The sequence below is a fragment of the Equus caballus genome, chromosome 25 (assembly GCF_041296265.1).
Source record: "Equus caballus isolate H_3958 breed thoroughbred chromosome 25, TB-T2T, whole genome shotgun sequence".
In the NCBI taxonomy this organism is placed as follows: Eukaryota; Metazoa; Chordata; class Mammalia; order Perissodactyla; family Equidae; genus Equus; species Equus caballus.
In genome coordinates this window covers 27,898,888-28,043,066 of record NC_091708.1, presented here as the reverse complement: position 1 = coordinate 28,043,066, position 144,179 = coordinate 27,898,888, and the positions used below count along the sequence as shown (strand labels likewise).

The 144,179-nt window shown below is 44.1% G+C and overlaps 1 protein-coding gene across 6 annotated transcripts; it reads left to right on the top strand.

The window, feature by feature from the left end:
* Nucleotides 1–37,739: 37,739 nt before the first annotated feature.
* TNC (tenascin C) lies at nucleotides 37,740–128,768 on the top strand. Of its 6 annotated transcripts, XM_023628743.2 has the most exons (29): nucleotides 37,740–38,103; nucleotides 64,445–65,038; nucleotides 67,636–69,045; nucleotides 70,308–70,571; nucleotides 71,757–71,872; nucleotides 72,616–72,772; nucleotides 76,209–76,478; nucleotides 77,251–77,436; nucleotides 77,633–77,722; nucleotides 79,194–79,457; nucleotides 87,504–87,776; nucleotides 88,325–88,597; nucleotides 89,209–89,481; nucleotides 91,962–92,234; nucleotides 94,512–94,784; nucleotides 98,729–99,004; nucleotides 102,252–102,524; nucleotides 104,097–104,369; nucleotides 109,935–110,057; nucleotides 111,171–111,314; nucleotides 113,468–113,587; nucleotides 115,383–115,526; nucleotides 116,292–116,422; nucleotides 119,664–119,796; nucleotides 120,881–121,032; nucleotides 121,821–121,917; nucleotides 122,804–122,965; nucleotides 125,296–125,459; nucleotides 128,048–128,768. In XM_023628743.2, the coding sequence occupies exons 2-29, from the start codon at nucleotides 64,582–64,584 to the stop codon at nucleotides 128,156–128,158; spliced, it is 6,882 nt and encodes a 2,293-aa protein (XP_023484511.1). In that variant the 5' UTR covers nucleotides 37,740–38,103; nucleotides 64,445–64,581; the 3' UTR covers nucleotides 128,159–128,768. The 6 variants fall into 6 exon arrangements, with proteins under 6 accessions (XP_023484511.1, XP_023484512.1, XP_023484513.1 ...); XM_023628744.2 differs by lacking the exon at nucleotides 89,209–89,481; XM_023628745.2 differs by lacking the exon at nucleotides 98,729–99,004.
* Nucleotides 128,769–144,179: the final 15,411 nt, after the last annotated feature.

Sequence of the window (144,179 nt, the reverse complement as noted above, 5' to 3'; positions counted from 1 at the left end):
CTTGAGTGTATTATGCTAAGTGAAATAAGTCAGACAGAGAAAGACCAATACTGTATGATCTCACTCACATGTGGAAGAGAAACAAGCAAACACATAGATAAAGAGAATAGATTGGTGGTTACCACATGGGAAGGGGATGGGGGAAGGCAAGAAGGGTAAATGCACACATGTGTATGGTGATGGATGAAAACTACACTTTTGGTGGTAAACATGATGCTGTCTATAAAGAGGCTGAAATATAATAATGTACACCTGAAATTTACACAATATTGTAGACCAATGAGATCTCAATAAAATAATTTAAAAAAATAACAGTATAACAAAAAGCAAAGTTTAGAAAACTGGTGTTGATCTTCCTGAACCTCCAAATAGCTGAAGATAGGGGAGAGGGCTTTGCATGTTTGTTTGTTTGTGTGTGTGTGGTTTTTTTTTCTTGTTGATTGGCCCTGAGCTAACATCTGTTCCCAATCTTCCTCTTTTTTTTTTCCCTCCCCAAAGCCCCAGTACATAGTTGTATATCCTAGTCATAAATCATTCTAGTTATTCTATGTGGGATGCTACCACAGCATGGTTTGATGAGCGGTGTGTAGGTCTGTGCCCAGGATCCGAACCTGCGATCCCCAGGCCACCGAAGCCAAGCATGCAAACTTAATGACTCAGCCACGGGGCTGGCCCAGACTGGACCTATTTGAACTGAACCTCTGATTCATTGCTTGATTCCTTCACTCATATTTATTGTTTGCTTGTTTTGTGTCAGACACAGTATTAGGTCTAAAGATGTGAGAATCTTCAGAATGCAGTGCCTAGCCCAAAGTAGGAACTCATGTACTGCTTAAGGAGGGAAAAAGGTGAGGGAAAGGGAAAATAAATGAGACTCTCCCCGTCTTCAAAGAGCTCAAAGTCTAGTGTCAACCTGAAAAGGAAACCAACAATGCATAATAGCAAAGATAATTATTAGATGTCAGTTGTGATGCAGAAGATGAAGGAAGAAGGAAAGAGAAATGTCATGCAAGATGCCCCAGAGGAAGTGAAGCTACTTTCAAGCTGAGATCTGGAAGAAACATTTAGGTTGAACCTAATTCAGAAGTTGCAGGAACAAAGGTGTTCTAGACAGAAGTATGTCAAAGTCCAAGGTGCTAGGATCTCTTCAAGGGCTCAGGTAACTCAGAGAGACTGCACTAGAGATTGTGGGTCTGTAGGTGGGAATGCACAGGACAGCATTGTTGAGGCAGGAAGAGACGTGTCGAGAGATGAGCCTGGAGAGATGGACATAGGCCAGGTTTTAAAGCATATGGAAACAGAATCTAAAAACATGGACTTAGAATAGCAGAGAGCCATGAAAAGATTCTCGGCCAGGTTTTAAAGCATATGGAAAGAGAATCTAAAAACGGTGACTTCTTAGAAGAACAGAAAGCCATGAAAAGATTCTTAGCAGAAGTGAAATGTCTTTAGATTTGTCTGCCACACGTAGAATGGATTGGAGCAGTTGAGGCTGGGAACAGAGAAACAAGACGAGGCTACTGTCAGAATCCAAGAGAGAAATGTTGGCCTCAGTTAAGGCAATTTCAGTGTCAGAAGTTTCATGGTCCAAACAGGATAATTGGAGATTCTTCCAAATATTCTGAAGACTTAGCAGAGATTCTGATGCCAGAATTATGGTGTACCTTTTATAATTATGTACCTTTGTGGACTCAACTTTAATTCTCTCAAATTCAATAAGGACAACAATGAAAATTCCTTACACTTACATAAATACCATAAATGACAATTATTCCTACTTATCTTATACCTAGATAAGTCTACTATCCTGTAGGTATTCAATAAATGAAGATTCTCACTTGTTTTTCCAAATAGACCTTTGAGGTAGGCAGGAGAGCTATGATCAGCATCTCCATTTTATAGATGGGGAAACTGAGGCTTGGAGTTGAGTGGCTAAGTGTCCCAGAAAATTCCAGAGCCGGGAATGAAACTAAATTCTAGGCAGTCATAGCCAGGTATTCTATCTACCTCCATACTGGAGTCTGAGGGCATAATTCTTTGTACCTACAGAGGGGAATCAGAGTTTGTGAGTATCCTAACAACAGTTGAACTTAAAATGTATTTTCCAGATAGGGTTTTAAATGTGGATTTGTAGGCAAGCCACACAAACACAGCTGGGAGGCAAGAAGAAAGCAAAGGAGCTCGAAACACTTTAAGGAGTCAAAACATCTAAGATGGTCTATCACCCAAAGCTCCAAATATTCAAGTCAAGCTGAGTCTTAATCTTGCTCTTTGTGTGCCAAATCTGTACTTGTGTGTATTTATTCCCACTGACAACAAGTGAGGGTCTGGTCATTGTCCCTGTCGCTGGCTCACTCGCCCTGGTCTCTGAAGACGCCAAACTCCACACATGCCATGAGTCTATCCTCACAACTAGCACGTGCTGAGGCACTGCTGGCCACCAGCAAGAATTTCTCAGGAGTCTGGGCTAACAAGCTCTATGTCCTGGGACACAGCATTAGGAAACACACAGCTGATGAAATCCATCTTTCTACCTCCTGAAAAGCTACATCCTGCCAGGAGCTTCTTGGCTCTGGATATGGGCCTCTTCCCTCAGTCTCCCTTCCTGGACCACGTGGAGATGAAGTCAGCCTCCTGGCTCTTCCAGCTCATCTCTGGCCACTCAGATCAGCCCACAGCTCTCCCACACCAAGCGAAGTTGGTGACTGGCCACTAAGAAGAGGACAAGTCAGGATGGGGAGGTATACTAGAAGGAACAAAGAGCAGAGTTTGACCCTACTCTGGCTGTTTGTGGTGCTGTTCGCCCATCCCATGCCCCTTGCATGGAGGATTATATACCCTCATCCCGTTAATTTTGGAAGAGTCATGCGACTTGTTTTTGCACAAAGAAGCGTGAACTGAAGAGACACATATTACTTCTAGGAAGAAGCTTCTAAGAGCCAATGTGCACTTGCTGCATTCTCTGTTGCCTCTGTCAATGCTCCAGATACAGGCTGCTCACTTAGCTTGGGTTCCAGACTGTGGCTGAGGTGGAGCAAAGCCAAGATAAGCGAAATCGGCCACAGAGCATGATGAAAGAATAAACCCTGCAGTTTCACATTGAGATTTAGGGGTCACTTGTTACCTAAGCGTAACCTAAACTATCCTGACTACCTCTGACTACCTTTGTGCTCTCCTTCTTCAACCCCCTAAGGTGGGTCATGTCCTCCCTCTGTAGGTTCCCTGAAACAGCCTCCTGTGTGTTCCCAAATGCTAACATCTCCCAGAGCGTATTGGAACTTGTATATGTTGAGTATCTGTCCACCAGTCCCCAGGTTCTAGGCTGCTTGATCTAACCCAATGCAGTTCCTAACATAATAGACCTCACTTAATAAATGCCTATTGAAATGAACTGAATTTATTTATCCCTGCAATTTATGTTCTGTGTTGTCCCTTCTTTGGGTATAACACTGTGCCCTACACTTGGGAGAAATAAAGACATAAAGTAAATACCAACGGTGGCTTCATAAAAATCCCGAGAGGTCAGGGATGAGTATGCAGAAGACGCTGTTGGTTGGCTAACCTAGCACGTATTCCTGGTGGCATTCTCCCTTCCTTATCTCCTCCATAGAAGCTGGACAGGCAATCAAGAGTGGTCCTGTAATTTGATTCTAGACAATGAAATACAAGTGGAAATTTGCTGGATATTCTAGGAAAACTTTTGCTTTTCTGAATGTAGATAATGTCACCCCTCCCTCTTCTTCCTGACCTGAAAGTGAATGTGATGCCTGGAACGGTGACTGCCAACGGGAGATGGTTATGGGAAAAAAGAAAATGCAGACACCAGCCTTGACACTGTTAACACCAGACTTCCTGATAGGTAAAAGAAAAATAAACTCAGAGTTGTTTTTCCCATTGTTAGGTCTTCTGTCCCTGGAAACCAAACACATCCTAACTGATACAGGAAATAAGTTGTTTGTTTTGGGAACATCAACCTTTGGCATCTGCCTTCATTGTCTACTTCCTCCTGATCCTTCAAGACTCAGCTTGGTCACTGTATCCCTCTGAAAGTTTACACTTTGTGTGTCAAAGCTTGAACCCTGGATCTATTCTTCCTGGATCAGTGAAATGAACCCATTTCTAAGTGGATACACTTACCACATGGATTTTTTAGGAAGGTCTAGTTGTATTCTGTACACTTCTTCCTAGTAACAAATTCTGCTCAGATCTTGATGTCTGCTAGGTGTCCCCAACTAATCCATTCTCTCTAGATTGCACATTTTAAGCTCTTCCCATATCAGAACTTGAATATCCCATCTATAGACTGCCAGGGGCCTGGCTGTGACCTGGGGTCAACCTGAAACACCAGGCCAGCAGCAGGATCTCCAGGATCTACCACATACTCCAGGTTGTTGGATATGTTCAGACCCAAGAGACATTTATGAGAATGAGTCTTAGTTGTTGTACCCAGGGGAAAATTCTTGAATATTTTCCCAAGAATCATCTCTCTCCAGTTCTTCCCCTTGGCATCAGACTTGAAGTAAATGTGCCCCTTGTTTGGCTCTTGCAAGAGCTGTCAATTACACTGCCCTCCAATCAAGCAAACCCTTCCCCAGTTGGGTCATACCAGGAGCCATAACATGTCTCAATGTGTGAAATGGTCTTGGAAACTCAGGACCTAGGCTCTAATCCCCACCACAGAAGATATAGAACAAAGAAAACAGTTCACATCAAGAAGAGGGTAGGAGTATAAAGACATCTTCCAGATCCTTGTATCTGGAGATCAAGGTAAAACCATGGTTAAAAGGCAACCTATAGACTCAGATAACCAGCACTGCAATGTTGGCTCCAGCACACGCTAGCTGTGGGACCTTGGAAAAGTTAAACAATCTCACTGTGCATCAGTTTTGCATCTAAAAAGTGGAGATTATAACAGTACCTACCTCATAGGTTGCAGTGAGGATCAATTAAGACAAAAAAAGTAAAAATGCTTAGCATTTTGTCTGGCACATAATAATTGCTCAATAAATTTTAGCTACCATTATCAAACTACAAAGATAGAGGTAAACTGATTGGTCTCTAGCATCAAAGCTGGGAACTGCCGTGACCATTTTGAACACGAAAAATGCATGCAAGTAGACAATGAAGAACAGGAATCAGGGAAGAGGAAAAAATAACGTCTATAAAAATCAGATTGGTCAAAATAGAATTGTGAAAGCTAGATCTGTTAAGTCATAGGAAATGTCTCTGGCAGGGGATCAAGTACCCCAATTTGGCAAAATAATTAGACTGCAGACTGGAAACAAAAATGACTAAAAGGAAAAGAAGGTTAGCTCAGCGTCGTCGTAGAGAGCGCTTCCTCATTGCACAACGTGTTTTCCCTGGGATGAGCTCAGTTTAGGATGAAGAATTTGGTCCCCTCCACAGAGATGCTGAACAGCTGCAATTCATTTGTAGTTCTTGTCAAGGAGGTTGGATACAAGAAGCTGGGGCGGGAATGCAAGGATGTGATGTTTGATAGAGGCCATATTCACCAGGGGACCATGCAAATAAGGTAAATCTGAGCATCCATGATTTCCAGGCTGAAATGTAATTAGGAAATCTTCAGTGTGTTGAGATTAACTGTTTCCCCTTGGAACCGGTTACAGCGCATCATGGTGGTGTTGTGTTGGCTGGATGCATGGGTCTGAGCCCAGGGCTGGGAGCCTGCTACCTCCAGCTAACTTGCTAAGTGACCTTGAGTAAATGCCTTCCCTTCTCTGGGTTTCAATTGCCCCAAATGTAAGGTGAGTGAGTTAGACCACTCCAAATGGCCTTCCAGCTTTATATGGGCGTGATATGTGGCCATAAAGAAAAATGAGTAACTGACAATTGTTGTGGTTTTAAGGGGCCCAATAAATGACACCCTTTCCCTCTCCCCAAATTCAGAGCCAACTGAGAAATTGAAATTACAGTCATATTTAAACTAGACAATCCAAATTTCAGCTTCATTAGGTGAAAGTTTGGTTGGAGAACATGTTTTAGGTAGGAAAATTATGGGCTTCTTAACACGGTACCTGAAATTAGCATATGGGAGCACCTAGTGGAGGGCAGCCCTGGATAACCACTTGTCCTCCCCAACTCCTGCTCCCACCTGGCCGACCCATTCTTTAGCCATACGGCAGAAAGCAGACCAGAACATAGCCCCCTCTGCAGGCTGAGACTTCCAAGAGAGGAAGGGGAAATCAGCGAACCAGTGGATCTCAAACTTGAGTGGGCATCACAACCAGCTGGTGGGCTTGTTAACACACAGATGGCTGGGCCCACCCTCAGAGCTTCTGATTCAATCGGCGTGAGAATCTGCATTTATAACATATTCCCTATTGATATTGATGCTGCTGGTCCCAGGACCACATTGAGAACCACGAAGCTCAGGTAAGTATGCTCAGCAGCTTCTCTCAAACTCATCAATCTGCTCAAGTCACTTCTCCCTCACTGCACGTAAGACGGGAGGAAGGAGCACCTCCAGAGTCTTTAGGGACTCCAGTAGATATCTCTGCACACAGAGTGAGGGATGAGTCTCCCAACATCAGCCATTAAGTTTTTAGCAAAACTTATTCATGGAGTACTTATTGATTTACCGACAAAAATAAAGAAAAAATAATGCTATGCTTATTGTATTAACTACAAGAATTGATAACGCATTAGAATACTAGTATAATTCCTAAGAATAGTTATATTACTCTTCCAGTTAAAATTAAAGTTAAATAATTTTCAATATGTTAGCCTACAATGAAACAGCATAATAAACAGGGCAGGAGGAGAATGCTTACAATTCTTGTCCTTGAAATTACAGCAATGTTGAATTAGACATTGCCCTGGACCTTACACTCTGCTACTGATTTCAACGCTTGGCAATCTTCATTAAAGAAACATCAAGGGGTTTACTATCTTCTGGTACTCCGTGTGCTGGCAAAAGTCTTTGTACTAGGAGTTGCAAGATCAGGATTATAGTACACCTTGGCTATTTTTTTTTTTAGTTGAGTGACATTGGGCATGTCACATCCCCTCTCTTTTTTTTAATTATTATTGTTTTTTAAAATTATTTTATTGAGGTGATGTTGGCTTCTAACATTTTGTAAATTTCAGGTGTCGCATCACCTGTCTGAGCCTCTTTCGTCATCTGTAAAGATCACAGGTGATAAGACCTGTAGACAACTGGAAGGTACTTTCTATTTTTGGATGATATATTTTAGTGCTTGTCAATTGGAATCCCTTAAAATCAAGGAATTCATCTCAAGTAAAGCAGAAAAAAATCAGGGATGCTTAGAGACAATGCTAACAAAATGCTGCCTGTCAACTTGGCCTTCTTTTCAGCCTAACTTGATTTGATTAAAGGGGAAGATAAGAGTCCTTCTCACCCTCAGGTCTAGAGCTCTTTATGCTAAACAGGCAGCTGGAAGGAGTTTAAACACTTCTCCAGCTTTAGAATTTCTCACGAAGTTGAAAAAGCCAAACCAAATCAAAATGTGTCATCATCAAACATTCGAGAGGAATAATTTCCATCATGTAATTACTAGGAGAGCATGATTTCTCTGCCTGCTTAATATCTACTAGCAGGATTTGGAAACAGGTAAAGAGGAACCAGTAGATGGGTCTCCTTTTATCTAATGAAGCTGACATTTGAATTCTCTTCTTTATATGACTCCAATCTTAATTACGCAGTTGGTTCTGAATTTAGAGAAGGAAGAATTGTCATTTACTGGGCCCCTTAAAACCACAGGAATAGACACATTTGTTTACGTTTCTTTATGGCCACACATCATGTCCATCTAAAGCTGGAAGGAAATTTGGAGTGGTCTCACTCATTCACTTTACACAGGGGCTAAGTGAAGCCCAGAGAGGAGAAGGCATTTACTCAAGGTCACTTAGGAAGTTAGCTGGAGGTGGAAGGCTCACAGCCCTGGAATAGAAATAAGGAGGTACATCAAGGGTCACTTTAAAACCCATTAATCAGATGAGAGTGTGGGTTGACTGAGACTTTGCGTTCCACGCCCACAGATAGGAGCCAGGTATTAAGATTAGGCAGAGCACGGAGGTTTGGAAGCTATTTGAGTGGAGGCCCAGGCATGGATAGAAGCATGGTAGCAAAGGTGGGTGGTGCTAGAGAAAGAAGAATGCCAAAGACACAACCCAGGGGAGCCAAAAATTTAAGAGACAGAGAAGGAGTGGTCAGTGCTGCCCAAACCAAAGGATGGTACAAACAGATGCCACAAAAGTCTCAGCAAGGACAAATTAGCGTTATCCATTTCAGTGAAGAGGTCTAGTTAAATAAGAACCAGAAAGATGGCCACTGGGCTTAGTAATATGAAGACTGGATTGACCTCAGAGGGAACAGGCTCAGAGAAGGGGGTGGAGGGAGGAGGCTGATTAAAATGAACCAACAGGTGGCTGTGAGATGAGGAGAGGTAGTGAATATAGACTCTGCAGGAATAAGTTTAACAGACCTTGATACACAGTATGTGATCAGAAGCATGGGAATAGAGGAGAAAGAAAGGAATAAAGGAAAAACAGGGGAAAGGATATCCCAGGATGAGAAGAAAACGCCATGCAGGGCACAGCAGAAGGATGAAGAGGCTAAGGTTTCTATGGAACTCTTTTAGCTAAATTGATAGTCATGTATTATTCAAAGACACATATCCATGAATTAAATTACAAGCCAGAAGAGACAACAAAGAGAAAGGTCTCTTCTCCCTCTGGACAGATTCTTTGCATCTTTGGCACATTATCTATTCAGTCTAAATATTTATGGAGACAGCTTTATTTGGAGTTGTACCATCTCCTTCAAGGGATGTAAGCAACATGACGAAGAACCAGAGACAGAAATGATGGATGTAGGATGCATGGCGGGGTGGGTGGGAGTGCTGGGGCCACAGATTCTGAGCACTATATTTTCCAGAGAGATATTTTCATGGAATCCGACCTTATGGGCAGGAATGTGTTGATCTTAACCCAAAGCAGCATCTCAAGTTGGACAATCAAATGATTCATTCGCCATGAGCTCTGTCTTTGTCTATGTGTTGATGTCACAGTATCGTCAGTGATACCTACCAGAAAGGAAAAGATTGGAAAGCCTTTCCCCATCCACTTAACTGCCATCCACTTTCTGTGACCTACATGGCCTGTGATCTGGGTCTTGCCTACATCTCTATCCCCACCTCTTCCCGTGGTAACCCTCACTAACTCTATCCTACCCATACTGGCTTTCGCTCTTCCTCAAATACACCAAACCAGTTCTGACTCAAAACATTGGCCTTGTGTTTTCCTCTGCCTAGGAAGTATTTATCAAAGATATTTTCAAGATTCTTCTCCATTAGTTCCCTGATCAAAAGACATCCCCTTGAAGAAGACTTCCCTGGCGACTCTTTATAAAATAAAGCCCAATTCCATATAACTCTTTAGACCTTTGCCTTGTTACATTCTCCATCATTACTGCTACTTTGAATATGTTATTTATTTATACGTTCAATCTCTCCCACTAGCCAAAGGAATATTTGACTTTCTTAGTGCTGTATTCCCTAATACCTAGAAAAGTACCTGGCACAGAAGAGGTAGCCAATAAATATTTACTGAATGGGTGAACTAATTGATTTAATTAATTAATCCTCCAGGGAGGCCTCTCCATTTTCCCAGTCTAGGCACTCATCTCTGCTTCTACCACCCCAGGTATTATTTCATATGATTGTAGAGTGTATTAAAATGAGCTGCTCTCATGGCTGGCTCTCCCACTTGTTGGTAACTTCCTAAAGCTCATGAACCATGACTAATTTGTCTTTGTGTTTCCAATGTCCTGCATGGCATCATTGTTTACTGGACTAAGGGGAAAAGTTTGACACACCAAATTCTGATAAACACCAGCCAGAAAAAGAGTAGCGGGACAAATGGTGAACTCTTGTGATTTAGCAATGACTTGTTCAGAAGAAGGAGAAATGGCAATGCCATAAATTGCATTTTTTTAAATCAACCAGCAAAATATATAAAGTATCCATTTAGAGCGATGTGCTGGTCAGGAGAGAGTATTTTGAATCGGGTGCCAGCCAATCTCTATTCTAGCCATTGCTTTGGTGTGAGTCTTCCCCTTTCTGGGACCATTTCCAACTGCACAGTGAGAATATTAGATCCTGGGATGTGGAAGGTCCTTCTAACCTTGATGTTTCAGGATTCTACTTACCTACAACAGTGAATAGTGCAACGGAGCAAGAAAAATATGAAGCATGCCTAACCCGGCTCTGCAGAAAGGCAACTGTGCAGGATTTGTAGTCAAGCACATTTGGGTTTACACTCAGACTCTGGAACTTACAAACTTTGTGAATTTAGGAAAATTCATTCATCAGTCTAAGCCTCTATAAAATGGAAATGATAATTCCTAGCTCCATGCTCAGTTAATGATAGCTTACTTTGCACTTCTGCTTCATATACCCCATGGCTAGCCTTTTAAGTCCAGCTGAGTTAAGAACCAGAAGATTCTTTTATAAATACCACCCTAGCAATTTAGATATCTCAAGTGCTGCTGCAGCTTCAGCTGAGCCCAACACGGGCATAGACAGCCTCTTTCGCAAGGCTAAAGTTTTCCAGGACTCCCCTTGAGGCCTCTGAGCAGACTCTATTTGTGTTACCCGGGAAGTTTCTCGGGCTGTTTCTTTTGCTAGAATTCCATGGTAAACATTCTTACAGATGACTTACCGCCTGTCACAACGCTCTGCAGCTCCCTTTCCAGAAAGAATTCCTGCAGAATGAAGTCAGTCTCTTACTAACCGCGACTTCCATTTTTTTTCACCCCTTTTGGTCTTGTTGTGAAGATGCTGAGCAACTGCCTCTGGCTACATCAACGGGTCACTTCTAACAGCTGTGGGAGCAAAATGTTCCAGCAGTCTAAGACAGAGCCCGGAGGATCCAGGGAGATGAAGCACAGACTCCAAATCCAAGCAGAGGGCCATGGGGGGAAATTCCAAGTTGGTAGATGCAAAAACCATGGAGTAGAGTCAATGGGAAGTTCTTAGGAATGCTTGTAGAGGATTGGGGAATGGATAAGGTGCTTGTCCTCCTATAGACATCCTTCATTCATCAGTGGCCCCGTGATACATGGAATGACGTTTCTTCTCACTATGCTTCCAAAATGTTGGCAATCCTTAGAAGAGTTGAGCTAAGCACTCCGTGGAGTCCATATAACTCCTCACTCAACAGGGTGGCAGCAGTTCCCTTTCCCGAGGCATGTGGGAGAGCGAGCCAGGAGCTCTCAGATAAATGAATCCCACTACTGTCTTCGAGAAGACCATGAATGTCTCAGGGAACCTCACGATGTGTGCACAGGCACACCCTTGTCTTATGTTCTTTTATTGCTGAACTATGAATAAATTTGATAAGTCACTTATCTTTCATCTCACATAGCTAATGCTTGCTGCATGATGGAAGCAGAGATAAGGGTTTAACAGATGCAACTAAAGACTCTTAGCCACCCTGACTTAGGAAACGTTCCCTATTTTTATCTCCAGTAGATAATAATTTCCCTATGACTTCTTATTAAAATAATATTTCAGAAGCAGCAACAGAAGAACTCAATTGCATTCAATCAACCAATCCTCCACAGACCTTTACAGAGCCCCTGGGAGAAGCATAAACTCTGAAGTCATATTACCTGAATTTCAACCCCTGCCTCTTGAGCAAATTGCCTAACCTCTCCGAGCCTCGATTTTCTACGTAAAATGGCAATAATAACAGAACCTATCTTCCAGGCTTGTTGAGAGGATTGAGAATCAAGACATGTAAAATAGAGCCTGAGGAGTAGAATTTCAATTGGTGTTAGCTATGATTTTTAGCAGTGGTAATAGTAATAATATAGAAATAGTGGTTGTATAGCAGTAGTGATAATACTAGTAGTATAACAGTATAGTGATAGAGTAGTATAATAGCACTAATGCTATAGTATAATAGTAGTGTGAGAGTGATAATACTAGTAGTCATGTAGTAGTAATAGTAGTATATTAGTAGCAATAATGTAACTGTATAGTGGTAATAATAGTAAGAATGATATAGTTATATAGTAGTAATGGTGGTAGTAATATCATGCTAACATAACACTAAAAATAGTACTATAGTAGTACTAGAAGAAGAAGAAGTAATAGTATTAAATATGCTAGTAATAGTAGTAGAATTTGCCAGGCATCCATCACGAGGCCCTTGCCCTTAAGGAGCTCTTATCCTCCTCCAGATTCCCTGAATGTCCAGGATGAAAGGGGGCTTCACAGGTCATCTACTGCATGGTGCACATCATATAGGTGAGAAAACTAAGGTCAAGAAAAGTGAACTGTCCCACACAAGATCATCTGAAGAGTTAATGTCAGTCTGCGTTCAAATTCTAGTCCCCTTACTCTCCCTCCAATGCTCTTTCCACTGGCCCATGGAGCCGTTTGTAACTCATTTACACATCTCCTCCTGCCACCTACTCACTCAGATACTGACCACACGAGAAGCTAAATCCTCTCCAATCATACGAGAAGCTAAATCCCCCAAACACGTCATGTTCTCTGCTATCTTTGTGCTTTGTCAGACGCCTTTCCTTCTACCTTAGGGACACTTTTCGTCTTTGCCCATCTTGGTAACTCCTATTCATCCTTTGAGACTCCTCTTCAAAATTTTTCCTAAGTTCATCCTCTGTCCTGGTCCCCAGCTGTGTTAGGGCAGCCCTCTTCTTTTCTTTTGTAATTCCTTATAAGGTTTACCCTAGCATTTATTACACAGAGTTGGAAAATATTTTTTAGTTGGAGGCATTATTCTAAGTACTTTACAAGTATCACTTCATTTAATCCTCATAAGAACCCCTGCGAGGCTCTTAAAATTGATTTGTCTCATCTGCTTTCCAGGCCATTTGTTTGTTCCAAAAATAATTATTGAGCACCCACTATGGCCATGTATTAGGCACATAATTCTGAACAAGATAACTTTGCCCCTGTCCTCAAGAGGCTTATAGTCTAGTGGGAGAGACAGGTAAGGAAGCAGCTGATTATAATAGAATATATGAAGTCTTGTAATAGGAGGGGACCCTGAGAGCACATGGAAGAGGCACAAACCCAACTTGGGAGGGGGTGTCAGAGACAGCTTCCTGGGGGATGTGACATCTGGGCTTGGACTTGAAGAATAAGTTAGTTGGATGGAGAGAAAGCAGAAAATGTTCTAGGGTGGAAAGAAGTGCATGATCAAAAGAGAGAAGGAGAAGAACACAGGTAGGAAAAGTTGAGGAAGTGGGACTCAGAGAAGATTAGGGTCAGGAGAGAAGAGCTGTCAAAGATGGACTTGAGAGGTAGGGGCAGTCAGCAATGCAATGCTCTGCAGGTCATATTACTTGGTTGGCTAGTAGCATAGACCATGAACTCCTTAAGAAAGGGATTCTATCAAATTTACTGCCACGTTCTTCATAACCAACCAATGTCTAACACAGAGTAAATACAGTACTTGATAAGTACTTGTCAAATATTTGCATGAGTGAACAACGAATAAAGAGCAGAAAGATTTGGAGAAATGCCTTTTCTTTTTCTTCTTCTTCTTTTTTTTTTTTAAGGATTTCTGTTATTTCAGAGGGACAATTTCATTTCATCCCCAAATACAGCAAGTACAACCTATTTGAGGCACACAAATTGTAGGACTTTTTTTTTCTAAAGAGTTCCCCAAATATTTTCAGTTTCATGGAGCCAGACTGGGGCCATGTGTTTGGCATTTTCTAGATGGGAGGAAAAAAAGCAGATTCCAGAGAAGCATCAAGCTGAGCCCAAGTGATAAGAGAAATAACTAGAGAAGGAACAATATTAAAAGAAATTTTTGAAAATACTCACCAGTACATAAATCATCCTGTAATCATGCTGTCCTGATTAGAAAACCAAAATAGAAAAAAACTTATTTTCTTCTGTGCTAATATTTCATCATAACTGGCAGTTCAAAACCCCTGGGAGCCTGGAGTTTGTGGATCTTCGAGTTGGGAGCTGGAAGGACTGATCTCAGAGCATTACCTTACAGCCAGTTCTCAGGGAAAACCACAGCACGGAGTGTGGGCTTCCGGACACTTGTGGAGACCTCTCATTCCAGCACAGGGTTTCAAGGAGGAAACAGGGCTCCCTCAGGGGGTTGGCAGACAAAAGAAATAGTTAAAGGATAAAGTCATACCAGGTAATGGCGCCAGATCTCAAGTAGCCCTGAGGGTCACTGGCTTGGGACCAGGCTGTCAGAGGTCCGTCAGTCAGTCATTTATGCAGGACCCTCTGTGCCTATGACTGTACTTAGTCAACTGAGACCACAGTCCCTGCTCGACACTGGTTAGCTTGGTGGGTAGAAAGAGAAGAGACTCTAGAGATACGTAGATGCAGATTTAAATGCTGGTCCTATCACTATGCATGACTTTCCAAGCTAAACCTCCAAATTCTTACCTGCAAATTTAGAAAAGAAAAATACCAGGAAAACGTTGTTGTAAGAACTAAATGAAACCATTTATTTAAAGCATGATTCCTTCCGCACGACATGACTGTTAAATATTAATGGTCTTCCTTACATTCACTCACTGTTTACATAAGTGTCTTTTAGAATCTCCTTGTTACGCAGTTCAGAGGACCCAAAATTTGTGCAAATGCATATAAACTAGCCCTACTGCTTGTCACTAGTTGAGTAGTATTTTATAAATACCTGACATTTGGGAATTGCTCACCTGGTGAGGGCAAGGAGGAATATCTGCTCCTGTTGAATGCATCACGCTCACCTGAAAATGTCTCTGATGACCGCATCCCCCACTGCTTGCAAAAGCCTTTAATATTTTTGAGTTTAAACTTTGAAAAATCAGAATCCTAGTATCTAGAGGACAGGCTTGGGGTCAGTCAGGCCTAAACAAAAATCTCAGTTCTACCAATTACCAGTTGTTTGGTATTGGAAGTGTTATTTAATCTCTGAGACTCAATTTCCTTAGCCATAGGTGAGAATAATCTCTCTCTATAAAGTTTAAATATTAAATGGCATCACATATATGAAATTGTCCAACACAGGATGTGCTTATTGACTTCATTCACTCATTTGCTTATTCATTCAACAAACATGTGTCAAGCATCTCCCATGTGCCAGGAGGTCCTTTAGGGACTGATGGAGTCATGAAGTAAACAATGCTCCTCTCCTTTACTTGGATAGAGGAGGAAGGCAATAAAAAGATAGACAAATAGATTTCTCTCAGCTGGAACAAGTGCTATGAAGAAAAGGAAGCAGCGTAATAGGATGGACAGTGATAAGAGTGGTGGTGCTAGAAATGTACACTAGATTCTTTTCTCTTTTGCTCACATAGTGCTTTTTTTGTATCCCAAACTCTCTCACCCTCTGACCAGGGGCCCCCAGGAAGGATGAATAAGAGGTTATAGTCTATTGAATTGAGTCATCTGACATCCCTTAAATGAAGTTGTGGACACCAATAGAAGAGTACATGGCCATCAACAGGATGGAGAGTTGGGGTGTCCCTTGGAAACCCTTGGAGACTCACAGCTATGCTGTCTCTGGGCTCGTCATAGTTGACACTACAGAAGCAATTCTTGGGGGATGAGGCTTCCCCCCAAAGGAGGCAATCCTTAATAATGCCATCTTTGTTGCAGCAGAACATCAGTGACCTTGTTCTGAGCTGGGTCCAAGTTGAGGGAAAAGAAGAGAATGGCCAGCTGTGAAAAGATCAATTTGTTTCCCATCCACTCTTTCTTACCGTCAGAGAGGCTGGCTCCCCACATTGGCTGGGTCTGTCGGGGACAGAAGCCAAGTAGGGCACAGACTGAAGAAACACCCCCTGTTCCCACTGAAGCAGGAGCATTCAGGCTTCTGAGCAGCGTCTGCAGCATTAGCCATCACCCAGCTGTACTGCTTCAAGAAGACACAGGTTGGGGTAGCCGAGAGGGATACCTCAAGCCTAATTCAAAGCCATAACTATTCAAGTCCTCCTATTATTCACATCTGAAAATACCCAGTGTTAGCTTGCCGTGGGAGAGCCGGCATTCCCATATACCATAGTTGGGAATGTAAATTGGTGTGACTTCATCAGAGACTCATTTGGCAGTAGCTATGGAAATTGAAAGCTTTGTTGCAGTCAGTCCACTTCTAGGAATTTACCCTTCAAATGAATTCTCAGAAGAGCCCCAAGATGAATGCGCAAGGATGTTTAGTGCAGCATTGTTTGCACTAGCAAATGTCTGGAATCAATTGAATATTACGCTGTAGCTAAAAAGAATGTAGCACATGTAGATTTATGTGGAAAGAGATCCAAAAGATAAAGGAGGAAAGGAATAGGCCGCTTTGTATGGTAAAATCCACTTGTTGTACGTAAAGTCAATCCTTCTAACAATGTCTATGTCCTCTTTTACCTCTGCTTGTACTTCTGTCTAGCCCCTCCCCAATCCCAAACTTCGATAATATTCACATGGCAAAAGGACTCGTGTAGGGCCCTATGGGTGTGCAAGATGCTAGGAATGAATGGATACCATCGCTAGATGTAAGAGTAACAGACCTTGCAAGCCTCTATTCATTCTACTCTGTAGAGCTATTTTCCCAGGCGAGGGCGAGATAGAAGCGATAGCCAAATGAGTTGTGAGTTGCTTATATGGTTTATGAGTTTTCCTGAGCTCCCTTTGAATGGGCAACTAAGACCATACTCTTAGTAGTTTCAGTCTCTTTATAATGGATGACCCATTTCCTTCTTTCAGCAAACAGCACAGAGAACAAATGTGAAAGAATTTAAAAGTTCCCGAAGAGAAAGAACAGTTCATATTTGCACAATAAGACTTTGCTCCCTTCCAGCTCTAAAATATCCCAAACTTTTCCAGTTCCAAATGTTACCAAATTCAGAATGAGCACCAAATGTTGAAGAAAAAATAAGTAATTCTGTATATCGTCCCCCTAATTAGCTGTGGAATTTTGATAGAGCTTCCTTCTCTCACTGGGCTTCAGCTCTCCCTGTGGTCAATGTGATATGGCCTATGTACTTGGACCAGGTCAGGGATGGCAAATACAGAGCACTAATGCCATTTCTCTCCCTGCTTCCCCCAGTAGGCATGACCAGTCAATCACAGCATTCTTTTCCCCTGGATCTCAGATGAGTCCTCTGAATCCTTCTTGATAAAGAACTCTAAGCAGTCACTAACAATTAATCCAAGTTGATACAAAGAGAATGCTTAATTCCCTTCTCCAGACTAGATGATATCTGAAGTTTATTCCAGATTTAACATTCTGTTTCCATAATTCAAGGATTCATTTGAATGTCAGGTCATTCATAAAATCAACCTAGACTGATAAAACACTAGTTAGTTTTTTCCACTTCTGAGTTGGAGAATCTGGTCCATATACATCAATATGAACTTGACTTGTAACCACTGTGCATCGTTATCTCATGATTATTGCCTATACAACCATGCTGCCTCTCTGGGGAGACAATTTAATTATAGAAAAGAGATCTCATATAGCAATTTTCAAACTGCACTACACTGTACTCCCAGAGGAACCCCAGGATTTTCCAAGGGCTCTTGGTGGCAGATAGTTTTAAGGGAATTTTCAGATTCTCAACTTTCATTTTCACTCTTTCTCAAGAGTCTGAATTCTCAAGAAGCAAGAACTTGAGCAACGGGAAGCCTCCTTTTCATAAATACCTTTCTCCCGCTTTACAGAAGGAAACCATCCCTCTTACTTATCTTGAGTTGCCTTTGGGTATAAAAATCTCTGGGGGACCAAACAAAGGCACAATTCAAAATTCTGTCGTAACTATTGAGAAAGTGAATGACGAATGATCTAGGAACAGATCATTTTGCAAGTCAGATGACTTCCAGTGCTTTGGTTAAAACAAAACTGAAGGAGAACTTAATTAAAACATCAGTTGAGAAATCATTAAAGATGCTTTTTGAGAATATCCCTATGTGATTTTTGGCATATCACCTGGTACGAGGTTATAACACTGTTATAACAAAAGTCCTTCTTTTTTCATCTATTTATTTGTGTGAATAGGTTTCTCAGTGCTTACAACCAAAAAATGAAAACTAGGAATAGAATTTATATAATACCATCTCATGCTAGCAATATTGAATATTCCTCAACAGACATATGATCTAATCAAAAACTTCATCCCATTCAGAGAAGTATTTCTAATAAAACTTTACGTTTCATGTCATAAATATTTATCAAAATTTTGATAAAGGTATAATGGATCGGTCAGTTGAGTACTTTTAACAATTGTTACGATAATTTGATACAGAACAAATGTTTGTGCTAGAACATTACACATACATAACATTAGAAAAATTTTAATATCAATTTGTATAATGTTTTGTTTCAGAGGAATATGATAACATGATCAGTGCAAGACTTTCAAGTATAAAAGTACACTACTTAGAATAAACTGTGGAGGAAGTGGAATGGAAATACACATTTAAGGAGAAAAAGGAACTATGTAAATTTTCAACTATTAAGGAAGATCTTATTCATGTATTTCTTAATGGGTAGATGGTAGTATCAAATCACTATGGAATTTAGATTTCATTAAATCTATTTAAAAGAGTGATGAGACAGTTTTATTTTTAAATGACTGTAATTTCAATACTCTTGCAGCTATATCCTTGGCAACTATTTAAACATGCAATAAAAACATGTCAACTTAAAAAGGTACATAGTTTTCCGGGATGATTTTAGAAGATACAAAAGCAAACCCTTGAAGACTACCATACTTAATACAGTGAATTCTCTTGGGTGATTATAACAGGGCAGATCAAATGGTAGATGTTCAAGGGGATCCCATTTGCTGATGAACTACTCTGTGTGCAGGAGGTGAGGAAGACACATTTTCTAAGTGCAATTGTTCTCAATCAAGTTGGGCTAAGACTGGACTAGATCTGGGCCTTCTTGTCAATCCCAGTCCAGTGTTCCTACCCCTGGACCCATGCTGCCCTTTGTAACCAGATGTCTTAACTTGCATTAGGAAATCAAAAGATTTTTAAATTCTGAGTCTCTGTTGAGAGTTCTCTCTAATTACAGTATATAATGTTGGTGCCTTGGAGTCAATGCCTTATCTAGTGAACATGAGCAAAGTAATAAATATTTGTATAATGTCTTAGAATGTCCTTTCCTTCTTTGGTTGATTGCAGGTGCTCTCCTTTCTGGGCAGATTGCTGAGCTGGGGTGAAGGCAGGGTCAGGAGGTGGTAGGAGGGAAAAAGCATGTCATCTGCCTACAGTCCCTTCAACTTTAAGTGGGGTTTACTTATTCATTACTCATTCAGTAAACCTTACCTAAACACTCACTCTGTGCCAAGTTCTGGGTTAGGATATGGGACTTCCAAGGCCAAGAAGACACAGGTTCTGCCCTTGAAGAGCTCGCACAATGACAAACTCATGGACAAATAATTAAGACACTCTGTAGTAAGTGTTATATTAGAGGAACTATCAGGGTACTAGTGATCAGAGAAGATGGGGTGATCAATTTTGCAAGAGGTGGTGATATTTGAGTGGGGTCTTAATTAAGAAGTCCCAGCAGAAGGCACAGCACACATTTCAATATGGAAACATATACGATCATGACATTTGAAGAATGGAAAGTACATTGTGGTGAAAGCAGAGGTTAGAGCCAGCATTTAGGAGGTGAGGACAAGAGATAAAGCTCAAGAAGCAAGTTGAGGATAGGTCACGAGAGGCCTTGAAAGCCTTGCTGAGGCATGTGGAGTTTGAACTTGATCCTTCAAGCAATGGGAAGCAGCATGACTAGATCAGGATTTTAGGGTGATAATTCTGGACGGCCATGGGTTAGAAGATGTTAAAAATGCCTAGCCCAGCCCTGGATACAAAGAGATTCTCCAAAAAACCTTGGTTGACCTCTCAACTCCCCTTTTTCCCTTGAATCTGGGACTTCCCAGCAGGGATCTGAATCTGTGCGTCCAGGAAATGTTTTATACTCAGAAGAAGAGGAAATGAACCAAAAATAGGGTAAGAACTCTTCATTTGTTTTATCAATATTTATAAGATGTTTACTCCCTTGCATGTGGTTCTACACTTTTTTTTTCTCTGCAATAAAATTTTCAAGTAGGAAAGGGTCCCTCCTTCTAATGTGGACATTAAGTCACAGATGGGTTAAGTAACTAGTCCAAGGTCACATTGCAGTAAGAATTAGACTATTTACAAACCCAGGCAGTCTGGCTTGTATGCACTTGACCATTGTACCATCGCTCTGTAAGTATTATGATTACTATTTTACTGTTATGGACTGTGAGAATAACAACATACTCAAACACTGGGAAGAGCATCTCTAGAGATGAATTTGGCCTACTCTTGGTAGGGGTGAAGGGTTTCTACATAGATGTATTCACAGGCCAAGTCTGGAGATGAATGGAGCCTGGACACTGTGTCCTGCTGAGGCCAAGCTCACAAAGGAGTCATTTTGCCACCATTGCCTCTATTCCTGAGCTGGAACTACCAAGGTCAAACAGTGGTCATCCTCACTCTTCCCCTAATCTCATTTTAGTGCATGCCATTAGCATCCACTGGGCTCCCCATCCAGTATGCTGCTTCTCTCTACTTCAGTTCTCACATCTCATCAGTCACCAGACCCTGGCAAGCTTGTCTTTAACATCACTAAAATCTTCCCACTTCCCTCCAACTCTGCAGCTCCCACCCTGATCCAAACCGCCATCATCTCTTGCTGAAATGACTATGACAGCCCCTCACTGGTTTCCCTAACTCTAATTTGCCTTCTTCTTAATTCTGCTTCACACGGCAGCCAGGATGATATTTATAAAGTATGACTCTATCCTTGCCCCTGCCTCGTTGACACCTTGGAATGGCCTCCCATCACCTACCTATAGGAGAAGAGTTTGAAATCTTTCATGTCTCTCACCAGCCCTACCCCCGGCGCTCTCTCTGACCACTCACCTTCACTCTGCTAATGTTCAAGAATGCGATATGCTGTTTCTCATCTCCACAAGCTGGTAGGGGCAGATCCCTCTGTCTCTCTCCTACTCCTTCACTTCTTACTCTTTCCTCCATAACTCTAAATCATATTCAAGCTTCTGTTCAGGTGTAACCTGAACAAGCCTTTCCCCAACCCCCACCCACCTCGATCCTCTCTTCACTCTATGATGGCACTTTTCACACTGGATTACAATTATCACTCTCCTTGTTTGTCTCCTCTTCTGGGCTATAAGCCTCTTAGGGGAAAGCTCCCTGGTTCATTTAAATTCCTCACTGCCAGGAACAATGTGAGACACATAGCAAGTAATCAGTAAATATGTATTAAATAAATGAATAAATAACCTCATTATTGTCTTCACTTGTAATGGATGCTATATGTTCTCACAATAGATGCTGTGTATTTGCAAACTGGATGATTGTAGAAGTTAAATGAGCTTGAACATTGTCATTAACTCATTAGGGCCACTCAGCCTCTCTCTCCTTCATCATCATGGCTTCCTCATCTCCATGGGACCACATTCCCTTTAGCAGGGGGAGCAACTCATCCAGCTAATTAGAAACAGGGGCTAACAAACACTCCCTCTGCAATTTTAAAGGTCTGAACAGACCTTCCAACTGTGGATGAGAACATGATGGATTTTTCACATCTGCTTTTCCAAAAACAGAAAGGACTCCACTTCAAGCTCTTCTAACATTTCCTTTTGGCGGAAAATTTTCCAATACGGTGGGCCCCAGAGTGCTGACTGGAAACCACTTCCTCACTCCTTTCTCCTTCTCCCTTACACACACACACACACACACACACACTTAGAAGCAGATGTTTGAAGACTTTCTGAAATCAGGGATTGACCCAAGGAAGGGTTGTGTTTCGTAAGCTGTTTCATCAAGAGAAAGAGACACTGGGCTTGCTAAAGGTCAAGAAAGAAGATGAAAAGAGACAAAACACATGGTGGTCTAGATGCCCAATCCCTTCCCACATGGTGACACACAGCATTTGGGAGAAGTTTTGCAAATCTCATCCTAAAATATATCATGATGTCATTGAACATTCTTTGTATCATGATGAAGCACAGAACAATACACGTCCTATGGTAAATGCCTATGGCAGAAGCCCAAGATATTTAACGCTCTGACTCGTCGGTTACACCACTGTTGAGCTTTCCTAGTATTTTTTTACAACATAAAATGAGCCTTGGATGGAGATGGAATTCTTGGGTAGGGAAAAGAAAACTTTGAAAGATTTCAATAAAACATTTTTTTCCTACCATTTTCAGGAATCATTATGCCATGCTGATAGAGTAAGCGAGCTAGATAAAGACATAAATTGTTCAGCCCTCCAAGAGCTTCACATCTAGAAACCCCCATTTGTTCATTTTTAATATGGAACTAGTAACATCTGCCAACAGTCAATTTGAGAAGATTCCATGAAATTGAATTTATAAAACAATTATCACAGTGCCTGGCACATGTAGCCTCGTAATAAATGTTACTAACCTTATTTTATAATCTCATGAGAGAGGCACATACTGAAGCAATTATTTAGAATCCAGGCAAAGTGGGTAATCAAGAAATAGAGATATAAGTAAAATATAGAGAGACATTCTGAGATAAATATTGAGGAATGATTTACAGAGCAGGTGGCATTTGGGATGAGCATCAGAAGATGAAATGGCATTTTAGATAAGATGAGAAGGCCGTTTTCCCAGAAGTCTGTGTAACTGAAGCACATCATTTGAGTATGTAAAGAAAAACTTCATGGCTCAGCTAGTTACTATTGTGTCATTTGTTAACATTATCAAATCTTTTCCATGTGGCTCTTCTTTCTATCCAAAAATAGATTATTAACAAGAAACTGAGATCCTAGTTCCCAGAACATCTCCATAGTTTGTTTCATCCATGAATGCTGATGGGTAGAGGGTGTTAAGTCTCTGTCTAGTGACTATACAGTGACTCAATCTTCTTCTCTGGAGAATGGAAATAGCCATCACTTTCCCAAGAATGGAGGGAGAAAGGACATCATTTTATTGGAGAATCCTAAAGGAAACAGAAAGTGGTATCCAAGTGGGTAGAGAATCAGTGGCATCTCCGACACTCACCACGGCTATGAGAGACTAGAATGAGTAGCAGAGATTGTATGTCGACTACAGTCACAAGGGCATATGACTTGAGGAAGTCCCTAGCCTAGTGATATGCACACAGGTGTGCTGGTGGTGCCCAAATCACTATGGATGAGCAGCAAGTTTTCATCAGGGCCAGCCATGGCCAGTTCCATTGTGTGCCATGAAGCTTCCTATTCCCAAGTAGACGTTGCCATCCTTCGAAGGTCAGAAAAGCTGAATAAATGCACACTCCTTAGGTGAACACACAGTACTCATCATGCTCTGGTCCAGCCATATTTCCATCTCATGGATCCCATGCCCACCTCTCTTGAACTGCTCACCACTCCTGAATGCTCTTCAACAACTCCTTGATTTTGCACATGCTGTGTCTTCTACGAGAGCATCCTTCCCCAACTGATTTTCTTTGAGGATGTTTCAAAACTCAGTGTAGAGATAAATCAGCTAATCTTCCCTCCGACCTGGGTTAGATGATCCTCATCTAGCATGTCCCTACCTCAGTCACAGAACTCACAACCCTGGATTGTAACAGTCCTGTTCCTTGTTTCTTTCACTTCTGACTGTGAGCTCCTCAAGAGCAGACACTGCATGTTTAGGTCCTTGTTGTCTAGCATTGTATGAAGTATGCTCAAATGAACGCTTTTGGAATAAATGTATGAATGATTTGATTACAATATGGGTAGATTCACATGGATGGAGATAAGAGGGCCCCAGTGATCTTTCTTCCTGAAGAGTTCTATTTTCATCCTACAAATTGATTGACCTGGTCTAGCCTCCAGGGAAGTATTGCTCACCACTCTGACCCTAGCCCATCATTGTTACCAGGAGGGAGGTCTATATGTAGAAAGAATTAGTCATCAACTGAAAGGTGAGATCTGAGAGGCACAGCCAGGTCTGTTACCCACCAAAATTTCCCCAACATCCCTGCCATCTCTGCCAAATTCAAGAACATGTTCAGAAATCCCTTGGGACTGTCTAGCTATTCATAAAACTCCTTTCCTCACCTTCTTAAGACACCCAGATAAACTATATTTCCTAGCTTTCCTTGCAGTTAAATGTAGTCATGTGATTGAGTTCTAGCCAACAGAATGTCTCTACTGCCTCTGATCCGTAATCCCACTCATGCAATTCTCCTTGCCCTTTCCACATCTGCTGGTTTACCGCCAGCAGCCTCCACGGAAGTCTCCGTGGAAGCCAAGATGGAGAACCATAGATGGAAAGATTCCGGTATCACTGCTGAAGGAGAGCCAATCCCCTAGCAGGGCTTTACACGAGCAGGATGTAAACCTCCATTGTGTTAAGCCACTGAAATTGTGAAGGGTTTTTTTCTGTTACATCAACCATTGTTACTCCAATAAATATATTCTCTATCTGCACATGTCACCCCTGAGCTGTAGCACTGTTCATCAGAAAAACATAAGAGCAAGGATTCTAAGAGGATGGGCCACAAGGGGAGCAGGTGACACCCGAAGCTTGAGACAGAGGCAGCAGCAGCACGGCCAGGTGTGAAATGCATGCGCAGATGAGAGATGGGAGGCACTAGGAACTAACTTCACCTGTTTCACCTGGTCGCTAAACAGCAATGCCAAGAGGAGTTCTAGATCCTTCCATCACTCCTCAGTGACTGGGAGGTCTTGGATTAGCTATGCTTTCTGAAAAGATTAGCTCTCGCTTCACTAGTAAGAGGCATCTAACTTAGTGGTTAAGACCCAGGAATTGAAGGAAGTGAGACGTGGGGTGAAAGCCTGCCTTTGCCACTTAGTAGCTCTTGCTCTTGGGGGAGCCAGCTTCACTCACCCTCTCTTACAGTCCTGCGTTGCTTAACGATGGGCATACGTTCTGAAAAATGCGTTGTTAGGCAATTTCGTCATTGTACGAACATCATAGAGTGTACTTACACAAACCTAGATGATATAGCATACTACACACCTAGGCTACATGGGACTAATCTTATGGGACCACAATCATCTATGTGGTCCATCGTTGCCCAAAATGTGGTTACACATCACGTGACTGTATGTCTGCTCTCAAGTGGAGATGCTAATCTACATATCACTGTTGCAGAATTACATGAGATAATACTTCTTAAACATAGAACATACTACTTTGAATATTGCAACTTCTCAATAATTAGTACCCATGGTTACTCTTGTATGAAATATGAATGCCTTCAAGATTTCTATCATTTATACATTTCTTTTAAGAAAGTTACTGAATACTTACCACCTGTCATCATAAGCACAAGAAATACACAGACAGAAATATCCAGTCCCTGCCCTCAAAAGTGGATACCAATATCCTTTCGGCTTTTTTCCGTTTCTCAGCTTTCTTTCTTTTGATAGGCAGAGCTGCAGAGAAACTCCTCTCCTCGCCTGTCTTGGATGAGTTTGGGTTTTGGAAGGTGAAAGGCCAGCCCAGAGAGCACCAGGCAACTGTGGTTCTCTCAGAGCCAGAGCTGCTGTCGATGTAATCTGATCTGGCCACAGAGAATGTGACTAATCGAAACCCCATCTGCTGTGAGGTTTCCCTGAATTCCCAGGAGGGCCCAGAGCAGGATATGAGGCGGCTGTGATGGCGAGGTGAGGGGGTCTGCGCGGAAATGGTGAGATCCCCCACTTGTAATGTGTCTCACCACAGGCAGGCTGGCGTGGGTCTCCCCCAGCATGACATCATCCTGGAGCTCACCCGGGCTCACACATACTGCTCCCTCCATGCGGGAAGGGGACTTGGAGTGTGCTGGTGTGTGTGAGCATGTACGTGTGGGGTGTGCATGTTGCATGTGCACACACGTGTGTGGTACTGGAGGGTATAAACCAGGATTTCTCAATCTTACCCCTGTTAACATATTTGTGCTAGATAACTCTTTGTTATGGGGGGCTGTCCTGTGCATTGTAGGATGTCCAGCAGCATCCCTGGCCTCTATCCACTAGTTGTCAGTAGCACTCCCTCTCGAGCTCTAACAGCCAAAAATGTCTCCAGTCATTTCCAAACGCCACCTGGGGGGCAACATCCCCCCTGTTGAGAACCACTGGCATAAACCTCTTCTTATTAAAGGCAGGGAAAAGCAGTTGGGGGAAAAATAAAATATAGTAAATCTCCAACTCCTTATCTACTTTTAGAAAGAAAAACTGAGGAGGTGGCTTTGTTTGATAGTTCACATGATACTTATTCAGAAAGAGAAAAATCTAGTAGCAATAATAATTATCAACTATTTAGCACTTCCTATGCCCTAAACACGGTTCTAAGCACTTTATCTCACTGACTCCTTACAACAGCGCAGGATGTAGGTGTTATCTCCATTTCACAGATGGAGACACTGAGGTTCGGGGGGCGGGGGGCAAACCGTCTTGCCCAGGAGCATGCAGCTCATACACAGCTGAGCTGAGATTTGAATTTAGGTCTGCATGATTAAAAGTCCCAACTCAGAGCCATGGGGTTATCTTAGTCCATTATTACGGAGATGTCATGCAGCATCATAAAAATTTCAAAGTCTATGATTTAAACCACTGAGTATTTAATAAAAACTTCTACATTCAGCATAAGGCTAGCCAGAAGGTGGGTGGATTTGAGTGAAAGAGTCAGACTTTCCATGCCCTTACTTAAATGAGACTAACCCATATTTATAAATCAACATCAGATAGTACATAATTAACCCCTAAATTGGTGGTACGTGTCAGAGGCATATAAAGTAAATAGTGTGCTGAAGAGAAAGAATATATTTTAACGACTGTGTTTCTAATCTGTCTCTGAGTCGGGTGGTCCATATACTAGGAGGCTCCTCAGTGATGAGTTGGAGTTGAAAGCATGTACTTGGCATTGGATGGTTCTGGGTTTGAGTTCTAGCTCTGACACCTGCCAGCTGTGTGGCTTTGGGCAAAGCACTTTACAACTGGGAGCCTCAGCTAACTCTTCATCAAAATGGAGACTAAACTACTCACCTCTCAGGACTGAACTAAGACCAGATAGTGGGAATCAATGCAGAGCATCTCACAGTCACTCGGCTTTTCTTTTATCACATTCATTGCTGTTGGTAATTATATGCTTATTTGTGGATTTGTGTGTTTAAGGATTGTCTCACCCATGAGTGTGAAAGGTCTATGAGAGCGGGAACTATGCCTTTTTTAATCTTTGCCTCTCCAGCACCTGACGTAGTACTTAGCACATAGTAGATACTCATTTAAAATATGCTGAGTGAATAGAAAATATTAATTCATCCTTTCTCCTTGCATTTTCTTCTAAGATAATGAGTTTCCTGACAGTGGAAGTATTCAAGCAGTAGAAAAATTAGATTTTTTATCCCTCCGTGTCCTTATCAGGGCCTTTTATGGTGGCTCCCAGGACAACACATATCACATCATTTCGTAATTACCTGTTTCTGCACCTGCCTCCCACAGGGGCTATAAACTCCTTCAAAGCTGGATGGATCACCTTTTAATCCCTGTGACATGGTCCCATTACCTGTGCCCAAGGGGTGACACATGTCCATGTCCAATAAATAAAATGTGTAAAATGAAGACTGATGCCTTAAAGGACATCCATTGACCAAATTAGAACTCAGACAAAATTCCACTTGGATATCAGCCAACTCATTAATTCTAGACTTCAGCAACTCTAAATACTGCCAACTCTCCTTACACAACATGCAACGATCAGGAACAAAAGATGGGGGCTGTTATTTTATTGTTCCAGACAAACGTAAACAATCAATAATCCTGTATTGAACTAAATTGGCATTTTTACAAGGAAAAGTTGTGAAGCAGATTTTTCTTATCCAAGCTTCCACTTCAAAAATGATTCGATTCATTCATCAAACAAATATCCATAGCGTCTTACCATGTGCCAGCCACTGTTCAAGGTGCTGATTAAATCCTGTTGGCTCATTTAACACCTAGAGAATGATTTTGACATTGGGCGCTCTTCTTAATTACCCCAAGGAAACCAGATGTTCCTATTGGATTGTTAGGTTAGACAGCAAAAAGGAGGTCAGAAGTTTTGGAGACCTCTTCATCCTCTGGTCTCAGCGCCTTTGGAGAAGAGAATATCTGATACTCAAAGGAAATAGTTAACTAAGCCACAGATGCATCCTAGCCAGAGGGTAGCCATCAAAGCAGAATACAAGGCACCAGAAAGTTTCGCATACCTGTAGGTCTCATCTCTCCAACCATCACTCAACTTCCCTGAAAACAGGAAAAGCTATCACTTCATTTGGGATTGTTCTCCGTGAAAGAAAGAAGGAAATTAGCATTGTCTGTGGCTGGCCACAGCTGGTAGCTTTATGTGTGTAGCCCAGTAGTAGGTACAATACTTACAATATTGGAGGATAAGAAACATCTCATTTCTTCGTTTCTCTTCATTTCTCTTAACCATGCCATTCTGCTCTAAGCCCTCATCCAAGAAACTAGTAACCCATAAAATTAAATAGATAAATAAAAATAACCAAGTAACTGGTAAAATTCAATCTCAGCTGTGCTGGGGAGTTGTCCCTCTGGCATACTGGTTTCTTCAGCAGTCCAGGGGTCTTACATGGCCCAGAACATCTGGGATGCAGTTACAGGCCTCGTTTCTCTCCAGCCATGGCAAATATCATCATTGTTCAAGCCTGCACTCCTAGAAGTGAGTGGCCATACTCTTTACATACCCAGTTAAGGGGCTGAGATCTTAGGAAGGCTGATTTCATTAGTTAATCTAATATGTAAGTGTCTTTTTTGCAGGTCAAATGCAGTTGAATACCAGCAATTTCCTATAAACTACCTACTAGATTAACTGTGCAAACAAGATTACAACTTTCTAAAGAACCAAAGTACTTCCACTTCCTTTAAAAGCATCCATTGATTACTAATTTCTGCTCATTAAGCCAGGCTCCCAGAAGATCTCTCATTGGCAAGACTATACTAGCTTAGACGAGCTACTGGCAGAATAGACTTCAAAGTGAGCGCCCCTCAGCTGGTCTTCCACAAAGCAGCTGTTTCACTGATTCATCCTAGCCCCCACCCCCTCCTGTCCATGGGGATGATCAAGGCTTCACCGTCATTTCCTTATAAAGTGTTTCCACAGGGGAAATCTTCTATCATCTGCCTCAAATGATGAGTCATGCATCTATACTCACTGAAGAGCACGCCCCACATACCATTCATCTGCAAGTCGAGTCCAATCCTGGCCCAAGAATTTAGAAAGCCTTTGAACGTCTCTAAAGAGGCCACTTTCTGAGACAGCGCCTGAAAGATTTGCTTGGCATCTCACGCAGGGGCTCCTTCGGTCTCCAGATACCACAGCTCCCTCTGATGAGATCACTGAGTGAAATGGAAACCAGAGCAAAGCGGAAGAAAGGGACAGGGCTCACGAATTGTGCACAGAGGCATGGAGGGAGTGGGGAGTCTGGCATGTGTCCGTGTGTCTGCTTGCTCGTCTCGGCCACCTTTTTATGTCTTTTCTATCTAAGCAGAAGAAGCTTGATTTTCGTGAAGGATTTTTTAAGCAATAAACTCCTTTGGGTTTTGTGGGTCTTAGAGAAATCTTGGTACAATGCTTCCTCCATGTGAAACATTGCTCCAAGAATAAGCAGATCTGGATTTTAGCCTCAGGGGACCATAATTCACAGTGTGTGGGCAAAGCGGGCAACTGCTCTGAGCCTCCTTTTCTTATCTCTCACTTGAGCACCAGGATCTCTTAGCTCTTTCAATTTGACAAAGTGTGCTGCAGATGAATCTTCTGCATTATTGATGAGCAGCTACACAGATAAGGCTGACACTTATGAGGGTCAGGCTGACTCTGGAATGATAAGGATGTAAGGTTTAAGTCCAGTTTTACTCCTCTCTCTGGGCAAAATCATTCAACACCGCAAAGCTCCCACATCAAGAGGCCACTTCAAAACTGTCAGGCTAATGGTGGAGGTTGGAGCTCCCGCCAACTCCCCTTTCCTTCCCTGTGTTCCAGCCAATGCCTAAAAAGTCATATTCAAGGAGCTGCAACAAGAAGATAGTCAAAAATCTAATGAGATGGAATTCCCGTTTTTAAGACCCTGTTATGCACGAGGTAGAGAAATCATCCCATTTAGTCCTTGCATTAGTTTCTTGTGGTTGATACAACAAATTATCACACATTTAGTGGCTTAAAACAACAGAAATTAATTTTCTTACAGTTCTAGAGGGCTGAGCCCAGAATGAGTTTTATTGGGGTAAAATCAAGTTGTCCACAGGGCTAGTTCCTTCCCAAGGCTCCAGGGGAGGGTCTGTTCCTTGAGTCTTTCACTTTCTGGTAGCTGCCAGCATTCCTTGGCTTGTGGCCACATCACTTCAGTCTCTGTTCTCTGGTCACATTGCCTTCTCCTCTCCTGTAGTCACATCTCCCTCTGCCTCCCTTTTATTTGGTCACTTGTGATTGCATCTCCTTATGTCACAATCCTTAATCATTTCTGCTATGTCCCTTATGCTATGTAAGGTAATATACACAGGTTCTGGGGAATTAGGACATGGCTGTCTTGGGGGGCCATTATTCAGCCTACTGCAGCCCTGTTAACTCTGTGAAGTGAAGATTCTCATTCTTATTTTACAAAGATACAGATGGGACTCACAGGAGGGAAGGAATTCGAGACATTTCATGCTTTAAGAAATGGCAGAGCTGGGATTAAACTCAAGTGTGTCTCCTTTTAAAACGTGAGCGTCTTCTGTTACACCATTGTGCCCCATAAGACTGATAAAATAATACTCTTCATAGATGGTTTCTGCAGTGGAAGCAAAGAGCCCAGTATTTTGACCTTCCATCAAACCATGCATCGGCTACCTGACTTTAAGCAAGTCTCTTGAGCTTTCTTCACCTCGGTTTCCTCAACTGTAATATGGGGATAGTCCAGGTGTGAGAACTGAAATAATGTCACTGCTTCGTAACATTATAAGCAAATATAAGTGGGTCTATTTGCTGCCACTCCTGCTCTTGGAAGGCTGCAGGGTAGGGAAGGGGGAGAGGTAAGACTTCCCAGTCAGGACAATGGCCAACCCTGAGGTGCCACCACAGGAGGAAAGCGATTCTCATACCTCTGTGATACCAGCCCATCAACCTCTAGGGCCTGCTGAGGGAGCTTCTAGCTCTAAGGCAAGTCATACCACACAGCTGACTCCAAATAGGGGAGAAGCCCACTATTGAATGGATAGGCAAAAATAGTTCCACTTTTCAAAGGAAGTTAATATTATTTCTCCGACATAAATAATCTCTCAGACAAACACTCAACTTCCCTTTCAGGAACATACTCATTTCAAACAGTTCATGTGTGTGCATGTGTGTGTTTGTGTGCATGCGTGTGTGTGTTTCACATGTGCATAGCAGGATGGAGAGGAAATATATCATGTTTGAATAAACACAGGAAGCAGTACTCTCAGTTTGGTGAATCTGGGAGTCTCAAGGTCCATAACACAAGGAGCTATATATTTTTTCTATGCCTATACATTTTTAAATTAACCCTTTTTATTTTAGTGAGCACATTTCTGGAATTTAGCTCTGAGGTTATCTTTTCTATCATTTAAAAATAAAAACATAAAGGTCTAGAGTAGAATAAATGACCTACCTATAATAACCAATGGCCACCCTTTTGTGATTACTTAGAATGTGGCAAGCATAAACATTTGACTAAGTATATTTCCTTTAATCCTGAGAATAACTCCAGGAAGTATCGGTTATTCTTGTACCCATTTTACAAATGAGGGACCTATAACAGAGAAGTTAAGTAATCTGCCCAAGGTCCCACTCCTTGTTATAGCTACTGAGGGGTTGAATTAGTATGGGAAGAAATCCACACCAGATACTTCCAAAATTCCAGCATCAGCACAGACAGACGTGGACTTTTCACTGCTCCCTGCTGCCATAGTACCCAAAGAAACATAACCAAAGCCCTTCTTGCCTCATTAGATCTTCATTTACAAACTCCATAATCACTCAGGGCAGTCCCTCTGAGTCCAAGAACACCATCTTTGCCTTTGGGTATTTGTTAAGTTAAATATATACGGTACCACCCCCAATTATAGGAAGTTGGGCTGGAGTCTACAACTTGGGTTTGGATCCTCTTGCTGCCACTTATGAATCACATGTCTTGGACAATTTACTTAGTCTCTCCGTACCTCACAACCCCCAACTGAAAAATGGGAATAATGATAGTATCTATCCAACAGGCTCGTTGTAATGATCACAGAACTAAATACATGCAAACTACTTAAATAGTGTCTACATCACAGGAACTGCTCAATGAATGCGAGCTGCTGTTATCAGTCACTGTCCACAAAAGAAATCCAAGAAAAACCAAGGAGAGACATCAGGAAAAGGGACAAATCACACTTCCTCACGCGTGTCTAACTCAGCTGTGGCAAATCAGTCAAAGAAATTCAATCTGCATTGGCTTCAAAGCTGTGCATTCCCTCTGTGACCTGTATAAGCCCAAGATGGCTTGACTCACTTGTATTCATCACTGCAGCCTGGGCTCAGATCAGAAAACGTGACCAAAACCCCCTCCCAGCCCTCTCTAGGGAATACAGAACAGACCTTCTAACTTAGAGCCGGCTAATGCTGGTCTTTGAACTCTCCCTCTTCGCCCTTTGGCCTCCAGCTAAGAAGCAGTCTTTAGCAAGTCTTAGCAGACAAGACAGCACCAGGGGGCTTAAACTCCCTTCTCTCCCCTGCTAAGTCCCCCAGAGCCCAGAAATACTTTAGACAGAAGCTGGGACTCATGAATTCATAAGCACAATACAGCTATGCAAAGTGTGACCTTTCTACTGGAATTTTTGGGAAAAAATTATCATTCATCATCAAAAAATCTGCATAGGCTATCAAATTTACTGAGCACTTTCCTCTCCCCTCTCTTACTTAGACGTCCCACCAACTCTGGGTAGTACATGAGGTAGGGATTTTTATCCACCTCACTAATGAAGAATCTGAGTTTCAGAGAAGGAGTATGATTTTCCCAAGCTAATTCACCTTGTCAATGGTCAAGGGGATTAAACCCAAAACTGCTTGTGCCAATCTTATGCCCTTTCCACATCTTCCATCATTCAGCCAATCAGTTGGTCAATATGCCATTCCATGGAAATGTTATTTGACTTTCTAGTGCTTTGGGATGGAAAACACAGTTCGGGTCCTCAGGGAGCTCTCACAGTCTCATTGGGGAAATGGATGAGTAAATCAACGATAACAATAAAGTCTTTAATTATCTAATAAATCATTTCAAGAAAGTCTTATTGTTTACCTCCAAAATTGGCCATAGATTATCTGCCATTCTAACAATCAGGATATGCAGGAAGGATATTCAAAGTAATAAACAAGTGGCATGTTCATTGACATAGGCACCAACCATAAATAGATGCTGGCTATAAACACATATGTTAATAAGCAGATAAAAAGGTACAATGCCTACTCTTAAAGTGTTCATGGTCTAATGGGGCAAGTATGAAATGTGCTAAAAATGAAAAATGGAAGTCTAGATGAGCATGGGGGGGGCCCCTCTCTCTGAATGTAAGGAGCATTTCTTAGGGGTATTATGAAGTAAAATAATATAAGAATTTGCCACATGGATAAAGCGGGAGGAGGGTTATTCCAGGGACAGAGAATTGAATGTGCAAAGGCTCAGCAGCCTTTAAATTATTTCTTCGAATTTTTTACTCAAAATTTTTAAGTTGCCAAAATCCTTAAGGATTGCTTATTTGGTAACGAGGACATTAAAAGCCAGAGAAGGGAAGGCATTTGCCCAAAGTCACACAGGAAGTTGATGCAACATCAGTATTTGAACCCACTCTGAACCAAAACTCTTTCCACTCTGCCATGCTGACCAGAAATCGACGTTTTGGTCGATTGTGCAGCTCATTTGCCCTATTCCATCAGTCAATGAAGCTCTCCTCTGTCTTGCCACTCATTCGAGGACCAATGATGTCTTTGAGCTGTTTTGTCCTTCGATATCTAAGGAAAAGTGAGAAGAACACTGAACAAAGGCTTGCAGACAGCAAGTTGGGGAATCTTGACTCTAAACAAATACATCTAATTAAAGGACTAGCTTATTGTGTTGGACTAGAGCTCCTTCATTGTTTTGGGAGAGATTTTTGGCAAATATAGAGTCACATGGGACTTCTGGATGGGAGTTAGCACACCAGATGAATTCGAAGAAGGAGGGAGGAGGTTGGGTGCAGCGAAGGAGTGGGTCAGCATGGGTGGGAATCAAGGGATCCCATGAGAAGTAGATGCCAGACTTCTCAAAGAAATGGACACTCAGCTGCCTCAGACAATGCCAGTCCTGGCCAATATTCCACTCACTGGCTGATCTATAGGGGAAAAAAACATATTACATTTAACAGACCTTCAAGGACATAAGAATGATCTCACCCAAGGTGATCCCCCATGCTCCCTCTGGCTTCCAAACCACAGTCTCCACCAGCAACCTGTGAATGAGGATCGCAAACAACCAACAACAAAATCAGCCTTTGGCTGAGAACTCCGTGCAGAGGTGGTGTTTACAAGCATCGGCTCTGCCTTCTCATGCAGAAAAAAGTGCTTATAGTACTGCGAAGGGCACGATCGTAAGAGATCAGATGCCAAGAGGTACGGCCTCTGCCAAACAGGAGGATGAACAGCTGTGAATTCCACAAACATCCTCTGCTGTAATGTCTAGCGTGGTTTACTTGCTCAGTTCTGACTGTGATGACCATCTGCATGGAGGGAAGCCATGGAGGCCTTGGTTAAGTCATTGCCCCTCTCTGGGCCCGCTTTCCTTATCTGTACAATGGATGTGTTAGACAATAATCTAGTTGCCCTTTTATATTCCGTGGGTGAAAAAGGAAGAATTTGATTATAACGTACAGCATGTCAAACATTCACTTGTTCCTCCGTTACTTCATTCATTCAATAAACATTTACAAAACTTCTACAATACCCAAGGCTCTATGCTAGGCACAGAAAAAGTAGGGTTAATCACTGTCCTCTGGAACCGAGAGTGTAGGAGAAAAACCTAGACATATATATACATCATTGTACTGTGTAGAGGCAATGAATTTCCTAACAGAGTTACAAAATGCTGTGGTGCGTGGAAGCATTTCTTATAGAAGAAATCTAGGGAGCTTCATGGGGAAATTAGACCAGAATTGATCTCACTGGATCCGAGGAGGTGGAGGTGAAGACCCTAGATAGAGCACAGCATCAGCAAATTGGAAAGCACACGGTGTGTGCAGATCCATTTGTCTGGAACGGAGGCTGAAGAAGGTCCAGGGACAGATAGAAACAAGCCCTTGTCTGGGCTCCCCTCAGTCAAAAGCCAAGGTGTGGCTTAAGATGCCACATCACATAGGTTTTGGAGAAAATTCATTTTATAAGAAGCTGCTTCTAAAGATTCATGAGTAAAACTCACTTCTCTATGCTGTTGGAATGTACTTCTATGATGGCTCACTGAACGCTTAGTAATATTCTTGTTTGATTGCTCCACTGGCCTGTTTCCTGCGTCAAGGACCAGTCTGGTCCTATTTGGTTTTGTTTCCCTGTGATTGGCTAAGCCACTTGTAGTAGGCCCTAATCAATGATCGTGGAATACTACGAGGTGGGAGGTTGGGTTTGGGACATTCTCAGAAGAAACTATATTTATCACTCAGTTTTCCAACATGCTCTCTTGTCTCATTTAAATACACACACAATTGCAAATATATATATAAATATATTTTAAGATTGTCACCTGAGCTAACAACTGTTGCCAATCTTTCTTCTTTTTTTTCTGCTTTTTTCTCCCAAAATCCCCCCAGTATATAGTTGTATATTTTAGTTATGGGTCCTTCTAGTTGTGGCATGTGGGACACTGCTTCAGCATGGCTTGACGAGCAGTGCCACGTCCACGCCCAGGATTCGAACTGGGAATACCCTGGGCCACCCCAGCAGAGTGCGCGAACATAACCACTCGGCCACGGGGCTGGTCCTGCAAATATATATTGATTATATATTATATGCAAGTGTAAGTCTATATGACATGTATTATATACTCTTCCAATATTCTATTCTGTAACCCAGGAGATAAACTCAGTAGTCTTCACAAAGCCAAGAGGCATGGAAGCATTTATTACTGATTGAAAGACACAACTAGTGCTACTGAAATATGCTTTGGCTAAAACACAGATTTAAAAACTTCCAAAACAACCAACATTTGAATCAGCCAAAACAGTTCAAAAGTTCAAATGAGCTGTTTTATGACATGACTATGTATGGGCTTTCTTGCTGTCTGGGAGGGTCACTTAAGCAGAGAATCCTAGAATATCAGAGCCAGAACACCCTAGAGATGACCTAATCTTGTCCCACTTTTTTCAGATGGGGAAACTGAGGCCCAGAGCAATAATAATAACGAGTGTGAGGATGATATTATTCAATATTGAAAATAGGTGGATAACGGAAACCTCCATTATTGGTAGTTTATTTAAAAAAATCAAGGATCTCAGAATTAGCTCTATGGAAAAAGGAATATATCTTCCATATTCAAATATGGCAATGGTTTTTATATAAGTGGCGTTATAATCTAATAGGGCATAAAACATGGTTTAAATATCATCTTACAATGGTCGTGGGCAGTAATGTGTAATAAGAAGAATTATGGAGCCCAGTGTAGTAACCTAAAAGCTTCCCAGGTGTATTCCCTTAGTGAAGCTACAATGCTTCTCTGACCCTCAGTCTCTTCATCTGTAAAAAGAGGGCAACACTCATGCCATCGCACACGGTGGTTGCAAGGATGTAATGAAATAGTGTCCATAAAGTACCGTGTACAGCTCCTCATATAGACTTGACAAAGGAAGGTCCAACCGTAGCTACAGATTGCATGAGACTCATTTCTGTCCACTATCACGAAACTGTACGCTGTGACAAGCTCAAGCGTGGGTGCGTGCCCCGGGCTCCTCCCCACTCCCTCAAATGCCTGTGTGTGCCTGTGGGTACTCATTGCATGCTAACCACCAAACAAATGGATGACTCAGAGCTTGGCAAGTATCCACAGCAGGCTGGAGAGCTAAGACACAGCTTATGTCTCAAAGATTAAGTTGTTACCTTTTTTTCTCTTGTGATGGACACCGTCCAGCACTGAGAAGAGACCTCAGAGACCTTTTCCCAGGAGATGCAGCTTCAAAGACGGGACCATGCGCTGGGCATGAACAATGTCAAAAAGCTGCTCCCCTACAGGGCACTGGAGCTGGGATAATGCCGCCTCCGGGCAGCTGGGCATGGCTGGCTCCCACAGAAGAGAGGCCGGACTGATCTGTGCTCCAGGCACAGTGCCCACCTGCTGAGAACTAATCCTGGGTTATCTCTCTGCTGGCCCTGGGAAACTCAAAACGCCCCAGGCTTTTGAAGGGCTTTATCTCCTCTTTCCAGGAACTCAGCTCAGCCTCTTTGCTTTCTCCAAGGTGCCACTGAGCAGCAGCTGCCCAGAGCACAGGCGAGCCCTGGTGGCATTTCCAGCCTGCCTGCCGGCGTAGCAGAGCCAGAATCAGAATCGTTCATCCTGCTCCCTCTTGCTCCCTGGGCTTCTGTCTCACAATTAGAAAATCCGTTTGGGGAGCGAAGCAAAAATCACACTTCACTAACAGCTGCTCTGTGTCGGGAGCAGGAGAGGAGGGAAGCGGGGATTCCTCCTTTCGCCATAAATTGTATGCAAATGGGCTCCTTTCTTGGCAGGGAGCAGGGAGTGAGTGCGTCTTTCATGAGCTAAGCCTGTTCCACTGGGAGGGCTGTTCCTTTAACTCACCAACTGAAAAAGTGGGAAAGGATGTCTGGAGGCGAGGCGTCCCATTACAGAGGAAGGAGCTCGCTATATAAGCCAGCCAAAGCTGGCTGCACTGGCCACAGCCTGCCTACTGTCACACGCTCTCCCGCGCGCAGACACACACCCGCCTCTCCTCCGCACAAAGACGGCGCGGGCGCGGGGTGACACTGGGGGGCAGCGCACGTGGGAGCCCCGCGGCTGCTCACATCCAGGTGCTTATTCCATGGAGCTGGTTCGCTCAAGGATCTAGGTGTTTCCCAGTTCCGGAAAGGTAAGTCCGTTTCACCGCCATCACCAAAGATCGTTATAATATACCGTTTGCATTCCTGTTACCAAATGGGTTGTGGTTTCATAATGATAAAACCTTTGCTTTATCTTCGCCGCTGGCAAAGTGGGGTATTTGTTATGATCAGATGCACCTTGCTGTTTCCTACTCTCCCCTCTTCCAGTCTTGTACATTTTTGTCTGTTTGTTTTAGTTCAATGAGTAGGCATACACGGAAAGAACTTTTTGTAAAGTTTTTATCTCTGCCGCTCTTCAGAGGAATAGCAAGGATTTTCTCTTAACTCCTTGCCTGGCTGATTCACCTGTGAATATTTTCCTTGGAGGATTAGGGAAGGAGAGTTTCAGAGTGGAGTTTATTCGTGGCCGGACTCTGGGATGGGTTAGGGGGAGACTGATAGTGGATTGTAGAGAGAACAATAAAATTTTATGTCTAAACAGCCCTTACCTTACAGTTTACAAAGAGTTTTGTATCCACCCCCTCCTTCCACAGCATTCCCTCTGTGGTCAGATGTGGAAACGGCCACGGGCTGGGGCACAGAAGCGAGAAGGTGACTCCTAAGGCCAGATGAACAAACTAGAGACTACAAGATGGAGGTGGTGGGCACCAGCTTCCGTTCTGAAGGGCAAGGGGACTCCCCGTGAATGCCTCTTGATTCACTGACCCTTGGTCTGGGGACATGTGCATGTTTGGAGTGCTGAGAGGCAGCAGTATCCCATATCTTTCTAGAATCGCCTCTCCCTCCTCACCTCTCATCGCAGAAAACCCTGAGAAACAGTTTCCCCCAGGGACGGGAAGCTCTACTTGGCAGTCTGTGGAAAGGGCACAGGGGTTCCCCGTCCCATTAGTATTGTAAGGAGATTAAGAGCTCAGGTTTTGAAGCCGGGGGTCTCTTTGGTATCCCCTCCACCACCACCAAAGATGTAACATCTTCGAGCCTCAGTTTCCACTTCTCTAAATTGGGGACAATGACTTATATTGTCATGATGAGGAGAAAATGAGGTCTAAAGAGTTGAGTAGAGTGAGTGCTTAGTAATTGAAATTTTGGATAATCAATGTCATTGCCAAAAACTGCCATCACTTTGGAAGTTAAAAGAGGCATTTAGCCAATCTTGGATTGTTTCTTGTGGGTTCCCCACCCCTCTGCCCCCCTCCTCTTCTTTTTATCTCACCTTGTCTGAGGGTGTCTCACTAGGCTGGCAGGTCAGAGACTTAGCTGTATTTTACAATCAGGAGGTTGTGTTGGCACAAGTTTGGAGAAAAGCGAGCAGCCTGGGGCTGGATATAAATGTCGGGCTCTGATTCCAGAATGCACAAGGTTTTGAGTTTGGGTATTTGCAGACGGCCATAAAGCACCATGCTGCCGGGGACTCTGCAAATGCTTTCCGTCTAGAGGGAGAGTGGGACGGGGACACCCCCCCCCCCCCACCCCTTGAAGAATGAATGCCTCTTTTTCATGTTTTGGTGGACCTTTTTTCCCTTTTTTATGGAGCTTTCCCATATGCGCTTTAGAAATAAAAACCTGCTGCCCACCCCAGCCAGCTTCCTGCCCAGTCCTGTGATATGGCAAGGCCAACTCAGGACTGGGGAAAGGTTTGTTCAGTGCTAAAGAAACATGTGGAAAGTTTGCTGGCATCCTGTGCATCAAGCCCTTTGTGGTAGAAGTGAATGAGTGCACTTTGACTCTGTGCGTTTCAGGGAGGTGACAACATTTGGGGGGGTGGCGGTGCACAAGAAGAATATTCTCTGGTTTGCTGGAACAGTGTGAATTGGATAAGGATTGAAAGGGGTGTTACCAGGTTGTACTGCCTAAAGTTTTTTTTTCTATGCTTTGTTTGAAAAATCTATCTTCCCTATCTTATCTTCCACTAACTGCTCCGTCCCCAGCCCAAAGGTTGCTTACCTTCCAGCCCTCGGCTTTGTGGTCCATAGAAAGAGGATGACCATCTTTGTCTCACAGGGCTCTTGTGATATTCGAATGAGATCATATATGGCAAACTCTTGGCATAGTACCTAGCACATAGTAACGACTCACTAAATAGAGGCTTTTCTTGGTATTCCTGTTTATCAATTTACAAGGACTTGGCCAAGATGAATGTTCTAAGACCATGGTTCTCAAACTTATTTTTAGCAGTGGAAATATTCATTAACTGAAATTGAAGGCAAAACCCCAATAAACAACAGGTAAATTTGGAGCTGTGTTGAGTGAAGAGGGGATGGACGGTCCAAAACTCACCCCATTGCTCTCAGCCTCTGGGACATTTCCACAGAATCCTGAATGACACCAAACACAGTGAAGAATCACGAAGCCGGGTGTTGTGTTTTCCAGGCTGCAATTTTGCACTTCAACAAGGATTTTTGACCCTCTGAGTCTCCATCTGTAGTAGGAGTTAGAGCAGCTCCTCAAGTAGTGCAGTAGACAGGAATATATGTGGGAAGCTTAAAATGCTCAACAAAGGATGATTAATTAATTTTAATGATAACAATAACCAAAACATACGGAGAGCCTACTCTCTAATCTATAGGCCCTTTGTGTACATCATCAAACTAAATAGCCACAACATGTCTCTAAGAGTGGTACCTATTGGACAAAGAGATGGCTCAAAGAGCGGAGAGAATGAGTAACTGTTCCAGAGTTCGAGAATTCGGATGAAACCTGTTGTCAGACACGGGTCCCCATGATCCCCAAGTAAGAGGCACATTCTGCCACGTTTCTTCTGAATGCTGCTGCTTCTTGCACTGCCTTTAGAAAGAAAACACTTCTTTCTGGGCTAAATCTGCCCTTCCAGCCAGACTGTGGCCACCCATAAATACAGCGGTAGCCTGATCATATAACCAGAATGGAATTTGGAAAGGGAATTCAAGCTGACAGAATGAAAAACATATCCCCCTTAATCCTACCCTTTCTAATGCTCACAATGAACTAAGAACACCTATTTTCTCCTCCCCCTGGATTTCTATAGACATCCAGCCATATTTTCTCATAGGAAAACACATCCAGCTGACCTAAGCACAAGTCCCTCCATACTGAAGCTAGATGTGTTTTCCTATGAGAGTAGCTGGAAGAGTAGAAAGCAGGTAACAAACATTTACTTGACTCTAGATATATAGTCCCTTTGTGATGAGAAAACACTCAAAGTCGTTAATGTTGAGGCTAACTACATATCACATATATGATAGGAGGGTTTGCCTGTGGTTTCTCATCTAATTCTGACTCTACCACTGCAAGTTATGAATGACTAGCTTCATTTTATGGACAGCGAAATCAAAGCCCAAAGAAGTTGGGTGACTCATCTGAGGGCTTTCCACAAGCGAGGAGCAGAGTTGGATTTGAACCCAAACTTTCTGACTAAACCCTATTATTCTTTCCACTCTGCTTCATTGCCTCCTGAAGTCAGGCTGGGCTGACCTCATAGAGAACTTTGAACGGTGACTTTCAGTGATTAGCTGAGGTGGTAGAGAAGTCCCCGACTGGCATTCGTGTCTATCAATTTTACAGAAAAGCCCTGTGTATATCGTTTCTCATGATGCTCAGAAAAGGTCAGCTCATGGTGGTGCAATTCTCTGCCTGGAAACAGAAAAGTTCAAATTTCAGCCCCAGAGAGAGACGAATGACACTAGAGGTAACAGTCGGGTCATTACTGCTGATTTCCATCCCAGAAAAGTAGGCACACACTTCACTGTGCTCTCCAGGTGGGAGCTCTGATTGGGAAGGCAGGGCTGGACCTGGACCTGCACCCTCTCTGAGAACCAGGTGAACTGAGCACCTGATTTTAAAAGGTCTGATGGGGAGACAAAGCCAAATTGGTGTGCCCAGCCTCAGAGCAGTGAATCCCATGACAATGAGGAAATGCTTGTAGGCTCTGAGTCACAAATTCCCCGGAAGCCTTAGAGATGAGAGTTTATAACTCAATCACCTCTCACTTTGAAAAGATCACAGGGAATCCCCTTGAATCTAATCCCAGGCCAGTTTGAACACCTTCAACATGTGGGAAACATTAGATGAAGGCTTCCTTTCAAGGAGGGAAACCCTCTTAACCTCCTACAAACTCCAGGCAATAATTCCACCCAAGACCAAAGACAGTGGTGGCCTTACGTACCAGAAAGGGGCCATACACACCTGTGCAGTCTTGGCAGAGGAGAAAACTCTACATGCCTACCTGATTCTAACCCCAGTGACCAGACTGTTTTTTCAGTTATGTCCTTATGCTTAGAAATCCTTTTTCTCTTTCCTTCCTCCTTGTCTCATATTTCTGGCCTCTATTTAAGTTTAGCAACAATCTAGTTCAATACTATCATTGCTCCCTTGGACTCTCCATCATGGAGTAAAAGCAAAATGCCTACGCTGAAAGCAGATTGTGAATGGAAAATTCCTTCCTTGTGTATTTTTAGTCTATTCGCAAGTGGAAATGAAGAAAAAAATTTCATGCCAAGTATTATTCCCATTTTTCAGATAACAGAAGAAGTTAGAGACAGCAGGCTACTTGCTAGAGGAATATTTACATTTTTAAAGGGTAGAGAGGGCAATGCTTAATACAGAGAATTGTCAATGGTGGACTTTAGACAAGGGAATAATTTGGTGGAAATAGGAGGGCTCAAATTTAATGACCCAAGGATGTCTTAAGGGGTAAAACCATTCTTGGTAGGTAGACAAATAAGATGGCAGAGACTGAATATTGAGTGCAAGTCAGTGTATTTTTATTCACGACTCTAGCCTACAGCTGCATCATAAGGTAGCTCTGGCTAATAGCATTGCACTGGGAAACTTTTCTAGGCATGCAGTGCGACATGAACACATGTCACCTCACTGCAAAAGCAACACGTCACAGCCAGAACAAGAGAGCCCACAGCAACACCAGACTCTCTGCCAGCCAGAGACCCTTAGGAACATTACAGCCAGGGAGGCACCAAGTAACAAAATAAAAACAACAATATTGATGATGATAATAATAATAACAAAGCGTGTGAGTACATCCAGACAAGGAAGCCATGACTTTCCAGCTAGGGAAGAGACAGCCTGGGAGAGGAAAATACTTCAGAAGCTTTGATGCAGCAGAGGGCACCCACCTGCTGGGAAGCTCAGGAAGTGAAACCAGCTCATGTGCTCACGTAGGAGTTGCCCCAAGGGAAGCAGCCCGCTCTCTGAGGTACTTATGTCCTGGGTCCTGGGATGGCCACACAGGTAATTCAAGGCAGAGATGTCACAGAAAAGTGCTCTAACTTATAGATAGATTGTTAAAAATAAAATCTCCCTACCCATAGGTTGTTGAAACTAAAGGGGCTCCTGGGTAAGCACTAAGCCAGGGGTTTGGAGACCGGATTTAAAAGGTTCCTCTGAGGTGATCTGGGCTTTGCCATGGAGAGATGGGGAAGCCAAGCACGGGCTCCTCTCAACCTTATGTCAACCAAACCCCTCCACTTTTATCTGTTTTCTACATTGAGCCTCCTCATAAAATGCCATTTGATGAAAGAGTTCTGTGGCAAAAATTTTTCTACATTGCTGGTCTGGTTTAACTCTCCTCATTTGAAAAATGGTGAAACTGAGACACAGAGACGGGAAAAGTCTTCCTAAGATCTCATGCCAGTTGGCAACAGGGTCAGGACTGAATCCTAGGTCTTCTGACTCTTGCTCTTGGAAGCCAGGGTTCCTGGCGTCAGAGTCAATGCATTTTTTAAAAAGAAAAAATTAACAGTCTTATTCTCTGGGCAGCCTTCACTCACATAGACTGAGCCAAGGAGTCTTCTGTATTAGTTATCTATTGCTGCCTAACAAATTACCACAAAACTTGGTGGCTTAAAACAACCCACATTTATTATCCTACAGTTTCTGTAAGTCAGGAACCCAAACACGGTTTAGCTGGATGTTCTACCTACGGTCTCTCATGAGGATTGGCCAGGATTGGGGTCTCATCTGAAGACTCAACTGGGGAATGATTAGCTTCCAAGCTCACTTATGTGGTTGTTGGCTGGATTCAGTTCCTTGCTTGCTGTTGGCTCAAGGACACCATCTATTCCTTGTGACTTGAGTCTCTCCAACATAGCCATTTGCTTCGTCAAAGCCAATGAGAGAAAGAGCTGGCAAGCAAGACAGACATCACAATCTCGTGTAGCCTAATTGTGGAAGTGATGCCCTATCACCTTAGCCATATTCTATTGATTAGAAGCAAGCCACCAGGCCATCTCACACTCAAGGAGAGAGAACTACACAAGGACGTGAATAGCATGAAGCAGCATCATTGAGGCCTGTCTTAGACTTTGCCTGCCACTGCCTCCAACACTCCAGTGTCACTGATTTCTGACCACTTATCAACAACAAGTTCACCCAACCCATCTGCATTTCTATTGATGAACAAACAATAATTATAGTAGTCACTAGGGTGGACTGAGTCTTATTTAAGCTTCCTATTAATTTACAAGGTGGAGCCAAGTGTTTTGAATTACATTTCATAGTTCATTGGGGTGCCATGATTCCTCTCAAATATCTTCCCAGGGCAAAATATTTCAAGGCAATGACTTCAAATGTATTTCATTCAAAGGCAAGAAATTCAGAGTGACCAAAACTGAAACTCATCCATTGTCCCCATCCCCAACTTATTTCTCTATCAGCAGATATAATGAAGACTAAAATCTAGGATTAATTCCTTCACTTTTTCTACCTCTCTCCTTACTACCTAACCATATACCAAATTTTGTGGACTCTACTGTCTTGACAAGTAAATCAGTTCACTGCCTTCCCAGCTTCACCATCATCATCCTAGTTCAGGCCATGGCATCTCACAGATGGACCACTACAACAGTTTCTTTCCCCATTGGCTCCCATCCCACCAACCTTCCCTTTCAATCTATTCCCCAACCCTGGCTTGCACAACATTTCAAGCCCTAAAGATTTCCAAATGGTGCTCTTCTGGCCACAGAAGCAATTCAAATCCCCAGCCTGGCATTCAATTTTTTCCATGATCTGGCTCCTGGTCTCCAAACAGACCTTGTACTTCAGTTCTAATTCATGCTCTTCACATCAACCATTTCATGTTTTTAATGCCCTGGCAAATGCCATTCCCTCTTTCCTCGAATGTCCTTCCCTATGTTTTTCACTTACTCATTCTCCTTTCAAAATTCAGTTCAGGAACCATCTCCTCCAGGTAGATGAGATGTCCCTTTACTGTCATTCCATTTCGCCTCATGGTTTTTTTCTGTCATTCCTCTATCATCCTGGAATTGCCTGTCTGCTCAGAGGTCAACTCCTCCTGCCCATGAAGTTCTTGAAAGGAGTATTTGTATCTGGCTTACATGTAATCGAACACAACTGGAATAAAATTAACCTTCAACAACAGACAGTAATCCATGCTGTGTCCCAGATTTGGACTTCTACTTTCTCACCAGAGATTATTCAGAAAGCCCAGAATTTGAAGTTGTTTTCATGCTTTGCCCTCTAGGCTCTCAACTTTTCAGAGTGATATCATAACACATGACAGGAAGAAGCCAGTCCAGCCCTGGGACAGGAAACGGTCTCAGGACACAGACCTCAAGGAATGTCCTTGCTTTCGGAGGTGGCCCCCAGGGTCAAAGCATGCACTGCCTCAGATTTTGAAAAACCAGTACCAAGGACAGAGGAGGCCTGTCTGGGGATTTAAGGCTGAGTCACAAGAGATAGCAGAAAATCTGGAAGTTATAACTAGGATCAGTCTATAACTAGTGGGAGGATAGAAAGGACTCAAGGAAAGGATGGAGACAAAGAGCTCTCTGTCTTAAAACATGGAGAAATTCACAGCCCAGGGGAAGAATTGGAAAGTGGTTAAGAGTGTGGCTTCAGTATCAGAAAGTTCTGGGTTCAAGTGCTTGCTATGTGATTTTGGCCAAGTTATTTAACTTCTCTAAGCCTCATTTTCCTCATCTGTATTAATGGCAAAGTTGTCTCTACTTCATAAGGTTATTTTGATGGTTAAATGACATAGTTAAAGTGCATTGATTAGCACAGAAATTGGCACTCAATATCAATGTTCTATTGTCGTTGTTGTTGTTACCTATTGTTGAAATAGTTCTTAGTAATAAGACTCCACCAGAGAAGTAGCTGCCAAAAGTGTGTCCTGTGGAATAGCATTCTCATAAGATGCATCTAAAAATGTGTTCTGTGGCCAAATGAGTTTGGGGAACACTTGAGAATATGTCCCATTCTTAGAAATTCATGGCCCACATGTTCATTCAATACGAGGTTCTAAGGGCTGGAGATACAGGAGAAAGCAAGACATGCAAGGTCCTTTTATTCATGGAGCGTACATTATGGTGGAAGAAAGTAGGCAATAAAAAGGAATCAAAGCTTATAGTACAATTTTAGGTAGATACTTGCTAAGAGGAAATACTAAACACGATGAGGCAACAGACAATGACTGGTGGTGCTGCTTTAGATAGGGTGGGATGTGGAGATGATATTTGAGCAGAGATCTGAAAGAAATGAGGAAATGAGCCTGTAGACAGTGGCTAGGACTTAGGATTTTATGCTGAGTGTGACAAGGAGCCAATGGGAGATTTTGGGTAGAAGAGTACGTGATTGGAAAAATCCTGCAGCAGTTAATCTATTCAGATTTGTTTAACCCTGTATCCCCAAACTTGTTTGACTACAAAATACCCTTTTCCACAGGGCATCTACCTAAAAACATCTTAGATTATCGTCTGGTAAATTCTTCACTGGAGCACAAAGCTTTGTGGATGTTAAAAGCACTGTAAATTTGTTCTCACTCATCTAGACCTGGGGTAAAAAGGTAAACGAGCCACTTGGGCTAAAAAAGGCATGCCCAGAGTAGGAAAACCTAGCTCTAGAGGTAGAGACGAGTGGAGCATCACCCTAATTAGCCACTCTTTTTGGCTAAAATGATCCACGAGCACAGCCAAGCTTCAACAGACTCTGGAACCCCATCGCAGGCCAAAGGAAACTCGCCAGCATCTGCCCAGAAGCTAATAAGCGTTTGCAAACAATGCACCTTGGCTTAAGCACGCTCCAGAGGGGAAGTGTGCAAAACTTGAGGGCCAGCCAGAGACTCTGAGAGAAAGACAGAGGTCAAATATTTCAGTGCTTACACGTGGCTAGCCACCAGATTGCTGTGGAAGATCTAGGAAGTGGAAGGTGAAGCTTTCTGCTTAAGCTCTGATCTCCCTCTTTATCAAGCAGTGCTAATTGAAGTTTTCACCTAATATGAACTGCAGGAAGTTGCCTCATGAGTCACCCCAGAGTAGTAGCTGAGAACACATATTTTAGAGTCACATGTTAGGTCTAAAAGCTGGCTTTCCCTTTTAATGCAGCCGCTGAAACTCCCTGAGTCTGAATTTAATTTCCAAATAGGCTCACCAGGGTGTCATGACAAATGATAAGATAAATGATAGCATGTATAAAAAAAGCATCTAGCATAAAGCTTGGCATAAATCAGGAATGTGGTAGGTTCTCAACAGGACGTTGGTTTCCTTCCTGTCCAGTTCAATCTGTATGTGGTTTTATAATAGTAGTTGTCATTTATTGACTAACTGCTATATTCCAGCAGGGTCAGCAAAGTCCCACGTGGCTGCCTATTTTTGTAAATAAAGTTTTATTGCAACATAGCCACGCTCATTCATTTATGTCATATCTGTGGCTACTTTCTCTACAATAGTGGAATCGAGGAGTTGTGACAGAGACGGTCTGGCTGCAAAGCATAAAATATATACTATCTGGTCACTTAAGAAAAAATGTACTGACTCCTGCCAGTCAGTGTGCTAAAGTTATATACATAATTTCTCATCACCACAGCCTAGCAAGGTGAATATTATTATACTTATACATATAAAGAGATTGAATCAGAAATAAAAGTTCATCCAGTAAGTCTCTCTAAAAACATAATGCCAAACTGTCTAGCTGTAGGAAGCTTAGAAGAATGGTAGAAGAGCTATTCATTTGTATGACCCATCTTGATTTGTCCCTGGCTACCTCTGACTTTCATCTCTCTTGGGCTAATTTCTTGACTTTCCTGCCACATGCTGAATTTAATGATCCTGTCTAGAAGGGATTTTCCCCCTTTTCTTTCTTTGTTCTTTTGTTCATTTAACTCCATTCTTTCAAAAATAAAAGTTGTCATTTCAAGACCCTCTGAAATGCTATCATGACTTGATTAATTTCTTGGAAGGCGTATTTTTTTTTAAGTCAGTACATATCATGAGGCCCAATTTTCCAGAAAGGAGAGATTCTTAAGCTCCCCTGTCTGCTACTTCTCACTTTATCTCCCTCTCACTTACTCACTTTCTCTCCAGGCCAGACTCAAGGAGAGTAAGCTATTTCTAGGGGCTTTAAAGACTTGCCCGAGACATGAATATTGTAGTGCATTTGGCTTTGTGCCTTCCCTCAAGTTCAAAACTGTAAATTCAATCATCGTATACACCCCCAATTCCCCAACACCATCCTTCCAAGAGGTCCCATTTTAGGAATCCAACAACTCTACTTACATCAATGATGTTGGATTCCCCTCTGATATTTATTGAATAAATATTGTTTAAACTAAGCAATAAACCTTGCCTCAAAAGATAATTTGGTACAGCAGAAAAAGCATAGAGTTTGGAATTACAAGATTGTGTTTTTAATTCTGAGTCCAATAATTACCCTCTGGGCAATTTATTTAAATTCTCAAGCCTTCAGTTCTCTTAACAGTAAAATACGAACAATGCTTTCAAACTTATAAGGTTGGTGTCACAATTAAATGGCATCTGTAAAGTGCCAGGTACAGGATAAATGTCAAACTAGTTGCATCACTTTTAGTTTAAATTGCTAGAGAGCCTTCATCCTGGAGCATCATGCTTGTCATAGACAGGTCATAGGTATATCATTACTCCCACCTCATATGAGGGAGATGAAAAGAGAAAGGGTCAGGATTTGTTCCAAATCTGCACTTCTGCCATTGTGTGCCATCAAACCCAACCCTGTGACATAATTCACACACAAAATAATCAAGTAAGCTTGGGAAACACTCTATAAACTCTCGCCTTCTTGGAGATTTCTAATGAACATGAGCACATTAAAGACCCTGGGAAATCCTGAAGTAAAGAAAGTTGTGTCATTTGCTTGGTTTAAAATAGCATTTTCTGAACATGTTTAATTAGGAATTCTTTCTCCCATGCATTAATACCTGTCAACATGTTGTGGATTACACATTAGAAAATGCCACTGAAAGTTACACAGCCAAATTAAACCCAAGTCAAGTTTAGAAACATCTCTATGCTTCAGACTCATGTGCAGCTTCTCCTTTTCTCTCTGTAAGTCGTAAAGGTCCTTCATTGGCGATAGTTATTCTGGACTCCGACCACTGCTTCCTTTTGAAGTCAGTTCTTTTAACTTAGTCATGCAAAAGCCACCCTTTGACATCATTAAAGGATAGCAGCAATGCTGATGGTAAGGAATGAGATCTCTGACACATGAGTCAGATTACTTCAATTAAATTCCTCTCCCCCTTTCTAGTTGCAAGGCCTCGAGCTGTGTGAGCATCTCATCTGTTTTCTCATCTGTAAACTGACAAAACTAAAGGCAACTATTTCAGGGATCTTGGAGAGGATATAATAAGATAATCCATATAAGACACACAAAGCAGTTCCTGGCACACATGTATTCAATCAGTGTTAGTTATTATCGTAGCATTTAAATGGCCCCATATTGAGAAAGAGAAAGTAGACAATGAAAGTATGTTTGCCTTGCCTGGGATCACACAAACTACTTACTGGAGTAGTCTTAGTGTTCCCTGGAAGACCAGTTTCCTTCTTCCAGTCTTAGAGGCATATTTTCATTTCGGGAGTCAACTTCTATCAAAATGGATCAAACTTTATTGAACTTGATTCTAACAGGCTTTTATGATCGTCAGTGATTCCATCTGGTTCCTTCTGACACAAGCCTCAGTCAAGCAGCATTCCATTCATTTGAATATCAGCAGATTAGGCTGGAAAAATTGCCAAAGCTATCCAGTCTTGCTATGCCAAATATTTGGCACACATAGCAACACTCCCCTACTTCTGTACCCATGGTAGACATTGCTAATCCATCACAGCACCTTTCCCCTTGAGTCCAAACATGGCCACAGAATCTTTCTCAAAGCGGCTCCAGGCAGCCCCATCAGCTAATTGAAGTTGACACATAAACTGAAACTTAACTGCCTTCCCAAACCAATTCAACCTCTTAACCAAACCTTGAAAGACCTCTACAAAATTATTGTCTTTTTTTTTGAAACGTGTTCAATGTCATGGAGCTCCCTAACAGGGGAGGATGAGAAGAAAGAGGAAAGAAAAGGAGAATAGATACTGACATTTGTTGGTAGCGTTTATGATTAATATCCCAGGCATTTATAACTCCATTGCCCCATTCACTGTCTCCAACAACCCTGGAAAGATCTCCGTTCAACAGCTAAAGAAGCCACGGTTCAAAATAGTTATAGGACTTTGTCCAAGGCTCCCCAGCGGGTAAGCGGAATTTGATGTCAGGTCTACCTGATTCTAAAGGCTGTGTTCTCTTCTCTCCCATCAGAGTGGCTCCTTAAGAGTTTTCAAGGCTACATCTCTGGCATTGGGTGGCCGACAGTTTCACAAAGGCCACCATGTCACAGAGCCCTTTTCAGAAAATCTCTTATTTAGGGTTGAGTTATAAGTCCATCTATAACCTGTCCTTCTTAGATAAATCTCTTTCATTCTTTTAACCTGGGCTCAAGAACCCACTTTCCAATATTTGTGAAAGAGTCAACGAGATTGCTTAAAATTCTGGACAAAGGCCAAAACAGAGAAGGTCATGGTTCCGTTGGGAAATGAATTCAAATCTATTTTTGAAACAATTTTCCAGAACCTTATAGAAATCTATACTGTTGCCACTTGGTCAGACCCACTTTTTATTTTCCTTGCAGTCTGGGCAAGACATAGAAGAGAGAAAGCAAGCGTTATGCAGAGTTTTTATTTCAAAAATTGAAACCAGACCACGCCAGGGAAGTTTGTGGTCTGAGTGTATCAATGGATCTAGTCATACTTCATCTGAGCTTTTCTTAGGTATACTAAACCACAAATATGAATCTCATTATTGTGTCTGGATGGAAATATTTTATGGATTAAGATTTGTGGGCTTAATTTGGTTGGTAATGAAATGTCTGTTCGGGGGATGGGGGAGAGGAAGCCATGAAGCATCACGAATGCTTAAGCCAAACAACTAAAGAAAGAAACACTGAGTATTTAGGGAGTTTGTACTTAATATTGACCATTTGACTTGGGTCTAAAATGAAATCCAAAATTAAGTTTGGTAGAAATATTGCCAAATTAGCAATGGGCCATGTATCACCAGAACCAAAGACACTCTAGAATTGGAGCCACACGCACTTGTTTATTTTACAAGAGAGTGGATGTGAGTTGCCTAAGGTCACACAAGAAGTGGTTGTGTGACTCAGAGCTCATCTTCTAGCTCTTCAATCTATTGCATGTTTTACTACGTGGCCCCATGAGAGCCTCAAATCTTCAGAAGCTTAAAAATAAGTGATAAAAATCAAAATACAAAAAGAGAGAGTGACCTAAATTTAACAAACAATAAATATGGCAATGAAATTGCAAGTGTCACTGACTAATAACCCAAGATGCTTCTTTTTTTTTTTTTAAAGATTTTATTTTTTCCTTTTTCTCCCCAAAGCCCCCCAGTACATAGTTGTATATTCTTCGTTGTGTGTCCTTCTAGTTGTGGCATGCGGGACGCCGCCTTAGCGTGGCTTCATGAGCAGTGCCATGTCCGCGCCCAGGATCCGAACCAACGAAACACCGGGCCGCCTGCAGCAGAGCACGCGAACTTAAGCACTCGGCCACGGGGCCAGCCCCCAAGATGCTTCTTTCACCCCAACACCAGAGTTCGACACTGAGTATATCCCAGGCCTGATCAAGTCCATGCTGTGCCAAAGGTCCAGTCGAGTTTACCTTGCTCATATAGAAAGCTTGTGTCAAAGCAGACATGCTGGGCTCTCAAGAACTTTTGGGGTGTTAACTAGAATCTCATGGGAAGAAGTAAGGTCTATCTTGGCCACTGTTATAACCCCATGCTCAGTGTGGTGTCTGGCACATAGTATGTACTCACTGAATATCTAAGTGAATAAAAGTGAACTAAATCCAGGAGTGCAGCGATGATGAATTCCTTCATACATCTTGCCTTAGGAGAGATCACAGGAGAACTAATTACATTAGGTCTATCAGGAAAATAAGAGTACTTGTTCATTCATTAATTTCACAAATATGAGCACCTGCTGTATGTAAGTTCAAAATCAAGAAATATGTTCAATTTTATTTTATTCAAATATAAATATATTGTGCATTTACTGTGTTCCAGACACAGTGCTTGGTGCTGGGTTTTAAGAGATGAATGACTCAGGTGCTGGCCTGATGGTGTAGTGGTTAAGTTTGCATGCTGTACCTCAGCAGCCTGGGGTTTGTGGGTTTGGATCCCAGGCACGGACCTAGCACCACTAATCAAGCCTTGCTGTGGAGGCGTCCCACATACAATATAGAGGAAGACTGGCACAGATGTTGGCTCAGCAACAATCTTCCTAAAGGAAAAAGAGGAAGATTGGCAACAGATGTTAACTCAGAGCCAATCTTCCTCACAACAAAAAAAGAAAGAAAAAGAGATTAATGACTCAGATATAGTCCCTGCCCTCATGGAACATAACTGTCTATGTATAGTCTAACTGTATGCGTTCTAACTACATAAGGAGTAACCATATGTACACTAACTGCTTACAGTCTAAGATAAATACAGGACAGAATTTGCTGATTGCTCTAAAAGAGGAAGATATACATACATCATAAAGCCACTCAAAACCATTTTTAGAATGCCATATGATACAAATAATATCAGATCAAGTACTGAGAGAATTCAGGAGAGGGAAAAGTTACCTGAGAAAATTTCTAATAATAGATTTCTTTTTTTGAGCTTTGTCTTGAAGCACAGATTGATTTGTCCACTGGGAGATGGCAAAAGGGCTTTCGAGGAGCCTTCGAGGCATCTGGATCCTCTCCCAGTGACCAAGATAGGACATCTGCAAGGTGTCTGTCAGTGTGTTTCATCACCATAGCACCCACAGGATGTCTGCCACTGTAGGGCCCTCGTTCCAGGGTGTTGATAGTATTCTCTTTTGAGCCAAGTGTTTGAACGTTATATAGACAGAACTTGGGTCTGGTCTTGAACCATAGGTCCTTTCCCTGGCCCTCCAGCACAAAGGGCTGTATAAAATGGTGGTTCAGAGCACTTTGGACTCAGATGGACCTGTGTTCAAATCCTGACTCCACTACTTAATAGTTATTCTATTCTAATTATTCTGTGCTTCAGTTTCCACATCTGCAAAACCAGAATAAAGACACTACCTCATATCAATTTGTGGGAATTTGCGGTTGGAGATTTTAAAATGCTTAGCACAGGCTTTGACAAGATAAGCACTCAGTGAATGATACTCAATGATATCTTTATTACTTTTATTATTATTTTATCATTTCAACCTCTTCTTGATCTTTCAAGGCCTTTTCAATTAATGTTCAGTGATTCTAAGCCTTCCTCCTCCAGGAAGCCCCCTGTGAACTTCCAAGCTCAAAGGAACACTTCTTTCCTCTATTCCTTCATTCAGACCAGCACTGCTACTGAACTTCGCTGTGTATGCACTTCTAGTTTGTGAGACTTCTGGAAAGAGAGGCTAGACCCTTACTCTGGGTAGTCTCCCCAGCACCCAGCATACATGCAGCACATAGTAAGTAGACAGCAAGTAGCTCTCGCAAGAATCTTAACATTTCTACTCTTGCTATTGACTTAGGAGTGTGCACCATGTTCTCAATACGCAGCGACACTTAAGAATATCACCAATATTGAATCCACAATACATGGATTTAAAATCAATTGTGTCTTGTGACCATTCAGGAGGAAGTTATAAGCTTTATGATTATAGAGAACATGCTTAGCTTCTTCATTGTTGTATCCATCATGCTTAACTCAGGGCTTGGCACATAGTAGGTATCTAATAAATATGTACTGACAAGATGGATAGTTGGATAGATGGATGGGTTGATGGATGGGTGGATGGATGGATGGATGGATGGATGGAAAACTGAAGAAACTGCACAGGACCAAGAAATCTGGATATCTCTTAACACAAATGCTCTCCAAGATCCCATTGCTGATATTTGTCTCTGGGGACTATTATGATGACCTCAGACTAAGAATTACGAGAATCCTTTCATATGCATTTATTTTTGAAGACCTCCCAGTGGCCTTCAGGAAGAGATAAACCTCAATCAAATTCATTGACCAAAAAATAGGATCTCTGGGTTTTAATATTAGCTGGTGACCTTCTCTGTGTGTATCAGTTCAGTTATTCTTTTTCATGTCATGTTATATCTCTACTTAATTGGACGTGGCTGCCTGGAGTGATGTACTCACAACAGTTCTGAAGTGGGGCTCCACAAAGGTGTGTAGGCATTGATTAGCAACATCTGCCACGTACACCAAATCTGTGGGGGTGCCACAGATTTGCCACCCCTGGACTCCATGATCTCCTACAGTTGCTTCTAAGCCCTGCTCAAGTCTGATTTTGATTTTACAATCCCATGTCTGTCTGCATCGATGGAAAGTGCTGAAATACTGAGCCAACATTTCCCGTCAGGAGCAGTGTCTTGAAAACTAAACCGCAGGCAGCCTGTTCTGGAGAAAGACCTGGCTGAGCAGCATGGACAACCATCCCAGTGGCAACGCTGCCTCTTGGCCAGGGGACTGGTCTCCCAGAAAGGAGCTCCACCCTAGGCTCGTGAACTTGCTTTTCCTGCTACTGAATTAGAATAGATAGGCTAGGAGGAAAACCAGGAGTGTGGCCACAGCCTCCTCACCCCCTAAGGATCTCAGAGAATTCCTGACTCCTGACAAACTGAAACACTGAGAATTACCCACTTCCAAGGGAAAAGTGACAGAGGGCAAGAGGGAGCTCCCCAAAATTCCCTTATGAATCCCTCATCCTTCAGAGACTAGCCTTCCACTGTCTCTTTCAAACAAAAGACACAAATCACATAATAACAATACACACCTGCTACCTGTTACCTCCTGTTCAGCACTGTCCTAAGTGTTGCGCCTGCATTATCTCATTTAATCTCATTTTTTCTCACTTGCAATTGAAAAAACTATATAATAGTGTTGTCACTGTTGTCATTTTACAAACAAGAAAGTGGAGGTGCAGAAAGACAGTGTTACATATCTAAGGTCATAGCCACTCGATGGAACCATATGAAGTTGCCCCTATCCAACCATCTTTGGCCTATGGAAATGGAAATCCCATATGATTCAAACTAATAGCAAGTGGCAGAACCAGAATCTATAGTATTTGACTAATTCTAGAGCAGATATCTCAAACATTACACAGCCTCTCCTTGGAGATTTGTCGGTTTTAGCATTTATCATTCTTCCCTTTCAGTATCTCTTTACGTGTCTGTTTCCTTTACTAGACTGTGAACTCATGGAGAGCAAGAACTATCCATCACTGGACTGAAACACCTCACTCCCTCTTGGGTTCTCCCATGGCCTGGTCTTAATGCTCATTCAACTCGCCTCTCTTGAATGCAAGAATGAATGGTTTTAAAAATGAGTTAATCCTCAGGACACTAAGATGATTGCTGGATCCACTAGCATCCTAACTGGGAACCCATTAAGCCACCGTGCTACCTAAATGGATAAGCACTTTTCAGTGCTGGAATTTAAACATCTAGGTCCTGTAGGAGCTTTGGTTTAGCAGCAGAGTTTTCTCAATTCTTTTAAGACACAGGTTGTGCTGGACTCACTCAAGGGTAAGGATCAGATGTCCTCGGAAAAAATCCACACTTAAGGCTGTTTCCTGGCTCCTCTCTCCTCCTGACACATTCCGAAAAGGAATTTATGGATGTTGGGAAGAACAAGGGGTGAGGAATTTCTAGAACCTTTAAGAACGCCCATGTAAGCAACTCCATGCATAACTGACTGTGCACAATAAAATTCTCTTGCCTGTGAGCAAGAAGAAAAATTTAGTGTGAGCTGCCTCATGTGTTGCCAAAATGATGTGGAAAGAAATTCATCTGCATTTCTAAACAGTAGGAATCCTCCTCGTTCCCCCAAACCTAGGATATTTCATGTACATGCCTAATAAACAAGATAAATATATTCTGTGAGCTACTAAAAATGAAGTCATAATAACTAATTCTGAAATATGATTCTAAGCAGTTGGAAGTTTTATCTTTATCTAAAAGTGATGTTGTTTATTCTCCAGCTGTGACCTAGGAAAAAATCCAAAGATTGTTGATTCCTTTAACTAGCAATGGTCTTTGTCGTGTGGCGAGTGCCTAAAAATAAACGTTAGTTTATTCCATGCCGCTTCCAAAAGGTTAGCTACCAAACAGTTCTACTGGGGGGGAAAAAAAGAAGATTTGATAACAAGGGGCACCTTAAAGTATAAAATTATTAACCAAAAGCCCTTGGGACGCCGCTGCCATGATACTCCTCTACTGACCGTGATGGTTTCCCTGCCTCTTAAATGAAGTGTAACCTCAGAATAATGTTCTGAATAAAAACCTATAATGCCCAAATCTGGAGAATCATCCTACTCTGGCAACGTCTAATACCGAAGAAATTGAAACGAGAACTAATTTTTATCTTTCATCAGTAACGAAATCCTAACATCTTAACACCCTCTCCTGCCAAAAAAAAAAATAAGCCTTCAGGATCATTGTTTTTTTATTTTTTGGGGGGGTCAGGTGCCATAAATGTGCCAGATATTTGGAGACCAAAGTGCTAAATACAGAAGCCTGCATTCTGCCTAGTTATCTCAACTCATGATACTGTGAGCAGTCAGGCACCTAGACTTAGGGAGACGTGACATTGCTTCCTAGGCAGCAGCTACTCTGCACATTGACCTTCAAGGCTCTCCTCACTGTGATTTGACCAACTCCACGTGCTCTCTCCTTTCCACTCCCCTACATACGTGTCTTTACACCTCAGTAGAACTAGACCTCCAGTATTCCATACATGTTACCCACCTTTCTCTAAGTCAGGCAGCTACAAAGGGAAGCTGCTTTATTTTTTTATTCTCCTCATCACCCATGTCTTCCAACTCCCTTGACTTTTCTCATGCTCTTCCCTCTTTCTAGACTTCTGTAGGCTTCAAATTCTACCCACCTCCTCAGTTGTATCCGTCTGCGTTTTAGAATCCTACCTATCCTTCAGGTCCATTTCAGATGCCATCTCTTTTGAGGATTCTTTCTCGAGCACCTCAGAAGAATGTAGCTTCCCTCCACCTACGTGACCAATTTCTCTTGTTTTCTATTACATCATTATTATAGTCATAATATACTTCCCTGATGCTCCCATCCCCTACCATACATTAAGCTCCTAGTATGTACCTGGCACCATGCTAGTAGCTTAATATATTTTCTCACTTCATGCCATCCTCCCACAACACTGTGAAATAGAGACATGTATAGCCATGTAGGAAATGAGGTAAGTGAGTCTCAGAGGGCAAAAGTGAATGGCTACAGGCAACAGCTACTAAGTGGAAGAGCTGGATTCTAGCACAGGTCTGTTTCTCTCCAAAGAACAGGCTCTTTCTCCCGCACTCAGCTGCTTCATCAACATAATTGTTTAAGACTGCTGAATGAAATGGACTGAGTCCCTCAAAAACTGCGGAGCAGAAGAGTGCAGGGTCAACAAAAAATGGACAGTCATGAGTTAACTTTGACAAGGTCTACCAGCTCCCAAGAGAAGGGTGAGGCAGAGTAAGTCAAGATGTTAGGTGTGGACAGAGTAGATCCTGGAGAAATCTATCTTTTGTTTGATTTGAGGAGAAGAAACTCATGGAGATCTTGGGACTCAAAGGTATTCAGAGAGAGGAAGAAGAAAAAATTTCCTATCTCAAAGGTAGAATGGGGGGAAAGGATGCTGACCTGGGACAAGGTAGACATCCCTTCATATTTGAGGAGGATAGTAACCATGAACACCATTCTCCATTGGTACCTGGATGTGTTTGAACATGTAAGGTATGGAAATTACAGTGCACATACCTATTTGCTTATGTTCAGCTGAGTTAATGAAAAGTATCATCTTCTCTCTCTCGTCTCCTGGCAACTGCATTGGAGGTACTCACCCATTTTCATTAGACAGGAGACTGAACAATAGCTAACTTTCTTAGAGACTCTCTTTGACCTCTCTGAGCCTCAGTTTCCTCATTTGCACCATGGGCTTAATATCACCAAGCAGCCCTCTAAACCAGTCCTGCTCAGTAGAACTTTCTGCAACGATGGAAATGTCCTTTATCCACACTATCTGATATTACAGACAATATTAAGCACTCGAAATGTGGGTAGTACAACCGAGGATGGAATTTTTTATTGTACTTAATTTTAATTCATTTTAATTGTAATAACCACTGGTGGCTAGTGGCTGCCATACTGGACAGCACAGCTCTAGACTAACGAATTCAAAATTTTATACTTTTTCTTGAGTTTAAGTTTTCTACCTTTTCTCTCATGGGAAAATCTTTATGATAGATTTTTTACTCCAGATTAATTGTGTTTTGAGAAGTTAACAGGAAAGGAGGTACCTAAAGAAACTCACAAAAACAATTCATAGCAGTTTCTTTGGCTCCTGATAAAGATAGAAAGCAAAGTCTGATCCACCTGTGTATTTTTCTGCATTCAGCATATGTGCTGAGACTGGGTACAGAGCAGGGCAATCTGCATTGCTTAGAAATAGCCACTTTGTCCTGGATATGTGGCCCCAACAATCTGTGTATTGAGCCCGTACAAAGGCTGTGCCTCTTCCTACTCTCCTCCTTTGCAAACATTGATTCACCAGATCCTTTAATCTTACCATAAAATATAGATAGATGGATAGATAGATAGATAGATAAATTGATATGAGTATAAATATAGGTTTGTTGTTAGTGCCGTTGAATCAATTCCGACTCCTAGCGGCCCTGTGCACAGTGGAGCAGAGCCCTCCCTGGTCTTTTTGCTCCAGCCTCTCACCTTCCAGCACTATATGAGACAATGCTCCACTGCTATGCATAGGCTTTTCATGGCCAATTTTCAGGAGTTGGTGGCCAGATCCTTCTTCCTAGTCTGTCTTAGTCTAGAAGATCCACTGAAACCTGTCCACCATGGGTGACCCTGCTGGTATTTGAAATGCTGGTGGCATAGCTTTTAAGATCACAGCAACAGGCAGCTGTCACAGTATGACAATCCGTGGACAGGTGGCGTGGTTCTCTGACTGGGAAACAAACCCAGGCCGGAGCAGTAAGAGCACCGAATCTTAACTACTAGACCACCAGGGCTGGCTATAGATAGTTATAGACATAGATATGGAGATAGAGATGGAGATGGAGATGGGGATAGAGATAATCTCCAGGCCGTATTTGCCTGAGATCTTTGAGAGAGACAGTCTCCACTTACTCAGAACTCTTATCCTTGCTTAAAAAAACAGACGAGCATATGCCAAAGTAAGAGGTTTAAGAGTTGGGAGAAAGAAAATCCTAAAAACTATGAATTGAAGTCTCTATTTTTCAGTACAAAAGCTTCCCTTTATTGAGCTCTTGCTGCTGCCAAAGACCATACCATTCCATGACGCACGTCACCCCATGCACTTTTCACAACCATCCTACGAGGAAACTCGTATCACATTTTATCAATAACATGACTCTGCCTTACAGTAGTAGATAACACCTTTCTCAAGGACAGGAAGTAGTTGAACTGTGAATCAACCCAAGACAGTTTGTCTTTAAAACCTATACTCTTCAGCACTATTCTATTTACATTCCAGAACCTTGGAACCTGCTATAGTCTAAAAGAAGCTCTTTCTATTGGAGAATTCCAACTAGAAAAATATTTCTCCAGTTGTGCTGAAATTTGTCTTCTCGTAACCAACCCTACCCTTACTCCCAACAGACACACACATCAGTGCTTGTTCTGTCCTTTGGGGCCACAAGGAGCAAGCCGGCTCCTGCCTCCCCAGGATTTGTACATGATAGTCATGTCCCTCTCAACCTTGGCTTTTTCAACTACAGGATAAATAGGCACAAGTCTGCATTCCTTCCTCCTACAAGATATTTTCCAGACCTCCCATTGCCTGGTCACTTCCTATAAAGATAAGAATCTACTTGTGCATTTTTAAGAGTCACTATAGAATAAGTCATTCAGTCTGAAACTTTAAAAGACCTGCTGTCAGAACGTGATTCTTCATGTCTAACTTAAATATCTCAAACTGCGATCTAAAGTAATTTTCCCTAGATCTATCCTCAAAGGGCACGTTAAGCAGCCAGTTGTCTGCTTGAGAATATTTTACGTTCTTAAAGGTTATTGTTTGCTCCCTATCTTTTTTTCTCTCCGGTGTACATAGTTCCAGTTCTGGTAAATGTATCTTTATAAGGTTTACCTCCTCACCCATCAGTGATTTCTGCAAGTCCTCTTGGATCTGGATCCAAGTTGCTGCTAAGTTTAGGACTGGATTCCATGAAGAGGTCAAACTCAAGCTTAGGCAGAGGGAGGCTCTTGGCCTGGTCATGCTAGGCTTTGTTCCTAGGAATGCAACAAAATAGAAGCTACTTTTTAATGTATGCCTCCTACAGGCGGACTCTGTGCTGGATGCTTTACATACAGATTTTCAATCCATAATTTCCCCCAGAAGGGTTTTGACCCATATTTTACAAATGAGGTCATTTGAGGTCAAACGAGGTTGAGAGAGGATAAATGGCTTGCCAAAGTGACCAAGCTAGTGAGTGTCATTTGAACCCAGGTGCCTCTAATTCCAAAGCTTAGGCATTTTTTATCACAAAGATATAATGGATCTTTCCCAAAGGACAAAAACATCCACCTGTCCTCAGACCACCATGAGCCAATGGGAAATACATAGCCCTCAAGAATTCCATTTCCTTCCTCCAAACAACGCAGCATTTGGCTGTGCCAGTGCACATCTCTTACACTCACAGTGAAAAATCCTCACTCAACCCATACTCTGGTCATTATTACCCTAGACTCACTGCCTTGGAGTCTCAACCAGCAACTCTCCTGGCCTTTTAGATGGAAATTTAAGTCATTTAGCAACACACACAAAAGTGTTGGGTAAAAGTCCAAAAGCATTTCAAACTTGGCCCATGGCCCTTTCTCGTGAAAAAAAAAGAGAGAGAGAGAGAGAGCTAAGAATTGAGGGGAAGAGGGTGGGAAGGAAGGATTGTGGAAGGCAAAGAGAGTTAAAGCAATTGCAGTAGAGTATGCCATCAATAAATATTTGTCCAGTAAACAAATAAGATGAGCTATGCTGGTTTGAGAACTTGCCAAGTTCTCCTCTTCATAATAATTTGCATTCAGTGGGCCTGCCTACATCCCAGATCCACAAATTCTTACTTAGGAAACTAATTTGAATGAGACAGCATACTCAGAAGTTTTTTGTTTCTTTCTTTCTTTCCTTTTTGCCTAACCAGGGAGTAGATGCCGTAAGTAGCTATCACATGGATAGTTGGTAAAATATCAAATATGACTATAATTAAGATGTGGTATGGATAGAAAGTTCTTGATTAAATCCACAGTTGTGCTTCCTAGGTCCCCAGACCCCTGGCCAGCCCTACAGAAATGCTTCTCAGTTCGATTTTCCCTGCTACAATCCTTCTCCAGGTTTTGCAAAGACTTTCCCGTCATCATGAAGGAGGTGATCATTTGCGATCATATTGACGCATTCTATCATTGGGATAAGACCTTCCTTGGAAAAAAAATTGGAAAGCCTCTTATAGGATAAGCAATGTAAATACCACATCTAATTGACATAAATAGCTAACTTAGAACGTGTGAGTGTAAGCAGCATGGGCATGGGAAAATACCAATTTGTGAAATGACTGATTAAAAAATAAGTAGCTCTCAATTACATTCTTGAACAACGGTCAGGTGTATTTCCTAATTAAAGAAGACTATAAATGACTTCATACTATGTATAGATCATTCTCACAAGATTCAAGGAATATTTTAGTCAGTATTATAACCACCTAAAGTTTAACCATGTCTTCCTATCTTTACTCAATAATTTCTCAGCTGCCTCTGTCAACTCCCTGTAGTGTAAACTCTTGACAGTCTTTTTTTTTTCTTCTAATGCAAGTGCCTGACTTAAGCTTTGATTACAGAGGCAGCCACTTCAAAGAGGCATCCACTGCAAAGATGGCTATCTGGAATAAACACATTGCCAGCCACAGACTAGATAAAGAGCCAGGCACCTCCCCCCACTGAGGCTTCTATGTTTTAGAGATCTCCATTAATTTCAATAACTGACCATTTGGGCCGCTTGGTGTTTCTCTTCCCACTTTTTAAATTCCTGCTCTTATGTTTTAAATTCACCAATAAAGAATGAGCCTGCGAAACCCTGGGCCCCCACCCTAGACCCCAATAAAAGCAGAAGCCCAGGCCTGTGCTCTCTCTCTCCCCCATGGCCTTGCTCTTTGGCCCCAGGTATGCCTTGTAATTTCCATGTCCTTTAAGTAATAAACCTTTTTTTCCCAAAAATTTTCTGATGGTTATTGTGGAAGGGCCTCTTGCAATCATAATAAGAGTCACAAGGGCTGGTCCAGCCACAACATTGGTTATTGATAAGCTGAGACCAGCACACAACACTCCCCTTTCCTATGCTCCTTGATTGTCCATACAGGTGAATAGCCGTAAGACAGCTTAACAATGTAAGAACGGCTTCACAATAGCATATTCTCCTCTATACTCTGTATCTAATCATTTTCATTCTTTAAGGATCAGCTTAAATTCCATCCTTTCCAACAGCCATGGCCTACCACTCTTGACAATTCCTTTTACATCTTTCAAACTCCATAATCACTTATATCCTATACTACAAAATAAATGATTTACATTCCTTCTTGCTTTGTTCCTTAAATAGTAAGTGGATGATTCCATTTTCTTCTTAATTCTATTGTTAAGCCCTCTGAGGGTAGGCCCTTGGTCTTATATTTATTTCTACCATCCAAAGAACTCTGATTATTGTGGAAAAAATGTATTCGTCTGCTTGGGCTGCCATAACAAAATATCACAGACTGGCTGGCTTAACCAACAGAAATTTACTTTCTCACAATTTGAGAGGCTGGAAGTCCCAGATCAAAGCACTGGAAAATTCAGTTCTGGTAAGGCCTCTCCCCTTGGCTTTCAGATGGCCACTTCCTCGCTGTGTCCTCGCATGGCCTTTCCTCTGTGTACAAGCAGAGAGAGAGAGAGAAGGAGAGAGACCTCTGATGTCTCTTCCTCTTCTTACAACACTATCAGATCAGGGCCCCAGCCTTATGACCTCATTTAACCATGATTACCTTCCTAAAGTCCCCGTCTCCGAACATAGTCACATTGGGGGTTAGGGCATCAACATATGAATTTGAGGGGAGAAGAGGACATCGTTCTGTCCTAATACTCAGTAAGAATAGTATAAGTACTTGTTGACTGGAGAAGACATCAGAGGCTCATACACATCCTTTCTGAGCCATCTCTTCCCCTGAATCATAATTTGGACAAGGGGTTCAGGGACACTCTGTCAGGCTCTTCTAAAAACTTGACGTTTCAAGGTTTTGGAAGTAAATCAAGGAGAAGAGAAACTGAGGTTCAGCGAAGTAGAAGACTATTCCAATAGCCACAAAACTAGTAAGAAACTCAGCTGGAATTAAAACTCAGTTTCCTTCTAGAGTCCTTCATTTTAATCTCTGCCTCTGATAGCAGCAGAGAAGCAGCAGATGGTGTTAAACTCAGATTAGAGGGTCAATAATAAGAGGTAGGAGTTATTGAACATCTACTGGGACTATGGCCGTTACGTCACTATGAGGGTCACTCAGTGTGCACATCTAGCGAATATTGAAGAAACTCATGAATACATGGTTTCAAATTAATGTTTTCACTTACAGGATTATTTTAACTTTGACAGTAGCCATTATGATCTTCACCATATGGCAGTGAAATAAGACCAATAAAAGTTACGTATCTTACCCAAAGGCTAGAGCTGAGATCCAAACTCGCATCCGGTCTGTCTTATTCCAAAGTTTGGCCCTTTCTTCTGTACCCTGTTGTCTCGCTAAATTTCTAGAAGTTGAATAGTGAGTGAAATCATTCCTTCCAGTTTGCAAAATTATTTGAGAGACCATTTTATATCAACCCTACAGTGAATATTGAAGGAATATGAGGAGAGCATCAAACGCAGGAGATATAAAATCAAAATTCACTTGGAACTGCAGATATTCAATAGATTCAATCAGCAGTAGATACTCACAAGGTTGTTATTTTCTTTGTTTACTTGTAGAAGAGAATTCCTTCAAGAAGATCAGAAACGACTGATTTGGGTTCTACTCTGTGCTTCCAAATCCCCAATTCTGCCTGATAGTGAGACACTCTAGGACTGTAGAACCCCAGAAACGTCCAGCCAAACCCACTTCCACCATGGGGGCCATGACTCGGCTGTTGGCAGGCATCTTCCTAGCTTTGCTCGCCCTCTCTACGGAAGGTGGGGTCCTCAAGAAAGTCATCCGGCACAAGCGAGAAAGTGGGGTGAATATCTCCCTGCCAGAGGAAAACCAGCCAGTGGTGTTTAACCATGTCTACAACATCAAGCTGCCGGTCGGGTCCCAGTGCTCAGTGGATCTGGAATCAGGCAGTGGGGCGAAAGACCTGGCCCCGCCATTGGAGCCCAGTGAAAGTTTCCAGGAGCACACAGTGGATGGAAACAACCAGATCGTCTTCACACACCGCATCAACATCCCCCGCCGGGCCTGTGGTTGCGCAGCTGCTCCTGACGTCAAAGAGCTTCTGAGCAGATTGGAGGAGCTGGAGAACCTGGTGTCTTCCCTGCGGGAGCAGTGTACCACAGGAGCAGGCTGCTGTCTCCAGCCTGCTGAAGGTATGAGCTGGTCCAGCCCCTCGCTGTACAAGTAGGAGAAATGATGAGCATGGCAGGGTCCATCAGTGGTTTTCAAAGTGGGTTCCCTGGGGAACCAGCCTCACCACGTGTTCAGTGAAAAGAGATTTTATGGTCAAATAAATGTGGGAAATATAACCTTCGCTGTTTTGCTCTTGGTGACAAGTGTTTCTTAGAGGAATTCTCAGGCTTCTGGGAAGTCTTCCTTCAAGAAACCCTGTTCCACTCTAATTACTAGTTTCTAAGACTTATTTGACCATGAAATCTACCCATTCTTCACCCCAAAACTTATGAACATATTATGAAATTCCTGACTCAAAGATCACTCTCCGAAGGGTGCTAATATAGCCCCATCACCTCGTTGTACAAGTAGGGAAACTAAGGCCCAGAAGGAGGGTGGGATCCCTCAATGTCCTTCAATAACTGGCCGAGATAGGACTTAATCCACAGTATTCCACACCCCTGTGTTCTTACAAATGCACAGTGCTGCCTATGGTCCTCACAAATGTGCAGTGCACGTTCTGCGGGAATTGGAAAAAACAGTTCCGTTTAATGGCAACAACAATGATGATGATCACAACTATGAATTGAGCCCCCTTTATGTACCAGGCACTGTAATTCATTAACTCATTTAATCCGTCCAAGAACCTTGAGATAAGGTTAAATGCCCCCATTCTACAGATGGGGGAACTGAGACTCACAGAAGTTACCCAACTGGCACAAGATGACACAAAGACTAATACGAGATGGGAGCTTTGAATGTGCCTGTGTCTCCAGAACTCGTGGTCTCCCAGTCGTACCTGGCCACATCCCTGTTTTGAGGAATTTTGCCACTTTGGAATTATGTCTTCAGCTCCGTTCCCTCAAGTTGATAGAACCACAGGCGTTTCAACAGCATCAAACTGGAGGTGAAAATCTCTATTTCTGCCACTCAGAAAAAATTACCAGGAAGTACTTGGACAAATTATTTCAAGAGTAGATCTAATCACCATAAATGGAGAGTACTATAGGACATACTCCAGGTTTCTAAGGCAGAAAAAAAAAGTTTTCTTTATGCATAAATTAGTTTAATTCCCACCCCCCCCCCCCCCACCGTCAACTACCTGGCAAAATGCTGATGGAAGTTACACAATGGAATTAACACTTAAGAGTGAGCGGGAATAGTTGTTTAGAGGAATGCTATCTGCTATCCAATAGAAATATAATGCGAGCCACACACATGATCTGAGATTCTCCAGTAGTCACATTGAAGAAATGAAAAGGAAACAGCTAAAAATAATTTTAATCGTTTATTTTATTTAACTCAATATAGACCAAATTATCCATTTTTCAGCCTGGAATCTGTATAAAAATGTATAAAAATTAATGGCTATTTTACATTCTTTTCTTTCACACTGTCTTTGAAATCCAGTGTGAATTTTACACTCACAGCACATCTCAATTCAGGCAAGCCACCATTCAATCGCTTAATAGGCACGTGTGTCCAGCGGCCACCATACTACACAACACAAGTTTGGATTCTCCGTTTTCAAACCCACTTTTATTTTTAATTGCCTTCTTTCCTGCTGTCAGGAAGGAAATAAAATATATTAACACAACTAGATCTAGGTGCAGAAAAACGGAAATGAGTTTCATTTCCTCTCCTCGGGCTCCATGGAGATCGCTCCAGTTAGTCCGAGGAGTTAAGTGAAGACATGAGATAGACCTCAAAGAGTGGAGTCATGTCGGTGCTGACCATGTATTCCTCAGGTTCACTCCCACTGTGGCTTCCGGGAAAGAGAGGGAAAAAGAGAGAGAGAGGCACAGGAGTTTTGTGGGGACGTAGCCAAATCGAAAGTGGTCCTGACCGAGTTAGAAAGCCACTCCTTCACTGCCTCATTTCAGTTAGGGAAAATTAGAAAGTTGGGTCACGTAAAGCCGTCTACCAACTAGAGTCAACCCAAAACACTCTGGAAGGGAAAATAACACTACACACAGCAGTAGGTTCTTGATGTCCTCGTTTAACCCTGATGCACCCAAGGAAGTGGGCTCTTAGTCCCGCATGAGCAATGAAGAAGCTGAGCTTCAAAGCATGTAAATCCCTTTCCAAATGCAGCACCGCTTTGAGTCAAAGAGGCAGAATTGAGTTCAGTTCAACAACGATTTCTTGTGGGAAACAATTGTTCTCGAATGTTCCTCCTGGAGAAGCAGCAACACAGCCCAGCACACTGCTTTCTACAAGGCAGTGATTCAGAATCACTGGGGTCTTGGGACTACTTGAAAATTTGATAAAAACTATGGATCCTCTCCCCACAGGTGGAACACACGCACACACACACACACACACACACAGAGCTACACACATAATCCCACACCATCTTTGCACATGAGTCTACAGTTTCAGAGAGTGCAGCTTAAGAATTCCTACCTAGTGTAACTGGATGGGAGCTCATCTGATTAAACGCATGAAGCAATTAGTTCTCAAGCCAGATGAGGCCTGAGGATGCAACCATGCTCTGGCTGAATTTCAATCTGCGTTTGGCGGGTAGAAATCGAGAAATTGAGAATTGAGCTGAGAGCATCTATTTTCTTCGTTGCAGGCCGCCTGGACACCAGACCCTTCTGCAGTGGCCGGGGGAACTTCAGCGCTGAAGGATGTGGCTGTGTTTGCGAACCGGGCTGGAAAGGCCCCAACTGCTCTGAGCCCGAATGTCCAGGCAACTGTCACCTGCGAGGCCAGTGCCTGGATGGGCAGTGCCTCTGCGACGAGGGCTTCACCGGGGAAGACTGCAGCCAGCTGGCCTGTCCCAGCGACTGCAATGACCAGGGCAAGTGCGTGAATGGGGTCTGCATCTGTTTCGAAGGCTACGCCGGCGCTGACTGCAGCCAGGAGGTCTGCCCGGTGCCCTGCAGCGCGGAGCACGGCAGGTGCGTGGACGGCCAGTGCGTGTGCCAAGATGGCTTTGCCGGCGAAGACTGCAATGAGCCCCTGTGCCTCAACAACTGCAACAACCGCGGGCGGTGCGTGGAGAACGAGTGTGTGTGTGATGCGGGCTTCACGGGCGAGGACTGCAGTGAACTCATCTGCCCCAAGGACTGCTTCGACCGCGGCCGCTGCATCAACGGCACCTGCTACTGCGAAGAAGGCTTCACGGGCGAGGACTGTGGTCAGCTCACCTGCCCCAACGCCTGCCGTGGCCAGGGCCGGTGCGAGGAGGGCCAGTGCGTGTGCGATGAGGGCTTTGCCGGCGTGGACTGCGGCGAGAAGAGGTGTCCGGCCGATTGTCACAACCACGGCCGCTGCGTAGACGGGCAGTGTGAGTGTGACGACGGCTACACAGGAGCTGACTGCGGAGAGCTGCAGTGTCCCAACGGCTGTAGTGGCCACGGCCGCTGTGTCAATGGGCAGTGCGTGTGTGACGAGGGCTACACCGGGGAGGACTGCGCCCAGCTGCGGTGTCCCAGCGACTGTAACAGCCGGGGCCGCTGCGTCCAGGGGAAGTGTGTGTGCGAACAAGGCTTCCAGGGCTATGACTGCAGTGAAATGAGCTGTCCCCACGATTGCCACCAGCACGGCCGCTGCGTGAATGGCATGTGCATCTGTGACGACGGCTACACAGGCGAGGACTGCCGGGAGCTGCGGTGCCCCAGGGACTGCAGCCACCGGGGCCGCTGTGTGGACGGGCGGTGCGTGTGCGAGGACGGCTTCACCGGCCCCGACTGCGCAGAGCTCTCCTGCCCGAGTGACTGCCATGGCCAGGGCCGCTGTGTGAACGGGCAGTGTGTGTGCCACGAAGGCTTCACAGGCAAAGACTGCAAGGAGCGGAGGTGTCCCAGCGACTGTCACGGCCGGGGCCGCTGCGTGGACGGCCAGTGCATCTGCCAGGAGGGCTTCACGGCTCCAGACTGCGGGCAGAGGTCCTGCCCCAATGACTGCAGTAACTGGGGGCAGTGCGTGGCAGGCCGCTGCATCTGCAATGAGGGCTACACAGGGGAAGACTGCTCAGAGGGTTAGTACCAGTGCAAACACTACCCTGATCTCCCAGTGTGTGTTGGAGAATTAGACATTAACTAAAATACATGCACACACACGCACACTGACTTTTTGAAGGGGCCCTGGTAATTCACCTGTTACAGGGCTACCTATTTGAGGGCTTGGGGGCTCAGAAAGGTTATGGAATTGTCCCGAGGATGCACAGCTCACACATCCCGCAGCTGGGATTTGAGTCTGCCAAACTCGTTTATACTGACTTGAACATATAGTGCCTAAGATGAGGTAGATGGAAAGATAACCTCCCTTTTGCTAGACATCAACCATCTTCCCTCCTCCCCACCGACAACAAACCAATCGTAAAGTAAATCCCTCTATTTGGATAGAAGTAAAAGTTCAGCTAAATTGAACGGACAGTGAGATTACATAAAACAAAGATCAGCTAAAGACTAACTGTTGATCCCCTGTGAGGCAGACCCATCTCTTAAATCATCTTTCCTTTACTGTCTTTGATCCTGAGCATTGCGATGCCCTTGGAGGGGCATTATCGCGCAGTTAGCACAGGTCATGGTACACACTAAGTGCTCAGTAGACAGGGGATGAGTGAAAATACGACAAAGACCCATGATGCTCAGGTTTAATGAGGGTCTTCTTTGTTCTTCTTCCATCCACCCATGTTATACTGGTTGTGATGGGGAATTTCTGCCTTGATTAAACGTATCGATAGATAAGAATAAATAAATGGCTTTATGTTTTACGTGGCAAAGGCAGGGAAGCCTGGTTGGAAGGAAGCCCAGGCTGGTGGGGAGGAGATGTGAGTCCCAAATTTGATGAGAGAAGCAGAGTTGGGCAAGTCCCTCTGCCACACTCACATCTAGAAAATGAAAGAGTTGGACCGGATGAGCCCCAAATGCCCTTCCAGCCCTAGGGAACTAGGACTTGAAGTTGAGAGCAGGGAGCCAAGCTCAGGCTGCACTTTTCCATGCAAATGGCCTGAATCTGAACTGAGGTCCAGGGAGTGGATAAGTTGGAGGGGTCCCTCACAAAGAACCCTGAAGGGCACACTGCAGACCCGGAACTTGAGCATGAAGGCAGAGGACGGCCACCAAAGGTTTTAAAGATGGATCACAGCTGGGGCTTCCTGATGAGCTCTGCATTTTAGGAAATGAAGCTGGATTTCAGGCTTCAGAGACTGGCAGTGCAAGAGACTGGTCACAGGAAACAAACCTGGAGAGAATGTATGGGGAACGTAATTGATCTGTCCTTTCTTATTCCTACCAGTGTCCCCTCCCAAAGACCTCATCGTGACAGAAGTGACGGAAGAGACTGTAAACCTGGCCTGGGACAATGAGATGCGGGTCACGGAGTACCTCGTCACGTACACTCCCACCCACGAGGGCGGCCTGGAAATGCAGTTCCGTGTGCCCGGAAACCAGACATCCACCATCATCCAGGAGTTAGAGCCTGGCGTGGAGTATTTCATCCGTGTGTTTGCCATCCTGGAGAACAAGAAGAGCATCCCCGTCAGTGCCAGGGTGGCCACTTGTGAGTGAACAGAAGCCCCTGGGCAGCCCCAACTGCCCTCCACTCACCCAGCGTACAACCCGCCCCATGAGTTACTGCCTCCCCTTTGCCCCCATACCTCTACGGCTGTCTTTCTATAGTTACACCAATTAACCTGGAATCCAGTTAAGCCCATCGAGTACTTTTCAAAAGAAACTCTTCATTTTCTACAAAATACCCCTCCTTGCTCTCCTGTCTCTTTGCTGCCACAGAGAATCATTACAGGTAACACTTAACAAGTGTTTACTCTGCGCCAGATTTGGTTTGAACCACTCTGTGTATCATTAAGTCACGTAACTGGCGAGAACCCTATGAGACAGGAGCTATCGTTAACCCATTTTACAGATGAGAAAACTGAGACTCTGAATGGCTGGGCGTCTCATCCCAAACCACGTGGTTAATAAGGGGTGTAGATGGGATTTAAACTCTGGAAGTCTGGTTGCAAATTGATGCTCTTAACACTCTACTGTACACCTACCTTTCTGTGGTGCTCACTGTCTATATATACTTAACATATTATAGCTAATATTAATATATATTATATATAACATAATTGTATGAAAATATATATACATATTTTTTTAAGTAGAAACATTAGGGTTCGAGTTATTCCTTTAAGAGTCCAACATCGGTACCATCACTCCCATATCTGCGAAGGAAATTCTGTCTAGAAATTGGTCATTTTTCACTTAGTAACAGTATCATTGGCTGCCATGTTTTAAACTTGTGCTTGGTGCCAGGAACCATGGCCAACAGTCTACATGGAATACATCACTCAGTCCTCAAAACATTCCCAAGGGTCAGACATCCTTACCTCCTTCTCCCGTGTGAAGAAACTGAGGCTCAGGGCATTTTTTGTACAACTTGCTCAAGCACAGAAATGTTGCAATGGTGGAGCTTAGACGGTAGCCCACGTCTGTCAATGTCAAAGCCTGTGCTGATATTGGGTTATATGCAGTTGCCAATATTTAATCATAGGGTTGGTCCTTATATTAATTTTCATGCTGCCTCACAGTAGACAGCATCCCGGAAGAACCTTTAAATAGATGCTCTGCTGATCAGGCCCTGACTATGGCAGTGGACCCACAGGGCTTAGTGGAATTCTGGCCGTGCTGCCCCAACACGCATGTAGCCATCTTTACCTCCTCTCTGTGCTCTTCCTGACAGACTTACCTGCACCTGAAGGCCTAAAGTTCAAGTCCATCAAGGAGACATCTGTGGAAGTGGAGTGGGATCCTCTGGACATCGCTTTCGAAACGTGGGAGATCATCTTCCGGAATATGGTAAGGAGCACAGAGGAGCAGGCATATTTGCCCATGAGGATCTAAAAGATGCTCAGAGCTTCTGCAGACTTATATCAACTCAATTTCCTTAGCTTTGGGTGGGGGAAAAGGCTCTAATTAGCACCCTGTGTGTTTGTACATATATTATAAGTGATTTTAATAAGTCAATAAGCATAGCACTTAAGGCTGAGACCTAAATGAATAGATGTTAAGTCATGCCTAGGTTCAGATTGCCCCTCGTAGTCCTGCAAACCTCTACTCAGAGGCAAAGAAGAAAGGAAATGGTCTCTCTCTCGAAATGCCTCCAAGCATATCAGAGATTGAGCATCCCTCCTCTCTGGGCCTAAAAGCACACCTGAGGCAAGGACGTGGGTTCCCGAGTTCCAGCCCAGGCCCTGCCACTAGCTGTGTGACCGTGGGATGCTCACCCGACTTCTGTGATGCTGGCCTCTGAGTCTTTCAAAGGAGGCGTTGAGCTTGTGGCTCCAGAATTGCTTTAGCTCTCACATCCTGTCACCGGAGTTGAGTGTCCAAGGAGTGAGTAGAGAGGTTTACAAGAGGGAGATACGAACTTGAGAGAGATCTTTATCATCTCTGTATCCTATACTGATCAGATGCCTAGTAGATGCCTAGTGAATAGACGACGGAGTAAAAGAGGAATGAATGAATGCGGAATGAATGAGTCACACAAATGAAGAGGTCGGCACCTCCTTTAGGTCTTACAAGGTGCTCCTATCTTTCAGAATAAAGAAGACGAAGGAGAGATCACCAAAAGTCTAAGGAGGCCAGAGACCACGTACCGGCAAACAGGCCTAGCTCCTGGGCAAGAGTACGAGATCTCTCTGCACATTGTGAAGAACAATACGAGGGGGCCAGGCCTGAAGAGGGTGACAACCACCCGTGAGTATCACCATTAACGCCACTGATACGATGACAAAGCTAGTGTCCCTCACAGCACCTCTCGTGGAAATCATGCCCTCTTACAGAGCATCTGTATCAATTAGCTTTTGCTACCTAAAAAACAAGCCCCAAACATAGTGGCTTAAAACAATAGTTCTGCACAGTGATGATCTGGGGTAGGGCTCAGGTAGGCAATTTTTCTGTTCTTGACTAAGCTCACTTATGCATCTGTGTGGGCTGGGGGCTGGTTGACCTAGGATGGCCTCAACCAGGATGGTAACTTTCTGCTCCCTGTCTCTCAGGCTCCAGGATGCTGGCCCGGGCCTGCTCACATGGCAGCTGAGCAGGCTCAAAACTGGCACTATGTTACTTCTGTTAAAGCAAATCTCAAGGCCAGTCCAGGTTGGCGGGTGGGGAAGCACCCCTTAAACACCTCTGTCTCTTGATGAGAGGCACTTCAAAGTGACATTTCAAAGGGGCACGGATACAGCAAGATAAATAATTGAGACTGTTGCAAACAACCTACCACATCATCTAAGTTAATATTGGCACCCAGTCCTCTGAAAAAGATACGGCAAATGTTAAAGTCACTATTTTTCAAAAGTAGAAAGTGGGGCTTAGACAAGCTAAATCAATTTAAGGAACACCACATGGTTAATACCATCTGGGACACAATTTGAAGCCAGGGAATGGTTTTATTACTTGAACCCCATTACCACTAGCATTGACTAGGTTCTGGTTTATGTAGAATGTTGATTCCATGTCTTCAACAGGAACCTAAATAAAATGTCACTCAATACTAAACATGTCAGAATGTCTTGAGGGTGGAATAGGATTCAGCACAACTAGATCAATTTGTGGGGAAAAAAAATCCAAATTTGGCATTGATCTACCAGAAAGCAAATTTTTAGAAAGCAAAAATAAATAAATAGAATTGTTTTGCATTGCCATTTGGGAAAACCTCTTTATCTTCTTCAAGATAGCATATGTGCCAACTGTTTAAGAAATTGATTCTTCTTGGTGGAGGGTTGTTGGAAAAGTTAAATCTGTTGACTAACAGCAAGAAAGAACATCTTGCATTTAAATGTTTGCACATTTTGCCAAGCTCAGAGCCAATTCGTGAGATTGTGTCCTTTATAAGCAAGTGTTTTTCCATCATCCTGACAACATCTCTCTGTGGTAGGTAGAAGGCAGGTACCAACAGGAAAAAAATTGTTAGATCACCAGAAAGGCATAGAAAAGATGAAGCAGGTGCTTATTTGCTACAGAGCAGGCACCCTGAAAAAACAAAAGGTACTTCTTTCATCTGTCCTTTTCATTTTAATCTAAATTTGGGGATCGGCTCCTTAGTTTCTTCTTATTGCAGGACAAACATCCCAACATTTGGAGCTCCATAACCACACAAATACCAACGTTGAGAGGCAGATGTTTACCTGTTCATTTTGCTGATAGCTGAACTCTTTCCAAGTTTAAAGGACTTTAAAGGACTAGTACCGGAACATTTTGGCTCCTTCTCTCTAGTCTCTATATAAAGGTTTTATTCCAAACATTTGTGGCACTTGACTGTTTTTGAGAAGCATCTTCATTTAAAGGAGGAAGAGCATGGGCTTTGGGCCCAGACGGTCCCGAATCTGAATTCCGGCTTCACCCCTCACCATCACCTGGAGCAGGTCCACTTCTCTAAGCCTCAGACCTACCCTCTGAATAATGGGTTTAATGGTATCCTCCTTGTGGGCTGTCATGAGAGTTAAGATGAAAATAACAAAGCATCGTCCTTGGCACAAGGCAGTGTTAGTCTCCTCTATTGAAGGGTCCTGAATCCAGGGGGAGATCAGTGTCCTTGACTGAATCCCAAATTCGTTAATGAAAGGGTGCTAATAAAGAGAGTAGGTATGGTTTGGATGCTTGCTGGTACCTACAAGAACACAGGACAGGTGCTTCTCTGTTGATTTGTAGCGTCCTTTTCATTGTGCATTTTATAGGTTCATCATTTGTGAGCCAAGACTCACTCATGGACACCTAGAATTCAAAAAATAAACTCTGCAGGCTTCTCATAATCAGCTATGAATCATTCCTCCTCCTCCTCATTTTCTGTACAAAACCAAGCTCCTTTCATTTGATATTATTTCCCCAACCAATGCTGAGAACACAAACTTAACTATTTTTAAAAATGAAGATGAGACATTGACTGAGTGCTGGCAAGTCTTCATTTTAGGCATTTACTGAATGCCTGGTGTGTTTTAATGTTTGCATTAAAATTGTTTACATAATTTTAAAAAATAGAGTTAAGACATACACGAGGAAGCCTGACTCTATGCTGAGGATCAAGAAAGATCAGAGAGATCCACTCTGAATGAATGAATGAATGACCCCATGCAAACTGAATAGTAGAGTTTGAATAAACTGCAGAGAAATCTGTTGAAGAACAGTGAGAAAAGTACAATATTGGGATACTCCTATTTTTAATTGTAGTAAGAACACTTAGTGTGAGAGTTGCCCTCTTAAATTTTTAAGTTTACAATGCAGTGTTGATAATTCTAGGCACAGGGTTGTACAGCAGATCTCTAGAATTCAATCACCTTGCATAACTGAAACTTTATACCGGTTGGGGAGAGAGTGTGTGTTTACCTGATTGCAGTAGGGTCAAAAAGGCTTCTTGTTAGGAAGTGACATTTAAGTCAGATTTTTAAGGATGGATAGGAGATTTTTAGAGGGGATCGGGGCAATCTGAGGAAGAAGAAACAAAGGGACAGCAAGTGCAGAGGCCAGGAGGTGAGAGACAGTAAGGTGTGCTCTCTGAGCTCTGAGCAGCCTGCTGTCAGAGCAGGAGACACAAGAGTGGATGGGCAGGAGGTGAGTGACAGGGCCAGAGGAAGGCCAAGATGAGGTTACAGAGATGTGCACAGCTGGAGACAGCCATGACTTTCTTGCCTGAATTCTTTTTATCAAAAGTAACTTTCCATACACTGCAAGACAGTCCTTGCCTCACTTTTCGGCTTCAAATTCTGATGGAGAAGTTATCAGCCATCCAGGGAGTCTTGCCTAATTGAAAAACCAGAGAGACTAAGTCAATGTTTTCTAAATGAACTTGTCCCTGAGCGTGTTTCTTCAACTTATGAGAACAGTAATGGTAATAGAAACAGAGTAACGACCATTTATCATGTAACTGCCATGTTCTAGGCTCTACGATACATGCTTTGCAAGCATTATCTCCTTCAATATTTGAAAAAACAACAAATCTGACAAGGTAGCTGTTATTATCCCAACTTGTAGCTTATTGAATAGGAAATTGAGGCTCAGAAAGATAAATAAGGTCAAGTGGTCAGTATGCACATAAATGTACATGAACTGACCCGGATGGCTGCAAGCTCCCTCTCTGCTCACCCCCTGGCGCCAGCCTCAGTCTCTGAAACCACTCTGTCTTCACCCGTCACAGGCTTGGATGCCCCCAGCCAGATCGAGGTGAAAGATGTCACAGACACCACTGCTCTGATCACCTGGTTCAAGCCCCTGGCTGAAATCGACGGCATCGAGCTCACCTATGGTGTCAAAGATGTGCCAGGTGACCGCACCACCATCGATCTCACACAGGATGAGAACCAGTACTCCATCGGGAACCTGAAGCCAGACACGGAATACGAAGTGTCCCTCATTTCACGCAGGGGTGACATGTCCAGCAACCCGTCCAAAGAGACCTTCACGACAGGTAACAGGCCTTCCCCTGCTCACTTAACAGGAAAGGAAGGATCATGATACTTCCATCCCACGCCATGCTGGTGTGTCTTCTAGGCTCCTTTTCCAGTAGGGAAAATAGAAAGGGGATTTTCATTCCTTTAAATGCTATTTTAAAATATTGTTGCAATTGATGGATTAATTTTTCAAAGAAAAAAACAACCCCAAATAACCTTTCAAAGCAAAAAATATATATATAGTGTGTGTGCATAGAAGATGCTGGACTGACATTTTTGGTAAAAGTTCTGATTCCAATAAAATTCAAATGAATATTTTAATAATAAAATATAGTATATGGAAAACATGAATGACAAGGATGCCTCCTAACCTCTTAGCCTATGGCATTCTTTTAGAAGTACCAAAATGTCAATCATTCATTCCATAGATATTTTTTCAGAGCTCAGTAAGCACCATATGAGTTAGTAGAAATACAGTAATGAACACAAGAACCCAGTTCTTACACTCATGGAGCTTATTTGTAAGTATCTGTGTAGTTTTTTTAAGCACAAAATTGGAAGAAAATATGAATGGTTAAAGTATCACACATTAATAATAGGAAAAGTGCCAAAAAGGTAGTATTTGTTTACATTTGTGCATCAGCTGTTGACAGCGATGCGTGTGGGGGCGATTTTGTCATTTCTCTCCAGTGACAGGCTCCTTTCATATCTTAGTTTGAATCATTGAAGAGTCCCACTCTCTTGGTTCCTGGTGTTTTCAATACAAATGTCGCTTCCTCTCCCAAACAGGTCTGGATGCTCCCAGGAATCTCCGTCGTGTCTCCCAGACAGACAACAGCATCACCCTGGAGTGGAGGAATGGCAAGGCGGCCATCGACAACTACAGAATTAAGTACGCACCCATCTCTGGAGGGGACCACGCTGAGGTCGAAGTCCCGAGGAGCCCACAAGCCACAACCAAAACCACACTCACAGGTGAGCTCCACATCCTCGATCCTCCAAAGAGAGAAAACAGTGCAGTTCCCAGCAATCTTTTTCACTTGGACTTCAGTGAGTCAGTCTACAGAATGTTCCAGACGCTGAGAAATTGTCCAGGAGCAAGCTCAGGGCCATGTTTATGGTCCTCTGTTCCAGTTTTTGGCTAAATTTCAACCTGCACATTCTCTTCTAGGTCTGAGGCCGGGAACTGAATATGGAATTGGAGTGTCTGCTGTGAAGGGAGACAAGGAGAGCGATCCGGCCACCATCAACGCGGCCACAGGTGAGGCACACCTGGATTCCCACCACCACTGGGCTGGCACTGGCCAACACAACAGGGTCCAGGAGGCAGAAAACCTGCTTAAAAGGAAACAGTAGACGCCCAGAGGAGAAAGGAGCCTCTAGGATCATCTAGCCCAAATGTCTACATTTACAATACCATCAGCATCCTGCATCTAAATGATGCCAACACCACTCTCTCTATGCATAAAGGAGATTTTTTAGGAAAAAAACAGACTATAAACATCTACACACTTTCTAAAGTTGGTAACCAATTCCAATTTTTATGAGCCATTGACTAATCAAAACACACCTTGATGGGGAGTTCTCTTAGAAAACACCTAATTTTTATTGTATACCCTCCTCATACAGATTATAAGTGGCAGGAGCACAGTTTAAGGTAGGTGTTGCTCATCCCATTGCATCTGGCCCCTCCAGTCTCCAGATGACGACGATAAGGGGCTATATGATTAGAAGCCATTGATTCTTTCCTCAAGTTTTTTTCTGGAAAATTTGTATAAAAGAAAGCTCTTCCCTCTACCTCTCTGCCAGCCTCCTCCATATCTCCCCCAGGTACTGTAAAGAAAAGAGGCTGGTGTGCAAAGAGGACACAGCTTACACTTCATCAACCTTCCCCATTATGCAGGATCTGATGCTGAGTGCTTACATACATAATCTTTTTTATGTTTTCATTTTGAAGTAATTGTAGATTCACATGCTGTTGTGAGAAATAATACAGAGAGATCCTGTAAGCCCTTGGCCCAGTTTCCCCCAGTGGTAACAACTGTGTAACTATAGAACCAGAACTATCACAACCAGGACATTGATACAATCTATCAACTTCATTCCCATTTTACCAGTTTCACCTGCACTTAACTTTTGTCTGTGTGTGAGTGTATTTAGTTCTGTGCAATTTTATCACGTGTAGATTTTTTAATCCACCTCTACAGTCAAGACAGAATAGTTCCATCACTAGGATCCTTCTCATTACCCTTTTCTGTACCCATAGGCGCCTCCCTCCCTCCCTCCCTCCTCCTTTCTCTAACTCTTGGCAATCACTAATCTGTTCCTCATCTCTATAATTTTGTTATTTTGAGAATGCTATATGCAAGGAATCATACAGTACGCAACCATCAGAGATTGGCTTTTTTGCTTGGCATAGTTCTCTTGAGGTCCATCCAAATTGTCTCTTGTATCAATAGTCACTTCCTTTTAAATGCTCTGAATGAGTAACATTTCATGGTATGGATATACTACTATATTATGTTTAATCTTTCAAAAAATCCAAGGAGGTCATGTACAACAACAGCATTTCACAGAGGTGAAAATGGAGACTCGGGTGGTTGAATCACGTGGAGCCACACATCCCCTGTGCAGCGGAGCTAGGACGGTAGCCCAGAGCCAGCTTCCAGCTCCGGAAGCAGCCCTGCCTTGCAGCCTAAAGAGGAAAGCTTATCTCTCTGTTTTCCTCCCAGACCTGGACGCACCCAAGGACCTTCGGGTTTCTGAAACTGCGGACACCAGCCTGACTCTGGTGTGGAGAACTCCATCGGCCAAGTTTGACCATTACCGCCTCAACTACAGCCTTCCCTCCGGCCAGCCAGTGGAGGTGCGGCTTCCCAAAGCCACCACCTCCTACGTCCTGAGAGGTCTGGAACCTGGACAGGAATACCCCATCCTCCTCACCTCAGAGAAGGGCAGACACAAGAGCAAGCCTGCACGTGTAACGGCATCCACAGGTGAGGCCAGCCTCTGAGCTCCCTGCAGACCCTTTGTTGACTCTGAGGCCTGCGGACCCGTCAGCCAGGTTGTCTTCATCTGAGAAAACCAGTTGGAAAGACATATGACTTTCTCTACTCATGAATCCTCTCAATTCTCCTCTGAAAGAGCTACTCACTCTTCTTTTCCTCTTGTCAACTGATCCAGTGAATTTCTCTTGCTGGGCAATCGATAGTGATTTTGAAATATTTCTTCCTAGAAGAACTCAAAGCATCAGACTGTGTTTGTCTTTGTTTTCTTTTTTTAAATGTTCTGCCTTTCACAGAGCCTTTTAAATTGTTTCTTGTTCTTTTTCCCCCTCTTGAGCCTAACAATTAATTTACTTTGCATTTTATTTCTTTTCAAGATGACCAAGAAGTTGGTAGTAATGCTTTGGTGATTTCCCATTAAATGATTTTATTCCAGGTCTTTTGCTTTCCTCTAAGGTTGTCAGAAAAGTTGCATATGGTCCTTGGAACTTCTACAGAGCCCTTCTCATCTTCTCTTTTCTCTTAGTCATTAAGAGGCGGACTTCGTTTTTCCATGACAGCTTAATCCTGACCTCGAGTCTCCCTTCAAGCCCAATGATTCTGTTCTAGATACCTGCTGCCATGTTTCCTCAATAGCTAAATCAAAAAAAAAAATCAGAAAAAAAATCAGTTCTTCCTACATGAACAATATGCACATTTTCATTTTGGCCCCCAAATATTCAAGAGATATAGGTGGAAAATGTTAATGCTTCACAGTTTGACAAGTAATAGTCTTTAGTTTCAATTTAACTCATGAGTATTTGTTGAGAACCCACTGAATGCATTGTAATGTGCTGACCTTTGAGGGGAAAGTCGATCACGTACTTAGCACTGTTATTTTGACTCGTGTGCTCCTGCTCACAATCCTTGGGAAAGACTCAATGTTCAGAATGTTAGATGAAAGTTAATCAAGGAAACAGAATGATTGGGGAAATCAGGAGCAGCCAGAGAACGTGTCATGGCAGCAATGTTACTCCAGCTGACTCTGGATATGCAGAAAAGGAGTTGTAATGATGGGCAAATTTGGAAATGCCTCGAAGAGTCTTTGTCATTTATGAATACCTTCACCTGCATATAGCAGAAATCTCAAGTAACAGTCACTTAAGCAAGGTGGAAGTTGGTTTCCTCTCTCATCGAATACATCTGAGGTTAGGTGGTTCAGGGATGGCACAGCATTTCCAAATTATCAGGGACTCAGGCTCCTTCTGTCTTTTTGTCCCACCATTCTTAGTCCTTGACTTCCACTCTCAAAGTCACCTCCATGTCACAATATGGCTGCTGCAGTACAGCCTTCACATCTGTGTTCTAGGCAGCATGAAGGAGGAAAAACTGAAACCAAAAAGGAGTACCTCCTAGATGAGTCTTTCTGGAAACCTCACTAATGACTTCTGCTCACATTTCAATGGCCACTCCTAGCTATAAGTAAGTCTAGGAAAGGTAGTCTTCTGGCTGAGCACATTGCTGCCCACATAAAGTTGTGGTTTTTTGAAAGGAAGAGAGAGAGAAAGGATATTTGATAGACAAAGAGCAGCCTCTTCAGAGTCAGAAGTGAGCTCAGGTGGTCAATTCTATTGACTGCATGGCCTGCTTCCCACCCAGCTATGAGATGATCATCAAGGATGCTCTGGAGGGGTAGCTTAGTCATAGGTGAGGGAGGGCAGAAGAGGACCAGGAAGAAATAAATCTATGGTAGAGATCTGAATGTTTCAGCTTTATAAACGTGAGCTTGTTGTAAGGTATCAAGGGACAACAAATGAATGAGAAAAACAAAAGAGAGGGAATTTGTCCCCCTTCCCCGTCTCCTTCTCCCTCCCCCTCCTCCTCCCCCTTTTCCCCCCACCCTCCTCCTGCCCCTCCCTATTCTCCCCCTCCCCCCCTTCTCCCCCTCCCCCTCCTCCTCCTCCAGCTTCTTCTTCTTTTCTCTCTCTCTCCCTTTTCACTTTCCCTTCAATTTGACAAATGCTGTATCAGAGAGCCCCCCATCTCCACACAATCATTTTACCCTCTGGCTATAGCCCGGTTATCTCTTGTCTCCAGTAAGGAAGCCCCAGGCCTCAGCAGCTCAAGGAGATGAAAGCGAACCACAAACTGGAATTACTTAGTCTCTGACTGAGAGCCCAGTTTTGGCATCTCAATGGCTCAGTGGTTTTGTTGCCCCAGCCAGGCCTCCTTAAAGCTGTTTCAAAGACATCGCGTTGTATATTTAAAGACTTTCTTCATTACAGGAAAAATGTGCAAAGTCCCTTTCAGTGACTCTTCCCCATTGCCTCCAGAATATTTCTCTCTATGGCTTTCTCCATAGAACTATTTTACTTTATTAAAAGTGGGGTGGACGTTTCTTTCCTTCTCCTGAATTCTCTTTCCACGTCTCCTACATTTCCTCAGTCAATAGTATATACAGCCATGCTTCATGCTAAGTTCTGGGGATACTAGATCAATTAAGACAGATCTGTGCTTCCAAGGAATTCGCTTTCTGGTAAACAGACTGACAGACCCCAACACAGGTCTCCGCTCGCTATAATTGGCTGTGCAGAGGGCGCAATGAGAGCACAGGATGCCTCTGGGCATCAAGAAAGTCTTAAAACAGGAGAAAGCTTTTGGACAGACACATAAGAGGCAAACAGGAGTGTGTTATGGAATATGTGAAGAGGGGGCAGTCCAGGCACCTGGCCTGGGTAAACACATGGGAAGAAAAGAGAAACAGGAAATGTGAGCGCTCTTGGGAGAATGCACCATGTGGCTATGAGTCCTAAAATGTCAAAGGACTCTAGGTTCAAACCTCAGAAGAACAGGACTCCCAGTTCTGCATCACGAGATTCTTAATAGCAGAAGTCTGCAAAGTGCCACTCGTTGTCTGTGGGTTTTATGGAGAAGATGCAGAATTGGCTGCCCCAAAGCGTTTTTCCCATGGAATTCCAGGGATCTAGCCATGGAATTGAGCCAAAGTACAAGTCTTTTCCTTGGTGTGGCATCAAATTAAAAGTGTGCATGACCTAGCTGCCCATCACATCTGAAATAAAAGCCAAGGCCCTACACAGACTACACGGCCCTACAGAATCTGGCCCTTCCCAGCTCTCTGACCTAGCTCCCACCACTTGTCCCCTTGCTCATTTCACCATGATCCCTCTAGCCTCCTCACTGTTTCTCAAGTATGCCAGGCCTGGTCCTGCCTTGGGACCTTTGCACATGCTATTCCTGCTTCCTAGATACCACTCTTCTCCAAGTACTTCACATGACATCTCCCTCATTTCACTCAGCCCAAGGGATGTCTCAAAAGACTTCTCTGGCCACCAATCTAAAATGATGCCCCCACCCTGATTTACCCCTTCATGCTGCTCCAGAGTTCCTCATTGCCACTTCTCTGGCCTGATATTATTCAGTAGCTGGCTTATTTATCTATGGCCTGCCTCTCACTACCCATCAACATGTAAGGACTCTGTCTCCTTTATCCAGGGCCTCATCCACAGTGCATCTCCAGTGCTTTGAACATAGCCAAGCACATGACAAGTGCTTCATGAGCATTTGGGGACCCCAGCCACTCCAAGGCTGTATTTCCATTGTATCCTCTGGCCTTTTCCTTCCACCTCTGCATTAATGACCCAAATTCTCTCCCTTAAGGATTAAGGGAAGGGAAGTCACTCTCTTGGGGTCTTCGATTAAGCTTACTCTGGATAGAAAAAGAAGGAAAGAAGGAAGGGAGGGAGGGAGAAAGCGTAGGAAGGATAAAGAAAGGAAAGAGAGAAAGGAAGGAAAGAGAGTAGGAACTATTTCTGTTAGCAGTGAACAAAATTAGTGTGTGCCAGTATCTCCCCCTTCTCGACCCCCTGTGTTTGTACTCTGATGAACTCAACGAAACCTTCCTTAAAGTGGAGGCCATGAATTTGCTGTGGGAGTAATGGACACAAAGCAGGGAGGATGTGTAGAAATACAAGGCCAAGCATCCTTCCAAACCAGCATGGGACTCAACAGTGATCCGCCAGGAATTCTCATGGGTTTGGGAAGCAGAAAGGTGGAAGTTTGTTTTTAGCCACAGCTACAAGTAATAAGAACCTTCTTCTCTGATTTACCTTTCTTTTTCTCAAGGAGCAAACTGAAATTTATTCAAATATTTATCCATCCAACAAATATTTATTTCATACCTGCTAATGGGTCTGGCTATGCTGGTATACAGAACAGAAAGATACATCCTGCCTCTCAAGCAATGATGCACATTGCGATGAGAAAGAGAGAACCAGAACCAAAATTATAAGAATGCAACTAGCCTGTTTTGGGGGGGGAGCTACAGGAGAACAGGGGCAAATAGCCATTCCAGACCTGAGCAAAGAGAATGAAGGGTGTCAGAGAGGCCCTTGGGGAAGAGGCTTGGCTGAGCCCTGAAAAAGGAAAAGTGGCTGGGTGAGTGCAGGAGGGAGTAATGACATTTTTAGCAGGAGGAACAGCATGTGAGAAGCTCAAAGACAGGAGAAACTTTATATTAGTGAAATACAAGTTGTACAGTTCTGCTGTATGAGGGAGCGGGAGAAAAACAGGTTGTGAGGTTAGAGACGTCATCGCGACCATCCTCAGAGGGCAGTGATTATCATGCTAATGGGCTTGGGCTTCATACTTGGAAGTGTTAGAGTCATTGAAAAGTTTTAAGGCAGGCAAGGCTTTTAATTTCAATTACCTTAACTTTACAAGATGAGATCAAAGCAATTTAAGCTACGCTTTGGGGTCCTTTGCTTGAATTTGACTATCCCTCTGCTGTGGGAAAATCACTCTCTCTCATCAGTGAGCACTAAAAGTGGATTCCTCATGAGCCGGCACTTGGTCCTTCCTGTCTACAAGGTGGTGGAAATCTAAAGATTTAAAGTTGGCACAGCCAGAAATTCCTCCAGGCCAGCTGGTCAACCCACCATGAGCACAGAAACGGGATTTCGAAATTCTGATTTCCCAGGCCCACTGACATTGTTCAGAGGGTAGCTGCCAGTGCACAGCTGTAAGAAAAAGACAATAGCCTTTTCATAAAGAAATGCCAAGAAATTCAGTGTGGAACTATACAACGGAAACGCTGGGCTTCTGGGGCAGGAAGCCCACAAGCGTGTCCTTGGCTGTTGAGATGTAAAGTCTGCGTTTATGTGGAACCTCTTGGTCCTCACCTCAACTATCGTCTGCTGTATTGTATTCCTATTATTCCTTCTCTTTTCATAATTCCTATCCTTCCCCCTTTAATTTATCTACTGATTTTTTTTCCTTGGAGGTATACCTTTTACTTATCTGACTAGCATTTGTTTAATGAAGCGGTTTGGGTGGGGCAGCAATCACCCACTACAGAAACCATCACAGCACTGCTCACTAAGTATAAACTGATGCTTTTTCTTTATTTGCCTCCCCCCAAGAGTGGAAAAATAGCCAAAATTTTGGATGGAAGGATCATCACCATGATTATTACTATTTACTGAGCGACACAACATTATATGAAAATTACTCTGTCAACTCTATGACCAGATGATACAGGATGTGAGGGATGTTGTATAATACTATCAGGGGCATATAAAAAAGCTGATTCAGGGGCCAACCTGGTGCTCAGTGGTTAAGTTCTCACGTTCTGCTTCCATGGCCCGGGGTTCGCTGTTTCAGATCCCAGCTGAGAACATGGCATCACTTGTCAAGCCATGCTGTGGTAGGCGTCCTACATATAAAGTAGAGGAAGATGGGCACGGATGTTAACTCAGCGCCAGTCTTCCTCAGCAAAAAGAGGAGGATTGGCGGCAAATGTTAGCTCAGGGCTAATCTTCCTCAAATTAAAAAAAAAAAGCTGATTCAAAGAGCAAAGATGGTTCTCAACAGAAAGAGACGTTCCAATGTGGATCCCCTCCCCTCCTCTCTCCATCTTTACTGCAACAGCTTAATAGACAATCCGTCATCACCTCCTCTCTGCCCCAGTTAACTCTCCTTGCATCTTTTACAACCTGGCACCTGAAATTTCTTTCATGGAAAAAAAATATGTTTTATGTCAGAATAAGAGAGATAACTTAAAAGGCGGTTACGTGGAGAGGAAAGACAGTGAATTTAATTCGTATAAAAGGGAAAGTCACCAATGTCAGCTAAGTTCCTGACAAGCAGTTTTGACAGTAGGAGGAAAAAAACAGGAAAGTGGGATAAGACAGGGAGTCTATGGGCCTTAGGATCAATTTCCTTTACTTGACAGATTTTCTTCAATTGGCTTTTGTCCTGCATCTCTTGATGCACGAGGACTGCTGGAATGTTTGAAAAGGACACGCTCTTGAGTTTAGTTGTGTTTAAATCCCAAAGTCAAGGAGACAATTGTTATATCTGGAGCACTGCTCCTGGCCTCACAAAGGCCAGGGGTTTAAGAATGCCTGATTCTCCCTTTCTTTCCCCAAAACTAGATACATCACTTTGAGTTTTGGGTCCTCTCTTTCTCATTGAGACCATGTTTGTATCGTTAAAAACTGCTATGGGGCTTTGGGTGTGAGATTTAGGACGTGAATTTGGGTTAAATGAACTACACAGAAAGTATTCAAGATCAGCTATCACAAACGTTTTCTGTAAAGGGCCAGGCAGTAGATATTTTAGACTTTCCAGGCCATATGGTTTCTGTCACAACTACTCCACTGTGCCTTAGCAGCCCAAAAGCTGCCATCAATAATAGGTAAATGAACAAGCATGGCTGTGTTCCTATAAAACTTTATCTATGACACAAAAATTTGAATTTCAGATATTTTCCTATGTCATGAATTATTCTTGTTTAGATTTTTTCCCCAAGCATTTAAAATTATAAAAGCTGTTGTTAGCTCAGCTAAGCTCGTTACCAAAATAGGCAGCAGGCCAGATTTGACCCTCAGATCATATTTTTCTGAACCCTGTTCTAGAACAAATAGGATTTGAAGGAGTGTATGCTTTGCCGATATGAAGCAATTAGGAAGGAACGTTCCCCAGAACTTAGAAAAGTCTGAATTAAATAAATTCTTGGAAAGAAACATTGTCCCCTCTGAAAGATATCTTCAGTCCAATTATAAGCTAAGATTTTCAAATGAGAAGCCTGCTTTAATGGACACATAGGGCTCATTTAAAATTAGCAGCCAATGTGAGGCATGAAAAGAAAAACAATTTGTTATTTTAAATAAACTCAAGACGGTTCTTCCTCTGTTGTTTACAAGATCCGTTTCCAGAGAAAATCCCTTCTTCCTAGGTCATGCAAAGTCCACTTAAGCTCAGCCCTCGCCAAGTGATCACCTTGAAGGCATGTTCAGACAAGTGTTTTGACGGTACTTTGCGCATTTAAGAGATGAATGAAGATGGCGCACTCGATTTTAATTGAGCTCAATAAGCTCTGTCTCTCCCAGCGCCAGTGTTTCTTTTTGTCCAATAAGGGACAGTTTTGCAAAGACCCATCGCCTTCCTTAGTTCAGCCTTGCTTGTACTGTGTAATTTATGCCTGATCCTTCTGAAGTGGTTTATATAAACTGATTTGAGCCCCGGAAACTGACAAAAATCCCAACATAAAGAGACCATAACACAGACCTTCCAGAGGACACTGAGAAAGCATGAGAAAGAAGGGGATCTAAGAGAAGCCAATTTTCTCAAAATACCGAAGGCTCGACAGCTCAGACCAAGAATGAGGAGAATAGCCCAAGGCTGTTCCTCATGATCTCATCTTTACGATGACAGACACTTTCCAAAATGGAAACTGAAGCCCAGAGCATTACGAACATAGACATGTGGGGTTTTCTAAATCCACAGGACACTGGTCAATAGGAAAATACCTTTTCCAAAAGACAAATCCAAATACGCAATATGGCGAAATCAGGCTTCTATTGATTTTTCAGTCGGTGTGTTTTGGCAACAGCACCACTGGGGGATGCGGTGAGTGAAACATGGCACTCAGGCCCCCGTGGTCCTTTAGCACTGGCAGCCAGTTTGCCATTTCTGGGCTCCCAGAAGGAAAGTGTTTTGAGGAATGGTTTAACTGACCCCGTCTCTGTCATTATTCAGACCACACCCCTGAACTGGAAAACCTCACGGTGACCAAGGTTGGCTGGGATGGCCTCAAACTCAACTGGACCACAGCTGACCAGGCCTATGAGCACTTTGTCATACAGGTGCAGGAGGTCAACAGGGTGGAGGCGGCTCAGAACCTCACGGTGCCCGGCAGCCTGAGGGCAGTGGAAGTCCCGGGCCTCAAGGCCGCCACCCCTTATAGAGTTACCATCTACGGGGTGATCCGGGGCCATAGAACACCAGTGCTGTCTGCTGAGGCCTCCACAGGTACCTCTTACCTTTCTTTCTAGCTTCTGTTTTTTTCTCCTAACAGGAAACTGCCCGAAGATAATCAGACACAGCTCACTTTTGAATGGACTCATTTGGCCCCAAGTTATAGCCGCTATGGTGTGTAATAATGGGAAGCCATCAGGCTACGCAGCTCCACAGGCAGTTTTCACGCTGCACCCCACGTGAGCAAGGCCCTTTGGAGTTCTGCAGAGCCCAGCCTGGGGACTGTATACATAGCCCCAATGGCGGCAACATTTAGCTTCACCAACAGGCTCACCCCTGGCATTATACTCAAAAGGAAAAAAATCAACCCCCAAATTAATTTCCTTCTCTACTGGAGGTTAAGGCAATTCCTTAATGAAATAAGATAAATATTTTCCTATATCTCACCCTCTTTGCTCTATTTCTCAAATTCAGGAAGGCTGCATGTTTATCTAAAGAAAGTCACATTTTTTTAAGTAATGTAAAGCCTGTTCTTGTGTTAAAGATGCCCTGGGTCTGGGTGCGTGAATTGATCATTAAACTCGTTCTTTGTCCTTCTCCAGGGGAAAGTCCCAATTTGGGAGAGGTCACGGTGTCCAAGCTGGGCTGGGATGCCCTCAAGCTCAACTGGACCGCTCCGGAAGGAGCCTATGAACAGTTTCTCATTCAAGTGCAGGAGACTGACAGAGTAGAGGCAGCCCAGAACCTCACAGTCCCAGGAGGACTGAGGTCCGTGGACTTGCCTGGGCTCAAAGCATCCACTCGTTATAGCATCACCATCCGCGGGGTCACTCGAGACTTCAGCACAGCCCCTCTGTCTGTTGAAGTCTTGACAGGTATATTGCACTAGTTCACTAATCTGCTTCCCCCCATTGTCACTACTCAGGGGGGATCAAAGCTCTTCCCTCTCTAAACTGGGTTCATCCCCTAGCACCTTGGGAGAATACCGGTAGATCACCCCTGTGTCCATCCAAATGTCACATCCCTTATTTGGCCAAGTCCTAGACATGGCATGGTAGCCAATTCCATGGAAAATTCCACCTATTCTTCCTTGACAAAAGTGAGAGGTGACTTTTCTTTCAAAGCAAGTTTCAGACATAATATCTAAGAAGTTGGAAAGCACAATTTGCAAATGGAAAAAAGAATTGGTCTGAGCTCATTTTAAGAATACACCAAAGGACTCCCCAAAGCCCCATTTGTATGTCAAGAATGGAGGTTATGAACAATTCCTAGAACTAGGCTTTCATTCCCAAAGGTTGAATAGAAAAACCCTGGCTTTAGTGCCAACAATGAGAGTGTGCTCACTACCCGCCATAAATCACGCATCTGTAATCAACACTAACCAGACAACTCATCCCATCCTTGGCCAAGACGCCACCTCACCTGAATCCCAGCATGCATGCAATCGCCTTTTTTAGTAACTCAGCAACTCTGTGTCCTTATGCAGAGGAGGTTCCAGATCTGGGAAACCTCACAGTGACCGAGGTTAGCTGGGATGCCCTCAGACTGGACTGGACCACCCCAGATGAGATCTATGAGCAGTTTGTCATTGAGGTCCAAGAGGCTGACCAGGCCAAAGAAGCTCACAGTCTCACAGTTCCTGGCAGCCTGCGCTCCGTGGAAATCCCAGACCTCAGGGCTGGGACCCCTTACACAGTCACCCTGCACGGCGAGGTCAGGGGCCGCCGCACTCGACCCCTTGCTGTCGAGGTCATGACAGGTATATGACCCTCCTCCCACACCAGGGAAGTACTTGAGCCAGTCTGTCTTTGGAGTAGAGAAAGTTCTCTACATGGCAGCGCTCTATCTCAATGTTGCAGGCACGCAGCTTGAACACTGGCTCTAAGTGAGGAATGTCTGGGTTGGAATTCCACCTCACTGGCTGAATATTCTTGGGTGTGTCATTTGGCATCTCTGAGCCTTCTTTACTCATCTTCCAATCAGAGATCATACCCCAGCTCAGAACACTGTCATGAGCAGTAAACGAGATGGTGAATGCAAGTGGTTAGCAAATCGCCCAGCCTATAGTACATATTGAACCGCTGACAGCTAAATTGATCAGATAGCAACACGTCGTAACAAAAATAGCATCAACAGGTGGGCTGTGGCACAAGCATCAGGTTAGAGCTTTCTACAGAAATCTTATCATGAGTGGCCTCACTAATCGCCATCCAACTTGTAGTCAAATTTCCACAGAATAACCTTTGAAATGAATTAGTCATCTGCTGAAAGTATCCAAGTCACTCTCCCCTTAACGGACACTCAAGGCAAGGACGCTGCCAAGAAAGGACAGCCACATTTGACTTCAATGTTTTGCATTCCATTTGGGGAGGAAAAACAATTCATCTCAATTTGTCCTCTGAAAATATGCTGCTCCATCTGTGATAGAAAACTGTGCTGTTCATGAGGTTTCTAGAAAGAGCTTTAAAGGAGGCTGTGAGCAAATGGGCCAGAATTTTGGTAATAGGGTTTTTATGCTGGGCCCTAAGCCCATACCTTCTCCACATATCCTCTATTTTTATAATGCCTCCCACAAACCTAATTCAGACAAATTGTTTTGCTCCTTGTATACACCAAATAAATTTGGTCCTTGCTAGAAACTACACATAGTTCCAAAAATAGGAAAGGTTTCTTTGTAGTTCACCTAAATTGGCCAGATTATTGTTGTCCTGTGTTTCCTGGAATATCTTCAAGAGCAAATGGGGACATTGAGACATATGTGATCTGGATGCAAGATGCTAATGGTCTACATCTGTAGTTTTTGAACTTCTGTTTTTAGCAGCTCCTTTTTAGAACTCCTTTTGCACATGAAATCTTACAGGGAACTCCACTAAATGACAGAAATGAACAGCATTTCGTGGTGAGCTGAGGAAGGAGGGGGCTGCCTGCACCCACGTCCCCAGCCCAGTTCTTCCACGAAAGCACTAAGTGAAACATGGTCTGCATCCAGCTCCTCTGAAAGGCTGGCTTGCCCAGACTCTCACAGGGCACCGAACCCTGGGATGCCTGAGAACAAGTCCCTCACACCTTTTCTGGCTAAAATCTCTGCAGATATTTTCTTCTCTAATTTCAAATCCATGGCCACTTCAGCCTTAAAAAGAGAGTCTGAAAGACTGCATTTAACCCTGCGCAGCATTCCTCTAAGCAGTGGGTTTTTCCATGTCTAGAAGCCAAACTTTCTAAATCAGCAATAATAACTACTTTAAATTTCCTTCCTGCGTTGTAGAAAAATAAATAGTGGGCCCTGCTCTGCACCATTTATTGAGCAAAACATAATCACTTTTAATTAAAAGTGGGCACTTGCCTCATGCAAATGGCCTTGCTCCGTGATGCAGCCATCCTTCATTCAGACACAAAGTACTGGCAGAAGATGGGGGAGGGAAAGAATCAAGCCAAGGATCTGGTATAAAACCTTTAAGCCGAGAAAAGTCCAGAGATAAAACATCGGGCTTGTGCCAATCTGAGACAGCATATGCTTTATAAATGCAGTCAGAGAGCATGCAGCCAGCAGTGAGATGACCTCTCCGATGTCAAGTAACCAAATGGAGCAGGTAATTCTCTCCAATATGATGGAGAAGTTACAAGGGCAAACATCTCAACAGGGATATATATGTTAGGCTGCCACTTATCAGGCACTCACTATGTGTCAGGTATGATGCTCAGAGGTTTATAAATAGTATTGTTCCATCATCACGCAATCCAATGAAATGGTGCTGTCAGCTTTTAAAGGGAGGAGAGTGAGGCTCACAGATGAGCTGGGTGACATGCCCAAGATTACACAGCTAGCAAATATCAGGGTTGGAATTCTAACTAAGACCCAGCTGCTTCCCAAGCCTGCATTTTGAACCAGTCCTACTCCCTTACTCTGACCCACGATCCCACGTTTTCCAGTTGCCCTTTGCGTTCTGGCCGTGCATGCTCAGAGACTTCCCGGTGGGTTGTGCAGTGATCCTGATGGCACTGCCATTTCAAGGATGAACAATGCAGATGTTGCCTTTCCGATCATTTTCAATTCTTGGGGAAAGCTGTGGCCAGGTTACCGCAGTTCAAACTGGAAATTTCCAGAGACCAAGAATGACACACACACGCACGCACAATTCTCTCGCCCCTTTCTTTCTTCCCTAGAGGTGGGCTGTGGGACTTTTGGTTTCCTCGTTTTTGGTTTGCAGAACTGACCAGTACCTCTCTGTCCTTCTTCAGAGGAGCTCCCTGAGCTGGGAGACTTAGTCGTGACCGAGGCTGGCTGGGATGGCCTCAAACTCAACTGGACCGCAGCTGACCAGGCCTATGAGCTCTTTGTCATACAGGTGCAGGAGGTCAACAGGGTGGAGGCGGCTCAGAACCTCACGGTGCCCGGCAGCCTGAGGGCAGTGGAAGTCCCGGGCCTCAAGGCTGCCACCCCTTATAGAGTTACCATCTATGGGGTGATCCGGGGCTATAAAACACCAGTGCTGTCTGCTGAGGCCTCCACAGGTACCTTCTTCTCCCTGTCAATTCTCTCCCCCAGGGTTCCCTGCTTTCTCTCCAAGAGATTGTAAGGGGAGTCAGCTTCTCTCCACATCAGAATCCCTTCCTTGCTCCCCTTAGCTGCTGGCTGTGCATGCTCAAACACCTCCCTATGGGCTGTGCCTTGGTCCAGATGCCTTTGCCATCTCGAGAATGAAGGATGAAGATGTTGCCTTTTCTGACCTCCAGCCTCCAGCCTCTCCCAGACTTTACCGGCCCCATCCTACAACTTTATCCCTTTTGAATGATGGCTTTCTGTTTCAGAAGACACAGTCTGATGGTTTTAATTCTCTTCTCCAGGGCTTGGATATAACTACAAGCTGACCCTTCCCATGTGTGCATTCTGGTGGAGCACAGATTATTTACTTTAGAGAGTCTTTTTTGCTAGTTGGAAAATGGTGCTTCACTATCCCAAATCCCTCATGGGCACTGTGGTTCTTGCATTTAAAAGAAATGTTTTAATTTAAATGTTTCTTTAAAAGGCACTGAGTATAATAAGAGAATTGAATTACCCTCCTCCGGGCAATTCTCTCAGATACTGAGTCATTGTTAGAACATCAAATTAGCTAGACCAGAAATGAAAAAAAAATCACACAATTATGATGGAGACAGGAGCAAAGAAAAAGCCATTCATTAGTGGAAGTACACACAGCAGCATTTGAAGCAAGAATGTCCTAGGCTACGAATGTCGAAGATCTGATGCCCTTTTCGCTCTCTTCATCCAGAGTTGCTCCCTGGAGTGTTGGCCTTTGGATGGCACACTCCCAGCCCAGACCCAGGAGGGTACATTATAGTTTGCTCATGATTCTGCCCCAGTGCCAAGGCAGCCAGTGTTTCCCCCTGAGCCAGCTAAAGTGAGCAGCCTTCCCCAGTGCTGTTTTCCATTGCTCATCTTCCTATGTGCCTCCATTGGTTTGAAGCTCAGTAGAGGCTGTGTTGTTTGCTTTTGCATATATTGGCCCCATTTTTAGATAATTATTGCAACTAAACATTCATGTAAACCTGTCTATCCTGGTTGGTTCTAGCAAAAGCATAGCTTCCTATTTTAGCCTCAATCATTTCAGTAACTCTTGCTGAGATAAACGTACAGCATACGCTCCGCTGCGTGAGTGGTGACCCCAGAATGCCTAAAAATTGCAGCTGAGGCTCGATGCACCCAGGGCTTTTTCACTTGACACCCACAAACCATCCCTTCCCAGTAGGCAGAGAAATCATTTGCCACTTGTGATCTTTTCTGTAGATCTTGTGGCTTGGGTGTTTTTAGTGTTTTTATGTGCTTTTTTCCTTTTTAATGATAGCAATATTCTTGCTTCTGATGAGTTGGTCTGTGGGGGGAAGGGCCCTAATTCCATCTAATCTATGTTTCACCAAATCTGTTGAGATGGGAAGGCCTTCTTCCTTGCTAGAGAGACAGCACTAGTTTTTCACAGCTTGCTTCTGCCTGCTCTCTGCATGTTTTCATCCTGTTGCTCAGAAAAACACTGTAGGACCGTCTCCAAGATAAAAGGTTATTTCTTGGCTGAATAGGGTTCCCTGACTGCCTTGTCTTGGCTCAGCTCAATACTAGCCTTCTTGGCCCACATAGAAGCAATTAAGAGAGGACAAGCTATTTTAGCAGAATATGAAAATGGCTGGCCCTTGTCAGAAATACGACAAAAATACCGAGAATGACACTGACAAGTCACCACTTCCCTTTAAGTCACAAAATCAGAAGCTTCAAGGTACCACCTTGGGAGGATAATTCCGTCAGAATTATTTAGTCTTCATTTGAATAGATGGGAGTTCCCTCAAAGCAAAGGATGACTGCAGGAGGAAGCCAAGTAATGTCGGTCTCCTGAGTACAATTCAAGAGACTGGAAGCTGCCAGCACTCATATCTTTTGACTGATGGCCAGCATCCCCGAAGTGGGGCTCCTGGAAGCATCTGGACTCAGGCACAGTTCCTGCTGCCATCCTTCAGCACGTCTTCTCACACGCAGGATCTCAACCAGCCTGACTATGTGTGGCAGCTCCAGAGCAGGGAAATCTAACTACCCTGCCTTCCTTTTTCTATTCTTCTTTTAACAAACCCCCTTTTTCTCTCCCATTGGCACTGACTGGTAACACTGCTTCATTTCGCCATAACCCTGAACTATTAGATCTTTCTGCTCAGCTATGGTCCTATTAATAACCTCAATCTTAAAACACAAGCCAACCGATTAACTGAAATTTCTTTGTTTCTTCTCTCCTACCCCTCCTTTTTCAGCCGGAGAACCTGAAATTGGAAACTTAAATGTTTCCGCCATAACTCCTGAGAGCTTCAATCTCTCCTGGACAGCTACTGATGGGGCCTTCGAGACCTTTACCATTGAAATTATTGATTCCAATAGGTTCCTGGAGACGATGGAATATAACGTCTCTGGTGCTGAACGAACTGCCCACATCTCAGGGCTCCGCCCTAGTAACGATTTTATTATCTACCTCTCGGGACTTGCTCCCAGCATCCGGACCAAAACCATCAGTGCCACAGCCACCACAGGTATATGTGCATTCTCCCACTTCTAACACCCTTTCTCCAGAGTCTTCTTTACAGGATGAAGCCACTCCTCGCCCATTGAAGCGCAAGCCACAGTGCGTTAACTCTTCCGTGATGCTAGGCTGGAGCCTCTTTAACGTAACTCTCTTCCAGCAGCAGCCCAATTGGTGGACTTCCATTAAGCCCTTTGCCTGATTTATCACTGACCAGGACATATTTGCAGCATAAAATATAGTTTGGTCTAGATTGTCATATAGAATCTGCAGGAAAGAATTCTCCCCTTCAGTAACTGAAAAGCCATATTGAGCATTGTCCTTGATTTAGAAAGATGTCAAAGAGGTCTTAAAAACTTTATTTTGTGTTATCCTAGTGTCTTTGTCTTCCTAGTGCCTTTGGCTTCCTAATACCCAAATAGCCCAATGATTTAGTGAAATTGTGTTAGTGATGTTATTTTTTTTTTCAACTGGGACAGTGATGAGAAAGAGCAGGCATTACTCATCAGAGGAATACAGGAGGAAGCCCTGCCATCCGGATCACCCCAATTCCAACGCCACTTCTAGGAGAAAAGACCACAACATGACCAGAACAGTGAATGGTAGATGGCAAAAGTAAAAGTAAAATAGTTGTGTTTAAACAAAGAGCTTGGTTAGTGAAAGCATAAATTACTCGCACTTTAAATTCATGGTCTCTGTGACATACATACTAAGGGAGATGCTCTGTGGTCTGCAGCAAAAAAGAGCTCTCTGTGAATTTAGAAAAGAGAGGCTTCGCTGTTCCAAACAGCATTCTTAGCACATTTAGGACAATGCCTTCTTTTGACAGATAAAGTAAGACATCACAAACGGAAAAAAAAGTTACTTGTGCAATAAACACAGGAGAATTTCTTCTTATAGTGCACCATCTCATATTCTGGAGAATTCAAGAAAACAGTTGACATGGTAGTATCAAAATTACCCATCATTTCAGTCATGCATGATTGAGAGATAATCTGTCCTCATTCTACATGAGACTACAAATTGTTGTCAGGGTGGTCCACAGAAAAGGCAGAGAGCCAGCATTAGCTCCTTCTCGTCTCAGCCATATTAAAGTGTGCCAAATTAGTCCACCATATATATTTGTTTCTCATGGCTCAAATTGGTTTTCAACAAAGGACAAGTTCCTTTACCAGAGGGTAAAGTCTAAAACTTTACAGATTTAGTCTTATGTGTTTTGATGTTGACCTTATAATAGTATTTTACATTGACACGCTTTCATATTTTTTTCTTCTTGCTTTAGTAGCCGAACCTCTCCTTAGCCACCTCACTGTCACAAACGTGACCTGGGGCAGTGTGTCCATCTCGTGGGAAGCTCAGGAGTCTGCCTTAGATAGCTTTCTTATAGAAGTTAGGAATTCTGACCACCCCCAGGAGACGGTGGTACATTCTGTGCCTGCAGCATCTCGCAGCTCAGTCATCACCAACCTCAAAGCATCTTCTAATTACACTGCCCACCTTCATGGGCTGATTGGCGGGCAGCGTGCTCAGACCCTGATGGTCCAAGCAACCACAGGTATTTCCCATGATGAGTTCTTCACTCTTCATTGATCTTTCTCTGAGGAACATTCCAAAAGGTCACCCGCTACCATTTTTCATCCTCCTAGTTCCTCTGCATCCTTCTCAAATTTGATAGGGCCACTCAAATCAGAGTTTTAAAACTTTAAATACTCTCACCCCAAATTAAGGAAGTTCAATGTCAACCTCCTTTTCCTAAATATCCATTCACATCTGGAGTTGCTCTGCTTGTTTGTATAGAGTTAACCTGACTTACTTTGGTTGAATTTCTAAACCATCCTTTCATTTGATCTTGAGTAATCATTTCCATTTCCACCCATTATCATCTGCCTGTGGTCTTTCTAATCAAAGTTTGCCTGCGTCATATTCAAAGAGGTCTATGCATGCCATTTTTGCTTCCTTGGTCAGGATGTTCTACATTCTCTTTCTCTCCACCAAGATTTGAAAAGTGATGCCAGTAGCATGCAGAGAAATGATCCTAAAACACACCCCAAGAACCACATGAGAGGACCCAGTGGTCTCATCTTGTTCTGGAGATTTTTTTTTTTTTTGCTTGCATTCCCTACAAACAGACTGCTCTTTTTGACATTGACTCTATCAAGCATGTTTTGTCAACCACTGATGTCTGTCACAACATGTCGGGGTCTTCCTTTCCTCCATCATCTTGTCCAAATCTTGGTGCGTGTGGTGAACATTCAGAGCACTAAATTTTTGAAAATGTCTATCTTTCCTGGGAGCAGAACAGCGTGTCAAGGAATTGTGTCAAAAGCTTAGAAGTGATGAGAGAAAAATGCCCCTAGCTTGCATGGAACACTGACCGCCCCTAAGTACCATTCTCTTTCTGAGTTCTTTCTTGCATCTCACTTTTCAGCTTGGTTGAACCTTTTGGGAGACAGCTGGAGGTAAAGCTGACCTTGAGGACCTTGGTCTTATTCTGCCTGGTGAAGGTGTTGGCACTGCCAGTCTCTGTCTGGTAGCATGAGAAAAATCCTAACATGCATTCTTAATTCAGGAGATTGCTTCCACAACAAAATAGAGGGCAAACAGAGTCCCATTATTACTTTGGTGAGGTAATTTGCCAATGCTGTGGCTGAAAATGATCGCATCATTAGCTTCTCAAACTAATTGCTAAGTAGGAACTCCTTTGCCATTACCTACAGCTATGTTCTGCTTCTGAGCCAGATCCTTTTTGTCCTTAGAGGTTTAATGGCATTGAGTATGCTGTGTGGTTGTCCAGTTAAAGTTTATCCTTCTTTCCTCCAAATGCTGGAGTTCCAGCAAGACAACTCCCAAGTCCCTGGAAGTAATAGTTTGCTTCCTCACAACCCTAAATCCCGGTCCTAGTACCTCAGTCTTCCAGGACTGTTGCCTCTCTCTAAAATACAGTCTGAGTTGAACTTATTTTAATGTTCGTATTATTTGATAAATGCACATTTAGGAGGCCAGACCATGCACATGCCCATTGAAACTAATAGTACAGGCCCCCCACATTAAAAAGGAATTGCTCTTATCACTAATTGTCTAGACTTTAAGGGACAAGAGAAACTTAACCTCATCGGAACCATCCATCTTTCCAAATTATCCAATAAGAGAATTTTCCTAATCAGAAAATGCAATGCCTAACTTCAGGCTTTCCTTTACCTTTTGCATGCACCAGGCATTTGTTAATGAAAGCCATTTTCACCTTGACAGTATTTAGGCTGAGAGGTAGGTTTTCCCATGGTGGGTAAATACTATGGAGAATTTCTCTTGTATGGATGTCAGCCTTTAATGTCTACAATCCAAATAGATCAAAAGAAGACTAAATAAGGAAACTGCAAAGTAGCATTTTCTAAGGCATGCTCAGTGGAACACCAGCTCCTTGAGATGTTCGAAGGATATTCCTTAGAAAAGGTGCCCATTGATCCATAAGTCAATGAAATGCTGGGCTAAACTAAATTAAATAGGTTTCTTTACAGAACTAGCATTTCAGAGCCTGCTAGCATGCTTTGTGAATCTCTAGGGTAAGATATAATATTCAGTGTTTCACCATGAAGCTGTCTTTTCTTGGAACATCTGACTCAGCACTCCACTACAAACCTTCGAAAATACAGCCTAAATACTCTTTACTTTAATCCTACCTACCACTCTAATGGCTTGTCCACTTTTCTTCATACTTAGCTAGCAAATGGTCATGACTATAGTTAAAAAGAAAACAAATTCACCTCTGCAGATAAAGCAGTATAATCTCTAGGAATATACTCAATGCAGGTGTAGACACAGCCTAATATACTACCTTTCTGCAAATGTTTGGAGGGATTGATACTTTCATGTTCTGTGGCTACATTCTGGAAAAGTCCACAGCTTCTTATAATAATATCTCTCTTTTTCTCTCTGCCCATGTTCCTTCTCCTTCAGAGCCAGAGCCACAGTTGGGCATACTAATCCTTAGCAATATTACTCCTGACAGCTTCAACGTGTCATGGACCACTCGAGCTGGGCCTTTTGCAAAGATTGTTATCAATGTTAGTGATTCTCAGTCGCTCCATGAGTCACAGCAATTCACAGTCTCAGGAGATGCACAGCATGCTCACGTCACCGGCTTGGTGGAGAACACTGGCTATGATGTTAGTGTGACAGGGACCACCTGGGCTGGGGACCCCAGCAGACCCCTCACTGCCTTTGTCGTGACAGGTACTCATTCAAAGGTTCTCACTTGTCTGTTTAGAATTCTGAGACGGGGTAAGGGGAAAAAGGTGATAGGCATTCTAAAGGGAAATTCAATCCTAAATACATTATTCACTCCTTATATAAACCTCCAAGTGAAAAGAGAGCAGAGACTACTGCAAAGAGGGGTCTTTCACAGCCACTCCTAGGAAATGGAGACAGTGTACTCAACAGTTGTATAAAGCTTCCTAGGATTTTCACACCCAGTTATATAGGCTGTCTGAGCCAGAGTTTGGAGATTCTGGCTAAAGAGTGAGTTCTAAGTTAACAAAGGCCTAGGGCAGGAATTTTGTCCATAAATCATGCTAGGTAAGGCAGTCCATAAACGACCTGTCCCAGAAATATAGTAATTTATCTTTTTCTTGTAAAAAATACTTCTTCTGAAAATTAACATCTACGACAGATGAAGCTTCAACCTAGGATAGCAGAGAAGTCCCAAGTTTAAAACCTTACCCATCCATTACACTTGACTTCTAACTTCTCCTTGAATTACATAAAGAAATGGTTTTCTATTTTCTCTCCTGAGATTATCCTAAATCAGTGGCAAAGGCTGCAAATGGTGTTGATTTACCAAATCTCTAGCCTGAAAAACCTCAGAAAATATTTAGAAGTCCCTTGCCTCCCACTAACGATAATTTTCAGGAGACTGACTTTGCTGTCTGATTCTCACATTAAACCAGGCCTCTCCCAGGGTCTAAATTGCTGTAAATAAGATATATTAATAAGTTCAATTAAATATTTGATTGGAGACAGCATGGAGTCCTAGAAGGCCAAGATTTTGAGATCAAGCCTGAGTGGTTTCTAACCCTCTCCCGTGTCTTTTTAGCTGTATAACCTTGTCTGGTTCTTAACTGCTCTGAACCCCAATTTTCTTATGTATGAAGAAAGGATACCCACAGGTACCTCTGGCAGCCTTGTCACAGGCATTAAGTGGATATGATGAAATTTAACTGCCTGGCATCCAGTAAGCATTTTACAGAGGCTGGGGCCTTTCTGCGGTCTTCCAACAGTATGAGGAAAGTGGTGTTCTTAAAAATAAGGAACAAGCCTAGATAGAAACAATAGACCTATGCAATCATGGCTTTTTGATTATTTTTAAGAGAACATTGGACGTGTTTTAATATGAGATCAAAAGTGTTTAGATTTCCTGTCTAGTTATGTAATGTGAACTCAATCATTCAGAGAGTCTTCAAATGCAGAACAAGGTAATTCCTTAGTGGAGCATTGGGGGAAGGGAGGAGGGAGCCAGGACTCGAGAATCTCTTTGCCCAGAAGGGGAGGAATGGCCAGCCGCAGATCCCATCAGGCCTTTACTTGTAGCCTCTTGCCTGATCCCCCACAGAACAAAGAGAAGAAAGGGATGCTGGGAGAGCTGATCTTGGGAATCCTGGATGCGGTTACAGCATTGTCTCCGCTAATCCTTGAAGCGAAAAGCTTCTGCGTTTTAAAAGAAGCATATTCAAAAAAGAGAAAAAAAAACTGAACATGAGAGACTGTAAATAACAAGCCCTTAATTGACTAATTAGCCTGAATGCACTCTTTTTCATTGGAATTCCTTTGCTTTGATGGCATGGAGGTGCAAAGAGGCCAGCTATCAAAGAGCAACTCCACTTCTCTAAACAAAACTCTGCAGCAGCATTTGAGACTCTTGTCTTGCAGACAAGGAAGCCTGTTTGCACAGTGTATGTGATTTCCTCTTTACCTTTGATAGAGTTATGGTTTGGGGAAGGTCTTTACATGGTAAAAAAAAAAAAAAGTCTCAAAATAAACACCAAGTGTTTCAAAATAAGTACAGGAAGTCCAAGCTACAACGAAAACTTAAATCTCTGCTTAGGGGATGAGGGCATTTGTTCACTTGTTCATTCAGTCACCAAACACTTCTTTTTAAAATATTTTTCTTTACATCCTGTGGATTAAACTCTGGGCATTGAGTAAGGTCGTTTATCTCTTTGGAAGTTTCCATTTAGCTGCAATGGAAAAGAAGGCTTTAAAGTCTATGCAGCTCCAGCAGTTTTGGCCGTGGAATTCCCAACCCCATGCCCCTCCGATAAAAAAGAAATACATTCACCATTAGTGTGTTTTGTCTTACTTGAGGGGAGATGCTGGACATTCCCCACTAATCCTGCTCATGTCTCAGAAATTGCCAGCACTGATGGGGTTGAATAATTAGACGTTGGCATAGGGTGTGGAAAGAACATTGCACTTGGAGTCAGATGCTCTGGGTTGTATCCCAGCTAGGTACCTAGTAGCTATGTGATGTTGGGTAAGCCATTTATCTCTCTGTTTCTTTAGATGTCATGGGGGTGAGAGAGCAGGTAGCTATATGTACTTTACGGTGTTGTTGTGAAGATTCCATAAGATAATGGACATAAAGCCTTGTCAATTGGGAAGTATTGACAGAAACTTAGCTGATATAAGCTCACATTTTTGGGGAATCCCGATGCATGGAAAGATCCCTTGGCACCTAAGAAATAAGAGTGCCTGAGATATAGATGTTTGGTTAATGAATGAACAAATGATGACGACAGAATTTACTAAAGATTCAGACCTGTCTTTAACTCCTAACTTTATCCAGGAAAATAAATAGCAAAAGAATCAGTAAATTCTTATGGCTCTTCCTGGGCCATAACCTTAACTTGTTAACTTTGATGCATGAAAAGTCTTACCTCTTCCCTTTATCTCAGCTTACGAGAATGTATGTCACTAATTGGTCTAATCAACAGGATTCAAAATGTGAACTAGAAGGAAATAGAAACATAAGAAGTGTAGCAAAAAGAAACATGTTTTCAAAAAAAAGAAAAAAGCTGTTTCCCTTCAAGACCAGAAGACAGTGGGAAGTAGAGAAAGTGGTCCAAACCCAACACAAGATATCCAATTTTATAGGGGAAAATTCATGGCCTTTGGAGTGAGACTCAGCTAAAAACCTTGCTCTATGACATGCTAGCTCTGTGGCTTTGGTCAAGTCAACCAATCCTGTGAAGCTCAATTTTCTTACCTGTATAATGGGAATAATATCTATCTCATAGGCTTGTTAAGAGATTTACACAAGATAATGTTGTTTGGCATCAAGTAAGCTCTTACTAAATATTCATTTCTGAGCCTATCACACATTTAATGATTGACTGGGTATCTATCAGCGTTCGTGGAGACTTGTGCTATCCCAGAAGAGTCAGTGCTGCTAACCTGAGTTATTTTCATCCCTCCCTTCTTTCAGAGGCCCTGCCCCTTCTGGAAAACCTAACCATTTCCGACATTAATCCCTACGGGTTCACAGTTTCCTGGATGGCATCGGAGAATGCCTTTGACAGCTTCCTAGTAACGGTGGTGGATTCTGGGAAGCTGCTGGATCCCCAGGAATTCACACTTTCAGGAACCCAGAGGAAGCTGGAGCTCAGAGGCCTCATAACTGGCATTGGCTATGAGGTTATGGTCTCTGGCTTCACCCAAGGGCACCAAACCAAGCCCTTGAGGGCTGAGATTGTTACAGGTATTTTGATTCAAGTGAGCCATTTTCTCCTCTTCCTGGTTCCCTTCCATGTAATTCATCTACCAGATCACCATGGTTTTAATATCCCTGTCCATGTTCTCTACTTAATCCATCGATGTGGCTTATTCTTTTATGTTCCCTTCAACACTTTCCCTTGTCTTATGTCTCTAATGAGCACGCCCTTCTCCCGCTCCAGAAATGAGAAGGTCGAAATGTTTCCACTTCGTGTCCCAAATCTTCTAGACCATGTCTTGTCCATTGCTCTTGTGTGCTTACTCCACATCACCCTCCCCTGTGTTCATCCTGGCTGGTCCTCAGCTAATTTCAGCCTTCTCAAAGGAAATATACCAAAGAGTATATTTCAAAAACTTATTTACAACCTTTGCCCTCTCAAAATCTCAACTGTGACCTGATAAACTTGCTGCGTGGGCTTGTCTTTGGAAAACCAACTGTGAATTTATTATATTGGTAAACACTAATATCATAGAGCTTCTCCAACACAGACTAAATCCATAATATTCTAAAGGCTAATAATTCCTAGAGAAAGGTAGCATTAACAACTTTAACCGTCAAAAATCTGTGTTTCCCAAAGTCTTTCTAGAGATTACTGGCTCCATAGAATATTCAAAGGTCCCACTTGGTGAAGAAGTTCCATGTTCAAATAAGTTTTGGAAATACTGAGTTACACATAGTTTGACAAGATCTTGGACCACAAGGCTTTGCAGAACGTCCTAATGTGCATGTGCCTCTTCAAGAGTGAATTACCCTGGCAGTATTTCCCAAACTTATTTGACAATGGATACCTTTTAAGGAAGAGGATCAAACAGGAATAGTATACTCTGAGTGCACTTTGGGAAACTCAGGTCAAAATTTACCTTGACTTTGAGTTTTGTCTAGTTAAGGCAATCCAAGATAATACCTTGAGTCCAAAGTATGTAGCACAAGAGGTTCCAAGCCTCAGTTCTGCCATCCGAGTACTCATCTAACGGTTAAAAAAAGCAAACAAGAAAGTCAAGAATAGGAGTCTTTTTTAGTAAAACAGCTCCCAAAAAAAGCAAAAAGACTATAACATTTACAGCAGTTTAAAAGCCATTTTTCTCAGGATCAAGGGAAATATAATCAGCAGTATCATCATGGGCAGCTCTACAGATCGTTAATGCTGGTTTATTTGTCTTTTCAAAAAGAAAAGAAAAAGGTCTCGCAGAGGATGGGCACTCAGCCACTGGAAGACAGAGAGCAAATGTAAACAAGTTACTGGCTTTGAACTTGTTTAATAATGCATGGGTGGGGCCAACGCTGAGTCCAGATGTGGATTTATAGAATTGCTTTTAGACAAAATTCACATATGCAAGCATCCACTTGGCTTATGTTGAATGTGTCAACTCCACCTTTCCCCTCTCCTCGACCTACTAGATTTGTTCGTGTTGAATAATTTTATTTTTGTATCTCAGGACACTTGTGTCTCTGAGAGCCAGGACATCACCACGTATTGATACTCCCACTGGAGAGAAGTTTGCACAGGCTGGTAAACGATGTTCTCTTTCCTCCCTCCACCATTTTCTCCCCCTCTAGAAGCCGAGCCGGAAGTTGACAACCTTCTGGTTTCAGATGCCACCCCAGACGGTTTCCGTCTGTCCTGGACAGCTGATGAAGGGGTCTTCGACAGTTTTGTTCTCAAAATCAGAGATACCAAAAAGCAGTCTGAGCCACTGGAAATAACCCTACTTGCCCCCGAACGTACCAGGGACATAACAGGTCTCAGAGAGGCCACTGAATACGAAATTGAACTCTATGGAATAAGCAATGGAAGGCGGTCCCAGCCAGTCAGTGCTATAGCAACAACAGGTACCGTACATAACCAGGAGAAACCAGAGAATAGTCACAAGCTTGGGGTCTTCTTCTCACAGGGCTGGGAAATTACAAGAGCTTCAGACGCAGACAGGCTTGCATTCAGATCTTGGCTCTTTTGATTGTAGACAGACGACAGACGATTTGGCTAAGTCTTTATGCAAAAAGAGTATGATACCATTTTCTGAATAGCATTGTGAGGATTAAAAGAGAGAATTCGTAGAAAGTTCGTAGTGGAGAGTCTGGCACATAGCAAGGACTCAGCAAATGAGAGCTATCCACGTTTTCAGTATTGTCGTTAACACATTGAATTTTGTAATTTCCAAAGACTTTCCTTCTACCTATTATCTCGTCATTTTTTATCCACAGATACACTTCTTTGTTCTTTGGTCAAACGTTCAAATTATATTAGGCAGGGATAATGGAAAAGTGGTACCTCCACCTATAAAAATCAATATTTATAAAATGCTATGTGTGAATAATCAGTACCATGATGGGGAAGGGAAAAAAGAGGAAGCTGGCAAGGTTAATAGGCTGTTCTTCATGAAGCTCACTAATTTTGTCCGATACTCATAGCAACTCTAAAAGGCACTAGAGGGAGAAATGAAAACCGTTTTCCACACTGAGTTGTTTCAAGGAAAAAGAGGAAGATGGTGAATAACATGACTCTTTAGAATAATAATACTAACATGACTCTTTAGAGGGAAAAGGAAAGACTTACAAGAGGTGGGGTGAATTCTCTCATGAAACTGAGGGAGCTGGAGAAACAGCATTCACTAGAGATGGCTGCTTCAAAAGGAACCAGAGGAAAGAATCACAAAATCACAGGGAGAGGTAAAAGGGATCTGAGAAATGATGCAGCCCAGCCTCTTCTGTTTGTGCATGAAGAATCAGAGGACCAGAAAGGTGAAGCGACTTGCCTAAGGTCACACAGCCAGACTTGGGGTAGAACCCGAATGTTGACTTATTTTAGTACTGTTAAATGTTAGCAGGCTGGGTGACAGATAACCAACCACCAGACCTACCTGCCTTCTCTGACAGGCATAGCATAACACTAGCCAAAACCTTCTTCTCTTTGTCTGGAGACGGGTATTTTATGATGTCAAATTTCAGGACCTAATGAGCTCCAAGAAGCCACCTACGGAAATCATCATAATCGGTATTTGCAGATGTGGAGGGGCTGCTGAGTCCAGGCAGCAGTTCAGTCAGAGGAAAAACCCTGTTTCTAGTTAACTCAGACACCCCATCCCCGGGATGTGGGTCCTGTCTCCTCCTCCCTGTGGCTTCCCATAAAACAAATGGAGATCAGAGGCAGAGCCCGATTTTGACCTTGGTGTATAAACACTGCTTTTCAAAGTTTACTGCTGATCACTGATTTTGTTTTGCTGATCTTTTTTTCTAGAGGCCCTGCAGCTCTAAAGCAAAAAAGGAGAATGAATAATCATGAGCTTTTTTTTTTAACAACAAAAGAAAAGACAAAGCAGATCCTTCTCTTGCAGAAAACTTTTTCTTTGATTTCTTGCTCTGAGGCTTTGTATTTCACAGCCAAAGAAGTATGCGTGCGTGTGTGTGTGTGTGTGTGTGTGTCTATGCATGCGCGCATGCATGCACGTTTGTGTGCCCACGTGTGCCTGCACGCCTGTGCTCCAGTACTTGGGGAGGACAGGAGAGGTGACCCTCAAGCGTAGCAGACTGATGTCTAATTTCCATCTTCCTGTCATCAGCTTTACGAAGTATCTCTTCTGCTTTCTCATCCTCACTTCTCTCTTTCCTCCTTTGCACAATTGTCAACTCTTGTCTGTGATGGTCCGTTCCTCTTTTTCCTTATAAAACCTGCTGTGGCTCCTCCTCTCGTTCACAAAGTGCCTCTCCTTGAGCACAGGCTGCCAGCCCTGAGGGCCCCAGGCAGCAGAGAGGGTGGTGAGGGGCAGCATAGCCTAGTGGTTAAGCCTGCAGCCTCTGGGCCTCTGGGCAGGTTACTTGGTCTAATCCTGGCCATACCTCTTACCAGCTGTGTGACCTTGGGCAAGTTTCCTTTCCTCTCTGAGCCTCAGAGCCCTCATCTGGCAAATAGGTTTTACCTCAAAGGCCAGCCGTGATGTTTAAATAAGATCATGAATGCCAACTATTTAGCAGAGTTTCCTTACTCACTGTAACGATATTAGCTATTGTTGTGTTTGGTTATTTAATGTAAATTTTATTTTTAATGAACTACTTGGATCAAAATTCAAAGTTCAAAAAGGATGTACAGTGAAGTCTCTATTCTACTGTGTCCCTGCCACCCAGGTGCTCTGTCTAGAGGCAGCCAATGTTACCACTTTCTTCTGGATTGTTCTGGAAATATTCTATACAAACAGACAAAATTAGATATAAATCTAAGTTCTTTTTTTGAATGCTTTTTGGGGCATATAGTTAATGTACCCACTCTTACACATTGTTGTTGTGGAGTATGTGTGTGTGTATGTGTGTTTCTTGCTTATTACTAGATCTCAGAGATTCCTCTATATATGTTATTGATTTAACCGTTCCCCTACTGATGGACACTTAGGTTATGACTTTTCTCCTCCTTCTGTCAGTCAATCCCTGCATTGGCAATGGCTCCTCTTCCCCTCTGTGGTTTGAGCCACTGCTTCACAGTAGCCTTGGTCCCCTTTTGGGAGGCCCAGAGTTGCCAGCCGCTTCCTTTCCCTCTGGGGAGTTAAATGCCAACATTTATCTGTGCACCATCTAGAGGGTCCCCATAGTTCAAAATCCAGCCATGGGGGAAGACAAATTTGTCATTCTCTTCTAGAGGTTCTTATAGGCCACCTCATGGGACTAGTGAGGCCCCTGAAATGCTTCCATAGCCTACCCCCATTGCTGCCCCCAGACATACACCTCTTGAACTCCCTTCCACCCCCGAGACCAATGGGGGTAGTCAGTGCTCCTTCTCCCAGCTCCCAGAACATGTCCCCTCCCATCTCTTCCCACCTTTCCTAGCCAGGCAGCCTCTTGGCTCCTCTGCTCAGTTCCAGTTTAGATGCCCATGAAACCACACACCACAGAGTGGCGGTGGCATTATGTCTGGGGGCCTGGCTCAGCAGGTCTGCAGAGACCCGTGCTCGGCAATCCCCCCTTCTGTACGAAGCAGGCTCTTTATGCTGGCTGCCTCCAGCTCTGACTCCCATAAAGCATGAAGACCGTAATCCCCAGTTATAGAGCACATCCTTATGCCATGTGCAGAAGGGTGCTTGACACACTCTACCTTACTGAATCACTGTGACTCAACCAGACCAAGTGACTGCCACTTTCAGCCCCATTTCACAGACGAGGAAACTGAGACCTAAGAGGCTAAGGTGTTTTTAGCTGGTAAGGCCAGAATGGAATTCAAACCTAGGTCAGTCTAACTCTAATATCCTTGCTGTTAAACCCTACAGGCTACAAGAACTGTTTCCTTAGTTTAGCATAGGACCTGACACATATTAAGTGTTCAATAAAAATACGTTGAAGGGGAAATGGTTTTTTAAAATGATTGTCAATGGCCGCATAACTAAAGACATTTGCCCCAGAGTTGAGGAGGCAACTTTTTTATGCCGAGAGTAGTTAGATAGAAGCCCTCTTTGAACACCTTGAGAGTTTCTATCAATTCCAGGTGTTTCCCTGATGGAGTTTTTATTGAAAATCAAGAGTACCACTTGGAAAGAGAGACAGAGGTATGTCCATGCCTGGGTCTCAACTTTTCAATGAGGATGATTTAGTTTCTCTGTGAGGCTTTATCTCCAGGTTCCCATTGGCCATCTCCTCTGCCATAGTGCTGGAGACTCGGGACCCTATTTATGGCAGAAGAAGACATGCTAAAATAGCAAATAGTCTTCCACATCTGGCAAGGTCTGTTGACCAAAAATATCATGCTCATTGAGCCTGGATTCCACCACCACTGTGCCATTCCTTCGGGTTACGAATGGCTATCTTCATGCTGCCGCTTCATCACGCACATCCTCAGGACTGCATGATGGCTGACATTACTAGTTCTTATGGTTTCTAAGACATGGCAGAAAATATTTCTGTTTGCAGATGAGGACACTGGGATCTGGAAGGGAAAGCTGTGGCCATAAGATACAGCTTCTACCCTGTGTCGGGACTTGCACCAGTGACGTCTTCAGTCATGCTGAAAGCCAGAGTGGACCAGGCTGGCAGCAGGACAGACTCAATACCTGAGTTTATACACCTCACTGGGGTTTTTTGCTCCACTGGCCTCATCGAGATCTTTGCTGGGGACCACCTCAAAATCCAGGGTGGCCCATGGACAAAAGAGTCATATGCAAAAGAAAAGAAAGGCAGGGCGATCCTGTTTACTGAGTTCTTACTGCGTGCCAGATTCTGGGCTAGGGTTTTTACATCATGATCTCTGATAATCCTCTAAACATCCCTGAAGGTGGGTACCACTTTTCCCACTGACCAGATGAGGCTCCCAAAAGTGAAGGGACCGGCCCAAGGTTGCCCAGCCTCTCCGTGGTATTTGGACAAACAAGATCTTTCAGGCTCCAGAGCCCTTGTGGTTTCCAGAGCTTTCCAAGGGGTGGGCTGGGGATGGCTACCAGGTCCCAGGAGAAGGCCATAAAGGAGAGAAAAAGACAGAAACGGAGAGAAAAAAATCCTTCCCGCAGTGGGCTGTGGGTTTTAGAACTTAATGATCAACGTGGGTTGGAGAGGGGAAAAGATGAGGAAGTGAGCTCCCTGGAGACCTGAAAATTGTTTCCTGCATTCTCTGGTTAAGCGTGGTCAGCTGAAGAGGGCAGAAACTAAGCCAAAAAATACACCGAGAAAAGCCAAAGGAAAGTGGGTTCCGGGGGAGGTATTTACATAAACTGCCCCTGGGACATGGCTTTCCCCGAAGGTAGACCCCACGTCCCCACGGTGTTTGCTTTGGTGATGGGCCTGAGGTGGGTCGCCTGGCTTGAGACCTCTATCCAGTTCTGGGAATGGGTTTGTCGAGGTTAGTTTCTGTAGGCACAATATTTCCAAATCCTGGAGCTGCGTCAGCTCCGCAGCCCAGTCCAGGGACCCAGAAAGGTCACAGCAAGAGAATGCTCATTGGAGAACTGAGCCTCAGTTTACTCCTCTGTAGAATGGCTACAACCACACCATCTTCTCAGGGCTTTCTAAATGAGGATTAATCCTTATAAATTGCAAAGAACTGTAAGTTGTCAGGTTTTGGTGTCATTTAATAAAAGGAACTAGAAAGCAAAGATTTGAAAAAATGCTAAAATTCAAACAAAAGGAGCATGGATTCCAAGGTGTGAAACCACTGACCCTCACTTCCTTAGAAACCAGCTGTGGTGTTAACATCCTCCTTGAGTGAAACGAAATGGCTGTCCTACCTGAACGAAAGAATGGTTGTTTCTATCATGTCACAACTTGACCACAGATGGCTACACTCTCCATCCCAAAGGCTTAGCTTGTGTGCAAACTCTAGGGGCTGAGTTTTCCTGGATGAGGAATCCAGGAAGAATCGTTGATGAGCAAATAGTCAACTATCTAGTTAACTAGTTCTGGATTTTTCCTGTGCTTTCTCCTTGACAGCTATGGGCTCCCCAAAGGAAATCATTTTCTCAGACATCACTGAAAACTCCGCCACTGTCAGCTGGATGGCGCCCACTGCCCAGGTGGAGAGCTTCCGGATTACTTACGTGCCCATTGCAGGAGGTAGGGGACTTGGAGGGGGTAAGGGTGGGGAACCTGGAGGGTTTGGGGGGAATAGGAAAGAGAACCTGATAGGTCCATCCTCCCAAACATCATGACTAAGGAAAACTACTTCCTCACGTTTGAGACCATCCAGATAAACTTCATTTGTAAAGTGCTATGAGATCCTTGGAAGAAACGACCTTGCAAAGGGTGATTTTATGAAGACCCTTTCCAGCCTTGAAATTCTAAACTTCGATGAGAACTAGACCCCCCGATATTATTTTCACATACTGACAGAAGACGCTAAATACGTTGGCCTTTTTCTGTTTGAGTACACGCATCTGAAAGCTGATCTTGACCTGGATATATGTGAGGTTTTGCCCTTGGGTCCCCAAAACCCGTCTGTCTCAGTATAAGATGAGGAGTTGTGTCTCAGTAGAGTTGGGAGTTCTGGTTCAGAGCACACGGGCTATAACAGAGACCACGGGGAAAATGTGAAGACATTCCATCAGGTGGTAAATTCGCCATTCGAGGAAGAAGGTACAGAGAGGATGGTTGATAACCTCTTCAGGGAAAGGCGTACCATCTCTATGGGGAGTTTGACCAGCACATGCACAAGCTCTTCATCAGCCCAGAAATTCAAAGAAATATAAATTTTAGATTTTTTAGTACATATAAGAGCACAAACTTGACTATGACTATCTTCTTTTCTTACGTAGTAGAATCTCTGCTGGAAAGGGAGTCCGTATTTTCCTAAGCTAAGACAATGGGTTAACTATATCAGATATGCATTGCATGGTGAGCTTCCCATATTCTTTGTGGGAAAAAATAAATAAAATTTGCACAACATGCTAGCTCTCTACTGAACGGAAACTTGTCATTTTTAGCACATTGTGACTTCGTGTTTTTTCCTCTTCTGGCCCGGTTTTTGGCATCTGCAGGGATGGAAAAAGCATTATGCAAAAAGTAAGACCTTTTCTCTTATGCCAGAGGGTAGGAGCAAATGAGAACAAGTCGAGAAAATGGTTGGATAAAGATATCGTTTCATTTCCAAATCGGAGACACCCATTCTTGGGGCAACGGTAAATTTTGGTGGGGTTCACCATTCCTGATTTTGCTTTTCCTGTGTTCCAGGGACTCCCTCGGTGGTAACTGTGGATGGAACCAAGACTCAGACCAGGCTGGTGAAGCTCTTACCTGGTGCGGAGTACCTTGTCAGCATCATCGCCATGAAGGGCTTTGAGGAAAGCGAGCCTGTCTCTGGATCATTCACCACAGGTATTTATCTCATCTTCAGCATTATTGCTCATGACTCAGCAAGTGGAAAAAAGTTTCCATTTAGGAAATTCTAGTGGAAAGTGGACTGGATGGACCAGAAGCCTCATCCCCAGCCTCTTATGAGCTGGGTAACTTTGACTGCATCCTTAACCTCCCTGGGGCTCCGTTTACTGGGGTGGTACAGAAGTTAGAGGCCAAGTCTAGGAGTCACGCTGACCTGGGATTGGAATCCCAAGTCTATCTCTTCTAGATACATGAGCTGTCAGTTAATTTCTCTAGAGTCTAGTTTCCTTCTCTGTAAAATGGGTGCAATTCTGCTTTCTGTGCAGGGAGCTATAAGAATCACATGGAAGAATGTATATAAAGCATCTGTAAGTGTAAACGACTCTACACTACTCTACACGTTAATCCTCCTCCTTCCCTTCCCTGCCTAGGGCTGGGACCATGGTGAGGCTCCTTCCAGGCTGGTGCTGCCCCAGGCATGGAATGGTGACGGCTATAAAGCACGACTCTCCATTGGGCAGCTACTGTCTTCCAGGCGCTGTTACTAAACTCTCCCCTGTCATCCCCATAGCGATTATCATTCCCATTTCACAGAGGAAACAAGTGAGACCAGGGAAATTAAGTACCTCAGCCAAGGCCAAACTAGTAAATGCAGGAAGCCAGTTTGAACTTAAGTTGGTCTGACTCCAAATTCTGTGTTCTTCTAAAATAAGGGATTATTTTCCTGTTACAACCTGATTTGTACAGCACACTGGAAGGAGGGGGAAATAATGAATTGCATTGAAGGAGAATGAAGTGGAAAATTTCTCTTCAGACAGCCCTGTCTCTAAACAATTTACCCTTTGATATATGAACAATTATCTAGCCTAACCCATTAAGGGATCCAAAGAATGGGCCTCATAGGAAATTTCAAAAATACCCTAATAACTAAAAGAGTTAATAATATGCAATTAAGACATCCCATCTGAACGCAGAGTCCTGTGTACCCTGCCACACAGGCTCTTATTTCCCCCAAAGAGATCTTTCATTCATGGATTCTCCACGGCAACGGATTGCAACAGCTGGATGTGTTTCCTCCTGAGGTCCTGTTGCCCTCCTCCATTAAAGGAGATTCTGTACAGGCGTGATGAAGCAGGAAGGAACTCAGAGTGGACGATGTGGGCCCCCAAAATTACTCTGCCACCTCCTGACTCCTTGGCCAATCATTTCATCTCTTGATGCTCAGGAGCCCCATGTGCAAAATGAGCTGATGATGGCTGCCCTCCATCCTCCCAGGGCTTCCATCTTGGAGAAGTTGAGTCATAAATGTGAACACAAGAGGGAAATGGTCATATTTAGGTTGGTTTCTAAGAAAGGGATGTTGGGTAGTAGTAGTGGTCAATTAAAAGGACCAGGACCCTGTGAATATCCATCCTTTCTCTGTATGAATCATTTGGAAATTAGATCTAAGACTCCAAATAACTTTAATAGTCATATGAATAACAACTGCAATTATTGAGCGCCACCCTTAGCACATTTCATGCACATCATCTAGTTCATCCTTACAGCAGCTACTCTTTGACAAGTGAAGAAGCAAGGTTTGGAGAAGGGAAATGACACAAGGGCACAGACACTAGACACTAGAGAAGCCAAGGTAGAACCTGGGACCATCAGCCCCCAGAGCCTGGCTCCATGTTATCTACAGGCCACCGGACCAGAGCTGTCACTCAAAGCCCAGGAAAGCCTGGGGCAGCCTTCACTCTGCAAGTCTCCTCTGTTTTTGTAAGTTCTTTCCCTGGGGAAAGTGATAGGAACTACAGTGATAACCGTTGTTATGTGTTCAGCTCTTTCCAGTTTATATAGCACTTTTCTGTCTATAATATGATGTGAAAATCAAAATAACACTCAGGATAAAGCCAGACAGAATTGTTGTCCCCCTTTTACAGGTGGGAAATAGAGAGCCAGAGTAACCTGGCCAGCAAGGAAAGGGGTCATGACTCAAACCCAGGCCCATTCTGGCTCCAAGCTCAGGACTCTGAACCGTGCATGCAGCTGACACTGTGCCCCAACACCAAGAGTCCAGGAGCAGTGTTCACAGCAGAGCAGCTGCGCTCTGATGTCCTACCCCATGATTGCCTATCTCTCCAACACATCGCCATCTTTCTTTGCAGCGCTGGATGGCCCGTCTGGCCTGGTGACAGCCAACATCACTGACTCAGAAGCCTTGGCCATATGGCAGCCGGCCATCGCCCCCGTGGACAGTTACGTCATCTCCTACACAGGGGAGAGAGGTAAGGTCATGTCCAAGATCCTCCCTACTCTGAGGAGTGACTGTCCTGCTATGAACTCTTCCCGCTTTCCTTTCTCCATGCTACATTTGGTACAAGATGACAAAAATGCGTGAGTAGGTTGTAAGGCCAGCAATGTCCTGTGGCTCTCAATTGCAACCTCAGAATAGACTCATGGGCTGGGGCTGGGTGGATGGGTGTGGAGGGACCTTGTCAGGGGGTGACAAGGGAGGCCTTATCCATACTCCTCTGCTTCTTGTCAAGTGAAAGGGCACAGACAGTGTGGTTCTGTCAAGGGAGTCCTGTAGGCCATTTAAAGAAAAAACAGAGAGTCCATCTCCAGCCTCCACATTTCCCCCGCCTTTTCCTCATTCTTCCTCTCCTGCTAGTCTCTCTGCCTGTCGGTGTGAGTCACCCTTTCCAAACAGCACTCTTATCTCTTACAAAGGATTCCAGAATCTAAACCTTAAACAGGCTACTTCAGGTGGCTCTGGGGAGCCCAGGCTTCTCAGATGCCACAGAGGAGGCCAGTTTAGCAAATTTGATTGAGAAATCAGAAATCATTTCTCCCTGTCTTTGCAACCGTCTGTGCTGATTTACTTAGTTCACAGATCAAATGCTTGTTTGGGGCACCAGCAAACCACGGCCACCAGAACGTAAAGTCAAATACAAATGCAGCAGAGTAGAAAGAGAGATTCGTTTTCAACAAATGAATCCATACTTTTGTAATGAGCTAGATTTTACTGTTTTAACCCCCAAGCATATGTAAGTTTCATATTTTAGGCTTCAGTATTTTTTACTTTGAGTACTAATATGAGAGGGCACCGCAATCTGTGCCTGGGGCCTCTGAAAATCTTCATTCAGCCCTAACAACCACCTACGAGAGCTCTTCGGAGGACAGAGCAAGTTGGTGGGTGGTGGGGAGGAGAGATGTTTGGGTTTATTCTTTTTACTTTCCATTCTTACATATTCCCTGTAAGCAGCCTCTTCCCAGGCGGGGAAGATGATAGTGTGTCCCCCAAAATAAGTTAGAGTGTAGTTCCTGGGAATCGTGGACATCGTGGATGCAGGCCTAGAAAAGAGCCTGGTCCACAAGAGGAGGGAGTTAGGGATGATGAGTAGGCGGCCAACTAGTCCCAGTTTGCCCAGGACTTTCCCAGTTTTATCGATCTATGTCCCACGCCCTGGGAAATCCCTCAGTCCCGGGCAAGCCAGGATGGTAGGGCACCTATGATTAGGAAATAAACACATATCCTTGGACATCATGGTTTGATGTCCACCATTGGACCTGACCCAGCAGGGCTGAGAGGCAATGATCATGCTGTTGTGTCTGTTGCTACCCAATTTTTGTGACCCCCAGCCTAATAATTTGACAACATTCGGCAATTTATAAAAGGATGGGTAAGTGAAAAAGAGGAGAGAGCAAGCAATGGGACTAATTAAATTTGGGTGGCCTGAGGCTTGGAGATGTTGCCTGCAACTCTCTGGCTGGTCCCTGTGCCTCAGCTGCAACGCCGTCCCAGACGGCACCATGTGGAAAAACTGCCTACCCCCAAGTCCTCTTCCCTCTGATTTGGTGCCTGGAAAAATCCAGTCTCCGTAGGATAAATCCTTTGTATATGAGATGAGTGCTCACGAGAGAGGAAGGGGTGTGAGCCACTTCAGAAATCAAATCTGCTTTTCTGCAGGGTCACTGAAAGTTTCTGTGTTAGAAGTAGGTGTGTGCGCTGTGTGCCAAGTCCGCTGATGGCTCAGACAGGGAAAGGTAACGGCCTCGGGGTGTGTGTTTCATGTTCAGTGCCAGAAATTACACGCACGGTGTCCGGGAACACGGTGGAGTATGCGCTGACCAGTCTCGAGCCTGCCACGGAATACACGCTGAGGATCTTTGCGGAGCAAGGGCCCCAGAAGAGCTCAGCCATCACTACCAAGTTCACAACAGGTACAAGACACCCAGAGCTGGAGGGCGCCCACCCACAGACTCGGTCTTAAACAGGAACCCTCTATACTCTTCCTTCTCAAGTCAGGTCCTTGCAATGTGATGACATCAGCATCAGCTAAACTCACCAGTGCCCACTCAATCAAGACCTTCAGAAATACACCGTTTCCTTTTGAACTGAAATGACCTTGTTCTCCCCACGGACTAGGAAATGATTTTAAGAGAGGGATTTTTAAGTGGAAAACCAGTCCCCATTGGCCCTAAAGCCGGTGTTTAATGATCCATGTTCTAGGCAGGGAAATATTTTTAATAGCAAGATTTTTCAGTCAAGTTTTCCTAGATGTCCGCTGGGTTTTTATACATTGAGATCTTTTTTACAAACTGCAGCAAACCAGGGAAATGGAGGAAATGTCCTTTGAGCAGTGGTGAGCGCCAATACCAGTATCCATCTGTCCTCTTGTTTAGAAACAAGGGGGGATTGTAATTATGTTCACAGCTGTGTCTTTCTCCCCAAATCCAGCCAAGGCCCGGCAGGACCATGTTGGGCTTGGGAAAATGTGGCCCTTAGGATGAGATGAACCACAGAGAATTTATGTCTTTAGGATCACATAGCTCAACCTCCTCATTCACAGATGGGGAAATTCTCTGCCCAAGGTCATATAGGTCAATGGTAGAGAAAGGACTTGAACCCGGGCCTCCAGATACCCAGCTGGGATTTTTGTCTACACTCACTGACTTATTTGACATTGAGTGTCTTATCTTCTCCAGACCTCGATTCTCCAAGAGATTTGACTGCTACTGAGGTTCAGTCGGAAACTGCCCTCCTCACCTGGCGACCCCCCCGGGCGTCTGTCACTGGTTACCTATTGGTGTATGAATCCGTGGATGGTACAGTCAAGGTATCTGGAAACATATAAATAACTGCCAAGCTTGCTGGTTGAAACATTTACACGATCCTCAAAGTAGGGAAGAATTATCTGGGTGTGTTTCTTTACCCAGTGCATCTGGGGAGCTGAAAAAAAATTAAAAGGGAAAGGACGCCATGCCAGACTTTCTGAATCACATGCTCCAGCGTCTCTCATTTTAACCAGACTCCAATTTTGATAACCAGCCAAGGTCGAGAACACAGCTCACAAGACTTGAGGACATTTTAGGAGCTGAACTCTCAGTCCTTTAATGTTTTATTGAACAAAGGCCAACAGCTTCTTCTGCATCTTTGCCATATATATTATCTCACAGATGGCATCATTCCATTATATATTGAAATATATATCACCAGGTCCTTATGACATCAACTGTTAATACTGTTTATAAGAATTGTTAATGCTATTTATATTCGTTACCCATGAACTTTTTTCTTTTACTTTTAAATTCGAAATAACTTTAACCCTTCACGCAAGTGCAAGAGATTTTCTAAACTCTATCTTCTAAACTTGTTATTGAATTTTTAATTTCAGGCCTCATACTTCATATTTCCAAGATCTTTTACTTATTCTCTGCACATCCATCTTTTTCTAGCATCTTGTTTTTGTCTTGTGTATCATCTTTTCTTTATCTCTAAGAATATATGTTATTGGTACTTTTTTTCTACAACCTACATAGGGTTTTTTTTTCAAGTTTTTCTTTTCTGTTTCACTGCTGCTGTTGGGTTTGGTTTCATTGGATTTGGGTCTTTATCTTTCTTGTTGAAGACTTCTTTCCAATATCCAGTGGGCCTTTTGTACCTGAGCCAAGAAGGAAATAGCTGGTGAGGAGTTCCAATTGCGTAGACAGGGCTTCTCGACTAGGGGGGCCATGGTAGAGTGATTTGGGGGTACCCAGCAGTTTTATGGGGGGACTCCCAAGTATCAGCACTGTAAGCCTTTTCTCAAGCTAACCAATCTCCCTGGAGGATCCTCCAACTCCTTCAAACCAGGCTGCCAGGAGCTCAGCTGGAGAAGGTACAAATCTTCACTTCTTCCATTTCCAGTGTAGCACCTTGGCCTCCTGCATAGCTGGGCCTGGTGGGTTTGAATCCAGAGTCTCCTCTCTGGCTCAGCCTCTCCAGAAAGTAAACCTCAGCCTTCCCTCTGGACTGGGAAGGACAGTCCAACAGACTGTTGGGGGATGGGGAGATCTGGGCATCTGTTTCTTATACAAAGCTTTTAAACAAACCTTAGTTCATCCAGGCCCCACCCCACACTGACCTTCAAAGGCATGTTTGCTTTTGTACACATTCCATTCCTGAACTTGCTGGGCTCTGTGGCATTCGTCAACCAGCCTCTGACAGGTGCTGTTCGCTTAGTTAATTAGCCCCCTCAGCTGTCACTCCACCATGCACTTTCCATCTATCAAGATTCTCTTGACATTGCATTCACATTGCTGTCTCCTCTGCCATTTCCCACATCTTTGTGGGTTTACACTCTCTAGCCCATTACTCTCATTTTGGTGATATCAAAAGTGAACAGAAATAAACTGCATTTCCAATCCATCATGCTTAACCAGAAGTCAACACACATTGCTAGTTACTATCGTGGCCCTTCTTGGAGTTGGTCGAACAATGAACTAACTCAGCGTGTGGATGGAGGAAAGCCCTTTGCCTTCTCTGGCTGTCAGTGTTCACATCTGTAAAATGCACTGGACTCACCAATCTCTGAGTTCCCTTCCGGTCAGGCGTTCTAGGATTCAGTGTTTACCTGAAGTCATAAATCTCATTTTGAGTTACCTTAATCGCCTAGAAAATAACTTTGTACAGCAGCCTAGAGAGCTGATAGGTAATTGTATCCTGAAGTAATTCAATAAGCACAGCTTTGTAACTGATAAGTGATCCTTCTTACGTAGACCAGAGCTGGGGGCCTCACAAAGGTCACTGGGTCACTGGTATCAAATGGGACCTTCCCTCGGCTTACATCATGCATGTCCCAGCCCCAGCTTTCTATGTTTCACTCAAGAAAGTCAATTTGGTACAGGAAGAAAGAGTCCTGGACAGGGTATTGGGAGGCAGAATGGAAGACCATCCTCTGCCACCAACCAATTATGGAGTGAATGCAAGTGTCTTAGCTTCTCTGAAACTCAATCCCAGCCTCCCATTCGAAAAACCAGGATAGCATCACTTGCCCCATTCTGAGGATGTGAGAGAACCTTCCAGGGGCCTCCACACTGACTCATTTCTGCCTAAACCCAGTCGGCTGCATTTGCAGGATGTGGAGAGCACTCTTATGTTTGGTTTGCTAGGAATGTAGGCTGAATTCCAATCCCAGAAACCAAGGTCATCTGCTAAGTAGTGATCCCCTGGGTATTGGAAGCTGGAAAGAGGGTTTGAAAAGAAAGAGGATCTCTAGCAAACTCAAGCCGATCCCCTCCTCTGGACAGCAGCACAGTGACCAGTCACAAACGACAAGCATAGGCAGTTAGGTCTCACAGCAGCTGCACACAGCCACCTCTCCTGGAGATCTCTGTTCTAGAAAAGAGGTACGATGGTCAGCTCAAGCCTTCATCACGCCATGCCTACTGAGCTATTATAATAGCATCCTGACTCAAGAGATGCCCAAACTGACTGCATCTCAGTCATCTGGGAGCTTCCAAATATGCACCTGGCCAGGCTCCCTTCTGGCTCTCACAGTCCTGTCAGTCTGGGATGGTCTCAGGCATTGTATCATTTTAAAGCTTCCCAGAGGGCCATGACAAAAAGCCATATTTAGGGCCCACCAGCCCAACTGGTCTCAAAGTCTAAACCTTTGTCTTTCGTGTGATTCATCTTGCCCCCAGATGAAGCTGGGTTCATGCCATTCACTTTTTCAAAAATCTTTCAGGAATCTCTGTTCCTTGTAATGATAAGCTTCAAATTCCATAGCTTGACGTTTAAGGTCCTTTGTAATCTGGTCTTAGTCCATCTCTTCCGCTGCTTCCCCAGCTGAAGTATGGTTGAGGTAGGTCATTGTCTCCTCACGTTATTTTAACTTACTCTGCCCCTTCTGGCCCCAGGACCTTTGCTTGTGCTGTACGCTCCCCATCTCTGACATCCCGGAAATGAGCATGGAGCCTGTGCACAGAGTGGGGCTCAGTGGATTCTTGTTGAATGGATGAATGATCTGTATGCATCATCTGTACCCTGAGGATTTATGTGGCCAAAAGCTATGATATTCTTTCTTCTGCCCTTAGGAAGTCATTTTGGGTCCAGACACCACCTCTTATAGTTTGGCAGAGCTGAGCCCATCCACCCACTACACTGTCAAGATCCAGGCATTGAATGGGCCCCTGAGGAGCAAGCTAGTCCAGACTTTCTTCACCACAGGTAAGGGGCTCAGGGAGCAGCCGGGCCACAGCCGGGCTCAGGCGTCCCAGGAACAGGGAAGCTCCCCCTGCATCCTGCCACTAGGTGTCTTCTGCAGATGGCAAATGTGCACGCTGTTCCATTGGTGAATAAGAGGAAGCAGCTGTGTGTCCCAGAGGGCTGAGAGTGTAACAGAGTGTATCCCAGCACTGCCTCCCGCCCTTCACACTTCCCTTAGCCACTCTGCACACACCTGCTGAGGGAGGTGCAGAAGCAAAGGGACCTCTTAGCCAGATCTTATGCCAGGTGCTGGGAGTACAAAACTATGAGTGTGCCCTAAAGATGCTCTCAGACGAAGGCCGTGAAATAAACGAGGAAACAGCTGATGAGGCAACCTCAGATGAAGATAAAGTGCAATGAGGAAGTCGAATCAGAAAAAAGAACTGCTATGACCATGACTTCTCCCACCCACCTGCTAAGCACAGTCCCACGTCCATTTCTGTCAAGGTTTTGCTTGCATCACATTATTGAACTTGGAAATTCCCTGGGAATTCTTGTTTTCTCCCTCTAAGATTCCCAAGCTCAGAGCAGTTAACTGACTTCTCCAAAGTCCCAAGGCAAGGAGGGGGCAAGTTCAGGAGGAACACCCTTGTCTTTGGCTTCAGAATCCCTTAAAGAGACCGAGATGCACCTGATAGGGCTGATAGCACATCCTGATCCACAGCGAGCCACCACTGGGGTCTAGAGACCTAGCCATCCTGGCCAGCACCTGGGTGCTCATCAGGTGCTGCCTGGCTGCTCCAGGTAGAGCAAGGTCGACCTGACACATGCCCCTCCAGGGGCTCAGCTCTCCTCCACCGATGTCATAGGCAGCTTCCATCAATAGAAGAGACTGAGATGGGCTATTTATCCATAACCTCTAAGCCTCATTGCATCTCCACAAAAATGGGACTATCTGCATCTTGCAGATGAGGGAACAGAGCTTCAGAGAGGTGCAGTGGCTTGCCCATAGGCATCTAGCCAATAAACAGTTGAGCTGTGATTTGAAAGCTCCTACCCTAGTCTTCCAGCTCCAAGAGAGTCATTCCTTCTCCTTATCCCGCAGTTGGACTCCTGTACCCATTCCCCAGGGACTGCTCCCAAGCGATGCTGAATGGAGACACGACCTCGGGCCTCTACACCATTTATCTGAATGGCGATAAGGCCCAGCCGCTGGAAGTCTTCTGTGACATGACCTCTGATGGGGGTGGATGGATTGTGAGTGTCACCAAAACAGACTCCAGAGCTCTCAGGCATGGGGGATGGGGGTAGAGGGCGCGAGGGGGAGCAGGGAGGGGTGGAGGTCCTCCTTGTGCACTGTGACCCCCATGTGCATGAAGTGTTGCAAGATAAGGCCTGTCACACAGAGCCACTCAGGAATTATCTCTTAAACAAAGGAATGGGAGAGAAACTGGAGATAAAAAACAGGCTAAAATAATTTTCTTGTAATTTATGTCCTCAAAAAGTTTGTGATGTATAACATTGACAGTGGTCATCGAATTCATTACGTGTATTAATTAGCACTGACTATCTACCAGGCACCATGTGAAGAATTTTACATGAATTATTTCAATCCCATTATCATATGAGCTGGGTAGCATTTTTTTTAATCAACAAACAATTTTTTAGAGCCAGTTTTAGGTTCACAACAATATTGAGCAGAAAGTACAGAGTTCGCATAGAACCCCTGTGTCCCGCCCCCACGCATGGCGTCCCCCTCTATCAACATCCCACACCAGAGTGGTACATTTGTTACAAGCAATGAACCTACATTGAAAATCATTCTCATCCAAAGCTGGGCAGTATTTTTAATCCCTATCTTTCAGAAGAGAACACCAAGGCTCAGAGAGAGGAGGTGACCTGCTCAGAGTCACATGGCAAATAGTGACAGAGAGAGCTATGGACCGGTGCTTTTCCCACGGTCCAATGTTTCATCCTCCCAGAAAGATGCCTTCTCTTTCTTTCAATAGCTTAAGTGCGCTCAGATTCATTGATTATGTTTACAGGTGTTCCTGAGACGCAAAAATGGACGTGAGGATTTCTATCGAAACTGGAAGGCCTATGCTACTGGGTTTGGGGACCGCAGAGAAGAATTCTGGCTTGGTAATGTAGCCCTGCATGTTTGTGTCGAAAATACCCATTTCTACCCTCCTTGTTGTTTGTCCTAACCTTCAGCAACCTATGGGAGAGAAATGGATTAGGAAGAAACAACGGCACTGGTAGTAGACACAGAATTTCAATTTCTCGAGAGAGAAGATTTTAAATTCTCTGAGTCATTAAAAATAAAATCTAATCAGGGAAGAGCCAACAGCCAGACCTTAAGAATAAGCCAAGCTTTAATTCATTCACTGGACCATTTCTAGAATTGTCCTTAGTGATATCGTTAACTGCCTCCATCCTGTGCTGACATAGGTCCCTAGGAGCCATAACCTCTAAGACTCATAGCATCCCCACAAAGTTCAAAATTCCCCTCTTGACACGGGGAAACAGAGCCTCAGAGAGGCTATGTTTCATGTTCATTGGCATCTAGCCAATAAGCAATAGAGCTGCAATTTGAAATCTCCCAAGCCAACTCTACAATGCCATCATCCATCCATCCATCCAAGCAATTCACTCTTTCCAACCACCTACCTGCAAAGGGCACTGTCCTATGCCCCAGGGCCTGGGCCAGGGAGTCTGTCCCCTGATCATCCATTGCCTTTCACTTGTAAGGTGGTTTATTGCTTAAAAAGGGCTTTCTCCACCCTTATCTCCTTTGATCTTCACAATACACTAAGAAGTGGGCAGGGCAACCAGATTGTACCTGACGCTCAGAAACGTCATGTCTTGCCTGGTGTTGCACCAGCACAGAGCAGACCAGGCTGCAAACCGGGGTCTCTGCAACACAGACTTCTCTAGGGTACACCCAGCCACTGCTCTTACCAGGTGGAGTAGAAATGATGGCCCCAGTCACTTGTGCGTCTTTGGCAATATTGCCTGTCATCCACAGGGCTGGACAACCTGAACAAAATCACATCCCAAGGGCAGTACGAGCTGCGAGTAGACCTGCGGGACCACGGGAAGTCAGCCTATGCTGTCTATGACAGGTTCAGCGTGGGTGATGCCAAGACGCGCTACAAGCTGAAGGTGGAGGGGTACAGCGGGACAGCAGGTATGGGACAGCCGCGCTTCTAGCCTCCGAACCCACAAAAACCTTCTTGTGCTTTCAGCTAGTTCCTCCAGCCATCATTCCTTCCACCATGAATCCATCCACTTATTGGATCAACAGATACTTGAATCCCCACTAGGTGCTAATCCAGAGGGTCTGCCATTGAATGGAATCGGGTAGATATCTCCATCGTGAAAATAGAGCAGGCTGGAAATCAGGACCAATTTGTAGCTACTGTCACTCAAAAAAATAGGTCTTTCTCTTATCCATTTTTAGATATCAGTTTTAGACTAAGAGAAAAACAGACTCTCAGGCGTCTTAATACTCATCTGACCCAGTGCTTCTCAATGTATTACGTACATGTGACCCGCCCTGGGATTCTGTGAACGCGCAGCGGCTGACGCAGCATGACTAGGGTGGAGTCAAGGTTCTGCCTTTCCTACGAGCTCCCTGGAGATGCCACTGTAGGTGATGTCACTAGTCTGTGGGTGGCACTTTGAATAGCAGCCTATCCACTCCATCACCCAGCTGTTTGAATCTCATCTTAGACATCACCACCATGTGGTCATCCCAGCTCATCCTGCATACCCTGTGACCAGAAGCTCACTCTCTCTCAATTGGTACTGTCATTCCTTGTCTGGTACATAATGTAGTTCAGGTCTTAAAAGTTGCCTTTGGCTTGAAATGACCTTTGTGTGGTTTTCTGGCTTCAGCTTAGAGGAGAAATAAATAAGGGAACTATGCATTCAGGCCTACTAGGAGGCATCTTCTTTTGCAAATATTTCAAGTGCATCACCCCCATTTTAACTCTCATAAAAGCATTCCAGGAAGACATTGCTATTATTCAGATGAGGAAACTGAGGCTCAGACAAGTTTGGTAATTTGCCCAAGGTGAAACAGCTTGTAGAAGGTGGACCTGGGCTACAGGCCTGGCTGAGACAGGTGGACTTGGTAACAAGAAAGGATGAGGCCAAAGAATGTGACCACCCCATGCAACCCATGCCCACTTTGGGATGATTTCTAGTTATGTTTCTGAAAACAAAAGAGAGAGATGTTATGGGATATTTTCAACCTCTCTGAGCCATGAAAGAAACCATTCATAAAGGTGAAATTCCCCAGTTTGCCAAAAGCCAGGCTCAGTCTGAGGAGGCACCCAGCTCTTTCGAGATCATTCTGGTCTGGAAAAGAGACACCCAGGGGCAAAAATTGTTTTCGTTCTTGCATCCTTCAAAGAATTGCGACATTTTATTACCTGGCAATAAATACCTCCCTGGTTGAGATGGCTTCAGGCAGGAAGGATATTGTTACACGGAAAGCAAAGCCAGGGGCAGCAGGCATGTGGCCTCCACCCGTCTCTGTCTAAGGAGTGAATGAGCCATAATACGTCCCTTTGCTAAGATAAGCCCTGAAGGCTGTGTTCTCCCGTGTATGTTGCTGGCAGCCAGCCCTCCACAGCAGAACATCTTGTTTCATCAATATCTACCTGCTATTCTCAGTTAAAAAGGCACCTGGGTCCCTCTGACAACTTGTTCCAAGTATCAGGGTAGAATGCCTCAGTGTCTTGAAACTTTGGTGCACAACATTGGCCAGGGGTTGGTAGTGAGGGGACACGGAAAGAAACGGCACTTAAATGCTCCTAAAATTCACTATATTAAATTACAAACTAGATGCTCAAATAGCACTCTATATAAATGAGCTTCTCGTCTGAGAATCAGGGAACACTGGTCCCATGAACACTTTGAAAAATAGCTGTACGATACGCAGGCTCTTTGGTGACAACTAATATATGAAGAGTTTATTTCTAAGTATGGCTCTGAATACTTGAATTTGGGGAAAAAGCACACCATTATTAAATGCAGATTTCTCACTCTCTGAGCTCCTTTATGGAAAGGGAATGCAAAAAGATCATAAAAACAACAACACTCCTATTTGTATCCTACTCTGCCTGTTTAGCATATCCATGGTCCCTGCAGTATCCTGAGATAGACTGAATCCACGTGCTAGGGTCATTCTTCAGATGAGAAACAGGCTCAGCAAGAGGCTTGACTTGTTCAAGGTGGCAGCTCGGGGGCGAAGGAGATGGGACTTGAAGTTGGACCCTCCGAAGCCACCTGCAGCCCTCTTTCTACCCGTTGTGCTGGTTGTATCAGAAATGAGTCTTTGGGGTGACACTCATGTCCCATCCAGGCATGTGTTTGATTCTAATCCTGGGTCCAATGTCCAGAGCCAGCCCACCCGAGGACCTTTTCATTTGTCACCCCTGGCTCTGCTCTTCACGGCCCACAGGAAACACTGGCTGGGATTTCTCAGTCCATACTTTCTCTCTCTCCCAGGTGACTCTATGGCCTATCACAATGGCAGATCCTTCTCCACCTATGACAAGGACACGGACTCAGCCATCACCAACTGTGCCCTCTCCTACAAGGGGGCTTTCTGGTACAAGAACTGTCACCGTGTCAACCTGATGGGGAGATATGGGGACAATAACCACAGTCAGGTGAGTGGACGGTGAGGACCCAGGACAGGGCTAGGGAAGCTGGCTGGAGGTGATGGGCAGGCCAGTCAGCACCTCCGCCCTGGCTGAGACCGGGAGGCAGGAACCACAGGTAGACGACACACATTTTTTTCCCAGCACAGCAAGGAGAAATCTCAATGACACTGCAGGGCAGGTAATTCACAGAAACAGCACGTGTTCACCCATGAACGCTCCCCAGGGATCACTGGTCAGGTGAATTCCAAACATAGATAGCTTTTCTCAGACAAAATCTTTGTGTGAACCCCCAGAGGAAAGCAGCTAAACGTGGAAGCCACTTAGGGGAAGCCAGGGTGATGAAGGCCCGGGACACCGCCTCCTCACCCCAGTCTGGAGGCACCTCCAGAACCCCAAGAACCCCTTGGAACGAAGACCGCAGACTTCAAGTCTTGTCTTTTTATGAATCATGAGACCGAGGCCCCGAGAAAGGTGACGTCCTTGAGGTCACAGAGTGAAATTGGAGGCAAAACAGGACCTCCCCACATCCGGCCCTTGGCGTTTCTCTGTGCCACACAGGATGCTGTAGCTTAATTTCCCCAATCACAGAAACAGATTTTTGAGGTCCCCTTTAGAAATAGGTGAGCAGAACAAGTGCAATCATCTCCCTTAGGCTGAACTCTGGTGCACCAGCATGCGCCCGAGAAGTGGACAAAGTCAGGTGGTTTCCAGCTACTTAATCACAGTGGAGCCCCTGCCTGGTCCCTTCTCAGAGGCCATCCCCACCCTGGGGAGGAGAGAGGGTGCTCACACACGGCCACCCAGACTGATCCCTGGAACTCAGGGATTCCTACCCAGGCTGCTCCCAAGGGGTCCTGGGGGCTTTGTCAAAAGCCACAGGCTCTAACCCCACCTTATAGCCCAGGGATTCGGATTCATGGTCTCAGGTAGGATGTAGCATCTTGTCGTTTTGCTTATTTGTACTTTATTATCGAGGTTTTTTTGTTGTTGTTGGCATTTGGTTTTTTACCGGCTGCTCTTCCTTATTAGTAATTTTCATACGAGTGTTTATGCTTGAGGTAGCTGCGAGCAAATCATCATTGTGCCTTTATAGGGAGCTCTCCCCACGGCACCATTGCTGATGCTCTACAGGGCACTCTCAGCTCCTCCAGCCCAGGTGCTTGTCACCTTTACCCTGTGAGGGGACCAGGACGTGGCTATTCATGCCTGTTGGACAGAGGAGCCAAGAGCTGGAGGACACGTTTTGACCCCGGTTCTGTGTTTTCCTGTCTTATTGTGTTGCCTCAATTACACCTCCGCTCTGAGCACCATTGGATTGCCTTTATTACCTTGTCTCCTAACACTAGTGCAGTATGAAGTGCTTCTGAAAAAAAAAAAAAAAAGCCACATGCCTAAAGGAAACTTCTTGTTTCATCTTCCATCCAATTTTGGAAGAAGAAGGAGATGACAAAAAAGGCCACAATGCAATTATGGGAGTTTGGTCCCAGCTCTGGCTCTGCTCCGGTGCTGTGTGGCCTGTGTGAAGTCACTTCCCCTCTCTGGTTTCAGTCTGCACCATAGTGCAAGGAGAGCTTGCCCCCAGCTCTATCAGAGGAAAGAATGAGGACACAGGAAGGCGGCACAGGACCAGGCTGTCAGGCTGCACTACCTTACCGTAGCTGCCTAATTACAGTTGTCCCCTCACAGCCCAAGGCAGGTTAAAGAGAAGAGGGAGTGCATGGAGTGGTGGCTCCTAGGAGCACCCTCTGAAGCTGAACCCCTCACCAGTGGGACAAGGGGCCATGTGGAACTGGATGGGCAGACTCTACCATCTGTAGACTCTGCTAAAGAGTCAACGTGGGACCAGGAGATCCAGACACACAAAAAAATAGTCTTTTCTTAAAGGAAAATCTTCGGCCAAAATTCCAAGGATATTTCTCCCTGTTTGGGATTAGTAAAGTAATATTTATTGAGCACCTATTATGTGCTGAGCAGTGTGATGGCTCCTTTACAAACTCATTTAATCTTCATACATACTTTCAAGGTTGACATTATCAGACCTTAAGAAAAACAAAAAAGATAGTGAAACTGAGGCCCAGAAAGTTTTGATAACTTGTTCAAGACCATTTATCTCTCAAGGAAGAGCACTAAGATTTAACCCTATATGTTAAGTTGCAAACTTGTGTTCCACCTGTGTTCTCTCTGCTGTTCCATACAAACCTCTATTAACACACTCCATAGAAATCCTGTGAATTATAGACTTCTCTGCGTGTAGCTACTCAATTCTGTAACCTCCAATCATGACCTGAATTCCTTCGGCACCTATTCCTAATGTTGCCAAGTTTCACCAACCGCCATTTTGTTTCAAGATGGAAGATCAAAGCTCAATGCAGTCAGGTGACTTCTGACCAAAGTAAAAAATTGGAGTCATATTCAGCCAGCCTGTTTGAAAGTTTTGACTACACAGGTCAATAGACAGATAAGCAAAAGACAGTTGTCAACTACCAAATGGTCAAGTTGAAACAGAACTCGTTTTGTTCCGTCTACTAAACTGCAATGGTCAGTGAACCCCTAGCCTAATGGAAACCAATCTGGAGATCTTTTTTTTTTTACAGGGTGTTAACTGGTTCCACTGGAAGGGCCACGAATATTCAATCCAGTTTGCTGAGATGAAGCTGAGACCCAGCAACTTCCGAAATCTTGAAGGCAGGCGCAAACGAGCATAAATTCCAGGGACAACTGGGTGAGAGAGAAGTAGGGCCCAGAGAAAGAAAAAAATTTTACCAAAGCATCGATACAATCAATCTAACCACCAAGCCACACCTGGACATTTGGCAGGAGTTAAAGTTGACCATGGATCATCAGGGCCAAAGGCAGCAGCACTGTCCTGGCCCCCCTCTGCGGTGACTTCCTTCACACCAAAGACGACAGTCTCCAACCTGTTTCCGTTTTGTTGTTTGAATCAGCAAAAATCTTCCAGTGACAGCATCGCCATGGTTTTCCTTCTCTTGGGTGGCTCTGGGAATGGGAGAGGGGTAGGCTGTACAGTGGTAGTTTTAGGACTGTATTTTACCCAAAGCTATGTAATTAATTATCATTATTTTTGTTAGCAATGAGTCAATGTGTGTCATTGGAAGCCGTCCCTTTTTTTACATTTCATACAACAGAAACCAGAAAAGCAATACTGTTTGAATTTTAAGGATATGATTAATATTATTAATATAATAATGATGATGATGAAAACTAAGGGTTTTTAAAGAGATCTTCCTTTCCCAAACACATCTGGACAGTACCTGATTGTATTTTTTTTTTAATAAAAGCACAAGTACTTTTAAATTTGGCTGTTTCAGGCCTTTCATTGTTGAGCCTGAATTCCACCAAAGCCTATGCATTTGAACAGAGGGAGGGATGTTGGAAATGAAAGGTTAGGGAGGGATGGTGGTCAAGTGGGAGGGGAAAGAAAGGCAGACTAAAGGCTGGGAGGACGGAAACACTTTTTTGAGCAAAGTTGAACAAGGTTGGAAAAAGCTTACAACTTAAGTTTCAGCTTCTTGCTCAACATTTCCAAGACTAATCGTTTATGGTTTAAAAGATGTTTTTATACCCATTTTCTAATGTAATCTTGTTACCGCACCGGGTTTGTTTTTGCCTACTGCCCGGAAAGCCAAACACCGAGACGCCGAGATTGCAGCAGAGAGAGGGTTTACTCACAAGGCAGCCACGTGAGGAAGCAAGAGAATGAGTCTCAAATCAGATTTCCAGAAAAGAGGGACTCAGGGATATTTATGGGATAAGAGGGAAAGGTGGTCTGAAATGTGGAGAGAGGTGGTTGGAGGTGAGGAGAGGTGAGGTAATTGATAATCTGTACAAGCGTAGTCAGACTCCATGCCTCTTCATAGGATGCATGCTCACAAAATGGCAACATTAGTATGATCTGAGGATGGAGGTTTTAGCCTCTTGACTTCAAAAGGTCATTTATCAGACATCTGCACAGTCCCAGTTGATGGGTTGGTGGTCTCAACCAGCCTGAAGTGGACAAGAGGTTCTAATCCCTGAAGAACAGCTCAAACATCTGTTACCATGGTGACCCAGGCTCCAGGGAGATGTTATCTACAAGAGCCTAGTGGGAGTCAGACAACAGCATATTGCCTAAGCAGCACAGTTAACAATGGGTGGGTTAAATAGCTAAAAGCTATAATCCGTAATTGCAAAAAGGAAAAAGAACTTTAGTTCCTAGCTGCTTAACCATCAATAGCTAACTGTTTGCTGGTTTCAATCCCTCCTATTCTTTGGTCACTCCTCATTCTTGAGGGATTCAGGGCTGCAACCGATCCAGCTCCTTCCTGCTGAATTGGGGTGTAGATCTGGGTTAGAGGAATGAAACTGTTTAGCACTCATTTGGAAATATTCTCTTGTTCCTGGCTTCAGGTTAGCATTTTGCATTATTAGAATATTGTACCTTGTTCAACAGGTTTGGAATGACATCTAAAGTCACATCTTATAATCAAGTATTGGACCAGAAGGATAAGAAGTATAGAAAACCGAAATTTTAACAGTCCTTGAAAAATAGTCCTAATCCCAGTGGGGCCTCCATCTGGTCTCCAGGTGGGGCAGACATCTGGGCTTAGTTCCTGACAGTCTTTTGCTTTACTGGATATGCGTCAGAGACTGGAACAATGGCCTATACCCTGATCTTTCAGTTGTCACGATGCTGACTATCAGCATAGACTCTCTGCCTGGGGGTCATCACATTCCTAAGGAACTCAAAAGAACAAAGTTATCAACTTACAGCAGCTGAGAGGGGCCATAAAATCTACAGAGCATGTCTGGGTGAGTTCATCAGAGGTCATTCAAAGTTACAATATGGTTTCTTTTCTATAGTATGGCTTCCCTTATGTCAACTCTGTGTTGAGCCAGTATCAATCTTCTAATAATTCTATGACATAGATGAGGTGACAGTTGTTCTCATGCATAGGTTAAAATCCCCAGAGGCAGACCATGTGAGTTCAAATCTTGGCTCCACCATTCCCAAGTTCCCAAACTTCTCTGTGCCTCAGTTTCCTCATCAGTAAAGTGGGGATATTTGCACTTCTTAATTTCATAACGTTTCGGTGACAAATAAATAATATCATCCATATGAGGCCCTTAGCATCGTGCCTGGCATAGATAAAGTGTTAATAAGCATTAGCTATCACTACTGTCACTTTATATATGATGAACCGGGGCTCGTAGAAATACAGTGACTTGCTTAATTGGGTAATTAATAATAACGCTAGGATTTAAACCCTGGCCTTCTGGCCCGAACATTCCTTCTCAACCTCAGGCCCCCTGATGAAAATCTTTCCTTCTCTGAGGAAATGTGTGCCATGGTGACAGAGTACAGGTTGCAGAATGAGGGGTATGGGGGAAGTTCAACTGGATCCTTCATCAGGTTCTTACAATCCCAAGTTCTTAGAACTATAAAGAATGCCTGTCAGGAATATCTTCTTCTCCTCCACTCTAAGCCCCCAAAAATGAAGAGAGCCCAGTGTCCCCCAGCCTCGGCCTGAATACACCTAGTGATGGGAAGAGCTCATTGCCCAGCAAGGCAGATCTCTTTGTACTCAGCAAGTGGGAATCAGAACCACACACTACGCATATCTCTTTTAAAACAAGGGTGGTGGGCAGGAGAAGCAATTCCCAGTTCATTCTCAGAGGTGTTTTCAGCAAATTGACTTATTTCATGAAAATGTTGGAGCTGATAAGCCTCATTTAAATGGAATGCCATGGCTCAGAAGCGAAGATCAGAGGAATTTATGGCTCTGGCCAGATCTTTTGCTGCTGGGTTTATCTTGCTTTAATAAATGCTGTCATGTTATATACACAGTTTGCTGTTCCAGATCATAAGACTTGTTGCCTGCAATTCAGCCATAGCAACGCTCGCCTTGCTGTGTAAACCCAAACAAACGGGCTCCTTGTAACAACCAAGCCTGAAGTGGGAGGCTTAACCCTCTGCCGGCTGCTGACTTTGGAGACTCTGAGCCCCAGTCATGTTTCCTCCCCAGAAATACAGATATAACTAAGCTGGTAAGGTATTCCCCAGAAGCAACACAAGAATCAAATTCTGATTGGGGAACAAGACATATCAAACAGGAGTCCTTAATCTTGGCCTTGAGAAAGCAATAGAGGCCCCCAAATAGGGACAGGTAGGGAGAAAGGCCCAGGGCCATGACATTCAATGCCTCACAGTGGGTTTCAGATGCCTACCCACCATGAGCTCTGGTCAGAAGTGTGAGCTTGCCATTTCTCAACCACATCCATCAGTGGCTGACTCTGTGGCTTTGTCCATGCAATCTCCTCCATCTTGAAAGTTTTTCTGAAATTCTACTCCACCCTCAAAGTCCAAGCCCACTTCCACCCCCCACGAAGCGCTCAGTAGCTCTCCATTGAGAATTAACTTCCTGGGTGCTTGGTCTTCTCTTTGCCCCTCCCTCTTCTGCTCTCCTCCCTTCTCCCTGCTCTGCATCCTTCAAGACCACCCTGTGTGAATTCTATCAATGGACTCCCGTGCCCTCAGGCTTCTGGTTGGGTATCAAAATGGGCAGCCCATGGACATTGAAGAGAGGACACTGGTGGGGTGGTGGGGATGGGGCATGGTGAGTCAGGGTACTTATTTTCCAACTCCATCTTTCTAGCATCATGGTGGGCTGACAGCTCCTATCCCAAGAGAGTCACAGCACCTGGCAATTGGCTGTCTCCACCTAACTCTCTTTTTGGCTTTCAGATACCTGCTCCCCCCACTTGCCACTTCAGGTCTCAGGTCTTTGCACCTTAGCTGCTTCTAGACCTGGGGATCCGTGCTAGCCCTTGTGGTTCTCCTCCACCTGCCCACACATTTGAAAATAGTCCCTCGACTTTATCTCTTCTCGGGGCCCTGACAGCCGTGCCCACTCTCGGGGGTGCCTCGGCACTCTGTACCACCATTATAGCTGCCTGCTTGCCTTACTCCATTTTTCTGCTCATGCCTCCCACCATGTAGTAGACATTGGTCATTTAATGGCTTCTCGACATCCAAACTCCTTTCTAGTTTGGAGAATTTCCCATTATGTGAGGACACTGCTTCCCTCGGTGGAAGCCACAGTAGAAAACACTCTTTCCTCCTCCTCGGGGTCGCCAGGACATGGGTGCATACCTTAGGCTTTGTCCACTGGATACCCGCGGAGGGACTTTTAAACTTGAGCAAGGAATGCAAACCAAAGAGCCCATGAGGCTGGCTTTCCCGCCACCACCATCGTGGTAGCTACGACACAGCCTCGTCCTTTGAGACTACAATCGAGCCAACCTTCACCCCTTCTCGGTTGCCCCTCCCAAGCCATTCTCTTTCCCACCATGCCTTGCCAGCTCCAAAGTATCTGAGGGGCTCCTTGTGGGCTGTGCTGATTGGTTCTCTTCTCCCAAGATGCTTGTTTCCCTTTTCATTTAAAAGTCAGGACTTTTCATTTAAAAGTCAGCACCTCCCTCCCCATACGCCCAGCACTAAATGAACAAAATAACCACAAGCCGTGCATTCAGGCAGCCTCCATGCCAGGGAGAAGCTGGCAACAGAAAAGCCAACGTATAATTGCAAACTTAGAGCATGCCTTGGCAACAAATACAAGACACTATGAGAACATTGAACAGACCTGACTGGGAAGGGCATTTGAACAGTCATCTAAACAATTAAGGAGGGGTTAACCAGTGAAAGAGGCAGAGGCAGAGGGTGAGGGCAGACCCAGAGGCTGCCAGGCTGTGCAGAAAGAAAGCCAGAGGCACAGGGCAAGGGAGGCTGCAGTGGCAGCAGGAGCCCAGTCCTGCAGGTTCTTCTGGACCAGAATAAGGATTTTGATCTTTTTTCCTAAATGCAATGAGAAGCTGCTAAGGAATTTTAAGCAGCGAAGTATTATGATTACATCTGTTTCTTTAAACCATCTTTTTGTCACAGTTTGAATTGAGACCTGGAGGTGCAATCTGGGAGAGTCCTTGAGGAGGCCACTGCGGGAGTCCAGGAGAAAGGCGATGGGGTTTGTGTAAGGGTGATGTCGCTGAGATGGAGCATATGGTTTGGAGAGATGTTTAGAAGGTAAAACCTGCGGGACTTGGGGTCCCAGGGGACTTCTCCACGTTCGCATCTCTGTTCCTGAGCTGCCCTGAATTCCTGCAGGAGATCTTCCCTAGACATGAGTGTCACTTCAACTAGGCCAGCCTAATTAGGGATGTGTCATTCAGGCCCCCAGAGATGGGGAGGGCTGCCCAGTCCTGGAGCACCAGGGCGTTGGGTCGGTTGGATGGGGGAGTCAGAGAGGGCTCCCTCGAGGTTACTGAGGTTAGACTGAGGACTGTGCGATGCCAAGGGGAGGCTGTGGCTGGATGCGAAGGGCGAAGGTGGTGCAGGGCCTCATCTCGAAGGCTGTGTGTCCTCTGAGCACAGCCGAGAGCTGCTGAAGGTATTTAGGGCAGGAGTGACATAATCGGGGTTGCAGTTTAGAAAGCATACTCCAACCCTAGAAAGACCTTCACCCCCCAATCCACCTGTGTCCTCTAGCCTCAGCGGGGTGCAGGGCTTTCTCCCCTAGGCTCCCGGCCAGGATTCGGGCTGGTGTGTTATATTAGTGGCCAGCAGAGGGCTCTCTCCCCACGTCCTCCTCCCTCCCCCAGAGAGCCCGCAAATGAATTTAGAGCTTGGAAAGGAAACAGGAAAAGCTCTCCTCTTGAGAAATCACTCCAATTCCACCAAGACTGGAAAATAGATTTCAACGTGTTACAGAAAAACACACACACACACAGTCAAAATAAGTAGCTCCAACATGAGCCCAGCACATTTGCAGTTACAGGTTAAGGAATGCATTTCAGGGGTGGGCCCCATGGCATCGTGGTTAAATTCACGCACTCCCCTTTGGCAGCCCCGTGTTTGCGGTTTGGATCACGAGTGTGGACCTACACACTGCTCATCACGCCACACTGTGGTGGCACACATACAAAATAGAGGAAGATGGGCACAGATGTTAGCCAGCATCAATCTTCCTCACCCCCCACCAAAAAAAGAAAGAAATGCATTTCAGAGCAGTGAAATGACTTCCCCCAAGTTCACCCAGCCTTGAAGTGCCAGAGCTGGGACTAAAACTCAGGTCTTCTGACCCCTTAGGCCACAGGGTCTGGAGGAGCATCCATCTGCATACTTATTCCTTTATCCATTCTTCCATTCCGCACACATGGAACACTGGCCATTTGCAGGTTCCCTCATAACACTCGACAGTTTGCAAAGCCAGTGTGATCATAACAACTTCTTTCAAGCAATTGCCTTTGTAGTCAGAGCTGAGCTTGAATCCCAACTTTTCCAATTACTGAATGATCTTGGCCTCGTCTCTTAATTTTTCTGAGTATCCCTATAAGTGAGAATGAGGAGGACCCACCCTGATAAGAATCTATGAGAATCTAAAAGAGAAAATGGACAGCACCCAGCCTGGAGAAAATGCCAACACACGTTTCTCTCTAAAGTTGAGAGATGTTTGTCCAAAGCCGAGCACCTGGGTAAAATACTTAAGACAACCAGCAGATGGCAGCCTCTCCTGGCTTTAGGAGGGCACTGAATGGCGGAGCCCCTGGTGGATGTGCTGATGTGGACCGGCGATGCCAGCTGGGCTCCCAGGCTCATAGAGACAGGAAAACACCTTTTCCACCTTCACTCTAATCCCTCTCTCCACAAGGGGTTCAAGCTGCCCAGAGGCAGCAGGTCATGGCAGGCCACCTCTACTGTTCTCCTCTCCCCCTCTGCTGAGCAAAACCTCCCGTCAACAACCACAAACCTTCTTGCTTATCACCTTTTGCAACTATATACTGGGGTCGCAGGATAGGAATGTGGGGACAGGGAGGGAGGGTTTCTGGCTCACGTGTCCACTGCCCACTCAGATTCTTCAAGGACCACCTGGCCGGGAACACCACTCTTCTCTGGCATGGTTAAGGGCTCCACCATATTGGTGTCCTATCGCTAATTTACTTTCATTTACTAATCCTTTATTGTTGGTTGTAAAGGGCAAGCTCACACATTTTCTACCGCCCTATGCTTGTTCCTATGGCTTGTCACTGGCCCCTCAGCAACAAGGCTTCTGTTCCCCTTCCCTGCTGTTGAACTTTCCAGCACAGAGTGAGGCGCATCTAGAAATGGGGACCAGTTCCTATTGTTTTACTTTCTCTCCGCCTCGAGAGCCTGGTTTAGATAGCTATCTTTCTAATTATCCTGGGCAGCATTGAAAATGAAGGCAAGGACCCTGGGTCCTCAGCGCTTGCCTCCTAGAGCCAGTCTATACTCCAAGGAGTTGCAGAATGCTCCTTTTGAGATGCTGAGTCATGTCATCTCATTCTGCTGCCCCCAAACCCTCCACAGCTTGCCTTCTGGCTTAGAGCAAAGCCCAACATGTTACAGTGGCCTTCAAAATCCTGAATGCTCTGTCCCTGGATACTCCACTGACCTCGGCCCCTCTCTCATGACGCTCTGGGCACGTCGGCCTCCCTGCTGTTCTTGACCCCAAGCTAATACCCTCCCAATGGACACCCTTCGCCTGAGATGCTCTTTCCCATGCGACACATGCACGGCTCACTTTCTTGCTTCCCTCAGGTGTCCCCCCAATGTCACCTTCTCAATGAGACTTTCCTCACCATCTTCCGTAAATACACACGTGTAAAAACACACGCACATACTCACACAAGCCTTCCCACGCCCCTTCTTTATTTTTCTCCATGGCATATATTTCCATTGAACATACTACTGGGTTTACTTATTTATGTCTATGTTTCCTAGAAATCAAGCTCCATGACAACAGGGACCCCCTGTGTGTCCCATCTGCTGTATCTCCGGTACCACAAACAGAGCTGTTCTGTTGTTTCTCAGTCATTGCTTGTTAACTGAATACACGATCAGACCCAGGAGAAAGGCAAGCAGTCCTTCTTAGCCTCCGGACTTTCTATTTAATTCGTTGAGTGTCGGCTCTGTTCTCAGATCATCATTTTAAGCGGAAACAAACAAACTCAGAGAAGGAGTGATTTTCCCAAAGCTGCCATGCAACCAATACGATTCAAACCCAGTTCCTGCTCACACGCATCGTGACCACAACAGGACAGAGCCTAAAAGTGTGATTTAAAGAAACAGCAAAAGAAGTGCTCTATCGAGAGCCCGGGGCAGCAGCCTCACCCAGGGAGAGACAGGCTACGAGCTGAGATTGTCTCACAGCCAAGGAGGGAGAAATCCAGCAGGACATTTATAGGAAAAAAAAACCCACCACAAATATCAGTCATTTCAAAGACAGGGCATGGTACATGTCCAAGCAAAATCACTTCTCCAGGGACTTTCCATGCACGTCGACTCTCAGAGAGCATCTCCCGATTTTGGATCAGTGCCCTATCGCCCCAGCAGACTGAGAACCGTTATTTCTCAAGGACTGATGGGAAGTGAACAAAATTAATAACCTCTCAAGCCTTTTATTTACATGAATTAACTAAAAGAAATTACTAAAATGATAGGGAGAGAGAGAGAGAGAGAATTTTCCAGGTATGGCAGGAACATCACTGAACTGGAGTCAACTGGTTGTGGTTTCAAAAGCTTTTCCAAAAAGCGCCTTCATTTTCCAGTGCAAAATGAGTCCTGGATCGTCCCCAGAAGGATTTAGCTTCTCTGAGCATCTATTTCCCGACAATCAAGGCTTCCTAAGCAGTTAGCAGAGCAGAGAGTGGAGCAGGCCCCAGATGTGTGAAAGAGGCACTGCAGACCGAACTCAGCGAGGCTGAGGACCATGCTCCACCTGGACACCCTTCAGGTGAACATCAGATTCAGGTTTGAAAAAGCATCTATTTCCACCCAAAAGCCCGGTTCCAAGGTAGCAAAGAGCTTTCAACTCAGTGCAACACAGGGTTAGTTCCAGAGCAGTCTACAAATTCCATGACGGCGTGGATTGTTCTGCTATGTTCACATTGTGTCCCCAGGGCTGCATCCATGATGCACAGCACTTGAACACAGTAGCTACACAATTAAGATTTCCTTATTAAGGGCCTGGCCGGGTGGCGCAGCAGTTAAGTTCGCACACTCCACTTCTCGGTGGCCCGGGGTTTGCCGGTTCAGATCCTGGGTGCAGACACGGCACCGCGTGGCAAAAACCATGCTGTGGTAGACATCCCACATATAAGTAGAGGAAGATGGGCATGGATGTTAGCTCAGGGCCAGTCTTCCTCAGCAAAAAGAGGAAGATTGGCAGCAGTTAGCTCAGGGTTAATTTTCCTCAAAAAAAGAAAAAAGGTTTCTTTATTAAGAAATTAATTTATGAGGGGCTGGCCCCGTGGCTGAGTGGTTAAGTTCGCGCGCTCCGCTGCAGGCGTCCCAGTGTTTCGTTGGTTCGAATCCTGGGCGCGGACATGGCACTGCTCATCAAACCACGCTGAGGCAGCATCCCACATACCACAACTAGAAGAACCCACAACGAGAAATATACAACTATGTACTGGGGGGCTTTGGGGAGAAAAAGGAAAAAATAAAATCTTAAAAAAAAAAAAGGAGGAAACTCTTTAAAAAAAAAAAAGAAAAGAAATTAATTTATGATAACTACCTGGAAGTTATTGGGAAGGTTCTGAGGTCACCACCAGGTCCATTTGAAAAGAGGTTTACACTCAGTTAATAGATGTCTTAATATACTTGTGATCCTTAGAATGGAGCATATTCAGACAATCATTGAGAAGATTAAAACCTCACCTCTTTAGTGAGAGAAAATTGGAATAATCTCTGTCCAAAAGGGACATAATTTGTCTGACAATCTCTGAAGGTCTGTCAGGGAAAGGAGAGAGCTGACTTATTCTGCTGGGTGACAGAGAGAAGAAGTAGGAATTGATGATGAAATCTACTTGAGGACAAATTGCACTCCAACAAGAAAAGAACTTCTAATGACCAAAGTCATCCGAAGGGCAAACAGGCTGTCACAGAAGCAGCGAGCACCTGATGTGGAAGCATCGTAGGTCTTGGTGGTGCTTCAGACATTGAATAAAGTGGTTTGTAATGTCTTTCAGCCCTAAAATGGACTTACTCTGCACCTCTGATTCAGCTAGTTGTTTCATACAAGGTGTCTAAAATGCTTCTGCTCCAAATTTTCAGTCTCCAGCCTGAATCTCAAATGCAACAAGAGGGCAATCATGAAAGAGTTAAGACAACACAAAACACGTGGCCCAGTGGGGAGAAGAAGGTGGCCCCTTGAGGAAACAGGAGAGGGGATAAAAACAGAATTTTGACGGTTCCACTGCACAGGCAGAGCCCTTCGTCCAGGCAACACGTTGAGGAGTCATACTTAGAAGCTGGCAAAACCCTAAACCTAAAAAACCTAGGTTTAATTTGTTTCTCCGAAGCAAGCTCCTTACAGAGAAAGGAATCTGCTGCCCTAACCATGACCTGTTGATGGTGAATCTCACTGCCTCCTGGGCCAGGATATTTACAGCAAGAGATTGCTCAAGACAAAATTTCACTTTCTAAACTCCACTTGGGAAATTATAGGAGGCTTGTGCAAAGATGCAGTCTCTGAAGGAGACCAGAAGTGTAAAAAGAGATGTAATGTTATCATTCAGCTCTCAATCTATCACCACCTGATCCTTTTTTCCCCACTTGATCTAAATACCAAGAGCACTCAAATGGAATTTCAATGTCGTCATGTACATCATAAAATACATCTTTTCAATACTAAGGATTGAGCTTGACTATAACAAGACCACTAGAAGTAGAGTCAGGGAATTGCCTCCCCGACCGACTATGTGTGTGTTGGGGGCAGGAATCATTTCTCAGCAAAACTCTTTATCAGCAACACCTGGCCAGGAAGACAGCAAAAAGCCAGATCAATGAATGAATGAATCATCCATCGATGGTTTCAAGGTCTGGCTCTGCTACAGAGCTAGCAGTGTGACCTTGGTTAAGTGACACAACTTCTCTGAGCTTCAAAGTTTTTCATTTCTAAATCAGAAATAATAATAGCTACATGGTGTGATTGCAATAAATGCAAAAATGTGCATAAAGTGTCCCAGAAAGTGATTAGCATGTAGTAGGTACTCAGTAAATGGTCGGCCCTCTGTACTCCCTGGAACCATACTTCACACAAAGCAAGTGATCAGTAATTGATCAGCTTGGCTGATCAATGGCTGCAACTAACACAAATGCTCTCATTTAATTTAGAAGAAAGCACAGACAGGTGAGTTCACATGACTTAGGTCAGGTAGCTGCTCCACGGAAGAGCTAAGGGCAGAGGGAGGAAAGGAAATCTAAAATGTTAAGTCTATCTCTGCCAACTGTGAGAGGCAGCGAACACTTATATTTGTCTTTTGTTTACACCATGATTTCTACTGTGGACTTTCGGCTCTGAAAAGCAAAGTCCCGGATCTTCTAGAGAATTCACACAAGAGTCACACTTTTAACAGCTTTTCATTAGTAAAGCTGGACATACAGATACAGTAAACTGTACCCAAAGTCAGTTATACCTAAAGGAGCTATATAATAAATTCCTATTGTGTCTAGTCCCGCTTCCCTGCTCCCAAGGAGTTTATTCCTGCAAATGAAGATGTATTTGATGCTGCGACCAGGAAGTGAAGTATATGCCATCCAGCATGTTCCCTCATTGCCTTAACTTCAAGGAAAGGAAGGACAAGTTCACGGCCCACTTATTACAATCATTACCGCTCAGGTCTGTGGCATACTTTATTTCTTCTAGTTCCTTCCACTGATCTCTGTTCTCTTTTTCATCTCAACGGTCCGATTTTGCTTTTTGTTTAATCCCTAAACCATTGCAAATCTTTCTCCAAAAAGGTAAGATAGAAGAACATTAAAAACATACAGTTGCACGCAGATTCCCACTTTGGACTCCCCTGGTTTGAAAACAATACCTGACTCTCTCCTTCAGATTCACCATCTTTAAACAAGGGATGATGTTAAAAACTAATAACATGGAACACTTGTAATAGCTCCGGGTACAGGCCACGCACTGTTGTAAGTGCTTCCCATGTAAGAAACTCATTTAATCTTCACAAAAATCCAACGACACTGGTGATATCACCACGTCCATTCTACAGAGCAGGAAACTGAGGCTCAGAAGGTTAGGTAACTTGAAAACCACACTCTTGAGGAGGCACTTTATTTAATGCAATTAGAATTAAAATGGAATGCTTTAATTTAGAACCTCATCTTCTGGGAACCATGAAGACAGCTGTGAATATAATTAATACACTGCAAATGCTGGCAATGGAGCCAGCCCACACAGTAAGAGAGCGATTGTCATGATAAGGAGTAAATTCCAGCGTCCTTCCTCTGTTCAGATTCCACTATCAGCAACTGCAGAGCCTGACTGTAGAAACAGTGACAAGCCAAGAGGTTATTTACTGTTGTAACTGGGTTGGAAGGAGAAAAGATCCATAAGGTAAAAGGGCAGCACCCTAATGTTTTCTTTGCCTGCAAGGCAGACACATCACTTGGCAGGCTCTTTCTGACCTAATGCCTTTCCCGAAGTGTGGAGAATTGAGAGAGGATCATGAGATCACTGTGAAGGGGAAAACCTGCAGCCTGAGCTCCTGACCACAGCCTGGAGGGTGACTCACACTGCATCCTGGCGAGCTGGTCCTGCTGAGCTGGTCTGATGGAGAAGTGGCTGCTGTCACCTGTGACTCGGAAAACTATGACCAATGGAAGGTACTGCCCTGCTGTTCTACATTCCAGAGACTCCAGAATCCCAGGGGCACTGCAGGCTGCTTTGCCTTTGGGCCAAAACTCAAAAAGAGCCTCTTTCCAAGTCCTGGAATCTCATCCCCGTCAGGGTTTCGGAAGGAACTACAGCCGATGGAAATGCGTCTTCACTGAGGTGTGCACAGAAGTCGTCACTTCTCCCACCTTCTCACAACTCCCAGTGACATCATTCCTGTGGCCACACTGAGGGAGTGGAACCCAGATACAGGAAGTGTCCTTAAAATGGCAAAGCGAAACTAGGAGGTGCGTCTTGTCCATTCCCAAGAAGGCCTCCTGCCAGCCTGACAATGTCTGCAGAAATAGCGCTGGCTGGACCTTCTTGTCTCCTCCTAAGTACCCATTTCCTGCTGCCTAGTTAATTTCTGCAAATAGCTCCCTTTGCGTACTGTGCCTGACTCCGACATCTTCTACCCCAACCCCTGATAATGGATCAAAGCTTTAGCACTCCTCTGGCGCGTACTTCTTGGACTGGTGTTGACATTTGACCCTCTTCTTCTGTAATGACCCCAGCCCAAGTCTGGTGCAGGTCTTGTGTGAATGGATCCCGACACCCAGAAACAGGCATGGGCTGGTGGATTTTAAGCTATCGGCCAGGCTACCAGAGAAGGGTCACAGAAAGAACAGTGTCATGGGACGCAGAAACCGCAGGTAGGCTCCTTCAGATGGCATGCCAGGAAAGCCCCTTCTGAGAAGGTGACATTTGAACCTAAACCTTTAGTGATCCAGTGCACAGTTTGTGCAAAAGGCCCGAGTGGGAAACAGCTAGCTAAGTAAAATGGCTCCAGCAGACGCTTCTAGGGTCCTGCGTCATTTCTGATGTCAGCGTAGCTGCAGGGGACAGGCTCTCCTCCAAGCACGTGCCTCTAAGTCTCCCGACTGCTCTGCCTCAGGGCTTTCTCCAGAACCTGGGAAACCCACTCAGATCTGACCCAGGAACATTTTCAAAGTGGGAGGTGGGACTTCCTTGGGGACCCTCAACCAATGAGGGACGGGAGCAGTGAATGAATGTCCCAGGCCCCTCTCCTCCTACAGGAAACTCCAAGGCTTGCTCTGTGTACCTTCTCTCAGGGACCCCAGTTGGACCGTGGCTCACTCCCCCCATCCTGAGATCATCTCCAAGCTCTTGACTCGGGCTCTGCGTTAAGTCTGAGAAGCTGAAGAAGCAGCTCATTGTGGTTCTAGTGAGAATCCAGTTGGTGAGGTCAATATGAGCTAGATGGTGAACAGGCCATGGAAAAGCTTTAGATTTCAGATTTCACTGCCTGGGTGGTCAAGATGGTGGAGCCCAGCCAGGGAATCCAGCCAACAGGCCTTCAGGTGGCCTTGGTGGCTGGGGATCTGACATCACTGGGGCTAGAAGGAGTCTTTGGTCCTCTGCTAAGCCAGCTAAGATTCAGGGAAGGAATTCGGATGGGCAGGCAAGGGACACTGAGGCAAAAGGCCACTCATCAAAATGGGGCCACCAGGGAAGCCACAAGGTGAAGTTCTGACTCAACCCTTATGCAAGTGCCAAGAACTCATCTCTAGCACGTTGGATATGGCATGAAATTAACCACAGCTTTCCTGAGTGCTGCCAATTTTCAATCTGCTAAGCAGTTTTCATAATGAGCTCATTTCGCCCTCAAAACAACCATATAAGTCATTCTCCCCATTTTATAGATAAGGAAAGCTAACCGATCTAAGCACTAGAACCAAGACTTGAATACAGAGTTATTGGATTCCAGATTCCATGCCTGGTCAGTCAATTACCCTGCCAGGGTCCAATGGTGCTACAGCCCAGGGTCAAGGTCAACAATGGATCCTGCAGATGTAAGCTTGGTGGCTGCAAGCAGGAGGGGCTGGGAGAGGGAGGAACTTATTCTTGGCATCAAAATGCACACAGCATGGGTTCACCAGCATCCCCTGGGGAGAGATGCTCCCTGTGCTTTAGACTCGCAGCAGCAGTGACCATGTCCTATGCAATCAGATTGCAGCCACGCTTCCATTCCTGAGGAATGTTTCTCAAGTTTGTCATCTATGTCCAGGGCCTGAAGGGAAAGGACTCCAGGTTGATGTGGGCAGGATGCTCAGCTCTTTATCATTTAGAAAAGAAACCACAGCCATACTTATATCTGCAGGGCATGCTCACGTTTACAAAATGTATTCTAGTGCTTGAAATCATGATGCTGGGGATGGGCAGAGCAGGTCGTCTGATTCCCATTTCAGAGAGGAGTGAAAAGAGTCAAAGATGTTGAAAGGCAGGACAGTGTGGTGGAAATACCAGCTGCTGGCCGTGGAGCCAGGAATTCCTGCTCTGGCCCAAGCTCTGCCCCTGACTGGCCTTGACTCACCACGAGCTCCCTATTCACCTTGGATGCTGACTTTGCAGGTTGAGTGTTGGAGAGGGAAGAAGCCAAAAAGGGTAGGAGCCTGACTCCCCGAACAACACCACAGAGCTGAGATCAAAACCACTAGTAGCACTGGACCATGATGCGAGCAAGCAATAAATGTTTATAGCCTTCTGCCACAGAGCATATGGAGTGGTTTGTTACAGCAGTTAGCCAACCCTGGCTAATACAGTCCCTCTGCAGTCAAGGCGGCTTTCTCCTCCAACCTCAGTCCAGTGGATTCAGCATCACTTGGAGCTTCCATCTGGTGCTTTCCAAGCTACACTTCATTGACTGCACATTCCTTGGTTTCTGTGTCCATTCCTGCCCCTGGTCCTTGCCCAGTACCCTTCTTCATTGCCCCTGAAATCAATGAGACAGCAAAGCCATACACTACTCAGCTCTCCGACCTGTCAGAGAAGAGCCAGTCCCATCAGACAATCCAAAAGCCAGACCAAAGGGCACCAGACTCCGTCACTGGAGACCCAGTACTGACTTTACCTTGGCTTCTAATTCACTAGGTCACCTTGACCACATTTCTTGAGCACCCAGGTCTAGCTTTCCCATCTCTAGAATGAGGAGGTTGGCCTCCCTGATACCAAAGCATCCTGCTAA

What these genes read in the sequence shown, in the direction of transcription:
- TNC (XM_023628743.2), top strand. Translation starts at nt 64,582, where the DNA reads ATGGGGGCCATGACTCGGCTGTTGGCAGGCATCTTCCTAGCTTTGCTC. An exon ending in AGATCATCTTCCGGAATATG is followed by an intron (nt 71,873 to 72,615) that starts GTAAGGAGCACA and finishes CCTATCTTTCAG; the next exon opens with AATAAAGAAGACGAAGGAGA. An exon ending in GTCTGCTGAGGCCTCCACAG is followed by an intron (nt 87,777 to 88,324) that starts GTACCTCTTACC and finishes GTCCTTCTCCAG; the next exon opens with GGGAAAGTCCCAATTTGGGA.